Consider the following 144,179-nt stretch of genomic DNA (forward strand, 5'->3'; position numbering starts at 1 on the left):
GGGTTACAAGTTTTGGGACACTACAAATTATCTACTGATTGATTCAAATGGAACACTAAAAATCTCAACATCTTGCTTGTCTCAATCTTCGAACAAGTCAAGCTCTTAATCCTCGAGCAAGTCAAGCTCTCAATCTTCGAGCAAGTCAAGCTCTTGTTGGATAACTTCAATCAAATATCCTTAATTAGCATTTTTATTGAGCATAATGCACATGTAGGTAGTATTTCAAAGTAGGTTATTTTACTTGTCAAAGATATTTTTGGAGAAACCAGTCCACAAGGAAGAAGGGGATTAGCATCAAGAATCAAGAGTCTTTCTCACCTAATTTATCCTTCCTTGGGACATCTTAGAAATGTTGATATTTACTAGCCATTTTTTTTGCGAAGTTCTTAGAAATGTTGATATTTACTAGCTTATTTTTGCATAGTTCTTAGAAATGTTGATATTTACTAGCTTATTTTTGCATAGTTCTTAGAAATGTTGATATTTACTAGCTTTTTGTTTTTGCGTAGTAGTTGTTGAGAGGCATCATGCCTAACCTGCTTTCATGCTTACATTAGAAATTTGCTTAACTAAACTTTGTATTGTATTCTTGATTAGTTTTATTTTTGGGCATGCTTAGAGTATGTATGTCTAGTTGTTGGATATATGGAAAGTTGAGTAGGATCTCATTTTTTAAAATTATAGACAAATTTCCGCTATTTGTTGGATTGTGAAAGCCTCTCAATGCTTTATAGAAAAGGTCAAGAGAGCCCATAAATCACAATAATTGCTAAGCGCTCACAAATCGAATAGCAGAATTCGTGAACTTGATATGAGGAAAACTCCATGGTTAAGCAAATTTGAGATAAGAGGAGTTTTTGGATGGGTGACCATCCCATGAATCTTCATTACCAAGTGCAAGCCCTAGAGATGATTATTGACAATATGCTATTCATTTCACTAGTTTCAATCTCATTTTTTCACCTTCATGAGCATCACCCAATGCAATGACTGCTAAATAGACTACTCAAAATTATGAAAACATTAATTAGCTGCAACTAATGCTCATGGATAATGAACATGGATAATGAGTTACTCTACCCAAATAATTTCATAAATGATATCTCACTTGTTTAAAAAGGTGCTTGAAAGTACATATCAAATGTTCTTTTTTTCACTCAAATGTTGTTTAGTGAATATTATTATTTTAAGGAAAAAAAGTTTATGAGAACTTTGCTCATTATATAAAGACTTTAGAGAAAAGCTCTCCTAACACTAACATGTTTTACGGTGTTTATTCTTTAAATGCTCATGGATTTCTAGCAGCTTGGTATAAATTATTCAGCGTCCACATTACTTCTCTTATTTTCCCTCCTCTTCGGTTGGTCTAGGATTTACCCCTTTTTTGTTGATATTCTTATTTGTTTTGGTTCTTTACAGCAATCTTTGGAAATAATTATTATATTGTTTTTGGTCCTTTAGTACCATTTTTGAAATGAATGCATTATGCATTATGACATTTGGCTTTGTTGAGTTTTACTATCATGTTTGATTGATTGGCTTAGTTTAGTCATTTACATACAGTTTTATTTCTTTCTATGTTCCGACTGAATTACAAGCCATGGACTTTGAAGACTCCCTAAAACATATGAATTTGAAATACAACTTACAAAAATGGAAGCCATCAAAATCTACTCTCCATGTCATTCACATTTATCCTTTTCCCTCTGCCCTTTGCTACTGGTCTCTGCTTGCATATGAAGTATGGATTCTGGAAAGCATGAAATTACAACCTTTGTTTTGACAAAAAAAAGGAAATCTGCCAAAATTATCTGTAACAGCCTGCTCTGTTTACGGGAACAACCAATAGACTGAAATTCAAAAATTGTTTGGCATAAATATCAAACATTGATGGCGTAGAATCATATTGGCACCCTCGACATCATCACTTGCAACAATTTATTCACTATATTATTTCTATCACTATGAGAACTTACTAATGTTTCATTCATCATGATAGCTATATGAGCAAGTACCCGGACCAACAGCAGAGTGATAATATTTGCATTCTTTTACTTGCTCATTTTGCTTCACCTGTATTGGTGTAGGATGAAGCCCTATAAAGAGAAGCTAATGACATACAGTAGGGCAGAAGATCACATTAACAATGTAAACTATTGCATTTATATGCAGAGGTTTGCATCCTACAAGTCAGGTTAAAAATGACCAATTCACAAACATGACTGTGACAACGCAAATGCTGTTATCGCTGTCTAAAACATTCCAAGCCATTGCTCTCTCATAAGCAACAGGTCTTCCATTACTAGAGATCCGAATACCTGCTGGCATGTAGGAGTATTCCTGGAGAAAAAAAAGACAAAACACACTCTTAGCCACAAAAGCAACGAGAACTGAAAAGATATGAGCACTACTATGCATTGGTGCAGACTACATAAGGTATGGAGCTAATGTTGCTGCCATTGTGCAATATGTTTTCTATCCACCTGTTGCAGGACTTGAAGCAAGTCTTTGTAAGCAGCCTGTTTCTCATTTTCGGGAACTGTTTTGAGCCATGGAAGTCCTGGCAAAGATGCCGCAGTTGTTTCCAGCATGTCTAGACCTGCCTGATTTGCAAAAACATATTCCGGGATATGCTGGCCATCACAGACATCATAAGCAAATTATAACTGTGTATCAGAAAAGATCCACAAGATGTTTAAACCTATCCAAAATGACATTTCAAGTAAAACAACAATGTTGCAGTTGGCACATCTGATAACTAGAACAATAGCAAGCCAACATGCAATATGTAAGCATGAAAATTTGTTTGAACTTCATGTTGATTCTGAAACCAAACAAGACAATGTTGCCACCCAGCGGTCATCTAGAGTGTGGCAGTATGGCATGTGGCTCAAATTGCACCTACAAACTTGTGCAACCTAAAGAAGTTCCTACATAAATATTGAACTTCGCGAAAAGTACAGAATTTATAGCAATATTCCAGTGAAACACACTATCTAATTTTGAACATTAAGAATCTTCAGAGCAAGCTCAAAGTTATATAGATAAGTGGCTAAGTTCATTTGAGATTCCATATGTCATAGTTCATTATCTACAAGAAGCTAAAGTTATCCGTCCATGATCTCATAGAAACAAGGAATGAGAGCCTTTGAGAAATAAATTTGAACAAAGAGGGGATTCCCTAGCAGGAGTGCTAAGCGTAAACACTTTTAGCAGACAAACCCTGCCTTATGGCAATAAATTTCCACTTGCATAAACTTTAAAGATTTAAGATGGGCATTATGTCATGGAATAGGGAGTTGGTGAGCAACCAACAACCAAGTGCCGCTTGAGACGACAATCAAAAAAGACAATTAGCACACGGGCATAGACAACTGTGAGGCCTACAAGTACAACTGACCAAATCTCAATGAATGCATTCAAGAGAATAACTGCTAAGCACAAAAACTATTTAACACTAGAAATTCTAGGGAAAAAAGGAAGAATTTCCTGAGGAAAAAAAAAAGGCCTATTTACACATGGCGTGTCAAGTTACAGAAGGATAATTGAAGGTTGAATGTTGCAGCTTTTGAATTTTTGCTTGTTCAGAGGAAAATAGTAATGCCGGTGGTCTGACTTCAGCTTAAACAATATCATGTGTACTTGACCTTGGACACACCTCGACTCTAGTATCATCTCCTTTCTTGTATAAATATTGTTCACCCCTATTTTCAATTCTAGTATACAGATATATGACATGCCGATTCTATTGCATCTATGGTCAAAACACTTATCTCAAAACAAACAGGATATCAACTTGGATTCAAACAAGAAGAAAAAAATTAATCTCAATTGGGTATTTATCTTCTACTCTATTTGCTTCAGTACAAATGTCCATCAAAGAATGATTTGACTACAAGAAAGCCGGTGCAGTAACTGATTCAAACCTCTTGATCGAAAGAAACAGATACATATTAAGTACCTTGGAAGTACAACAGATTATTGCATCCTTGTGGTTCCAGAAGGCTTTGAATAAAATATCAGCATTTACAGCTGTCTCTGTTTTGAACAGGTCCATACCAAAGAAATTTCTGCAATCATAATAAATGACAAAGTTTAAAAGAAGAGGGACAAGAAGACGCGTCTGATAGGCACTAGTAGATAAGAAACAATACATAGCATACCTATATTTCTGTACAATGTGATAAACCAATATTTTAGATTCCAAACTGCAAACAGATGGATTTCTCCCTTTCTGTGAAGTTTCACAAGCAGGCATGATTAGAACTGCAGCTTTTCTAATAAATTCCAGAACCCTTTGAGCGTAATGGTGTGCCTTTACTGTCACAAGATCCCGTATTTGAGCCTCATAATTGAACTGAAATGCTACAGTTAGTACTGATGAATAACATAAAACATCAGGATCTCCAGCTGTATGAAATCTACAGCCTTCAGATCCACCCTCTAAATGTGAGGTCAAATCTAATGTTCGGGAGAGACAGCACTGATCCTGCAATTACAACCAGATATCAGAATGTCCCAAAATTATTGAGTACAGACACATCTAAACCAAAATTTTCAAGTCACTGAAGAGGGTTACCTTGTAATTATTGATAGTTATAATACGAAAACCTGATGGGAGTAAAGGAAGCTCATCAGATAGTGATGCATCAACTGGTGCAAACACAAGCTGTGCCCACCCACTGGCAGTTGTCCCACTTATGCCATTACATAGCTTTAAAAATCCATTGATGACATAAAACATATTAGCTTTTAGAGGATCCAAAACATTAAGTTCTCAAAAAATAGCTGTCATTGCTTATAATCAGGAAAAAAAAATTAAATCAATTTGCAAATTGAAATCGTTTATTACAAACCTTGAAAAGTTAAAAAAAAAAATCTATAGAAATACCTGGAGAATAAATGTTTCATTTGATTTAATGTTGGTCTCTTCTCCAGTGCTCTCCAATTTTATCACTTCCAAGGTCTATAAAATCAGAATACCAAATTGCGAGATCAATTAGAGATATACCCACATTACAGATTCAATAAAGACCTTCTCGAATCTAACTAGTGCCCACCTCATCCTGATCAGCAGACTGGGTCAAAGGCAAGGAGACCTGCCTAAAGCTGCCATGCAATCCTGCTGTTTGTGTGTTTTGACAAAAAGATGCTTTATAATTGAAATTAAGTTCATAGTCCATCCACTCAGTTCGGTGTTCCCTCAGAAAACGGGCTAGCATTGTAGGAGAAACCTCCTGAGAGCCACAAAAATGATTATTAATTACTGATAGTTCTTCTGTCAAGCTCATCTCAAACATCACATTAGATTTTAAAATGAAGTTTCCACAAGGCCCACAAAGTTTTCCAGTATCTTCACATTCAATTCCAGTTACTCCACATACATCTTACAAAATCAATTATTTAACCAGACATTTACTGGAAGTGTTCTGAACCTGTAAAAGCAGGGAAGCTTTTACACTCAAGATGCCCATGTCTGTTGAACATAGGCTATTTGACGATGACATTTGGTTTCTGCAATTTGACAAAGACTTTACACAAATAGTGACATCCCCCAGCCCATCTTTGGACAATGACATCCAGCCATCATCAGGTAATGTGTTGACTGCCTCATTAAAGCCTCTGCAAATGATTTCAAAACTCATATGGTCATAAAAACTGATCATATTTATCTAAAATATGGTCATAAAACTGATCATAAAACTCATATGGTTATAAAACTGATCATATTTATCTACAATAGGAAAGCTACATCTGATGTGAAATCCACCTGTTGGACTAGCATTATGAATCCTAACATTTCTTAAAGCCTACCTGCAAAGCCGTTGACTGTATGATCGTACATTACATGGCTGTTGGAGTTTTTTTGATAAGGAAATCATTTCCGGTTGAACTTTACCTTGAAGATGATAAGAAGCCTGAACAAAGGGATCTATTGTTTAGAACTCAATAGATAAATTTCGAAGTAAATTAAATTGATGGTTTAGACATAAGAGATAGAAACATCATTATCAATATGAGTTTACCTCAACTGTCATCTTCTGTGCAAAGAATGTAGATGACTCATATAAGGGACGAAGTGCTTCAGGGACACTTGAAGCCTGCCAACCTCAGAAACAAATCCACTAATCCCAATAGATAAGAACCAAACAATAGTCAAAAGAGTGAAGTACAAAGAAAGCATACCTCTAAGTTCCTGTGATCAACCATGATGACTAATGCTCCTCTGCCTTCACAGGGTCGGATCAAATACCCACTAGATAAGAGTTCACCATGCACAAAGCTTTGAGACTGTGATACCATAGGCATACCTTGAGCAGCAGAGAGAGATCTTTCACAGATCTTCAGCATTCCAGTTTTGACAAAAACCAATTAATAAACAACAAATCTAAGATATTTGACATGAAAAATAACAAAAAGGTGAGCATGTGAGGTTTTGTGAAAACATAGCCAAAAATAGAGTATTTCATGCTGCAATTGCTTAAACTACGGAAGAGAGATGTTTGTGATTCATACCACCAAGCTCCCATCTTCTAAATTTGAGGTATATCGTAATGTATAGAAACTCCTTGGTGATGCAAGAGTTATTGGAGCATACATCTATAAAACAACATTAGGATGGCTGATAAATACAAATTATCTGTCATTTTCCAAATACTCCAACACTCTAATATAGACAGAAATGATCATATAAGAGAGAAATATAATATATATCAATACATAGTCTCCACATTTTAGTAGTAACAGTAAAGGAGCTGTCTAATTACAAAAAACAGTTGGAACCTGTGTATGTAATAGTTCCAATTTCCGTCCATCAGTTGAATCAAAAGTCCCCAGAACCTCCATCTGCCGGCAGTCACAAAGCCAAGATACCTTATCTCGCAAGGCTTCAGCTACCTGAGTGAAGTTAATGTTTCAGTAAATTTCTTGTAAGCCATCAATCAGTACCTTAAAACTTTCAATACATCTGGATACAAAGGTTGTTATATACAACTTGTGAAAATAAATCATAAGAAATGATTTAGTACTGGCCTCAAGATCCCATATGAAATATCTAACACCTAATATCTATGACAGACATGTTGCTTTCTACTCACTGTCCAATATATATATTATAAATTCATCCAGAACATACTTAAGAGTATTAACAATCTGCCACATCAGTAATACTGTGTGAGTGACCAACATTGAGGGTCTCACTGCAAAGTAGCACGCAGCTATTACAGCAATTTTCTGATAAAAATCAAAAGTTTATGCCCTTTTGTGAGTTGCAATAGAATCATTACTTTGATAGGAAGATTGACTAGCAAGCCATATATGATATTGACTAGCGAGCCATCACTTGACAAAATATTAATATTTTCTTTTCCACTGGGTTTGCATCACATATAAATAAAAGGTCTGTCTACAGCTAAGCAAGCACAATGATCAAAATCACCTCTGAAGGTTCCAAACTAACAACACCCCATGCTTGCACAGCCACTCCACCACAAGCATGTGCAACAGCCACCACACCAATGGAATCCGGACCAGGCTGGCATAACATTATTAAGCATCAAGATGAGCAACCATATGCATCTAATACATGACAACTGAAGACATAGTCTAAAACCTTTATAATGAAGGATCGTGATAGTAAAATAAATAAATTTTATCATGGCAGAAACCTTCATCCCAGGCATCTGGATCCAGTCCACAGCAGTTCCTGTAGCTTTTGCTAGAAACTCTGTCAATGTCTCCTCTGCTATGAAAAACAACCTGCAAACAGCTAATTGAAAATTGAAATGAACGTGATTCACACTACAAGACAAAATCACATATATATTCATCCCTGACAAAACTCAATTCAGCATAGTTCAGACTGCAGGACATTAACCAAGAGAAGGTTATCCCCTAACGAATACTCACCTGGAGGTACTTACACTGTATGGAGGATGTTGCGGTGAGAGTTGCTGCCGTTGCCCGCTTGTTACAACTGAATCAGAGCTGGTGTCATTTGCAGTCACTGCCATCTTTTCACAAATTGAAACATTATGAATTAACCTATCAGTTTTGCCTAACAGTAAACCTTGAAACATCAAAATCTCTTTATCTTTTAGCAGACAGGAAAAGTGTGTATATGCAAATAAAATAACTTTACAGCAGCCCAAGTGGTTAGCTCAACCAGTAGTCGCTAGGTGGCTAGTTCCATGCCCCCAGGTGAGGCACAGTAGTCTATACTTGCAGGTTTACAAGGATGTCATCCACAAATGTAGGGAAGCATCCCCTTGGGTTTACCCGCAAAATTTTCCTTGGAATAAAATAAATTTACAGTTATTCAGACATAACTCAAAAAATGACAGTAAAGCACAACAACATTAGTTTAAAGTTTAAACAATAAAAGATTCCAATTTTTAGCTCTGATGTCAATATGTGAGTGTGATATGCTTGACTATTTTGGGTGAGTTTTGAACCATCTCTTAAGGAATGGGATAATGACACCTTGTTACTCCATATAACTCGAACAGAAAAGCAATGTCCCACCATGAGTACGGGATGGGGGGATGCGGGTGCGGGGAGACACACAAGGGGGACGTGTAGGAGTACCCTCAAATTTTAGGGGGGATGGGGAGACATCGGGGTATATAATTTTTAATATATAATATATATAGAAAATTCAAATTCATATTCAATAATGAAAGCATAAATATCTTGATCCATACATAATTGAATTAAATAATGAAATGCATGGATTGATATTCATCGTTCATACTGGTACATACATCATTCATCCATACACCATGAGATTCAATAATGAAATACATTAACCCATATTCATCATTCATCATTCTTGAATCTACATTGATTTAAAAATTAAATTTATCATTCATCATTAATTGTTATACAGCAAATTGACACCCTCATCAGTTCAGAGGGGAAAGACATGATAGCTGAAGCAAAGACCAAGATCACATGCCTTGTTTCCACACTAATGCTGGCTATGCACTGACAACCGGCTCTATAAAGCTTCTCTGCAAGCCTAAGGGTGCATTAGTGACCCAACTAACTCTAGTTGCTAGTTCGGGAACAGCATTAGTGGACCCTAATGAAGGTCAAAGGGTCAAAGGAGCGAATTGACTCATATATATCTAGATATTTGCTCCTAGATCCTTAGAACTTCATTAGGGTCCACTAACGTTGTTCCCGAACTAGCAACTAGAGTTAGATGGGTCACTAACGCACCCTTAGGCTTGCAGAGAAGCTTTATAAAGCCGGTTGTCAGTGCATAGCCAGCGTTAGTGTGGAAACAAGTCATGTGATCTTGGTCTTTGCTTCGGCTATCATGTCTTTCCCCTCTGAGCTGATGAGGGGGTCAAACTGTTGTATAACATTCATCATTCTAGAATGTAAATTGATTTAAAATTTAAATTCATCATTCATCATTCTAGAATCTAATTAGTACTAACTACTAAGCAAAATAGACTATAATAGTTACCAATGTTATTGGAACTGAACCAGTGATCGAACCGAAAAACCCTTTGAACTGAGAATTGGTCAGAACTGGACCGAAACCAATAAAAAAATTGACCAAAAAACTGGTCTACCAAAAACACCTAAAATATTTAAATTTTAAAGAAAAACATATGTATTAATGTACAATGTACATCCATATGAATCCAAACCATTTATACACGAATAAGCAAATATACTCAATTATATAGCATGTAAGGGTGCACATAACCAAAATAGTATCAAGTGCAATCCATCTCTGAACCGAAAATACATCAACAAACAGGCTCTAGATGGCCTCTAGCATCCAGAAAAAATCATGCTACAACAAATACCTACATATCATCAAAATCAATACCTATATTGGGATCTTCATCATCAACATCTCCCTCTAAGCATTAAAATATGATAGAAAAAACATAGCATGTCAAGTCAAGATTTTATTTGAGTTATGGATACATTTTTAGTAGGGTCACGACAGAGGAGTTCGATAACCAATGCCACTAACATCAAGGTACATAGAAGGCTTGGTGCTCTTGATTAAATACTAGTTCCATACCCTCTTACATGACAAAATCCAATGGAAATGTTGCAATCCCCCTGATCCCCAAATCCTGAAAAAACTGTTAAGTCTCTAGCTTTCAAGTGAAATCTAAAACTCTACTTTTTCCATATGAAATCCAATGAGGTCGGAACCACTCTCAAACACCCGGAGTCATTTCATAGTGATGTTAAAAATTTAAGTAAAAGTGACATTCTCCTTTATCTTTCATTTTCATCCTTTTACTTTAAGAATTTAACATTAGCATGAATTGCAAAGCGATAATAGGGCCATAGGATTGAATATTAGGCTTCCCCACACAAAAGTTGTTGAAGCTCAAAAGGGGTGCTTCTAGGCACACCCCATTTTGAGGGGGGTGCGCCTAGAAGCACCCCTTTTGGGGAGACGCTTCCCCTACACTAGGGAAACGTTTTCCCCTGTGTCTCCCCGCTTCTCCCCAAAAGGGGGACGTGGGGAAATGTTTCCCTAGGCATCCCCCCATTCCAAGTGCGTGGGAATCGTGGGGTGCATGCACCCCACCCTGGGGGACGCATCCCCGTGGAACACTGCAAAAAAGTATCAAGATAATCTATATTGTATAGGAACAAACAAGTCCTTTAAACCAAGACTGAGAGCACATGTCACATGAATTTGACCCTAGGAGGGAGTTTTCCGAACTATTAGTTGGCTAAGGTTTACAGGTTGTTCATAAACCCTCCTACTTGAAGGAAGAATAACCTTTCTAAAAGTAAAATATGACTTTCTAGTATCCTAGCTAGAATAATGGCTTTATCTAAAGCACCGGGCTCAAACAACCTTACCTCTGTTCTGATCTTTAACCATGGGTTCAATATTTATATGTCTTACACTATGTCAGCAGCAAGTCTCAACTCAAAATCCAAAACTTCAAATCTCTGTTTACTCTTCTTCAGACATCTTGTTCTGGAATAGGTGCATCACATGACCACCTGTAAGGTTTCTCCAAGTTTTGATTTTCTCTCTAGGTTGTTATATCTGTAAACTCCCCAAAATCTTCGATGTGGTTTACAGTGATCCATCTCTCTTTATTGGTGTTGAAGGGCAGTATTCAACTTATTTTCTTGCTTATGTGTGCCCTGCACTTGAAATGATAGCTTGATCTTACTCAACAACATATGCACTTCAACATTACCCTGGAAATCATAAAGCAGGATCTTTATTTTAAGGTTATAATAGACTTTGGGGTTGGCATTTTGTCTTCCCATTGTCTTTATCCTCCCTAAAGACGTACTAAATAACATGTGAAGAACCATCGCTCTGCAGAGAGTTTTGGTGTCAGTTTTGATCTTGATTCACATATGCAAGTATCTCATTCAGTGTTCCCCTTGTGCCCTTCTCAATGTTTCCTCTTAAGGCATTCTCATGTCCTTGCCAAACTTGAGCCTTTTATCCAAATCTTCCTTGGTGACTGATCACATGTTCATTTTTACGGTTTTCAGAATCGCTATCTCTGTTATCTCTCTAGTGATCCTAGTGGTGACCAACAGGCTCACTTCACTGTTTGCCCAAATCTCAAATTTTAAGCTCTAATACTTTTTAAGGTTTTCAGCATCACTGTCTCTGTTATCTCTCTAGTGATTCCTAGTGGTGACCAACAGACTCACTTCACTGTTTGCCCAAATCTCAAATTTGAAGTACCAACTTGCAATCTGCCTGCATTCAAAATGACACTACCACTAGAACTACAGGAGTAACTGAAACTAAAGAAAAGAAATATGGTAGTATTGAAGCTCAAAATTTAAAGATAAAAATAACAACAAAAACACAAAACATATAGGGCACTGTTACCCACCTAAGTGGGTAAACCCTAGGAGAAAAGTTTTCCCATTCTGGCAGCCCTATGATGATTTACCGATAGCTATCCTCAAAGGCCCTCCAGCCATGATCTGGTCAGTGCTTTATGACATTTAGCTTGCTTATCAGATGAAGGTGGATCATCCACTGTAAGGTACATTAACCACTTTTGTAATCAAGCACTTTAATTTGATGTTTAAGGGCATTATAGTATGTGTCACAGGTTGAATTGGATGATTGAACACTTTCGGTTGTATTCTTGTTCCCATGTTTCACCTTGGTGGTTATCCGCTGCCCCTAGCCTAGTGTAACCTTTCTTGAGTCATTTCTTTCCACTAGCCAGGAGGGGCACACATAGGCGGCACTGATTGACATTGTTTGTCCATGGCAATCCATACTTAACACTTTTCACCTATCGACTGTATCCACATCCCATCTTTGAGTTGATTGTTTTCTGTCGCCAGTATTGGTTCCCTGCTTTCCTCATTCTTGAGTAGGGGCTTGGAATCTTTGCCCTAGAAGGTTGATGCAGCAGAAAAGACAAATCACGATCCAGAATGATAAAATGCAAAAAATTAAAAGTTGACTGTGATATAATAAAGTATGTGGAAAAAAGCCTAGCCCAAGCTCTACCCCCTCATTAGCCCTCACCCAGTTCTTGGCTGATGTATGAGCAAATCAAATGGAAGGAACTTTGAATATCCCAATCCTGATGAACAATAACTACATCTTTAAGGGGTAACTGTTGAATTTGTAGCTATGGTCAGTCTTCATAATTAATATTCTAACTCTTGATGTATTTGAAATGATAAATAATGCATGTTCTTCATGACTTTGTCAAAAGAGAAAAATATATGACATATTCTTCATGTCGGTTTTTAAAGGGAAAAATTAATTTTTGATATTTGAATTTTTGGTTCCAAAGAAGCCAAGTCAGCCCTCCTCCTAGTCAAGTTAGCCCAGTCATAAGGGCACCCATTTGACCAGCCAGTTTACTCTATATATGAGGCATTCAACTTCCTTCCCAAGCAAGAAACTCAATCTGTCTGAGGCAAGTAAAGAAGCTAATCTGAGGCAAGCGAAGCAGTTGGATTTGAGGCAAAGAAGGAGATTATCTAGAAGACCGAATCTCTAAGGAAGGTGCAGGATCGAATTCTTGAGGAAAGGCAGCAAACCAAATCTCTAAGATGGTGCAGGACCGAATTTCTGAGGAAAGGTAGCAGATTGAATTTATGCCCTAGCAGATCAGATCAGTGAAAGATTGTTGGGCAGACTTATCACTTGACAAGGAGGCAATGGACGGGTTTGACTAGATGATCTAGGTGTGTCTCTTGTTGAACTAACGAATTTCTCTACGGAAAATGTTGTTGGGTTTCCCAGTGTAAATTCTTTGGCTATCTCTTCATGATCTTACTGTCATATATGGTATATTCATATTGTTAACGTCTTTTGTGTAATTGCTTAATGATGGATAAGAATATGATAATAATTAAATCATTAGAAGTAATTATCAGTTTAGAAGACCTCTCGAAAAAAATCAACATGGGATCAAAGACAAGAGAAGCCTTGAAGAAGAAGTTGTCCTCATTATTATTCTCTAAGGCTTGATTCTGTCTCTAGCCCTAGAAGCAGAAGTAGATTCCAAGTCAACGATGAAATATCCATAAACTGTTAAGGCCAAAAGTCTGAGTCCTAGTTAAATATCACAGTTTGAAATATATACCAGAGATTGTTTGTGTTCTTGGAAGTCCAAAACACTATGTCTCAGTCTTATTACAAGAAGGCTGAAAAGGATATCTCAGTCTGATTGAATAAGGCCGAAAGGCCTCAGAGATAATCTTAGGTAGGCCGAAAAGGCCTCAGGGCAAATGATAGAAGGCCAAGTGACTTCACAGGTGACCTAAGAAAAACGAAATATCACAGTCAACCTACAATTTTGTTTTGGTGTAAAATCTTTCATAAGGCAGAATCATTGGAGCTTACATTGTTTACAAGAAGAAGTCTTGAGCATAATCTTGTGATATTTTGTTCTGACATGATCGTAAGTATACTAAGCATCTATGACCAAGGCCGAGAGCCTCAGTGGACAAAGCAACCTTATCAAGTCAGCATACTCTGAGAGAACCCTCAGATCTCTATGATAAGGAGTATGCCATCAGCCTAATCTCAGATGGTACAAACATGAAGCCGAGATTCATAGTGCTGAAGTTTATTTGATCATAATACTACTTAGTAAAGTCCGAAGTATCCTAGTTTGTCTCAGTAGGCCAAGAAAGTTGAAAGGTTGAGATTCTTAAGGTTAGGCCTTAGTCCAAAGTGCCTCAGGCCGAGATTATCTAAGTTTGCAGAGGTCAAATGAATAAGGAAATTTTGGTAAGGAAGGCCAAGGACGTCTGATGAAATTTAAAGGTCTGAATTCTATTAAAGCTTAGATTCAACTCATCTGAAAGAAGGTCTAGAAGTTTTATTTAAGATCGTAATAATGTTTTGGAAAAACACTTCCCTTGAATAGAACTAGTTCCTTCAAAACGTCGGATCTACTCCTATTGCTACCATTGTTTAAGAGGTCTCAGAAGACAGCCAGAAGAATCCTTGCATGGAAGTACACTGGTCCGTCTTTGCATAGTTCGTTACATATGCTTCGAAATCCCTGACTCAGAAGATGTTGCATTAGTAGTTGCAAAGAAGTTTACTTGCATATTTAGATATACGATAACCTCAAAATTTTGGATGGTCAATATGTACAACAGAATGTGCTCTCTCTAGAATCCTCATTTCCTTGACAATAACAAAATGAAAATAAATTGTTTAGCCAGATGTTGGATGAGGTTCGTAAATCACTCAAATGATCCTTCAACATCATCTTCTGACAATCTTTGCAGCATTCAAAATCCCATTCTAGAGGAATCACAAAGCAAAGTCTCAAGTTGGCTTATACTCCGAATGGTACAACAATTTTCTACATTGAGCACCCCTTGCACATTAATTGCCGAATGACAATGGTTATAATCCCATGATTGAGGTTATAATGAGAAATAAATTTAAACCTTTTTTCAAGTTTCAGATACCTGTGGGTTGTTGTGGAGGACAATGGAATGGCATGATCTCATCCTCTCCTCTGAAGGCATCCTACCATCACCTTGTTGACATAGCAACCGGAGGAACAACTATCTTGTTGATACATAGCAAGACAATTTGCACATAAATTCTTTGGACATAGGGTTTTTAAAACCTAGTAGTCTTGGTATCATCATAATTTTGGAAAGATAAAATTGCTACAAGTGATCCAACATGATCGTGTGGCATACTAAAGCATAATGTGTTGAATGAAGTTTAGGATTGGATTCATGTAAGGACATCTTCTTGGGATATGTATTCAGAAGCAGAAAAAACAGAAGGAGCTGAGAAGAGAAGGGTCTGATAGGATTTGTAAATTTTCACCCTTGATGGAAAAGGAGGCCAAGTTACTCTTCAAGATTAGAGTTTGAAGTCCTCTTGAAAAAAATAAGCCACTTGTAGAACTAGAAGTATTCTTAATATGAAGTATAGGTCACTTGTATTAAAAGTTGCCAGAATACCATTGCTAGTAATGATGTATACATTTGACAGACATTGAGACAGAACATCCTTTGATTGATGTCATGATATATGCTAAACGAAGTTGCCAGAATACCATTGCTAGTAATGATATATACATTTGACAGACATTGAGACAGAACATCCTTTGATTGATGTCATGATATATGCTAAACGATTGTATGTGGAGAAGAAATTTTGCAGATGACTATTCTGGGGTTTGTAAACCCTAGCAAGCTAAAAGGGCTTGCTAAGAAAGCCCTAGCGTTTATGGACAAAACCCTAGAACTAGACAAAGAACGGTGTTTCCCTTGCTCATGCAAAGAAGGTATGACATCATGTTGATGATGAGGACGAGGATGACAAAGTTGCAAGATGAATGCAAGTAGGCTAAGATCAAGAGGGCGTTGACATTTTCCTATAACCTCAAAAAGATAAGTACTTTATATTTCTCTTCTTTGATTATCATTATTGTTGTTGTTTTACTCGCCTTTCTATCCTTTGCTTGGTTGTAATTGTTCTTCCATGGCCTCCTAGTGAGGATTGTAGGTATATAGTAAAGGTTGTCTGGACTCTGGCAACAGATGGAAGTAGTGGATGAATGAAGCAAATCGTGTGACAAGATGAATTTTCCCATAATCGGTGATGTGTATTGTACTAGATGAGATCTGAGTTCAGAGGGAGCAACTAGATTAGCAAGTTTGAAGTAAACCTTGATCGTGCCAAAGATAGATCTAAAAGATCTAGTGTGAAGCAGATGGCTACATAGACAAGTATAAAGCGAGAGTTAAGAATAGAAAGTTGTCCTAGCAAGAGGAAGAGAATCATGACAAGACATTTGCTCCAGTTGTCAGGTACACTTCTGTTAAGATTATTATCATTGATTTGAAAATTGCACCAGGTGGATGTCGAGATCGTTTTTCTCAATGGAGTGATTGGAGAGGAAGAAGTATACATAGAACTACCTCAGGGCTTTGAGATACATGAGAAGAAGTCTCATGATTGAAGAAGGCTTTGAATGATCACAAGCAAACATGTTGGGATTGGTATTTTTGGATTAATGGATCAAGGTTCATTTTATATGATTTTGTCTCTGTCAAAAGCAAAAGGACTCATGTCAAAGGGAGAAACTATCGTAGAAAAGATTACTTCTGTAACATAGAGAGCAGTTAGAGAGCATTGTTCTAGCTTTAGAGATGATGGACTATCATTGACATTGTCAGGCTAGATAGTTGATATGCTAGAAAGCAACAGTGGCAAAGGGAGCAACCAGGATTGCCACAACAAAAGTTGTTTCAGAAAGAACACCTAGTTAAGGTAACTAGAAAGTAGCCGATCAGTGTATGGTTGAGCTAAGGCATGGTATAGTTGGTCTCAACACAGTCAGTTATGGTTTGAGATATGCCTCAAACAATGAAGTATAGTTGCAGGGATTCACAGGTTCAGATTAAGCAGAGAGTGCAGAAGAGAGAAAGAGTTAATTAGGATATTGCTTTAGTTTGGCTCCGTTATGATTTCTTTGATGAGTAGGAAGCAAACATTTGTCAAACTCAATATCGCAGAAACTGAGTATATTGCAGCTAGATTGGTAAGTTGAGAAGCAGTATGATTTCAAAGGCTACTTGTAGGATTGCCTTGATCAAGTGCAGGTGATGATCATGATGACAAGTAGAAGCACAGTAAGATCCAGTATCAAGACATGGTAGAAAAGGAGCAGTGTGGCTTTTGTATTATTCTACAGTATACCAAATCATTGGCAAAGTCTCTGTCCCAAGATGAAGTCTATATATACTTCAGGGACAAGCTTGGATTTGTTGAGAATGCCTCTCTCAGTGAGAGGAAGTGTTGATTAGATAACATCATGGACTGAGATTCTCCTTGTGTCAAAATACTGACCCGAATTAGGGAGGATGGTCTAGCAAAGGACAATCGTTCTTCCTATGTCATGTGTGTTGACCCGAATTAGGAAGAATGGTCCTAGAGCATTAGGCCCCAAATTACTCAGATAGACATGCCTCCTTTTGGTGCCTATGAAACCCTCATTGACTGCGACCTAGGAGTCTTGTTTCTCTGCGGATATGACCCCTTCAGGACAGCGTTAGGTTGCTTAGCATATAGGCCTCTCCTTCTGCGTCTTAGCTCACCCTTTAGGATTGCAACTAGGGTAAGGATAAATCCTCCATGACAGCGTTAAGGTGACAACGATAGGATATATCCTTCTTGACTGCATTATGATTAAGGGCATGCTTTATTGACTGTGCCTCGATCTCAATTAGACCAGCAGTTAGGGCATCCCTCATTTAGAACAGCGTTTGGGCTTCTACTTGACTGTAAGTAGGGCTTCCTTATCTCAACGTTTAGGGCTATTGCAACCAACATATAAGTCCTTGTTTTACTGCGTTCTAGTCCCTTTTAGAATTGTGGTTTAGGGTATGACATATCTCTTCTTAGGACAACGTATCCTCGTGGGGACTTCCCCTTCCACTAAAACCCAAAACAATGGAGAGAAGAGATCACAAGAGGTGAGTCTAAAATGACTTGCAAGGCACCTCTATTTATACTAAAACGTGGAGGACAAGTGGGGGTAATTTGGTTGCTGGCCAACCTTGACGAATTGTCACATAACACAAATAAATTCATATCTCTGTGAATACTTGTCAGAATCAGATGATCTTTAGATCAATCCTACACCTCTCGACGAGAGGAATCCAAGAAAAATATCATTTGCCATGAATAAGAAGACCCACATGGAGTTTGGCCCAAGTTGCCAATTTTAACATCAACACATGATGTGATGCCATAGATCCTCCATATATTGTTCCGATCATTTTTCTTTCTCCCATTCGACATTCCTTCTCGAAGGAAGGTGGGTCATCCATCGACAAGTACTTAAACCATTTGCAATCATGTACTTTTACTTAATGTTTTTTGGCATTACTAATATGAATCAAGGTCCCATTCGACATTCCTTCTCAAAGGAAGGTGGGTCATCCATTGACAAGTACTTCAACCAATTTGTAATCATGTGCTTTTACTTAATGTTTTTTGGCATTACTAATATGAGTCAAGGGGTGATCCAGATGATTGACCGATCTTGACTGTATTCTTGTTCCCTCACTTCACCTGGGAGGTTAGTCTTTGACTCTACTCCAATGGGACCTCCCTTGAGGCCCTGGGGTTATTGGAAGGACACTATTGCGCAGGCTCCAATTGAAGTAGTGTGCCCATGATATTCCATACTTACCACTTTCCATCATTCCCTCTACTGCGTATCCATTCTTCAGGCTTGTGGTCATTGGTCATGGGAATTGGCATCTTCTCATCCCCATTCTTGGGTCTAGGTTGGAAAATTATGCCTCGGAGGTTGATGCACCTAAAAGAAACATAAAAGCAAAAAAATCCACAATAAAAGAAAATGATAAAATGCAAAAGATGGTTGGGACAAAAATTAGTGTGTAGGAAAAGACATAGCATGAGCTCTACCCCCCTCATTAACCATCAATCGATTCCTAGAGCACTTGATGCTCCATCCATAAAAAGGAACCCTTGTATTGTCCCAACCCTTATGAGTGATAAGTTGCCTCATCATTAAGGGGTAATAAATGTTAAATATCTCAAATGCAAGCTTGGGTACCTGAGCTATGCATTCAAATCAAAGCATTATCATAAAGAAGTAAAATGTGCACCAGACAAGTAGAAAAAGTAGGTCGAGAAAAGGGGTAGCTCATGCGTCCACGACTGCTCCTTCCTTACATCTATACACTCAGGATATTAGAGCACCATTTGTTGGTCACTTAGCTATGGCACCTTGCCCTAAAGCCATGCCTGCTCCATTATCACCATCTACATATGCACCTATAGATTGGGGGGTTAACCTGGGACTTGTTACTTCTCCTTAGGGGCTAGAAACACCTAATAGGGTTATCCATCTAGCCATCCCTAACATAAGAGAGGGAACACTTAAACAAGACTTGGTCTAGTTAGATATTTGAAGTTCATCTTTGTGTGAAGTATTGGTTGTGTCCCTTGTTGATTTTTTGTGTAGCATCAAGAGCTATTCCCGCATGCCAAGAGGTCTCCCAAGTTGGCCAAGGATAATTATGAAAATAATAATTAAAATTCTAATTTTGGGCTTCATTTAGGCTCAAAATGGTCAAGTTGGCCGTACCATGAAAGGGTGTGACCCTTGGTCAAATTCACCCCATTTGACTAGTATATACTATATATACACAATGAGAGTTCCTCATTTTGACCATTCACACAACAACAAACATATCTTCTTAAGCGGTTGTAGAAAGGAGCAAAAAGAGTATGACCTAACCAAGTTTCTTCTAAAGTTTGACAAAGTTTTATAAGGTTTGACTAAGCTCAAGTTTGACTGAGTTGACTCTTGACTATAGTTCAAACTATGACTGCAGATCTTTGATCGTGGGTTTAATCTTGACCATAGGCTGAAATTCTAAATGTTGACCAACATTGACTTTTTTGTTCTTGGGTGGTTTGACTAGAATTGACTGGCTGGTATTTGACCAAGATTGACTCGTATCTTGGACTTGGTTTTTGGCACAAATTTCTAGACAATTTATGCAATTGTGAACCTTGCTGAAGAATAATTTCTCCTAAGAAGAAATGTTGTTGGGTTTTCTCCAAAGTTTGGGTTTTCCAAGGAAAATTTGTCATTGGATGTCTCTTTATGATCCCACTGTTTTAACTGTATTATTGTTGAGATTTTCTATGTGTAATTGCTCAATGATATCAGTGGAATAAAGATAAATTGTTAAAAGGTTATTAGGAAGCAAATATCAGATCAAAGAATTGGTTTCTACTATGCATCCTTGTAGAATATTCAACATGGTTTCAGAGCTTGGTAAAATAGCAACCATTGATGTCAGTTGTAAGAAAAAAAGCCTTGGAGGAATCATAACAATGAAAAAGGGGATTGACTGTTAAAATCTGAAAGTTCTATGCACGAATTTAAAAATTCGTTGTAAAAACATGAAAGTTCTATGCAGAAAACTAAATGTACTTTGCATAAAATTGAATGTACTTTGCAGAAAACTAAATGAAATTAAATGTACTTTTCAGAAAGTTGAATGCAATTTTGTAGAAAACTGAATGTACTTTGCAGAAAATTGAATGTTTTATGTTGTTACAATTATTTAGAATGCAGATTTCTTCTTCAAAACTTTGCAGATCAACAATTATAGATAGAACATAAACTTAAGGATCATATGAAGACAGCCAAGCACCAATATAAGACACTGAGATTTTGGTCCAATGACCAGGGCAAAACTCCTCAAGGGGGAAAACCCACATGATTCTTCTTCTATTAGATTTCTTCAATTGTTCAGCAGAGTACACAGAGAGAGAGAATGAGAATGAATAAAGTCACCAATGTCTAAACAATTTGCCGTTGAAATGCACTCGCTCTTTGCTTGAAGATCTTCTCCTTCTCTTGATCAGATCATGTCCTTCACACTTGCTCCATCTCTTCCCTTGCTCTTGCTCTTCACTAGCTCTCACACTTGTCTTGCACACACTCAACACTTGCTCTCCTTCTTCACAACAAACACACTACTCTCAACTCTCACATGCTCTTACTTAAATAGCTGAGAGAGGAGAGGGGTTACAAAATGAATTCATGCCTTGAGCCAATAATAGGAGAATCGAATTCCGTGAGGGATGAGTCTTGAGGAGTTACAATTCAATTAGGGAGAGAGAGAGTTACACTTAGGCATGAGAGAATATTTGGTGAGAGTTATAAATCGAATTGAATGAGGGAGTTACAAGTGCATGTAATGAGGAATTACACTTTTGCCATTCATCGAATTAGTGAGGGAGAGTTACATTTTCTTAAGCGTAGAGTTCCTATTTTATTCCAAGAGAGAGGTTCGATCAGCCAAGGAAGAGATTCTCAATTTAATTTACTTGTTCCATGAGAGAATTCGTTTTTATTAATCCATTAAAGGTGAACGACTTTAGACTATTTTATAAATAATAGCATCATAATAATAATAATACTAGTTAGGATAAAAACATTAATTCTTGACTTGTATAATTATGACTAGATTGATTTTAAAGTGGATTCCATATGTCGAACTCATCCTTGATCATTTAGACACGACTTTCTATTTTTGGAAAATCACTTCCAAATTGAAATGTGACTTACTATTTTTGAAAAGACATATTAGAATTGTCATAAATGAAATTTTATTATAGGTGGTTCAATCAAAATTGAAAGATATGATTTCTTCTAGGAGAAATTCATCCCTGAGCTTGCAAATTTTAACACTAACCTAAGTCTATGAAAAGTTTTGAAGGACTAACCAAAGTTTTGAGGTGGAAAAGGCTACAAGAAAAATCTATGTCTAGGTCATAGTCCTAGAAGAAGGCCAAGGGTTGTTGAATAGTGTTGTCATTAATGCCAATGTTGGTCCTTGAACACTCTTAATATTCGTCTAGTTTGCATTGATTGAAAGCTCCAAATGACAAGAAGCCCTGGAAGAGAGGATGGGAAGCCCTATATGCCCCGCAATTATTGAAGAATTTGTGGATGAAGACTAGTGAAATTACTCCCATAACCATCATCATTTGATTCTCCTCATCGTGCCAATTCCAACAATAGGTGGCACACCTCACAACTCCTCATGATTGAAGAGATATGCTCATTCAAAGATTGAACCCCCCTTTTGTGGTCAAAGTCCCCAAAATGAGATGGTGTGGCAGCTCATCATTGGCTAGAAAATTCCTCAAATCATGAGGCCAAGGAGGACTTTTTATTAAAGGATTTAATTTGATATTTCGAGGTCAAAATAAAATTTATTAAGGGAAAAAGTATTCAAAAGTTAAATTAAAGTTGGTCCTAAAATCGTTTGGGGTTTTTGGCTCCAAATTAAAAATTGAAATTGAAATTTTAAAATTTTTTTCCCTCCTTGATCAAGTCAGCGCCATGAAAGAGCCCATCTTTCATCACTACAAAAAGAAGCTCGTTCTCCCTCTAAAGTAGGCAATTTGAACGCTCATCTTTGAAGTATTATGTCGTCATCTATGCGGCCTAGTGAGTTGTCTTCAAGATTTGTTTTGGAGGTCGAGGTTCTGAGACATCTTTCAAGAATTCTCTTGGCACATTTGTGATAACTTCTTTGTGTTTTTCAGTCCTCTTAGGGCCCAGACTACTAGCATCTATTGCACTTATTTGAACTCTGGTTGAGGTATTTCTTTTTCTGGGTTATGGCTATTCATTGAGTAGACAACATGTTGGTTTGTGTTTCAAAGGGGTATTCCAGTCCCAATTGATCCAAGTTCCCAAGGAAGATTTCTTTCCTATTTTGGGTTGGGTTTCAAAGGAAGATTACATTCCTTGTTTGATTCGATTTTCAAGGAAGATTAGAGACTTATCCTTGAAGGGTTGTTACAGTTGAGCAAACCTTGAAGTGTCCAAGCTCTAGTGTGTGCTAATTTATGCATTTGTGTAGCGATTGTTTCGAGTTCTACTAAGGGATGGAAGCACTCCTTTGATGACCAAATTTGCTTGGCATTAGTGGTAAGACCTATCTAAATCTATTGGAAACAAATTGTGCATGCATTTAAGGCATACGCAGACCTCTATGTTGACACATGATCAGTGGTATTAGAGCGACATGTCTTAAGTTCGAAATTCACCTAGCTTGCGCTAGGGGGGAGCTTGTTGGACATTAGGTTCAACACTCCCCATGTGTTTCGCGACATGGACTAATCACCTCTCATGGATCATAACTCTGGCAATTGTAGTGGAGACTAATGCCTGCAGCTTTTGGTCTAACGACAATCACGATTCCACCAAGGGCCTCTGAACGTGTGCTCAGGTAGGCCAAAAGGCCTAAGGATCAAAATAGTCCGAAAGCCTTCTACATATTAAGCTCAAAACACTATGAGAATCAAATTAAGTTATTCCCCAATGACAAGTATCTGAGCAGGGAACTCTTGTTCAACTAATCATGTTAAGCTTGAAGAAAATAAAAGTCAATCAAATTTGGGTTCTACTGATGAAGGTCTGAGTAATAAGTCTTTTTCATTGAACATGTTAAACTCAAGCAACCTGAAAGCCAATCAACCCTAAGTGATGGAGGTCAATGTTGGGATCTTTACACATCAAACATATTAAAGTCAACCAAGTCTCAAGTCTTAGTGGGAACTCTTTATTAATTAAGCATGTTCAGTTAGAGCAACATGGATATCAGAACCATCCTCTTTTCTGCACAAGCCCTCTAATGATCTTGAAAAGAATGTTGTATCTCAGTTTTCTACAAACTATACTTGCTTATTATCCTTCAATGAACATGTCCTTTGTTGATTTTTGTGAAACGTACACTCAAGCCCATGGTAAAGCTAGCAAAAGGTTGTTGTGGTGGACAACAAAAAGGGAAGGGTCGAAAAGTGAAGTATGGGAGCTAACAGCAAGATGATTGAAGTCTGGGGCCTACCTGTGAGCAACAAGTTGACAATGATCAAAAGGAGTTGATCTCTGTGTGAAAATTGGAGGCAAAGGACAACCTCGTACAAGAGTTAGAATACTTAGGGTTTATAAACTGTAGAGAAGATATGGAGGTTACAACTTGTACTGAAATCTTGGATGAGAAGGTCCTAGGGTTTGTGGGATGAAACCCTAGACCAAAACTTGAAGTGTTGGATGCAAGTGGAATTTGTGTGATGCATATTTGGTTTATCTCCTTGATAACATATGGAATGACTTGATGCTAGCTTATTGTCAAGTCCTTGGTATGGTTAGACAACCTGATGAATCTGCAAGATGAAGAAACCCTAGCCCTTACAGGTCATGCAGAATGGAAGTAGCATGCATTAGTAGTTAATTTTGACGACAAGGATGAGAATTCCAAGCTTGACGAAATTGTGATTTCAGTAAGGAGGCAAGGGTCAAGAGGGAATTGACAATTCCCTACAGCTCTCTGCAGTTTCCCTAAATCAAGAGATAAGTACTTCATATTTTTTCCCTTGATCAATTTTTTATTATTTTACTTTTTGTTCAGCCTCTTGCCTTTGTATGTTTTGCTTGGTCATGATTTTTCTTCCATGGCCTCCTGAATGGAGGGAAGAATGGGTAGATTGTAATGCAATGATTCTAGCAAACAGATAGCAGCACTAGGAAGAACAAAGCAAATTTTGTTGCAAGAGGATTCTCCCAATAAGAGGGAGTGGACTACATGGATATTGTTGCTCCAGTCTCTGATGAATAGTCTTAAGGACTCAAGAAGAATGATTTGTGTTCGAAAGGAAGAAATTGTACAAACATCCAGGACTGTATAGATGATTGAAAGAGCTTCCAATATTAATGAAGCAGATAGTCAAGTGGAGTCTAAGGAGCAACCTTCCAAGAGGATGTCATGAGCTAGAAGGTCTTTGGGAGCAATATGTCAAATAGCATAAGGACTTGCTTACATGATAGAGGAAGTATTTGCTTTCGTGACAGAGGGAGTTGACCTCAGGATTTGAAATGAAGGATTTTGGCTAGATACACTACTTCTTGGGATTGGAGATTCAGATTTGGTAGATCTCATGATGTGTAGGCAGTTGATTGGATCCTTGATGAACCTTGTTAACAACAAGCCTAATATTTGCTTTGCAAGGAACACTCTGAGCTAGTATATGGTCGAGTTGTGACAAATACATCGTGTTGCACCAAGGCATGTGTTGAGGTACCTATGGTACAACTGGATATGGTTTAAGATATGTCTCAAGTGATGAAGTGAGGCTGCATATTCAGATTGGGCCGAGAGTGCAAATGACATAAAGAGCACCTTGGGGGTGTTGCTTCAACTTGGGATCAGCTATGATATCTTATCACGCTATATACAATAGAAGCAGAGTATATCACAGTTTGTGTCATTAGTTGTGAAGTTACTTGCAGGACTCATTAATTAGGTCACTTCATCTAATACATGGTGTAGAGAGAACAAGTGGAGCTCCAGTACATATCCACAGATGAGCAAATTGCAAGTGTTCTCACCAAGCCTCCATCCAAAGTGAAGTTGGTATACTTCAAAGACAAGCTTGTCATAATGCAAAATGTCTCCCTCATTGAGAGGGAGGGTTGATGTCTTTGCAGGATCAGGGCAAACCATCTCATGAGGCTAGAAGGACTTGGCTGGGTCATAAAGGACTTTGACCATGGGAGATGGACACATTCACCTGAGAAGCCAGAAGGACTTGGTTGGATCATAAAGGACTTTGACCAGAGATGAATGACCCAAGGAAATTATAGGATTGGACAGATCTCCTTCCTAACAAGCTAGAAGGACTTGGCTAGGTCATAAAGGACTTTGACCAGAGGAGGCCATAAAGGGCATTGGCTAAGGGTGAATGGTCCAAGGGAAAATTTTCCCCTGAGAAGCCAAAAGGACTTGGCTAGGTCATAAAGGACATTGATCATAGGAGATTGATACATTTGCCTAAGGAGCCATAAAGGACTTTGGCCCAAAGCCTTGGATACTTACATTGCCCAATCCAGGATGGAGTTATCTATATACATGCATCAACATGGCAAGTTAAAGGAGAATCTATTATAGCCAAGAAGAATACCTCCCTCGCTAAGAAGGAGTGTTGACTCTTTTTGTAGCATCGAGAGGTATTCTCTCATGCCAAGAGGCCTCCCAAGTCGACCCCACCATGAAAGGGTGTGACCCATGGTCAAATTCACCCCATTTGACTAGTATATATACATAATAAGAGTTCCTCATTTTGACCACTCTCACACAACAAAAAACATATCTTCTTAAGCAGCTGCAGAAAGGATCAAAAAAGGGACGAATTAACTGAGTTTCTACTAAAGTTTGACTGAGTTTTCTAAGGTTTGACCGAGCTCAAGTTTGACCTAGTTGACCATTGTCTGTAGTTTAGACTTTGACTGCAAATCCAAACTTGACCAAAGGCCGAATTTTGATTGTTGACGGGCATTGACTTTATATTCTTGGGTGGTTTGACCAACATTGACTAGCTAGTATTTGACCGAGGTTGATTGGCATCTTGAACTTGGTTTTTGGCACAAATTTCTAGACAATTTATGTAATCGTGAACCTTGTTGAAGAATAATTTCTCCTAAGAAGAAAAGTTGTTGGGTTTTCTCCCAAGTTTGGGTTTCCCAAGGAAAATCTGGTGTCTCTATTGTGCTTGGTTGTCTCTTTATGGTCCTATTGTTTTCACTGTATTACTATTGTTATTTTTGTGTATAATTGCTAAATGATATCAGTGGCATAAAGATAAATTATTAAAAGATCATTAGGAAGTAACTATCAGATTAGAGAAATGGTTTCTACTATGCATCCTTGTAGAAAGGTTAACACCCCTAACTTCAAGCATGTTCTGATTGTTGATTTACACTTGATCTTGAGGAGATTTTGTTTGGTGGTTCTCATGATAGTAGTAGAGACTTCCTAAAGTGATGCCCCACCTCTTCAACAGAGCAGCAAAGGTGATATTACCCAGTATAGAGAGAGAGAGAAAGATTGACTTTGATGAAGCAACAATGTCTACCCAGAGGAGAGTGTTGGGCTATTTGATGACTTATATGATGCTTAACGCCATAAGACAACTAGAGGGTTTTATTATTATGCAACAATGAGAAATTCTAAGTACAACTGGATGTCGAAATCTGGCAATCCTGCAGAAAAAAATACTGGCAAATATCTAGTGAGCAATTTTCCTCACCCCACGCGCAATCTCTTGGCACGTCTTGACTTCAGAAATTCAGCTCTTTGACCCTCTGTTTCAGTCTCTGCACAACCTGTTGGACGTCTAGCCTCAAATCGGTCTCTAATGAAGTCATTTTGCCTTCTGCTAACTGAAAAGATGCTTCTCCGACACTCTAGGACTCCTTCCCAACCTCTAGAACTGAAGACATCTCTCCCTCTTAGCAAATCGATCTTGCCTCTAAACGTTGTTGCGCTGCCCCAACATCAGTCTCTCTGTGGCTCTTCTACCTCTCTGCAAATGCACTTGTTGGATCTAGAATGCCTCCTCTAGCCTCACTATCTCTGCTCCTCTCTCACTGCTTTGATCTCTAACTCTCTCTCCGGCAACTGACTGCTGCTACTCTGGAAATCGAACTACTCATGTGTGTTCTCCATCACCACATTGACCTCCTCTTATAATCCTTTGTTGGAGCACTGACGAACAATATTAAAACATAATCGATTGCTAGGATCATCTCTGGATCGATCCATGTGAGTTTCTATGGATCGATCCATGTGAATTTCTAGATGATTCTCGCCTTGACTTAATTAACACTGATTAATTAACCATATTCCCTAAGTTTAGACTTAGGAAATATTTAAAAGTTGGTTAATAATCTAATTAAGTCATTTCTAGGCATAATTTCCAAAGGAAATATTTAAAAGTTGGTTAATAATCTAATTAAGTCATTTCTAGGCATAATTTCCAAAAACAATTTCTAGGTTTTGGAGATCTCATGTATTCTAGCCTCTCCACCAAATTTCGTGGCAATAACACATCCGATGCTACAAAAACTAACACTCCCTCTTAGTGAGGAATGTGTTTTAGTGTTGCACTCCCTACAACAACACCCTGTCTCTGCATAATCTCCTATCATGTCGCTGATGTTTGGTTGTTGCTGCCCACCAACCACTACGCAACTCTGATATATGTTGCATCTGTGCTACTACTGACACTACTAAACTGTTGCCAACACTGCATCTGCACTGCAACTCCCTCTCATCTGTTGCTGCTACAGCTGCAACATCTGCAACTGAAAAGCATCCAAAATATTGAATCAATTGTGATCAGTATAATGCATCTGTCACCCAAGTCTCTAACTAGTACTAGCATCTGCACTGTCACTGAAAAATCTGCGTTGTTGCTGACTCTGCACTGCTGCCAACTCTACATTGCGCTCCCCAACATCTGACTGCTACTAGTCTCTGCAACTGTCACTTTGGAATCGGACTACGTCAATTGTCACCAATCCATCTTGCTACTGAATATTGTGGGCCCTGGCAACAAGGTATTGATCCATAAGGTGGACTCTTCAAGGATTCTGCACATCTGTAGCACTCTAGGGCTACAACACAAAGTCACCCCACCTCACTCCTAGAGGTATATCGGCGAACATAGTGAAGTTTTCCTCTAGCCTCGTGAAGGAAAGCCTATCAATCTCTATAGAAGCTGCCTGTTGGTCTTGCTTCTCTTTCTTGTCCTTCTTCCTGAGAGGACACTAGGTACTGTAGTGACCGAGCTCACCACGCTTAAAGCACTTGACCTTTGAAAGGTCCTTCTTCTTCTTTCTCTGCTCCCCCTGTCCCTGAATGGGACCCTTAGATGCAACGACCATATCCTCCTCCTCCTTCACTGTCTTCGATCTACTGTTGTTTCCACTGATGGAGCTCTTTAGAAGAGCTCGCCTCAATTCCTCTTGCTGCAAGTTAACCCACATCCTTTCCCACTTTGGTAATTTGTCTCTGCCCAATATGCTTTGGACAAAGACCTGCCAATCCTCGAAGACACTGTCGCGTGCCAACCTCACAAGCTTTGTAGGTTGAGGCGCTGCCCCAATAGCTGACAACTAGTCCCGAACCTCCTGAATCCTGGTGAGGAAGGGGTTTATGTATTCCCCTTTTTTCATGCAGATGAGCCTCAGATTCTCCTCAAGGTACATCTTCCGCTACTCAGAAGTACCTTGCTATAACATGGTGAGAGCATCCCGCATCTGCTTGGCAGTGTCTTTGCCAACTACATGTGAGACTATATGATCCCAGACCAACCGCTTCGCCCGTGCCACCTCCTTTCTGTACTCTTTCAGCTGATCTGCATCAGTGGGAATTGCCACCACTACATGAATATAGGCTTTCAGACCATATTCATCTAGAAGGAAGGACATCCTTGTCTTCCAAATGATGTAGTTAGAAGCTCCATCCAACCTGTCCTGATCATGAAGCCCAACAGTGTTCATCTCAATGAACTGTCGAAAACTTCCTCTTTTCTTCCTCTTTTCTTCTGCTTGACTGTTGCTTTGTTATTCGCACTTCCTTCTGGAGTGAGAAGATCTGCTCACAACGACTGTCGATCTGCAAGGAAAAATCAAACTTCTTGAGACTAGAAGTTCCTTGAGGAAAATTTTCCCTCTGTGTGCGCTCTTCTCTCTTCCACCCCTACGTGAGCTTTCGCCCAATGAAAAAATTTGAGTTGCTCCCTTTGCCTTTGGAATCACTCGATCTGGTAAAATCGAATTTTTTTGTCCCTCACTCAGAAAAAATCGAACCTCTACAAGTAACTCAGCCTCCTGGCAGAATCACTGCGCTGCCCTTGGGAATTTCATCCTACTGCCCACAATGAGCAGCGAAATTCCTTCTCTTTTTGCCCATGAGCTCTCCGACTGATCAACTGTGCTCTGATACCATGTGAAAATTCCGAAAACCAGAACCCTATTGCAGCAACTGATATTATTTCTACTAATTGTTAATTAATTAACAATTTATCTTCTACGACAAATATCCAAATAAATACACTGCAACCTTCACAAATAAAATTCTACGGAAAAATAAAACGCTAGAATCTGAGAAATGCTAACACACACACATAAAATTAACACAATTATTTTTGGACAAAAGTCCCCGGAAAAAACCCAACTCGAGAAAATCGGTGCAGCAGCTGAGGGTTTTATTATTATGCAACAGTGAGAAATTCTAAGTACAACTAGATGCCGAAATCTGGCAATCCTACAGAGAAAAATACTAACAAAAATCTAGTGAGGAATTTTCCTCACCCCACAGGCAATCTCCTGGCATGTCTTGCCTTCAAAAATTCAGCCCTCTAACCCTCTGCGCAGCCTGCTGGACATCTAGCCATAGACTGGTCTCTGATGAAGTCATTTTGCCTTTTGTTGGCTGGAAAGATGCTTCTCCAGCACTCTAGGACACCTTCCCAGCCCCTGGAACTGAAGACATCTCTCCCTCTCAGCAAATCGATCTTGCCCCTAGAGGTTGTTGCGTTGTCCCAGCATCAACCTCTCTGTGGCTCTTTTGCCTCTCTACAAATGCACTCGTTGGATCTGGAATGGCTCCTCCAGCCTCACTGTCTCTGCCCCTTTCTCACTGCTGCAATCTCGAGTTCTCTCTCGCGCAATTCACTGTTACTACTCTGGAAATCGATCTGCCAAGAAATCAAACTACTCAAGTGTGTTCTCCATCACCACATCGACCTCCTCTTATAATCCTTTGTTTGAGCACCAACGGCCAAGATTAAAACATAATCGATGGCTAGGATCATCTCTAGATCGATCCATGTGAGTTTCTAAATGATTCTCGCCTTGACTTAATTAATATTGATTAATTAACCATATTCCCTAAGTTTAGACTTCGGAAATATTTAAAAATTGGTTAATAATCTAATTAAGTCATTTCTAGGCAGAATTTCTAGAAACGATTTCTGGGTTTTGGAGATCTCATGTATTTTAGCCGCTCCACCAAATTTTGTAGCTAGAACACATCTGATGCTACAAAAACTAACACGACTCTGATATGATCTTAGCCCTTGATTAAGATTTAATCTTGGCCATTGGAGTCCAACAAAAGATTACAAGAAGTTAATGGGTAGATGGAGAACACATACACAAAGATCGCTTCCTTGGAGAGTTTAATTTTTCCAGAGAGCAAATGTTGTCAGAAGAGTTCGAGCTTTAGAAGGGAAGCAGAGACAAAGAGGGGCAGGGGCAGTGAGGCTAGAGGAAGATTTTCTAGATCCAGCGAGTACATTGCAGAGAGGTCGAAATTTCTCCAGGGGGTTGTGTAGAAGCTTCAGAGGATAGTTCGATTTGCTGAAGGAAGAAGACGTTTTCAATTCTAGAGGCCAAGAAGGGGTTCTAGAGTGCCAAAGAAGCGTTTTCTCAGTTAGCAGCAGGCAAGGCGGCTAGATTGGCAATGTATTCAAGCAACACATGTGGCAAGCAACTCTAGAGTGATGCAGAGCCTGTGCAGGCCCAATTGGACAACTAGCTTTTCAGAGGTAGTCAAGTGTCAGGATTGCTCAGAGTGAGGGTAATTTCCCTCGAATTATTTTTGCTAGAATTTTCTCTACAAGATGGCCAGTATTCGACATCCAGATTGTACTTGGATAATTTCATTACTGCATAATAATATAAAACCCTCACTTGTTGCACCAGTTTTGTTGCATTGGGTTTTTTTCGAGGACTTTAGTTCAAAAATAAGTGTGTCAATTTTTATGTATGTGCTATCATATTTATCAGTTTCCAGCGCTATTATTTTCCGCAGTTTTATTTGTGAAGGTTGCAGTGTGATTTATTCGATATTTGTCGTAGCAAATAAATTGTTAATTAATTAACAATTAGAAGAATTAATTCCAGTTGCTGCAATAGGATTTCAGTGGTGAAATGTTCACACGATATTAGAGTGTGATTGAACAGACGGAGAAGCTCAAAAGCAGAGACAAGAATTTGTTGTTCAGAGGGAGCAATAGGACGATTTTTCTCGGGGCTACACAGAGCCTAAGCTACGCAGATCAAATTGCTTGAGGAAGTTTGATTTTTCATTGCACGCTGGTAGAAGAATTCGGCTTTCCAGTTGAGTGATTTCAACAAGCAGAGGGAGCAACAACGCTCAAATTTTCACTGAGCAAATTCCTTGTTTGGGCGTAGAGGGTTTTGTAGCAATTCGCAGAATCAACAACGAGTGGAAGAGAAATAGCACACTTTGAGGGAAATTTCTCTTAGGGGATTTCGAGATTTAGAAATCCAATTTTCCTGTTGCAGATTGGCAGGAGCTATGGGCAAAATTCCTCACTCCAAAAGGGAGTGCGTGTAGCAGTTCCAACAGTCGAACAAAGCGAAAAAGGGAGATTTTTTACTAGATTTAGAGATGGCCACAACGGGGTTTAGAGATCAAGATAGGTTGGAGGAAGCCTACAACTACGTCATCTAGAAGGCTAAGATGTCCTTCCTTCTGGATGAATATGGCCTGAAAGCCTATGTGGACACTGTGGTAATAGTAACCTAAAATGCAAACCAATTGAAGAAGTACAGGAAGGAAATAGCAAAGGTGAGGCAGATGATCTTGGATGGATTCCGAGATCATATAGTCTCACATATATCTGGCAAGAACACTACCAAGGAAATGTTGGATGCTCTCTCCTAGCTATATCAGAGTTCTTCCGAGCAGCAGAAGATGTTTCTCCAAGAGAAGCTGAGATGCAGAAGGGTGAAGGCATAGATCCCTTTCTCATCAGGATTCAGGAGGTCCATGATCAACTTTCCACAATTGGAGAGGCACCTCAACTGACAGAGCTTGTAGAGTTGGCACTGAACAATCTCTCAGAGTGGCAAGTGTTTGTCCAAAGTATCTTGGGAATAGACACATTATCTGGATGGGACAGGATGTGATCAAAACTACAGTAGGAGGAATTGAGGCGGGCTCTAGTAAAGAGCACCATCATCGGAAGCAGCGGCAAGGCCGTGAAGAGTGAGAAGGAAGAGGAGAATGTGGCCCTAACATCAAATGGTCCCAGTCAGGAACAAGGGGAAAAGAAGGACTTATCTAAGGTCAGTGCTTCAGATGTGCTGAGCTTGGCCACTATAGTACCTAGTGTCCTCTCAAGGAGAAGGACAAGCAGGAGAAGCAGGACTAGGCAGCAGCGTCCACAGAGATAGACAATTTATCCTCCAAGTTGGAGGAAGACTTCACTATGATGGCAGTTACACCTTCAGGAGTGAGGTGGGGCAATATGGAGTTACAGTCCCAGAGTTGCAGAGGTTTGGACGAGGTCCATTGAGGTGTCCTCCTCATGGATCATTACCTTGCTACAAGGGCCCACAATGTTCAGTAGCAGGATGGATTAGTGTTAGCATTGCAATCAAGATTCCAGGATGACAGTTGCAGACTAGTAGTAGAGGCAGCGTCCGCAAAGATACACAATTTGTCCTCCAGGTTGGAGGAAGATTTCGCTATGATGGCAGCTATACCTTCAAGAGTGAGGTGGGGCAATATGGAGTTACAGTCCCAGAGTTGCAGAGGTTTGGGCAGGGTCCATTGAGGTGTCCTCCTCATGGATCATTACCTTGCTACAGGGGCCCACAGTATTCAGTAGCAGGATGGATTAGTGTCAGCATTGCAGTCAAGATTTCAGGCTGATGGTTGCAGACTAGTAGTAGTCAGGTGATGAGGAGTGCAGTGCAATGTTGGAAGCAGTACAAAGTAGCACAGTGCAAAGTCAGCAACAACGCAGATTCTTCAGTAGTCAGTGCACTGGCTAGTAGCAATTAAGACCCAGGAGACAAATGCAGCGAACACAGTTGATTCAATATTTAGGACGCTTCTCAGTTGCAACAACAAAATATGAGAGGGAGTTGATGATCTAGGTTCCTTCAGCTACCGAAATCATCCAAGATCTTTTACTTCTGCGATGTTGTTAGAATTGCATTTAAAAGAGTATAAAAGAACACATGCATGCTTAAGAGGAAACATGACATCGATCAGCAAATCAAGAACACGACACATTTGATAACAGAGTTCGTCCAGTGTGGACTACGTCTCCGGGCCCGGTGTCAAGATGGTGGAGGTCGCTTCATATACTGGTAGAAATGATGATGATGTACATGGAAGATTCTTTGCAATAGCAAGGACATACACATTCAAACAAGAATGGCTTGTCTCTCCACGAGACGTTCCGCTTACAGGAATTCTCACTCAAGAAGGTTTCCTCTCTGCAAGACAACTTAACATGATCTCACACAATGTGGCAACGAGTATCCCTTCAACATAGTTACACAAGGATCTCAACAACAATACATAGCAATACAAGCTAAAAACATCTCACATAAGGTGTAAATAATGATCCTGCAACATAACATCAAACAAGGATCTCAAACATGATACATCATCTCAACAATTATGAAGGAAAACATGACATGACTTATTCATGTACCTTCACCTTTGAAGTTGGCCGAAAAATGGAAGGCTCGGCTGCAAAAACTAACTGCACCACTAAATTTTTGTCGTCGAGAGATGTAAAATCGACTATCCATTTGTCGAATTCTGACACCGTCAAAATCTAGGACTGTAGGAATCTTTTAGATTCCCCCTAGATTCTCCAAAGATTCTGCTCCATGGGCTCACTGGAGATCTGCTGCTCAAATCACAAATCTGATCTCACCATTGAGATCCTTGCGAAATTCTAAGACTTTTGAATATGGGAAATTTCAGCCTCCAAGGAATCTGGAAGATTCCCTCAAGATTCTTCTCTGGCGGGAATCTGCAAATTTGTTGCTCAGATGGTGATTCTGATTTCACCATCGCGTTCCCTGCGAAAATCTAAGAAAAATGACTATAAACTTCATATCATTCTAATTAAATGAAAATTTACCTCCCCATGGAATCTTTCAGGCATCAAGGAATATTCTCTGCAAAAGATTCTCTGTCTCGAAATGCATGCCATCATGGTTCCACCTCTAACTTGCTAATCATGGTTTCGTAGTCCGGGTTACGCCTCTGCAATAAAATATTAACATTTGTTGAAAAACGTGTCAACGCCTCCTTCCCCGCTGCATTGAAGAGGCGAGTTTATATGATGGTAGGGTGGCAGACTTTACAAAGTCGCCACCCGTGGCACGACGGTTAGGTGGAGGAGTGCAAGCGGGGAGGTTGGGGTTCGAATCCCCCGCCCTCTGATATTAGTCTGTCTGTTTCATTTAACGCAGCATTTAGTTTTAGTCCTCCGTCGGGTCACATGGAGGCACGGTTACACTTACTATTAACCGTCGATGGTTCATTGCATGTTTGTTGTTTTATTCGTTTTTGGGGTCACCCACTTGGTGGTTGGCCACGTGGGCTGGGCGGGTTCGACCCCCGTCAGCTCCCTTATGGTGCATCTCTGTTGGGTCGTGGGCCACGAGGCAAGGTTCTCGGTCAACCGGACCCCGACCCTGCTCATATAAACACATGTTTGATGGTTACGGGAGGGGACGGGGGTGACAGCCCGTCCCCCATTTAATTTTTAATTTTGAGTATAGTTGGTTCATGGGTGGCAGGGTTGGTGGCCCGCCACCTATTAAAATTTAATATATATATATATATATTCACCATAGCCCAAACAAAACAAAATCTCGAAACTAGAGGTTATTGGGCAAATTAATGATACCACAAATTTGCCCGAAACTTTACTAGATTATGGCTCCAGATTTTGACCAATTTGTTGCCTCTTTAGTCTGCCACTTGTCCAAGTCAACCCTGAACTTTGACTGGCCCTATCTCCTCCATACAAGCTCGGATTTGAGTTTCATTAGCACCGTTGGAATCAGGGCGACGAGCACTTCGATCTGATGCTGATTTTGTTGCAATTTGGCCACTTTGATTTTTGAACATTTCTAAGCCCTTTTGGACTTCTGCATGTGTCTGGAGCCACTTGGATCAGTGCAGTGCAGATGCAAAGTTGGAAACAATATAGCAGTGTTAACAACAGCACAAATGCAGGATCAGAGTTGTGCAATGGTTGGTGAGCAGTGGCAGGTAGTAACAGTGGTAAGACATCAACAACGTGACAGAGGATGGTACAAAGACACGGTGTTCTAGCACTCGTGCAACACTAGAATAGCTTCCTCGCTAAGAGGGAGTGTTAGTGTTTGTAGCATCGAAGGTGTTCTAGTCTCGAAACTTTGTGGAGAGACTAAAACACAGGAGTTATCCATAACCTAGAAATTGTTTCTGGAAATTACACCTAGAAGTGTCTTAATTAGATTATTAGCCTATTTGCAAATATTACCTAAGTCTAAACTTTAGAAAAGGGTTTAATTAATTAGCATTAATTAAGATAAGGTGTGAATCATCTAGAAACTCACATGGATCGACTCCGATATGATCTTAGCCCTTGATTAAAATTTAATCTTGGTCGTTGGAGGTCCAACAGAAGATTATAAGAAGTCGTCGATGGGTATATGGAGAACACACACAGAGATCGATTTCCTTGGAGAGTTTGATTTTTCCATAAAGCAGTTGTTGTCGGAAGAGTTCGAACTTTAGAAGGGAAGTAGACACAGAGAGGGGCAGGGACAATGAGGCCAGAGGAAGATTTTCCAGATCCAGTGAGTACACTGCAGAGAGGCCAGAGGAAGATTTTCCAGATCCAGTGAGTACACTGCAGAGAGGCCAAAATTTCTCTAGGAGGTTGCGCAGAAGCTTAAGAGGGTAGTTCGATTTGTTGAAGGAAGAAGACGTTTTCAATTCTAGAGGCCAGTAAGGGGTTCCAGAGTGCTGAAAAAGCATTTTCCCAATCAGCAACAAGCAAGACGACTAGATTGTCAGTTGATTCAGGAAGCATGTGTGGCAGACAACTCCAGAGTGACACAAAGCCTGCGCAAACCTAGTTGGAATGCTAGCTTTTCAGAGGCAATCAAGTGTCGGGATTGCTCGAAGCAAGGGTAATTTCACTCAAATTATTTTTGCCAATATTTTCTCTGCAGGATAGCCAGTATTCGACATCCAAATTATACTCAAATAATTTCATTGTTGCATAATAATATAAAACCCTCAGTTGTTGCACCGGTTTTCCCGCATTGAGTTTTTCTGGGGATTATAGTCCAAAAATAAGTGTGTCAATCTTTATGTGTTTGCTAGCATATTTCTCAGTTTCTAGCGCTATTATTTTCCACGGTTTTATTTGTAAAGGTTGCATTGTGATTTATTCGATACTTGTTGTAGAAAATAAATTTTTATTTAATTAACAGTTAGAAAAATTAATTCTAGTTGCTGAAATAAGATTTTAGTCGTGAAATTTTCACATTTGTGAGAAGATTGCACAAGTTTGTGTGGAGCTTGTGAGAAAAAGGTGTGCCAAGAGAAGCTTGTGCGCATTATTGGAGAGAGGAATTTCCTTGGGAATTGCACAAGAGTTTATGAGTAGCCTATGCGCAAGGATTTAGGTGGAAATCACGGAGTAGGATCAGGATTTTTGCAAGGTTTTCAAGCTTAGGACAAGCAAAGAGAATAAGGGCGTTCCCTAGTGAAACTATTTTACTTTTGCAAGAGATCTATTGCTCAAATTTCCTTAATAAAATTCTTAAACAAGCAAAGGGTTTTCCCAGTTGGGGTTCCTAGAAAAAAAATTGCGTTTTGAATTGTGTGAGTGTGTTTACTATTCCTGATCCGCCGCAAAGTTTAGTGGAGAAATTATGTGTCTATATGAAAAGAAAGTGTTTTTCAAATTGTTCATATTAGCATATCGAAATTTCGTGGATTTTCTACATGGTATCAAAGTGTGGATTAGAATAAAGATAACACATCCAAGAGTAACTCGCCATAGAGGAGGAATACATCTGATTAGGCTGCAAACCTTTGGAGCCTAGTGAAGGCGAGAACAAGTCCTGGTTGGTTCGTTCTTGTGACTATCTAGCAGTCGAGTTTGGTAGAAGAGCAAGCCGAGTAGAGGAGGGCAGATCTGTGCATTCTTTTTGTGGATTTATCAGCTGCACAAGCCAAGAGTTTTCTATGCATTCTGGAAGGTGGGTCGAGCCCAATAGCCACTATTTTGGAGGGGCCGAAAGGCCTGAACAGGGGACAAAACAATCCTATAGTCGAATGCATATAGAAGGCTTGTAGAAGGAGGATAACCACAGGTTCCTTAGGGAGTTTTGGAACATGTTTAGGGGAGCTAACATGTATAATCACTAGCCCTAACCAGAGGGTCGAAGTTTCAGACTTAGATGCACGGGACAAGTTGATTTGGGGACAGAAGTAATCGTGCAGACCAAAGGTATGTTTATATTCTTCCAAGGTTGATGTTTTTGCTAAGTGTTTGAGTCCAGATTTGGGACAGTCTTGGTGGCATCTTAAGTACAGGTGGAGGGTTGTTAGTAGGTGCCTAATTGTGGCCAAAGAGTAGGTCTTGTGAAGGACAACAAGAGTGCTAGCAGTCGCAAGCATATTGAAGCCCAAGAATTTGCAGACTTTGAAGGACTGAAGGAGCAGTGAAGTGCGCAACCTCCAAGCCCTAAGTACAGCCTCTTGTGAAGGACTACAGAGTTGTTAGTGGTCAAGTGTTGGAGAGCTCTTTATGGTAAGCAGGATGGCGTACCAAGGGTTGAGAGCAAATCATTGTTTAGAGGAAGCATTGAACTTCGTTCCATGCAAAGGGAGGATCACGATAGTGTTGGAAGATAATGGGGTGGGAGAATTCATCAAGCAGGCGACACCCTCAACAATTGGCCCAACATAATAAGAATGATATCAAAGCAAGAAGGATTATCATAGAAGAGGTTAGAGATCATACAGTGCCTCATATCCATGAGAAGAAGACAACTTTTGAGATATACGATACCATCATGATGCTATATCAGAGTACTAGTGATTGTTGATTTTTGGTAGCATCGGATGTGCTCTAAGTCTCAAATTTTGCAGGGAGGCTTGGGCACATGTATTCCAAAGAACCCAGAAAGTATTTTGGGAAATTCCACCCAGAGACAGTTTTATTAAAATAATTAATTATTTTTAATGGGTCCCTAATTCTAAACTTAGGAAATTAAAATAATTAATGGGTATTAATCTAACTGTGGGTGTAACTTCTAGAAGAAGACGGGGATCAAGCAGAAATGATCTTAGTCAATGATTAGCTTCTAATTTGGGTCGTTGAATGTCAACGAGAAGATTATTTAAGGAGGCTTGAGGGTCATTTGGAAAACACACACAGAGTTGATAAGTCAGATCGAATTGCTGAGTTAGAGAGCAGTGCAATAATTTTGTGGTGATCATGCAGAGAAGGCTAGAGATAGTTTTGGTTGGAGAATCTTCTCTAGAGTCTGTGAAAATTCCTAAACCTAGAATCCCTACTACAACAAACTAATGTTACTTCTCCTACTTGTTAATCCATACAAGTTATTTACTGTGTTCTACAGTAAATATCGAAGTAAATACAACCACAACATTCACTATTTAAAATAATATGCCAAAACAAGAACCTGAACAGGGAAAAGATACAACACAATGATAAAGTTATTTTTGGAGAAATGTCCACGGAAAAACCCAATGTGGGAAAACCGGTGCAGCAAATCTAAGGGTTTTTATTATTAAGCAGAAGTTATTTCCGAATACAAACTCTGGATGCCTTACTGGCAATCCAGTACAGAGAATATCACTCAGTAGAAGAAATCAGTGAGATTACCTCACTCTACACTGCAAGTCTTCGTTGATCCAGCAGCTGAACCAACGAATCCCCTGCTACCTCTGCATTGCCCCTACACAGTCACTATGTGGGACTGCGTCACTACCTTTCGAGGCATTGTGTCACCTCTCTGTTGGATCGATTTGCTCTGGAGAGCTTCGACTTCAGCCCTCCCGGCACAGAACATCAAACCCCCAGCAAAATCTCGGACTTCTCCTTGGAAGGCATTGTGTTGCTCTACGTGAGCACTTCCTAGCTCTATGTCACCCTCACTGGGCATTGCGTTGCCTCCTCTACTTCTTTCTCTACCTCTTTGCTGCGTATTCTTGGCCTCGGAGAAGATTCTCCAGCCAAAACTATCTTTTCCCCTCTGTGTGATCACCGCGAAATTACTGCGCTGCTCTTTGGCTCAGAAGCTGGTAGCCAATGGAAGTGACTAGAGAGTATTAGGGTTTTAAGCTAGTTATTTGCACAGTAGGTTTGATTAGGGCTTGCTGGATAGAGAAGCACCAGTTTAGGGAACTAGGCCAAGTATTCCAAATGATCAGTTGCAGACATAGAATGAGGCAAGGTAGGTGTAATCAATGGCACAAAGTAAATTTTTCATTGTAGTATGGTGAGGAGGAAAGAAGCAAAATGAGCATATAGGTATGAATTCATTTGCTTAGAAGAAAATAACACTTGTATGAAAATCTCAAATAAAACAGAGCATATTGATCATGAAATCTGCTTTAAAACTTAAGAGATAATCACCAGAAGAATATAGATGGATGCTGGAAATACTTAATCATCAAATGCATAAATAAAACTGGAGAAATACAATGCCACAAACCACATCACAAGAATCCCATAAAAATAGTTGCAATTGTCTATTATATTTCTGCAAAAATGTCTAGTACACTAGTTCAAGAGATGAGCTTCAAGAATCCAACCCTCTCTATGAGTTCATTCTGACTACATATAGATGCAAAACAACATTCCCCCTCAGGGGTCGAATCCTCCTTCCTAGGAACTAATTACACAATTTTCTCTAACTATTGCCAAAAACTAGGGAGGTTAGAAACCAATTCCCTTTTTACATTAACTGATTTGACTTCACTTTGAAAGCTTTAATTACAAGACATTCACTCTAACCATCATTACAACACTCAACTACATCACGTAAAATCATTTAGACACTAATTGCATCAAGAAAAGTCAACTCTATACCACGAAAATACAAAAAATGGCTTCCTCCACAGAAGCGCATCAAATGCTTTAGAAGTGCAGTGAGTATTAGCAGAAGCGCAGTGAGTCTTTGAGCTAATGTTTTGATGACCTTGAAGTGGTTTTGAACTTTGTTGATGACCTAGGAAGATAGTTTAGGATGTCTACTACACCCTAAGACCTTTAAGTCACCCAAACTCCATCATTAAGACTCCTCAAAACTGATTTGAAAACAAGTACTCCAGAAGTGCAGCGAGTCCTCTGAAACAGTGGCAGAAAGGAGGAAAATAGGCAGTTTTTGGTGTTTTTCTGAAAATTTATGAACTATTAAGTGACCCCAAGTAGTTTTCCAGCATGTACAAGTCCAGAGCTATCTCCACATGCTTTCCATTCTTCATTTTGAGCCTCTGAGAAAAAGCGTTGAAAAAGCGCAGCGAGCACGTACACTTGGATATGTGCAGGAAAAACTTCAAAATTTCAAAATTTGCAAAACTTTATCTCCTTATCTTGCTTTCTGTCACGCCTTCAGACAACTAGTGATGCCTCTGCCAAAAGATCAAGATTATCCCTTTTCCTAAGCTTCTTTAGGGTCTTCTTAAGCTTCTTCTTCATGTTCTTAACCCTAATCTTGCACACCATGTTTCTTGTGTAATAGTGCCTTGCCATATGCCTCTGCATGGCAGTGTCTCTGTTTGCCTTCTTCAGTAGTTTCTCTAGGTGCACATTCACCTTATCTAACCAATACTCCTTGTTCTCTTTAATTTCAGCAGTATGGGGTCATTGGGGTCTTTGTGTGCTTGAGGAGGATGACCTCTTTCACAAGCTTTTCCTTTCTTATCATGGCTCTAATTTTGGGTCCCCCTTTGTTGTACCTGGATGTCTTTGTCTTCAAACTGCTCCACATCAATGATAGCCTTTCCCTTGTCCTTCGCTGCCAAAAGAGCTGCTCTGCTAGATGAGGGAGAATCTTCATGTGATTTACCTTGTTGCATTAGGCTTAGCTTCAGTTACCTATTCTCTTGTTTCATGAAAGCCACCATGAAATTGGCTTTAGAAAGGTCATTTTGTAACTCTTTGATTTGAGCCTGCTGCTCTTTAATGATGTCTTATGCTGCCTTATCTCTATGATCAGTCATATCTACCTCAAGAGGTAGCTTTTCATGACGTTGCAATGGTGAATCACCTCTATCCCTGGGTGATTGCTCTCTCATGGCTTCAGCTTGAACTTCTTCAATAATAACCTCCTTGAGCACTCTTTTTGCTTGAGCCCTAGTCATAGGTTTAGGAGTAGGCATGTTTCTTTCTATCTCAGGGGCAAAAACCAGCCTCTTACCCTTCTTGTATGTTTGTGAAACCTCTGCCCTAGGCTGTCTTTTTGTCAATGATGGTATGCTAGATGGCTTAGGTCTTTGTGGCCTAGATGATGTCGGAGTATTGAGGCTTTTGGACTAATGCGAGGTAGGCAAGAGAGCAGCTGCCTCCAAGAATGGTTCCCATTGACCTGTGTGAGCTAGTGGAGAACTATGACTTTGATCAAAGCATGATGGAATAAGCTTGCTTGGTGATCTTTCCCTTTAGTCTACACCATTTCAGTCATCTTAACCAAGCTTCTACACAAGTAATTGGGGAGGTTTAGTGTTTTGATGGATGTGAAATGCATCAACAGCCTGATGTGATACGAATATAACCTGTTGAAGCTGCCTTCACAAGTGAAATATTTCATAATCATCTTCATCAAAGTGGGATATTTATCCAATAATTGCCTGCTAGGAAAGATATGAGATGGGGTTTCCTTATACTGTGGTTTCAAGAACACTTTGTAGTTTTCAATGTCCAAAACCATCCCCTTAAACCAAATTTCTCCTTGATTGGGGATACTAGTGGCTGAAGCTCTAACCTTTGTTGAGACTAGCAAGTCCATCCCTGCTATCGTGATCTTGTTCCTCTTGAAATTGATGGCAAATAGACTAGTCAGCTCACAATGGTAGCCCACCTCTTGTACTTTCTCACAAAACCCTAGGCAGCCTACCTGTTCAAATGACCTCTTGATGAAATCTGAAGCATTGATCTCTTGCATATGAGTTGGCTCATATCTTGAGATCTGTCCCCCCTTATTGTATTTCTTCTTTTCACTGGCCATGTTGTTGGCTTTGCTTGACTAAAAACCCTAGTTTGAGAGAAGAAAAGGGTAGGGGTCTAGCGCTGCAAAACAAGGGGAACGGGGCAGTGAGTTTAGGGAGGGAAATGGAAGGGATAGGAGTTAGGGAAAATTTAAGGGGTAAGGGTAGTTAGGGATGCTTTGGTAGTGAAATTTTGTAGAATGTGCGAGGGAAGAAGGGGAAAAATGAAAAACACAGTGAAAACCCAGAAACGCAGCAAAAGCGCAACGAGGGCTTAGGTTTTTGGGAAAAAACTATATGGGAAATGGTTGGGGAGGGTTTAATAAGTGTATACAAGTGTATTTAGGCAGAAAACTAGGGAACTTCTCCTTGGAATGAAGCAAAGGCCATTAAAACTTGAAAACGCAGCAAAAACCCTAGGAGAGGGGATTTAATCACTTTCAGAGGGAAAACACTACATCAAAGGGTTGATGAAAGGTTTTTACCTGTTCAAGAGTGTTTGAAGCTTGCTAAATGAGAAATGAGCCCTTGTTTGCTTTCTTTCACCTCCAAACCTAAAAACGCAGCACGCTAATGGAAAAAGCAATGGGTGATGGAAATCTGAAGGTCTGATGGCTTTGATGAGGCATGATGGTAGAGAGGAGCTCTTGGAGGATGAAATAAAGTTTTTGAATGCTTTAGTGCCCTTTATTAGCTTGAAACTCGATTTTGGCTTGATGAAAACATGACCTCATGTGTACTTTTGAGAAAATGACAATTGATGTGATTTGACTGTAGCATCATTTTTTCCATAGGAAACATTATATTTACAAGCGATATACATGTACCCTTGATTCCCTTTGAGAAACTCTATTTCCTAACTTGCTAACTCTCATGACACCTTGCTAAATGAGAAATGAGCCCTTGTTTGCTTTCTTTCACCTCCAAACCTAAAAACGCAACGAATCTTCAAAAACGCAGCACGCTGATGGAAAAAGCAATGGGTGACGGAAATCCGAAGGTCTGATGGCTTTGATGAGGCATGATGGTAGAGAGGAGCTCTTGGAGGATGAAATAAAGTTTTTGAATGCTTTAGTGCCCTTTATTAGCTTGAAACTCGATTTTGGCTTGATGAAAACATGACCTCATGTGTACTTTTGAGAAAATGACAATTCATGTGACCTCATGTGTACTTTTGAGAAAATGACAATTGACGTAATTTGACTGTAGCATCATTTTTTCCATAGGAAACATTATATTTACAAGTGATATACATGTACCCTTGATTCCCTTTGAGAAACTCTATTGCTTCCTAACTTGCTAACTCTCGTGACACCTTGCTAATTTTGGATGATGAATGATATGACCCTAAATGGAGATATGATGATCACACACCAACAAGACAAGACCAACAAGACATTCATGACACTTTCATGATAAACCTTATGACACCATGACTCTTTCTTTCAATTTCTTTAATGATGACCCTCTAATAAAGGAAAAAGTGACCTTGGTGAATCAAAGACTCATGAAACTGATTTATTGACCTTGATGACCATGGCATGAGAGTAGCATTACACCTAGACAATGACTTATGACCTTTTTGACAACCAAAATATGTCAAATTTTATTTGAAAACAATGTCAAATTTTATTTGAAAACATAATAATTTGACCAAAGACCTATTAACAATATGAAAAGAGTAAATTTGATCACTGGGACTAAAGGACACTAACACTAATCAATGGCTAAGATCATTTCTCCTTGATTCTCGTCTTCTTCTAGAAGTTACACCCACAGTTAGATTAATACCCATTAATTATTTTAATTTCCTAAGTTTAGACTTAGGGACCCATTAAAAATAATTAATTATTTTAATAAAACTGTCACTGGGTGGAATTTCCCAAAATGCTTTCTAGGTTCTTTGGAATACATGTGTCCAAGCCTCCCTGCAAAATTTGAGACTTAGCATACATCTGGATAGAGAATCTTCTCCAAAGCCAAGAATACACAACAGAGAGGTAGAGAAAGACACAAAGGAGGCAACGTAGTGCCCAGTGAGGGTGACGCAGAGCCGGGAAGGGCTCACGTAGAGCAGCGCAGTGCCTTCCAAGCAGAAGTTTGAAATTTTGCTGGGGGTTTCACATTCTGAGCCGGGAGGGCTAAAGTCGAAGCTTCTGAGAGAAAATCAATCCAGCAAAGAGGTGACACAGTGCCTCAAAGGCAATGATGCAGGCCCACACAGTGACTGTGTAGGGGCAAAGCAGAGGCAGTCGGGGACTCATTGGTTCAGTTGTCGAATCAATCGGGACTTGCAGTGTAGAGTGAGGTAATCTCACCGATTTCTTCTGCCGAGTGATATTCTTTGTACTAGATTGCTAGCAAGGCATCCAGAGTTTGTATTCAGAAATAACTTCTGCTTAATAATAAAAACCCTTAGATCTGCTACACTAATTTTCCCATATTGGGTTTTTCCGGGGACATTTTGTCCAAAAATAATTGTCATTGTGTTGTATCTTTTCCTGTTCAGGTTCTTGTTTCGACATATTACTTTAATAGTGAATGTTGCAGTTGTATTTACTTCCATATTTACCGTAGAACATAGTAAATAACTTGTATGGATTAACAAGTAGGACTATTAACATCAGTTTGTTGCAGTAGGGATTCCGGGTTTAGGAATTTTCACAAATTATTAGAGCTGCAGGTGAAACAAGAAGAGCAAGACAAGAGAAACCAACGCTGAGCAGAGAAGGAGATCGAATAGTTGCAGGAGGCAGCGGTTCGAATCCCTAGAGGGATTGCGCAATCCAAGCCATGAGGGTTGAATTTTCGAGGAAAGTCTCTCTCTGAGTGAGTTGACAGAGAGGAAGGGCTTCTAAACCAAAATTTTGTCGTGCCAAAGGGAACAACGCAAAGCTTCAGCATTGAGGAAAAAGTTGGTGGGACAGTTTTTCTGCAGGCAATTTGTTGGACAGAAAATCGTCAGAAGAGAGAGAAGAAGCACAGTAAGGGAATTTTTCCTCGGTAGACTTCCCACCAAGAAGTTCGTTTTCTTATTGCCTGAGCAGCAACAGTAAGAGACAGAGAGGAGCAGTTCGACATTTTCGTGGCAAAGATGGCAGCCAGTGGGTTGAGAGATCAAGACAAGTTGGATGGGGCATCCAACTATGTGATCTGGAAGGCAAGGATGTTATGGCTTCTAGATGAGCATTTTCTCAAGGCCTATGTCGACAACGTGATGGCTAAGCCTGCAGATCCAGATCAGTTGAAGAAGTACAAGAGAGAAATGGTGAAGGCCAAGAGGATGACCCTTGATGGAGTAAAGGATCATGTGGTATGTCACATCGCTAGCAGAGGGACTGCTAAGGAGATGTTGGATGTCTTGGCAACGCTGTATCAAGGATCTTACAAGCAGCGGAAGATGTACTTAAATCTGCACAAATGCAGAAGGGGGAGTGCATTGATTCGTTCCTCGCGAAGCTTCAGGAGACCCAGGACAAGTTGGCAGCTATGGGGTCTACACCTCAAGGTTCTGAGATGGTGAGATTGGCCCTAAACTCAGTCTCAGAAGAGTGGCAAGTCTTTGTCCAGAGCATCCTGGGCAGGGCAGCTTTGAGAGACTGGGATAGTATGTGGGCAGCTCTCAAGCAGGAAGAGCTGAGGATAGATTTAGTCAAGAGTAAGCTTAACGGAAGCAGTAGCAATGGGTCGAAGCCCAAGGAGGAGGAAGAGAATGTAGCCCTTACATCCAAGGGGCTGCAGGAGCAGCGAAGGTGGAAGGACATCTCGAAGATCAAATGCTTCAGGTGTGGTGAAATAGGTCACTATGCATCACAATGTCCTCTTAGGAAGAAGGACAAAGATGAGAAGCACGATCTGAAGGCTGCACCTATGAAGATTGAGGAGGAGGAGTTTTCCATGACAGTCGAGATACCTCCAGGAGGGAGGTGGGCTAATTTAGAGTTGTAGTTCGAAAGAGCTACAAATGGGCAGGAGCAGAAGGGGTCCAGTAAGGAGGTAGATGCATTTTTTGCCCAGTTTGAGAAATATTTTTCATTGATTGCTTGCATGACAAGCTCAATAGATAGTAGTATATGGTATATTGATTCAAGAGCATCCTTCCACATGACTAGGAACAAGAAGAGTTTCAGCCACCTGAAGGAGAAGGACATGCAGTTTCAGATTGAGCTAGGAGATGATGGTCAGTATGCAGCTAGAGGAGTTGGTACTGTCAGTTTTCAAAGGGAGTTAAGTAATCCTCTTCATCTCAGAGATGTTCTCTATGTTCCAGGATTGAGGCAGAATCTTGTTTTGGTAGCTACCCTTGAGGACAAGGGATATGATATCATCTTTAGCAAAGGTAAGGCGTACCTCCAACACTTAGCTTCTAGATGTAAGAAGCAGATAGGTGTGAGGGTGAAGAATCTCTACAAGTTGCAGGGAGACAGTGGCAACCTTGAGCAACAAGGCAGGGGGTGCTCAGAGCAGAGAAGTGGTGGTTGAGCGAGAGCAAGATAGAGCTCTCAAGATGGAGCCTCAACCAGTATCTCAGTTTCAATCTAAGCTAGTTGGCAATTGGGCTGACCAGCAGGATGATGAGGAGCATAGCCCAGGGCGAGTGGAGGCAGCCACTTAGTCAGAGACTTCCTGTATAGGGAGAGTTTGAGACAAGTTGGTAGAGGATTTGGTTAAGGGAGATCAGAAGAGAGTTCAATTTCCAATATCCATTCCAGCCAGAGGAAGCAGTCACAAAGGTACACAGGGTACATGGTACTTATGACTAAAGTGGTGGACTCACAGAGCATGGTTGGAAAGAACAGGTTTTCAAAGTAGGTTCCGCAGAAGAAAGCAGGGAAGTCTTCTAGTTTAGAGGGAGTTGTTGCAACAACAGCGGATGACTTGGTAGTATTGGAGATAGATTCAGGTGGACGAGGTTCTTCCAAGAACACCTTCCTCGCTAAGAGGGAGTGTTGAAAACAATAGCGAGAAAGGTTTCCTTGATTTGTACCTTAATTCACGGAGCCACAATGAGTTTCTCCTTAGCAAACTCGAGTTTCCTATAAGTTAGGATGGATTCCTATAATTTAGGATTCGTTCCTAAAAGTTAGAACGAACTATGAGGAAGTTAACTAATACGCTGAAGTGGAAGGCTCAGTTTAGTGTTTTCTAGTGCGAGTTAGTTGTGGAAGCCAACATACGTGAGTTCCAAGTCTAAATTTGGGCAGATTGAGTTACATGAGTCAGTTAGACTCACTTAACTCACTGATTCAACAGTTCGACTTTCCAGAAATAACAACTTGATAATTTTAGCCATTCGAATTACCTTTAAAAGAGGAACAAAGGCAAAATTTGATCATTGTCTTGTGAGCACGAGTTGGTGAAACAAGATAATAGAGCTCACAGGTTTGTGAGAATATTGCATAAGTTTATGTGTGGAGCTTATGAGAGAAAGGTGTGCCAAGAGAAGCTTGTGCGCATTATTGGAGAGAGGAATTTCCTTGGGAATTGCACAAGATTTTAGAAGCAGCCTATGCGCAAGCATTTAGGAGTAAATCAAGGAGCGGGATCAGGATTCTTGCAAGGGTTTGAGGCTTAGGACAAGCAGAGAGAACAGGGGTGTTCTTGTTCTATAGTGAAACTGTTTTGCTTTTGTAAGAGATCTATTGCTCAAATTTTTTCAATAAAATTCTCAAACAAGCAAAGGATTTTCCCAATTGGGTTCTCTAGAAAAAAATTGTGTTTTGAAATGTGTGATTGTGTTTATTTATGTTCCTATTCCACAGCAAAGTTTAGCAGAGAAATTTTGTGTCTATATGAAAAGAAAGTGTTTTTCAGATTGTTCATATTAGCAGATCAGAATTTTGTCGATTTTCTACATCATTAGCCCTTATCTCACGTTTTGTTGGCTTATTGGGTTCATTTGGACGGTGACATCATACTTTTGGAGCAATTATTCCCACACATCTGGGATATTATGGCATTTTTGTTATGTTTTTCACTATGAGGTTGCCTTGTAACCCCTTTCTTGTGGAAAATTTAAAAGGAACTTGTCAATAGGGCTTCTTAGTGGTTTTATTTGTAAAGTGAGTGGGAGAAGGCTCATATATATACAGCCTTCCCCTCACTTCTCTTTTCATCATCACACAGACTGAATTTGGCCTCTCCAAAAAGAGAGTGCAAATTAGTCTCTTTTTTGCTACTTGGGCATAATGTGATCTTTTTTGGATGTGACTTGCTATTGGATGGGGCTTCTGCTTGGAGACATTATTCTAGGATTTAAATAAGTGCTCATTGTAGATTATTGTAACTTTATTGAATATCATTGGTCTTTTGCATGTTTTCATGTTTAAAGTAGGATTTCTCTTGTTCCATGACTAAATGCTTATTATTGTTGAAACTTAGATTCTTTTTTTTTGTAAGTAAGCACCCACGGGGATTTGAACTAGTGACCTATCACAAGGAGTGCCTTAACAGTGCACCCATTCACCGTCAATCCAAAGCCTCGTGGGCTTGTTGAAACTTAGATTCATAATTGCATGTAGAATTGTCTTCTGAAACCTTATAATTAAGTTCTCCCCCCATAAGAGTAACCTATGATTGGCATAGAACCAGCATAGATCTATTTTAACTCCACATATATCAAGCACCAAGAGGTATCAAATGTATTAAAGTGAATTTTTTGATCATTTAAGACGGATCTAGGCATAGATTAAGAGAGGAGTAACAACACTTTTACGAAAATATCATATCTATAGTATTCTATTTATGCATAAATTTGGAATTATTTCTCTCTATACATTGCAGTTTTATAGCAGGTGTACATATTATAGACATTTTTATCTTTATTACTATTATTTATTATAATTCTTTCAAGACAGCATGTAAGCATTATCCACATAACAAATGTGACATCTCTATCATACTGGACTGTAGATGCATCTTGCTACTCACAGTGCAATTAACAAGAAATAATTATTGTAAACAAAAGAAAATAAATGCCTTCCCACACAAGTATACAATCACTGAATTTTTATTCTGGACATGAATTTGCCATAAGGATCTACTAAAAAGGTCACACCAATGTTTGTCTGCAAGGACAAATGTTGACATGGTATGAAGAAGAACCTGCTGAAGAGATCTGGTGTTATTGCCAGCACGTGCATGCAGCAATTGTAATTGCTGACGTAAATATTGGTTCTCACTATCTAATTGGGTTGCCTGCTTCCTCAGTCTTTCATTTTCCTCTAGAAGTAGTTGATTCATAGCTGTAAACTTTCCATTCCAAGATAGAAGTCGAGATGTTTCTTTCCGTTGCTTGTCACGACATCTAAAAGCACAGAGAAAAGAAGACTAATATAAATTAAATTAGAAATAATGAGAACATCATGCATTGAAATCTTTACTTGTATGCAATGGATTATGCCGGACAGTTACGTTAAAGCCAAATATTAGTAATACACCCCTCGATGCTGCAGTATCCTTGGTATGTGGACCATCATGTATCACCCAAATGTATTTTGTTCACGTTTTCCAATTTTGTTGAATTGTGATAGTAGTTCCTAGAATTTAACGACATGAGGATGACAACGCAGAGACCCAAGCATAAACCCAAGTGGCAGTTGGTTTATATTCCATATGGTAGCTGATAACTTGGAAAGAAGTGGGCACAGTTGACATGGCCAACAATGATGAGCCATTTTACGGAGGATTAGAGGCTATGTAAGGAACAAGAATATCTATTCTAAGGCAGCTTACAGTGGCTCAACAGTGGGCAGCTTGGGAACAGTTCAGGAGCTTTTGTAGCATAACAACATGGGAAGCATTGGAGGCTCCAGATGACAGATTGCAGATCTGAGGCAGACAAGCACAATAATGGATTGATGGCGGAGTTGTAGCCTGCTTTTTGATGTGTGGATGATTGTTTGGCATGTTACAAGGTTGGCTGTAGTTAATATACAATACCTTGAATTGTTTCAGCTCGAGTTGGCTATGTAGTGCTCTAGGCATTTTGCCTCTCTTATTTGACCAGAGAGAATTGTTGTGAAATAAACGCTTGTGCTTTGAGATTATTCACAAGTATGTCTTATTTTTCTATGAACCGAATTTATGACATTTGTTCATGGAATAAATTTTTGTGATGTTGCTTGATAGTTAATTAAAGGCTTTAGGTTCTAATTGTTTAAGTGGATGTCATATTTGTGTTGTCGTTTCCATTATTTTAGTTATGCACTATGAGGCAGCCTGTAGGTACACCAAATGGTATCAGAGCAGGCAGGTGCACATAAGTCCTTTCTTTAGGCATGAACTCATCACACAAAAGACACTTCTATATATTAATATAATCATACTAGTGTGCAAATGCAAGGTGCATGTGCAGCTACCAGGTGAAAACCCTGCAGGTCTACTAATATTTGACAATAAATCAATGCCCCTAACGCTATGTATCTTTTATAATGGAAGATGAATAAGCAAGGAAGAACCTGTGGTGAGGGCAGCTTCAACAAGAATAGTGCTATGGAGAGTTGTTGGAAAAAGGGGCAGCTCCAGCGAACGAAGTGTTGGATAAAGTTGTCAGAGAAAGGGACAGCACCAATAAGGTGATTAGGTAGATGCTTTCAAGATCTAGTACATAAGATGCAGAAAAGAAGAGCAGGATATGAAACAAAATGGAAGCACATGTGTGAGAGAAGGTCGAGGAAGACCATCTAGAAATAAGAATGAATATATTCCAGAGATGTTGTGGATCATGGCAGCGAGGATGGATGCCATGGGAATAACCCATCGAATAGGAGTTGTTGTAGGAAAGAGTGAAGATGAATAGACACAAGATTCTTAAGGAAAGAAGATGAAAGGATGATGGAAGCCAAGATGAGTGTGAGAGGAAAGTGGCAATTAAATACTCCTGTGTCTTTTAAAAGTTCAAATCCCAATCAGTTGATGGACTGGATTGAGGATATGGAATAGAAATTTGACAACAATCAGTGAGAGGACTCCAAGTGAGTTATGTTTGCATGCACAAGATTTAGAGGACATGCATCAAGATGGTATGAATATTGACAACTAGATAAACAAAGAAGCACAAAGGACATGATCAATAGGTGGGACAAGATGGCTGCTAAATTGTGAGGTAAGTATATGCCTTTAGATTATTTTTTTCTTATGTGTAGCAGATTAGCAAGGTTGGAGAATAAAAAGAAATCTATAGACAAATACACTGCAGAATTTTGTAGAGTAGTGATTAGAACTGGTCTTGTAAAAGGCAATAAGAAGAAGGTTGGTAGGTATGTGGATGGTCTGTAAGTATCCATTGTGGAGTTGTACTCCATAAATGAGGCATACAGTTTAGCCTTGAAAGGAGAGAGGAAGTTGATATGAGGGCAGCAAAAAGTGAAGAAATGCGAGGTTGAAGGTGAAGATCGGCCTCGTGAAATACAGGAGGATGATAACAGCACACTGGAAATAGAATCAAGTTTCAACAGAAGAAGATCCCAAAGATGATGTGGAGAGTAAGAAGTATAAGCAAGAAGAGGCTGCGATTGACTACATTTCAGATGGGATGGAGGAGGAACATGTGATTGGGTACATGACAAATGAAGCAAAGGAACTTACAGTAGAAAATATAACAAGCGTATTTGTGAAAAATGAAGCAGCAACACAATTGGAGGCAATAAATGAGGGAACTTTTGATTCTCACAATATATTTTGTGTTGAATTGTGTGCAGTTATGGAAAGAAAAGATAATGAGAACGCTGTTGAATATGGCCATGAAGAAGATGAATATGTCCTTGAAAAGGATGAAATGACGCCTGCATATAGTTTATTCGTATATGTGAACATTATGAACAATGTAAAGGCTACCATATTTGGGGATGACGGACAAGGAGATTATGACTGAATAACTGTCCATTGTATAAATTCTATTCAAAGAATGATTGTGATACCTGAAGAGGAAGATGTTATTAATTGTTCCTGATGAAGAAAGAAGGGCACCATGATGTAGTGTCATTGCAAAAAGAAGACAATATGTGGGCATATGTGCAAAGTGAATCAAAAGAGCAGGATTCCAGGAGTAGAGATGACATGAAAGAGATTGCAGAAAACAGCAGTGGTGTGCAAGCAACACAATAAGCATTTAGTGCAATAAGGCATGGAAGGCATTGAGCATATTTTACAGCAAACTGTGCAAGCAATAATGAGGATTAACAATGACAAGTTTGCATAGTGGAACACCAGGATCGTTGAAGCAATAAGGACATTATGGAGTAAGATGAAGGACCATGGATGAGACAGGTAGAATAATAAATATATATGATTGTTGAAGCAACAAGGAGATTATTGAGTAAGATGGTGGACCATGGATGAGACAGGCAGAATAATAAATAAATATCAGCTTGAAGCATAACGAAAAAGATAAGAAAGAAGAAGACTGAAGAAAACCAATGTTCATCTATCAGCAACTGTGAGCAGGAAGCTCACATCTTTCCATACCAGGGGAGTCTGATGCAGGAGCATCCCTAGCGTATAGGCTATCCCACATCACTCAAATATTTTTGTTCCAATTCTACAGTTTGTTGAATTCTAGTAGTAGTTTCTAGTGCTTAATAAAGAGCAAAGGGACCACACAGCATAGATGCAGGCATAAATCTAGGAGGCAGTTGCATTAGATTCCACATGGTGGCTGATAATTGGCAAAAAAGTGGACCCAACTGATCTGGCAAACTATGATTAGTAGGTTTTATGGAGGATTGGAGCCTTTAGAAGGAGCATGAATATCTATTCTAAGGCAGCTTAGAGTATCTCAACAGTTGGTGGGTTGGAATAGCTTGAGGGCAAGGGCTTTGGACAATTCGGGAGCTCTAGTAGTTTGACAGCATGGGGAGCATTGGTGGCTCAAGAAAATATATCACAGGTCACAGTTGCCTCAGCATATCTAAGGTAGACAAGCCTAGAAATATGTTGATAGCAGAGTTGTATGCCTGCATTTTAATGTATGAATGGTTGTTTGGCATTCACCAAGATTGGCTGTAGTTAACATCTGATACTTTGAATAGTTTCAGTTTTAGTTGGCTATGTGGTGCTGTGGCCATTTTGTCTCAGTTTTGACCAAAGTAAATTGTGGTTGAAATAAAGGCTTCAAGCCTATGGCTATTATTGATACTGTGGCTAGAGATGTTTTCCTTGGAAAGAGTTTGAGTTCTATTCATGAAATAAGTTTCTGTGATATTGCTTGGTAGTTAACAAAAGTCCTTTAAATTCTGATTGTTTAAATGTATGTCATATTTATGTTGTTGCTTGCATTAATTTAGCTGTCTATTCTGAGAGGCAGTCTGGACTCTGTAGGTTCACCATCCCCCTTCCAATGTTCCCACATTAAATAAGTAAATATAAGTATTAAAAGTAATATTTCATGTAAATTAAATTTATATATTAGTAATATTTCATGTAATAATATATCTATAACCAATTGTGTTAAGGTATCATCATCTAATTGTGTTTAAGCAAAAAAATATCACAATATAAAAAATGTATATGGGCCCTCATACGAAACTAGATTTCAATGTTAGAAAACCAGATAATATCATATCAAAATAGAACTCCGTAACGGAGCTCCCTTGCCAGCTATGCTAAACAAAGTTTCAGTTAATGTGCATCAAAGTAACTGAAATATGACTATGCTAAATGCATCATAACAGCTATCAACTCAGACTGTTAGTTTTTGTAGCATTGGATGTGTTCTAGCCACAAAATTTGGTGGAGAGGCTAGAATACATGAGATCTCCAAAACCCAGAAACCGTTTCTAGAAATTCTACCTATAAGTATCTCAATTAGATTATTAACCGATTTTTAAATATTTCCCAAGTCTAAACATAGGGAATATGGTTAATTAATCAATATTAATTGAGATAAGGTGAGGATCATCTAGAAACTCACACGGATGGATCTAGAGATGATCCTAGCCATCTCTTTTTGACAAAATCATTAGGGCCCATAGAAGACCGCAAGAGGAACCCGGCAGCAGAGTTCGACGTGAAGGATTTGGGGTTGATGCACTATTTCCTAGGATTGGAAGTATGGCAAAAGAATGGGGAGATCTTTCTTGGACAAGGAAGATACGCTACAGATTTTCTGAAGAGATTCAAAATGCAAAATTGCAGACCCATGTCTACGCCCATGATCACCAACTGGAAGAAGATTGATGCATCAGATGACAAGGATGTCGGCCCCACCTTATATAGACAGCTTATTGGATCTCTCATGTATCTAGTCAATACGAGGCCAAATATTTGCTTCGTAATCAATACCCTTAGTCAGTTCATGGTGGAACCGAAGAGGGTACACTCGGCAGCAGCAAGGCACATTCTGAGGTATGTGCGTGGCACAGTTGAGTATGGGTTAAGATATACCCGAGGAGATGATGTCAGATTATGTGGATTTACAGATGCAAATTGGGTAGGCAATTCAGTGGACAGGAAAAGTACCTTTGGGTACTGCTTCAGTGTTGGATCAAGAATGGTTTCTTGGTGTAGCAGGAAGCAGAAGTTAGTAGCACTAAGCTCTGCAGAAGCATAGTATATGGCAGCAAGCACAACTATGTGTGAAGCTATATGGCTTCAGAAGTTGTTAGTGAGCTTGTTTAGGGAGAAAATGGAGGCAACCAGTGTCTACAATGATAATCAGAGTTGCATAAAGCTCTTTGACAATCCAATGTTTCATGATAGGTTGAAACACAGATATTCGATGTCATTTCATCAGAGATTGTGTACAACGTGGAGCAGTCCAACTACAGTATGTTCCCACAGAAGTGCAAGTTGCAGATATACAACGAAAGCTCTAGGAAAAGCGAAGTTCGTTTATTTCAGAGGACATATGGGTATGGTGGAGAACTCGTTTCAGTAGCAGAGGCAAATTATCTTGGATGATTCTCAGTTGCAACAACAACAAATGAGAGGGAGTTGCAGTGCAGATGTAGTGTTGACAATAGTACAACAACACAGATGCAGTGTATGTCAGAGTTGTGCAGTGGTTGGCGAGCGGCAGCAGCGAGACATCAGCAACGTGACAAGAGATGATACAAAGACAGAGTGTTGTGGTAGGGTGTGCAACACTAGAACACATTCTTCGCTAAGAGGGAGTGTTAGTTTTTGTAACATCGGATGTGTTCTAGCAACGAAATTTGGAGAGGCTAGAATACATGAGATCTCCAAAACCCAAAAATCGTTTCTAGAAATTCCGACTAAAAGTGTCTCAATTAGATTATTAACCGATTTTTTAATATTTCCTAAGTCTAAACTTAGAGAATATGGTTAATTAATCAATATTAATTAGAATAAGCCTTAAGGTCAGAATCATCTAGAAACTCACACGAGTCGATCCAGAGATTATCCTAGCCATTGATTAAGTTTTAATCTTGGTCGTTGGTGCTCCAACAGTGGATTATAAGAGGAGATCGATGTGGTGATGGAAAATACACCAGTGAAAATACTCAGTTACCCAGGCATTACGATTTTCTCAATAGCAGTAGCTCAAAAGAGAAGATAGAGCCGGAGGGTGAGTAACAGGTGGAAGAGGAGGGCAGCAGGATTCCGAGAGGAAGGTTTTCAGTGTTTGGAAAAGGCAAAGGAAGGAAGGCCGAAATTCTCAAAGGCTAAGGTAAGCTCTGCGTAGAGGGTGACGCATGAGGCTCAGCACAGAGGTTGGGAAGGTAATTTCGGAGGCAGAAAATAGCTGTGGGGTGAGAGAAAATTCCTCACTAGATTTTGCCAATATTTTCCTCAAATTAGATCGTCGGTTGGGCATATAAATTATTGTACTCGGAATTGCTGCTAAATGATAAAAATAAAACCCTCATTTGCTGCAGCGATTTTCCCGCATTGGGTTTTTCGGGGGACAATTGTCCAAAAATAACTGTGTCAAAATTCTTGTGTGCGCTAGAATTTCTCAATTTCCAATATTTTATTTTCCACAGTATTTTCCTGGTGAAAATTGCAGTTGTGATTTTATTCATTGTTCGTCGCAGCAAATAAACTGCATAATTAAATTTTCAGTTAGAAGAATAATTTCCAGTGGCTGCAATAGATAAAATTTCCACACATACCACAATTTAAATTCTGTCAAAAGAGTCCATAATATGAAAAGTGCATATATTTTAATAGTCTGGTAGATTTTGGAATGGTAAGTTACAAAACTCTGTTGTTGGTTGTGTGCAACCATATCCAGTAAAAAACCAGATGAGGTTGGAATTTGTTTAATTAAATCGCCGCAACAGAAAGAGATTTCAAACCGTTGTTTGACAATTTCAGTCTTCGGCTTAAGGTGTTGAGTAGTTCAATGATCATGTGCTCACCATAGAACCTAACTCCAAAATGAGAAGGTATATGTGGACCCTTTGGCTACTTAAAGCATAACAAAGTCAGTCTTTAACATTTTATACCAAGCAATAGTAGGTGACACTTTATCTTAAAATGTAAATTCCACAACCAGTGCCCAATGCCCAAAAAAATAGAAGTAATGTATCAGGTAAGCACAAGACTGGTTAGCTGGTCACATTAAACTTCAGCTAACCACACAAATTAAATTTCAGTGACAAAGCCCACAGCAAGCCACATTCTAATAGCATCCTTACCATGTCATTATGATGAACTAAATTTCTATATTATAATATTAGTAAGTTGCGTAAAGCCAAATAATCCACAACTATTATGTCAAACACAATATCTGCTATAGTGCCCAAAATCCCCTGTATCAACTTCACTCCAGCACTAGAGCAAGACGCAATTATCATCATGACCCTCTCCAGTAATGTAATAATGGCCTAAATGTCCATTAGAGTTAAGTTTATAGATGTATTGTGGTTAATTAATGTAAAGTGGCCTAGTCATTAATAAAATCCTACTATGATGGTTAATAAATAAAAATCACTATGTTCATTATGTAAGGTCCACTAATGGTGGATTAGTGCAACAATAGCTAGAGTGGTTGTAACTAGGGATGGAGTACTCCTCATGTAATCAAGGAATGTTTATCTATCATGCTTTGGCACTCGTATTGGAGGTCATCCCCTTTGAAGTGGTTGGGAGAGCTTGCCCTCACTTGATTAGTGTGGATAATAGAAATCCTTTGATGTCCAATTGTGTGTTCCTTCTATTCTTGTTATTATTATGCACTATTGATCTTAACAAGTAGTATCAAAGTAGCAATTTGGGTCATGTGAAATCATTTTGTTTTGTTTTTTGCAGATTATCTTGTGGTGGCATTTCTCCTTGCTTGGAAGCCATATTGCAGTCGCACCAAATGCCATCAGAAGTGCAGTTGTGTCACCATTTCCGAAATGGGTTATAATTGCAATTTTGAGCCATACTGAGGAAGTTACAACCATTTTAAGTTGCGGCCTCAAAACCATAGCCAAAAAAATGAGATCAATTGATTATTATATTGTGGCATGACTTTAGTCTTTCTTTTTGTTTAGGAGCCTGATTGCAATCACACCAGTGTCATCCAAAGCAAAGTTTTGATGTCATTTTCAGATTGGGGTCATAATAGCAATTTTAAGTAATATTGAGGAAGATATACCCTTAAAAAGTCAACTTTCCAACTCTACAAGTTCTGGCTGTCAAAACTGGAAACTTTTCTCGTGGCTTGATTTTCTCTCTACTTGTGAACCAAATTGAGGTCACGCCAATGCCACTTGAAGCAAAGCATTAATGCCATTTCTAATTTGGGTTCATTGCAGTTATTCTAAGCAATATTAAAAGAGTTGCAACCATTTTATGTTGTTACATTTAACCACAAAAGCCTAGTGGAAAAAGGAGATCCATTGAATATCAATATATTATTCCCACTCATTGATGAATATTTGGATTTATGGGAAACCTAGAAGGAAGGATCCCCTGAAGAAAGCTTCTACAACCTATGAAGAGTGTAATCAAAAGTGTTTAATAGAACTTGAAGAAATGGTGAAGGAGAACCATGATCACTCAAGCATTGAAGTCATTCAAAGTGAAAAACTACTTGTCATTCACCCCATTACACAAACTACATAAAGCATGTATTCTAAATTTTGGTGATTGTGAGACAACAAATTTGAATTTTTGAAGTTAAGTTCAATAAAGGAATGCCATGAGAAAACACTACTGCCAATTCCACCTGTTATCATTTGAAGCTTTTGAAAAACAGAATTGGAGAACATCCTTGTTGACATGAGCCTAAAAACCACTTGACATGGTCAAAAACCACTTCACCAGCATTATGTTTACAATGGAAGCAAAAAGTGACCTTTATCGAGGAGCGCTCAAGCTAGAAGGAGGCCAACTGCACTTTGAAAAATAAAGTTGTGTGTTTTACTTGGTGACTAAGTCATAGGACACCTCCAAACAGGCCTCATGTCATGTATACTAGTGTCGGACACCAATACATGAGAATACATGTCTGACACATGTTTGTCACATGTCCTATTCACAGGACACCTACCAAACACATGCCCTCACCGTGTCCCCCGTAAAAGAGGCTTGTTGCCCATAAAAACACATTTTCCCTTTCATTTGAGCTCATTTCACTCAATGGGTTAGGGGTGTCAAACTTTTTACATTGCAACTGAGGTTTATTGTGTAGTGTGAGAAGGAATTCCAAGAGTTGTGCAAGTGCATTTGTCCACCAATCGTCAAGTTTTTTTCCTATAGTAATCCATTGTCTTCCTCATTTCACAGAAATCATGGCTCAATCATCAAGGGTAGCTAGAAAATGTTAAAGGGAGGAATGCGCCCACTAATGTTGTCCCTCCCTCAATTTTCTTCAAGGTCTGCTAATGCTTTGTTTGCTAGAAGTAGGGCTGCAATAGTAGCTTCAAATGCCAAAAAAACCATTGTTTTAGGAAGACAACAGGCTCAAGAACAAAAGTTGTATGATTGAATTTGTATTATCATCATGTAAAATTGTAAATGTTTTAGCTTCTAAATTCTTTAAAAAAAAACTGTCTATATTTCATTTTTGTATGTGTAATTTACTAATTTGTTATATTTTTAAATATAAATAACAAATTTGTGTGCGTAACGTGTCTTCCATGTCCTATTGTCGAGGTTGTTGAAGTTTGTAGCTCGGGCAGATACTTCTGTAATATCCCCAATTTTGATTTTCCACATTAGAGACGATTTTTGGAAGAGGAGGTAATTTTGGCATTGGGACTTAGGAGGAAAAAGAGAAATTGCAGCTCTAGTGGAACGTGGGGCCCACAAGAGAGAGAAATTTGGCCTAAGAAGGGAACTTTCACTCTTGGAGGAGAGAGAAAAAGAGGAGGGGATGCGAATTAGGAGAGAGGAGTGGGGGGCACCGAGGGAGAGAAGGAGGCCAACAATTATAAATAAAGAGAAGAGGCCTTCATTTGCATCTTTTGACAATTTAACTTCTGAACACAAGTTTTCTTGAGATGTTTAGCCAAGTCAATTGGTGTTGTTTAGCACAAGGGATTCCCAAGAGGGAATTCCACCTCTACCTTCGATGAACTCCGAGTGTCACCCTAGGAGAGTAGAGAGGAGTCTATCTCAGGATTTCTAAAGGAGTTACATTGCAGATCATTTCCAGCTGGTGCGTATTCTCCTTGGGCGCAGAAGTTGTTCAAAGCAGTGTTGTGAAAAACGCAATAATATCAAAAAATCGCAATTTTTTGAGTTTGGGGATATTATCGCCCAATTTTTACGTTAATTTTTTTCACACAAAATCGTGATTTTTTCGTAAAAATAGTGATTTTTGGGGAAAATATCTTGAAAAAAAAAATGAGCAGGAGAGGTGACACACCCTACCCAGGCTACCCTTGTCACCAGTAGAGGACGTGGTCTACCTCTGGTAGCTCCTAGTTCTTCAGCTTTTAGAGCACAGCAGAGTCCACTGCCAACTCCACCAGCATCTACATCTAGAGGGAAAGGGAAAGCTATTGCATTTTCTCGCAAGAGGGGCAGAGGAAATCAGTAGTATTAGACTTTAGTTATTTGGTTCATTTCATTGTATATGACATTATGACTCATGATATGAGATACATTATTATATTTTTTGTTGATATTTTGAGGCTGAGTTGGGACTCAGGAGTCAGGACTTACTATTCAGGACATGATTCACTGTTATGTGTGATGTAGCACTAGAAATGATATTACACATCTTATATATTAGTTCTTTTATCATATTTATGTGTCAATGTATTTATTTTATGTTGTAGATGCTTTAGATATTAAAAAAATTGAAAAAAAAAATTGAATATTTTTGTATTTTACGATTTTTTCCCGATTTTTTCCCCTCACTGATAATATCCTGATAACGATAACTACAACATTGGTTCAAAGCACCCCAATTGAGATCAGTTATACATTGCTAGAGTTCTAGAGGATTTGAGGGAGTTTTCCCCCACATAGCCAGAGATTTTGTAGCAAATTTGTTGGGCTGTGAGGCAGGGATTTTGAGGAGCCATTTCTCTCACTCTGGGCATTGCGCAAGGTTTTCCGACTTAGGCTACGCCAGGGAAGAAGGGAGAATAATTTGTGGAGTGATAGGGGCAAGGAATAGAAGGTGTTTTTCTAGGGATATTTGCAGGAATTTGGGAGGCATTCCGATGAGGATTGTGGTAGGTATTGGCTGAGCTATTTCCAACAGTGTGCATTGTCTGACAGAGAGAGGAGCTCGCACCATTCCTAGTTCCATTCAGCAACCAGCAGCAGAATTTGTTGGAGGGCACAGTTCACCCTGGGACCATTTCCACCACTTGGGTTTGTGAGATATTTATGAGTCTTGTCGGGCATCTAGTGAGGAGGCCACCATTACAGTTTCAACTCATTCTGGGCACTCTTCAGAGCAGTTCCTCCAGTTTCCTTTCAGCGGCAGCTAGCAGTTCTTCTTGGGCATGCACAGTTCTTCCTGGGGAATCTTTCCAGCATTTGAGCATTGTAGTCACACCTGGGTTCTTGCCATAGCTTGCAGTAGCAAGCCTAGGTTCCTCTGATCTCATTTATTGTACTCATATTTATCAAAATTAATACAATGACTCAGAGTTTTGCTCATATTTCCGTGTTCAAATGTGTATGGTTGTGCATTTCTAAATTTTGTAGTTGTAGCTAGTTCATTACTTTTGTTATCTATAGTATTTTTACATTTGGAATATTATAGTGGTATTAGAGCATGATCTTGGCCAGTTATGGGGTAGCCAGCAAGATCATGGAAGATTTGGGCATGTATGCACAATGACAGGTGAAACCATAGACAAACCCATGGCTCAAGGAAGATTCAATATGCAGGAATTCTGGGGTGGAATCTGCTAGAACGATGAGAGGTTGGCCCAGTTGAGGAAGGTGTCGGACCAGATCCATCCTCATCCTTATAGCAGAGACACTAGAGGTGCGCAAGCCATAGGGGTGCAACCATCAACACCATGTGGGAAAGTCTCAGAATCAGGGCACCAAATCTCCAAAAGGAGCAGGCAGGGCAGGGACAATTAGAGGGTGGGACCAAGAGGGCTTTTGCAGGTGGAAACCTGGCTTTAGATATCAAGAGCTTGAGGAGGAGGTTGTGTATGAGGCTGAGGGCACACAGGGTTGTGAGGAGCACGTAGATATACGCAACGTGACATAAGAGTCACCCTTCTTGGAGATTCCTCTGATAGCTCTGGCTGGCACCTTGGGGGAGAGAGTAGAGCATACACCCATAGGGCCATCCATTGACGAGGTGCTAGGAGACACAGAGGTGTCGATCGTAGAGGAGGTACCATCAGTTGTTAAGGTATCCATTGATGAGGTATCCAAGACCATGTTAGAGTTTTTGGGTGATAGCAGCGAGCAGCAAATAGCTAGGGTGCCAGGAGACATATCCACCATTGATGAGGTGCCAGGAGATACAGTAGTATTATATGATGGTTGACCACAATAGTTTCATCAGTTCTAGGCTAGCCTTCTAGCATTGAAAAGGAAGGTCGCAACAATGCGAGAGGCCATTACGCAACAGAACAAGGAGTTGGAGGGCATGAGAGCGGTTTGTGCCGAGTCAACGGCCAAACTGACTCAAATTGAGGAACGATTGGATTCCCTAATGGTACAACTAGAGTGCACATTTGAGCATCGGAGCAACCCTCTTCAAACATACATAGATGGGGCTTGTAGCACTAGTAGGTTGCCTCTGCACGTTGGTGAGAGAGAGGCCACGTCACCTACACAGATTTTATGTGATGACCAGATCATTGAGATGATACGACATGAGCTACGCCGGGAGCCAGCATTCGCAGGATGGGGGGCTAGCTCTATGTACAGTAGTTTTTGCTTTCGATCCTTCCCTTAGGGTTGGATGGCGAGAGAATCTGAGTTGGCACCCAGTGGAGTGGGCTAGACATATGGAGTTGATCATAAGATCAGAGTGGGGGTCAACATGCACGTTCAAGAATCGAGGAAACTACAGGCCAAGGTTGGCATTGGGATCCAGGTGGGACTACTTACCATCTACCAAATAGGCAGATTGACTATGACATTGGTTGCATAGTTGACCCAATGGTCGAGCGCACGCACTCACTGGGTGAGTTTCAGTCGGCACCACTAGCCAGTCAGTTTGTGAGGGGACTCCACAGATCATTTGGGTATGTTGGTTGCGCATGGGGTCGTGAGATGATCTGCACACTTTGGCAAGCGTTTCTCAGAGGAGTTGCCATTGGGAGGCCACTAAATAGTGCCTTTTATGGGGTTGGGGATTATCCACAATTATGTGGTGCACAGGGGACACAAAGTAGCAGAGCAATGGTGGCATCGCTACTGGTACATAGGGAGATTCAGCTCTTGGGTCCTTCAGGCAGGACTTGGAGGGAGAATCCATGCATCAAAGAGTATGGTGATGCGACGATGAAGGTGGTGATGCCGATAGGCTATGGACAAACACGTATTGTCTCAGCTTTAGGCCATGGCATCTAATGGTGTACGAGCGTATAGCGTTTGAGCAGTGGTTTGCAAGTGGACATGGAGATGCCTTGCGGTGTTTCGTAGTGTTGGATTGTGTTGTGGGGTAGGAGAAGTGACTCATTGCATTGAGTACACGCTGGCAGTGTCGGGTACAGTGACATAGACATGATACAAGACAGTCCAGGATGGTACAACAGTAGCAAGGGGCATCAAGTGGTGCATAGGGATAGGCCGCAGTGTACACTGGCATGCCGAGGAGTACTGAGATACTTGGTGGTATGCAGTGGCATATGGTGTGGCACAATGGGCTCTTGGAGCGTTGCCTCCCTGGAGACTGATGGACGAGGACGCAAATGAGAGACACTTGATGGTATCGATGGGGACTCACACGCCTGTTCCTCTTCTGCATCACTTGCAGGCACAGGTGATTTGGTTTTTGTCCTTTGACTCTCTGGGCACGAGCAATAGGGGGAAGGGAGCTCACCTGAGAGATTTGTATGGGACTCGATGCACCAAGGGAGAGACTCCTCAGTGGTGGCATTGGGTCAAGGTATGAGCTAACAAGTACAAGTTTGGGGAGTGCATGGTTTGTTGTAGAGGTAGCATATGTTCCACCCTTGAGTTCACACTAAAGGGGATGCATGACACATTTTGAGTGAGGCACTTCAAGGTGTCATGGTAACATATACATCAGGTGGTTGACCTTTCTTACAGGCAAGATGTTTAGTCTCCAGGCAGTATCAAGGTGCATTTTCAGGAGACGGGATAGCAGCAGCTTGTGGGAGCCAATTGGGAGGCTTGTTTTGATGGTTGAAAACTTGAAAGCCTCTTCTAGGAGCAGATCCTACAATGAATGGATTGGGTGTCATTGCATTGTTGAAGGGCAATGTGTTGGCAACCCAAAGTAGCCCTTCACAAGCTGTCCTAAAGGGAGTGTGACAGCTGAAGGTTGGGTGAAGTTGATGAGCCTAATGTGCAAAACATTGATGGACTAGTGGACTGCTAGATTGGTAGATTTGGTGCTCAGGTGTTGGCCAGCTTAGAAGAGCAGATTGGATCAACCTGTGTTCACTGAAGCAGAAGTGACTTGCAGCAATGATAGGTTGCAGCCCTCCTGGAGACTCTATGTGTTGTCTCTTGATGGACTAAGGGGCAGCTAGAGAGCAGATCAGAAGCAAAGGACCGTAGGATGAGATACAACATAGAGGTTGTGATTATGCATTAGAGCAGCGAGATTGTCATTGTATCTTGTATTCTTGTACTTTGGATAATTGAGGGCCATTATCCCTTGTATGGGAGCCCTAGACTGTTGCATTATTCAGTTGGTTTAATATAACAAAGATTGGGTTGTACATATTTGTACAATATTTTGTAAAAAGTTGTTTATACTTGTGCATGTGTGATTTACTGATATTTATATTTCGTTGTGCAAAGTAGCTTTGTTGAGATTCTTGGTTTGGCAGTGTCAGAGATTTTAAGATTCTATCCTAGACCCAAGGTCGTGGAAATTCAATAATAGTTGTATTTCCAAGCAACATTGCCTCCCCCCTTCAACTTGTTGCCTGGCTCTCGATCTCTTGTGACATAGGTCCACAAGGGATATTTGTCTTCTTGATACTGTTGTCTTTCTAAATTCATTTTGCCCTCAACATTTGAAGCTTTTGTTGCAGCCCAACTTCCAATAGAGGGAACACTTGCAGACCTTGACAAAATTGGAACAGGAGGGGCATCACCAATGGGGACATTCTTCCCCTTCCTTCGCCCCTTCCCTGTTGCCATTGATTGAGCCATGAATGTTGTAATCAAAATAAAGAAAAAAACACAAACTTGTAAAAAAAATGCACATGCAAACTTCTATAGCAAAAATGCAAAAGAATAGAAGCAAAATGCACTTACCTGTTGCTTGAATCACCTCCAAAATGCTCCCAAACCCTTTGCTAGAAGCTCCCACACACTCACAGCAAAAGACACTCAAGAATGAGTGCCAAATGAGCCCTAATCGGGCTTTATTGGTCGCGCGGCATGCCTTTTTGTGGGACATGTGTCCTGAAATTGGGACACGTTGGAGACAATCTTGGGATTGGTCTCTCCGTCGAATCCCACAATCTAGGACACTCTCATAAGACACGTGTATCAGCAAATCGTGTCTAATTCATGGGATTTGGGACACGGGGGGGTTTGGACGAATCCGGTTTCTTAAGTGTTACAACAACATAATTGGTAATATATTGCTCTTAAAAACTCATCTAAATAAGCCTAATACACTAAGAAATCGTCATTTTGACTGAAGGGTTGAATTGGTCATTAATTTTCTTCGTTTGCAATCAAAATATTGGACTGTTATCACTGTTAAAGAAGTCTGATCAGATTTAAAAATCAGTCCCTAGGACCAAATTTTAATAAGCCTAAAAAGTCTAAAGGTCATCTCTCTAAGTGCTAAAGGTTTATCATTGAAATAGTGATTGTTTTCAATTGATTTTTGGGATTGCTATTGAGTAACTTGTTCTCTAATCTATTACATTGAGTTATTGCAAAAGGAACTCTGTAATATCTTAAGTTGCATTTGTATCTTGACAATAGTCTTGTCTTGACTTTCCTCTTGCATCTTTGCATCATCGCATTAGCAACCATTGTTTATAACTATTAGCAATCTCATTTTGAGCTTGTCTCTATTGTCATCTAATGTGCTTCATTGGTTTATGATATAAGTGGTTACTTGCCTAATCACTAAATAATATTGCTAATCATAAGATAAGGTCTTGTTGACATAATTGATAAGCTCTAATTGGAATTGTTAATTTCATTTCACTTGAATTGTTAGCCTTGTCTCATTAAGTGCTTCAGTTTGTTCTTAAGTAACATTAAGTAGCGCAATAATAAGTAATATCTTGATAATTGTGCACTTGTGTTTCACTACAATTGTTTATCTTGCCTCACATGAGATAGTTGTTCAATTGCTCTTTAAGTGCTTCATTTAATTGCTCTCATATTGAATATCACTACAAGCGTGTGAATTTAAATAATTTATCTTATTGAATATCACTACAAGCATTCTCTCAGCTTGTATTTACATTCTAGGCATAGTCTTGCACTAATCAATTTACCCCCAAGCATAAGCTTTGTTGATAGAAAGATAGGACAACATTTTCTCTTTTAGTTTGTGAAAGATATACCCTCTCTAGTAGTTAACACAGTGACCTTGCAGTTGTCAAAGCCATAGTCTTTGCAACGCCGGAGGCATCAGGTGGTTAGAACTCAAGGGGAGCGATCGTTAATCAAGCCCTACCTTATTTCCCCTTGGTTTCTCTCCACAACTTACTATAGAGACTAGCCTCAAAACAACTATGAAGAAGGATTCACCTAATTAGGCATATAATTTAAAATAAACCAAGATCCTGCATATTAGTTTTTAGGTGTTGCATCTCATATAGGATAGTGAAGCATCCTGAAGCAACAATTGTTCATCCAGTAGCTTGTTAGATAATTCAATTCAGCAAGTGTTTGACTCCATTAAGGCACTAGCCTCTCAAGATAACCTAATCTAATCATTAAGCTTGCTAAATTAACCAAGTTGCTAGGCCATTCAGTTGTGTCTCCCAGACTTGTTGGTTGCCAACGAGCCTTTTCATCTTCCCATTTCATAGGGACTGCCCCCCAATAGACTGTTGTTGGGAGACAGCTAGAATAGAGAGGGCGGGGATCAGAGTGACAACCCCCACCTTGATCATTGTCACATCGTGCCTGTACAATTTGAGCGACAACAATGAGGACTTACAAATTAGCACGTGGGCAAAAGCCAAGCATGAGCTCTACCTCTATCATATGGCCATCACCTGGTTCCTGGGCCAATGTTGCCTATCTCATAGAAGACAAGGAACCCTTGCATGCCCCAACTCCTGATGAGCGACAAAATGCCCTATCCTAACGGGGGTAATAGCTATTATAAGGAAAAATCAAGAAAAAGTAAAAGGCAATATAGAGGGATGGAAAAGAAGGCCAAGGTAACTCATGCATCCACAATCGCGCCCTTCTCACATCTATGCACCTAGGATGAGGTATTTCATCATAGTAGGTCCCTTTGACCATGGCACTTGGCCATGGAGTTCTTTCCCCTTCATTCCATCATAATTCACATGGCACATATCGATTGAAGGGTGGACCAAGGACATCTCGCTTCCCTTTGGGGGTTCGAAACAACTAATAGGATAGCCTATTAACCACTCCTAACTAGGGATGTAACACCATTACGTGACTAAGGCCCCAAATTTGGAAGAGAAGCCTCATATGAAATGTTATTTTGCCCATTTCTTTCAAGCTTGGTTCACTTCGATGCAATAATGACTAAATGTACCTGATGGAGAAAGTTGCAGCACTGGATATTGTGTGTAATTGGCAAGTGGTTCCATCTATAGGCTTGGGCAACTTAACTAGGGTTCAAGTCCTCTAAAGGGACATATTGACACCCACAGGTGATGCGTTGAGAGCCATGGGACTCTAGAGACTTATAAAGCATCATTTAGCCACAGACACTTTCAGCACCCACAACGTTCCTTCATTTGCTTTATTATTCATAGGATGATGCACCTAGACTAGTATGACCCCAATTGGCTTAGCAATAATTACATGGTGTGGCAGTTGATCCAAGGCCCAGATGAGGTTTGTCTCATACCTTGAGACATGGGAGGGCTAGCATCATCTTTAATGCCCTCAACATTGGAGTAGAATTAGGCTTATTCATCACTTAGACATCCATGAGACCCAATTTCATGCACGAAACCCACATTTGGCGGATACATAGTGATTTGCAGAGATATCTAGGGGCCAACCCCTAGACCTTGATTTTAGGAGCCCTCTACACTCATCATGTCACAAGAGGACCTCAACGCATGCCCTAGAAGGGATTATGGCAACATGATGTCAGCGTTTTGACCCTCTTATTGGAGATTTTTATTATGTTTCACATTATCTACAAGGTCAACATGTGACCTTGCTTGCTTGCCCATTGTTTTATGATGAGGGGCGTGTAGGCTAAATTAGACATTAGTACCACGTACTTATTGGAGATCATTCATTTTTTATCTCTCACCATCATCACACTTGGAAATTCGACCTCTTTGAGAATGTAATGAGTAAGTTTTGTATACACAACGGAATATTTAAAATATCTTAAATATGTAAATATCCATCTGAAGTAGTATTTATATAGAAAGTGTATATGTCTTTCCGGAATGAATTATATATATATTCTTTTAATCTTATGGGTGATGTCGCCAATGGGTTGACGAGTGTAAATCCATCAATGAATTAAGCTTTATGTAATGATGCTTGGTTACCAGTTGTAACCTTCATAAGAATGAGCTTGTGGTGCAAACTTAGATCTTCAAATAATATTTACTTGTTATATTATGGATGCATATTACCATCTATCATAAGTGTTGAGAAATCTAGGGGCAGCTAGATTAGATGATTTCTCTTAATTTGATAACTGGTTGTGATGTATTTTTCCTTAACTTGATTAGCTTCTTCTTTCACTTACTGCCAAGTTATTGCTAAGATAGATCATTTCATCACCGTAAGTGTAGGGAAGTTACAGAGATTGAAAGGAGGCCAAACAATCTGAATAGAGACGATGGCTGTAAAATTAGCAGTTGTTGGATCCCTGCCATTTATTCTTAAGTTTATATATATATTCTTAATTTTTATTTTTTATTTGTATTTTATCTTGACTACTAATAAACGATTAATTATTTTTTTCATTATTGATTTATTCGTTTAGTTAATTAATTAATTGATTGATTAATTAATTTATTATTGTTATTATTATTATTATTATTTATTTTTAAGTTTGACCATTTATTATTTTTAAGTTTTTAGAATTAATTGTTTCGATTATTTAAGTTTGACCTAAATATTATTTTTATTTTAGTGTTTTGATTATTTAGGTTTGACCCAAATATTTTTATTTAAGTTTGACCATTTATTATTTTTATTTATTTTTAAGTTTTTAGAATTAATTGTTTTGATTATTTAAGTTTGACCCAAATATTATTTTTATTTTATTATATTATTATATTGATTTTATTAATTGTTTTATTGTTTTGATTATTTAGGTTTGACCTAAATATTATTTTTATTTTTATTTTTAGATATTCATTTCATTAAAATTTTCTTTTTGATTAATTATTTTCCTTAATTCAATATTAACAATTATTTCTTTATATTAAAATATTATTTATTTAGTCAAATCTAACCGTTTTCTTTATATGAAAATATTATTTATTTAGTCAAATCTAACTGTTATATTATAACAACTAAAAATTAATCTCTTCATCTATTTAACTTGATGCCAAGATCTTGTTCTTCATCTTGTCCTGACGATGAACCACACTAGATGGTTCGAAACGCGTCGACAAAACTCTGATGATGTGATTTTTGCTGAAAGTTTTCTTACTTTTCATAATATGGATCACGGAAGCCTAAATTCAATTACTATTAATGTTCTCTATCATCAAACGAGTACCAAACAATAAAGATCAATGAGACAAGAAGACACAAAATGTAGGTTGTAAGCCAGGGCCAAAACCTCTCCTCTTGAGAGGAAAACCCACAAGAACTCTTCTCTTCTTATAGAACTTCAAATGATGAATTCCAAGACCTAAGACCCTTGTCAAAGACCCTTGTAAGAACAAGTCAAAGCTCCTTTGATGAGCTTGATCTTCACAAAGTCAACCTTAGTCAAACTACTTCCAAACTGTTGCAGCTAGTCCTCTCGAAAAGAGGAATCTAGTCCCATGATTGGAATTTGTCACTGAGTTGCCAAAAATTAACACTCCCTCTCATCCAGGGAGAAATTCCAATCTTGTCATCATATCATGACCCATCTCAAGAATCTCGTCATCATGTCGTCACTACTCATCTCGGTTCATCTCTACTTATATTTTGCTTGTCTTTGCTCATATGTTGAACATTCTCAAATCTAAAAGAAGAAGAATTTGACATCGGAGGGGAGCTCATTCTACCACCCTCTATCCATTGAGGAGCCACTGTTACCACCCGGAATCACTACCAACGGGGAGCCAATGCTACGACCCGAGAAACTATACTAGCGAGGAGCCAACGTTACAACCCACGAAGCTGTGCCAACAAGGAGCCAATGCTACAACCCTAGAAATTCTACCAGCGGGGAGCCAATGCTACAACCTAGGAAACTCTGCCAGTAGGGAGCTAATGCTACAACCCGGGAAACTCTTTCAGCAGGGAGCCAACGCTACAACCCGGGAAACCTCTACCAGCGGGGAGCCTATGCTACAACCTGGGAAACTCTACCAGCGTGGAGCCAATGCTACAACCCAGGAAACCCTTGTTGATCTTCCCAATATGACCCTTAAGAGTCATTGGTCGAAGTTAGAACACCTGCATCTCTAGCTTGAGCAAGATGCCACTTACCATAAATAGTAAGGATCGCGCCTAACTCAAGCAGCCAACACCCATTGGCCAAATGGGTGGGAAAGACAGATGCCAACTAGGGTATACTCTGCATAGACCAAGATAGAGGATCAACATCTTCGACCCTATAGGTAACAAATAGGGGTGATACCCTATTATCCAGAGATCCCTCAACCCTAGCAGCGCTACATCTCAATTCCTCACCCTGGGAGCTCAGACAGGGGGTATGAGTTGGCTCAGTGTCCTTAATCAGCCCAAACCCTTACTTCAGGAGGATATCAACGTGCTCACATTTGGTACCAACTTAACCATCTCACTAAAGAGTTAACTCAAACATCACTAGCAGTAGTCCTCTATTTTCGGGATTCTTTGCCAACCAAATCCCACTCTTGTTGTCGCAGTATATCATCGTCACATCCAGATCTTGCTTAAACAGCTCTCCATAGAGCTTCCTTAACCAAATTGTCCCACAGCTAGTCATGCTAGCAACAATGTACTCAATGTGCTCTTCCAATTATGCAAACTCATATCTCCGGAAGATCTCTCATCTCGAACTCAGTGACCAGCTCCCTCTTACGCTTGATTATCAGAGGCTCACTACCTATCAAGAATAGATCGTCAACATATAAAACCAAAATCAAATGCATACCTTGGACCAACTTGGAGGAATGGATCGGAACTACTTCCAGGCTTCAGTAGTTGTCTATCCATACAATGCTTTCTTAGAAATTTCCCTGCTCATAGAACTCTTCCATCATCTACTCTAGGACTATAGGTCTGCCTTACTCCAAGTGGACTCCTGATTTCTTGCATAGGGCTTAAGTTTTGTGACCTACGGGCATAACCACACCCATAGGCCTTCTTCCGTGCAGTTGGAGGCCTATAACCGCACTAATCAGCTTTCTTCCGTGCGGTTGGGACTTAAACTAGGAGAACCCTTCTCTGCTCAGATCAGAACTTGCTACAGACCAACAATATCAAATATTTGTCTACTTATGTTAGAAATCTTACTTCAACAATAAAGAATCTTCTATACATTTAATGCAAATGATAATAGGCGTAAGGATCTTATGGAGGGTTTCTCCCTCTTAATGAGAAGCCACTTCAGTCATCATCATTCAAGTCATCAACCTGTCTATCATAATATTGTCATGCATCCGCGGAACTGTTAGATCATAAACTGTATCAGGATCATATATGATAACAAGTCATCATCATGTTATCAAACATTCATCAAGGGTTAGTGTCATATAAGAGTATCATCATACTTCGAGGATCATAAACATCAAGTCAAGGCATTCAATTCTAGCACATGTCAAATTTACTAGAATCAATCTTATTGTGACACTTTCATCGTGCTTATCTCAAGCAACAATATCAAGCTACCATATATCAAAAAATAATGACCTAGCCTTCTTTATTGGGATCAGGAAATCCATCATGTCCAAAAATGAAAAATGCTTGCCAAATATCAAGAACACCAATATATATTACATGTACCATAAAACAAACTCGCTTTCATATTCTTGTCATACCTCAGGGCTTACCTTGCCACCCAATATTCCAACTTACATACCTTGTAGTATTCATACACCTACTTACTTGACATGGGCAGTTGTAGCTCTTTTCTTCCTACACTAGCTTTCTTTTCCTGCACAATAAATGATCCTCCTTTAATGAGAGGAGATCAGCTCCCTCTTGAACCAGCCTTCAAGAGTCCTTACTATCCATTGTCCATATTTGCATCGACTTCATCAACAACCAAGGCCATCAACCCTGACACAAAGCTAGAAAATCTTCACACTGCAAAACCCAAGCCATCATTTTTATCCCAAGGTTTCTTCCAAACCCTAACCTCATGACTTCCATCAAACCCTCATACACAAATTGCCTAGGCTTTCCTTCAAACCTTAGTATTCTTTTAGGTCTCCTCCATATCCTCTTGCTTCCATCAAAGGTGTCTCTTCTCAAGGGTGATCTCAATGACTTTTCTTCAGCCTAACTCTAATACTATGTTAATTTTTCTTAGGGTTATATTGTTCTTTGCTTTGATAATTGCATTTCATTATTTCCATATTAAATTCACCCACAGCATCATAACGTTATTCAGAGTTACATCATTATTCAGCAACATATGCAACTATATAGAAAGCACAGTATCACCATCAATGCAGCAGAAGATAAAGGAACAATAGAAGAAAAGCATTCACACATAAAGACACCAAGATTGGTCGGAGACCAGGGAAAACCCACTATGGGGAAAACCCTTTCAAATTCTTCTTCTTATTAAATTGTCATTGAATGATTCAGCAAAAGAGAGAGTACAATAATCCATATCTTCAACCATAACCCTATCCAACAATATCAACTAAACAACATTCATGAACCCAACAATGCTAATAATCAAAACCCTGCCTTAGAAACTTGCAATCAACTGTCATTGTCTACGGTCAACTCTCAAACCATGCGGTCAACAAGCAAAATATGCGGTCAACTGAGAATCAAACCCTAGGTCCCAATCACATGGATGATGTGTTGTGCGTGTGGCTGAAACCCTCCAACCGCACGCATGAGCTTGTGAGCCAGCAGTTGTGACCAAAAATTGCTTGTGTCATGCATGCAGTTGTGACCCAAAAACCCTAGACACGTGTGAGCTTTCGACCCCTGCAATTTCGGACCTGTGTGAGCCGATCTTCGCGAACTGCCTCAGACCTGTGTGAGCCGATCTTCGCGAACTGCCTCAGACCTATGCGAGCGAAAACCAAAGAAGAGGATAGAAGAATGTCTTATGATCATGTCCGAATAAGGTTGAGTTACTTGTATTTATAGACTTCCAAGGGTGTCCAATTTGCTTTTGGGCCGACCTAATCAAATGTGCACATGTGGGTTTCAATTAAAAAATACACTTTCCATTATCCAAATTGAACGCTTCAATATTCAAGATTGGTCCTCTCAAAAAGAGGTCACTGAGCTACCAAAAATTAACAGCTTGACCTATAAATAAAATAACCTTGAGCATGAAACCCATGCTACAAAATAATAAAATAAAATTTATTTTTCTCTTTTCATCAAATACATAAAATCATGATTACATTAGTCATTATGAAGACCGAACCTAGTTACACATTTCAATAATAAGAACTCATGGCAGAAAGGTTGGAGGATCTTAGTGGCGTCCCAAACCAAAAGGTCGAGAATGTACCAACACACAAGAAGGAACTTTAACATGTAAATAAGAATAGACTATACAAGATAGCTAAGAAAATTGTTTTAATTTTTAGGGAATTTAGTATTAGTATCACCTTTTAGTTTCTTGAAAATCCTAGTTGTGCCCAGGGATCCAAGGAGTTGTGCAAGCCATTACATGCTACTATGGACCTTAGTACCCTTAGAACAAAATTGGACAAGTACAAGTCCCAGTAGAGTCAATTTCAATATCAAAAAACAGCCTAAGAGCTTAGTGGATATTTTAGAAATTTGAGGATAACCCTTTAAATTTTTGGGGTCATGTAGCGAAAGTTTGGAAATTTAGGGTTCAACGACATTAGCCCCAAGGGTCATATGTTCCAACAAGGGGTCGTGACCAATCACTTATTAGCTAGAAGGGCCTAAGTTTAGGGAGGATGGTGGATTGGATAACGAGCTCTGAAGCCACCAGTATCGGGAACATTTCAACAGTAACTAGTGAGGAACTCTCAATATTAATAGATCCTGACAACATCCGTCGGCTAATGGAGAGTTTCTTGCCCATTAACTGTGAAAAATTGGCCTCAGCGTATTGACTATCAGGTTGTCGAGGTTTCAGTTGTCATGCCTGACGATCAACAACAAGTAGCACTAAGTCTTGATACTAACAAATCCCGACAACTTTGTTGGTTAACGAAGACAAGAGATTTGGGAGCCATCAAGTTATGAATATCGATTGTCAACTATCAGGTGATATAATGTCAAAAGATACACCGAAGTTACCTCCATCGCCAAACTTCGATATTAACAAAACCTGAAACGAAGAAAGACGAAAGGTGGAGTTTCGTTAGTGGACAAAATGTTAATCGAATGACCAGGACTTCAACTTATCAGGCCTCAAGTTATCCTGTGTCGACTTATCGAGTGTCGACCCTTAGGACTTGGAAGATCAAGCATCAAGGAATCAAACACCATTTATCAAGATTACCTTTTAACACCATTAAAACTAGATAAGGTGTAGACATGGTGGTTGTGGATGATGTGGCATGCTAAAATAATGCTAACAAGGCATGTTGATGTGGTGTCGATGCGACGCAATGACATAGCATGAACGCAGGCCTTGGATGATGTGGCATGCTAATGAAGTGTTGATGTGGTTCGAAGGCCAATCTTTGATGACATGGCATGCTAACATGTTGTTGACATGGCATGCCAATGTGACAAGGTGATGTCGCAAGATGATGTGGATCAAAGAGCACAACAACGCCAAGGTGGCATTTAGGTGGCAACAAAGGTAGAGGTGATGTGGACTTCGAAATATCAAGTTATCAGTTATTGGGTGTCAAGATGTCAAGTATCAGGAAATCGGGGAATGGATGTGCATGTTCTCAATACTATTAGATCTTGAAAAGTCTGTTAGTCGTTGGAGAAATCTCTGTTATCGGACTAAATGCTATCAACCTTCAAGTGTTGAGCTTTTGGCTAATCAAGTATCGAGAGGTTGCGATATCATCTATCAAGGCTTCCTCCTGATACCAATGGGCCCTAATAAAGTTGACTCTGAACTAGGCAGGTTAATGTGATAGCTAACATGACATGTACGATGATGACACATGGGCAAAAGGACTAACACGTGTTTTCCAAGTGGCATGATACAGATATTGTTGTGGCACTTGGAGGAAAATCTTCACATGGCCATAACTTTGGCCATTAGAGGCTTTCAATTGTCAAGCTCTCCACTGACAAGTATCGAAAGTTCGGGATATTGTCTATCAAAGCTTCCTCCCAATACTAATGGACCCCAATAGGATTTTAACGTTGGACTAAGCAGGCCAATGTGATAGCTGCATGGCATGTACAATGGTGACACATGGGCAAAAGAACTACCATGTGTCTACCAAGTGGCATGGTACAGACGCTGATGTGGCACTTGGAGGACGATCTTCAAATGGCCATAACTTTGGATCTAGAACTCAAGTTGGATGAAATTTATATCATTGGAAAGCTCTTGATGAGTAGAACACAATGATGGCCTCCGAAATGAATTCTAAGGTGGTTGAAGGAAGAGGAATTTTGCATAACCCCACTTCCTTAAGGTGACATAGGAGGTTGGGTCCGGATACCTAGCAGCCTTATTCAGGGTTTAAGGGGCTGGATGTGTTACATTTGGATTCTCAACACATTTTCCCTCCTTTGGGAGGAGGCACAAGGCCTTCAGAGTCATGTGGAAGTTTTAGAAGGCTTCTCAGATGTTCATGTAGAGACTCAAGCTCTTCAATGGAGACACAATAAGAGAAATTAAACACGCAGATATGACTAACAGAATTTACCAAAATTCAAGGCTTAAGGAGCAACTCTTAGTGTCACAGTCAATGGCTGACCAAGACTGAGTCAGAAATGGAATGGCTGATTGACAGGATGGAAAGGATATGACTAACAGAATTTACCAAAATTCAAGGCTTAAGGAGCAACTCTTAGTGTCACAGTCAATGGCTGACCAAGACTGAGTCAGAAATGGAATGGCTGATTGACAGGATGGAAAGGGTGGAGAAAACCGTAGAAGCAGAAACTGTGCCTTCCCAGGTGGCAGTTGGAAAATACATATCAGGTTACTGAACAATTACAAGCTTACCATGTCCTAGGATTACCCTAAAATCTACCTTAATAAATGCTTGGGTAAGTAAGAAAGTGAAGCCCATTAAAAAGTTTCTTGGAATTTTGACCCCATATAATTATGGAAGTAATTCATGATGGCCAGAAAATGAGAGATCTCATTTTTACTGTAATATCAGTAGTATGTCCAACACTATCAATTGTTGTGGCCTAGAGTTATTAGATTCATTTGGGTCCAATTTGGTACATGCAAAACCCAGAAGTAAATGCTTTAAAAATAGTCATAAGCTATTTCTGGCTCATCAAAAATCTGAAGCCATTTTGCAGATCACATGCACACTATGAACCTTATGGGTATAGCCCTGGCCTCATATGCGGGTGTGTGTGGCCTGTTGGTCCTAATTGTTTTCTGTGCCTCTTTTCCTATTTTAAGTGATAGTGTGTGAAATAGTATTAATCATAGCTAGGTTCATTTTTTTTTCTTGTTTCAATGCATATCCAGTGGGGAGAACCCTGATATGCATTGAGTTCTCTTGGGATTCATTTGGCATTCATCTTGGGAAACCTTGAGGAATTCAGCTGTAAACCATAAGAATCAAAATCCAACAACCATAGAAACTGGTTTGAGTAGCCAGTCGGTTAGGTGCTATAGCCTATAACCCAGCTACATGCAGCTAACTAAAAGTTAGTATTGGTGCATAAAATAGACCTAAAACTGATCATGTTAAATTTGAAGTACAGATAAACTGTATTTCAATTTTTACTGATAACATCAATAGAAATTCGACTAATAGCAACCCCAACTGCATTCATTATTACTAAGACCTAGTTTATCATAACCATCTACTGGCAAGGGGATTCATCAACATCAAACCTGGTGAGATATAAATTCTTGATTAACATAACCATGTATGATGGTGGCAAAGCATAATTTAGTTTAAATAGTCACGATAACCACTGTTAAAGGACTTGCCAAGTGCTTGAAATACTGTATTAATCTACTTGGCTCACTCTTCGGTCAAAACTTGACAAGTTTTCAAGACTTGGGAGTGCTCATTGAGTAGAGGTTTCACCAGAAGCTCGGTAAGCCCCCCCAAAAAACACTCCTTTTTGTTCAATTTTAGTTTTCTTTACCCCAAGGTTTATGTTGATTTTTCCCCACGTCTGATGCATGCTCATCCTATTCAGCTTTGCCAAGCCGTTCTCGACTGTGTTGTGTGATTTTGACTCGAACGCATCCTTAGTTTTCTACCTATGAACTAGCCAATTTGCGATTTTACAGTAACAGTTCAGGAAATTTTCATTTTTTACTTTCACAAGCAAATTCCTCACCAACACAAGGATGCTATAATAAATCAACAGAATCATTTCACAGACCATTTTAACTGTGGTATGAGATGCTTCTGTCTAGTTTATCCCCTCATTTTTTAACAAACTCTACTATAGCAAACACACAGATGCGCGCTGGAAAGAGACACATGCCCACCCTTACACACGAAGTTATGTACATAGTACATGCAAACATGCACACCAACACATTCACACATGGTGTAAGTATATGTATATGTGTGTGTCTATATATATATATAAACACAATTATTATGTCAATAAACAAAACAGTTTATGAGATTAAAAGAATTGGATGGCATACCTTCTGTTCTGAAACCAGACTTTAATTTGCTTTGGTTCGATATTAGAGAGAATTGGATTCTCTCTGATGAGCTGTAAACGCCTGCCTGTGCTGGGCTTAGAGCACTCATTATAAGCACGTTCTAAAGTCTCCACCTGCTCATTGGTGTAACGGACATACTTGCCATTATCAAGCTGACCCTTGCTATCACTATCTTCACCACTATTTTGCTTCTCCATAATGCTGGGCATCCTCCTGCAAACAAAAGGAGTTTGACCTCACTGATTTCTCTTTAACAGGTTCCAGAACTGTGAATTCAATACCGTGTGAGTACTCCACCCTGCCCAACAGTCACATGGTATTGATATTCTCATCAACTTCAGTTTCAAGCTTATAGCTTAAAATAATCCTCCAGTAAAGCTAAGTGTGCACAGTACCAGGTTATATTTCAGTATAAACGAGCCATCAAGTACATGAAAACTCCCGTATGCCAAGCTTAGAGCGTTTGATCTTTCTATTTTCCAGAAGCTAAATGAATCGAGTAGCGATGTTATTTAAAAGAAAACTTTGGTATGCCTTTAACCCCAAAGAATCCTAACCATGGTTTCCGTGCCTCAACTTACAAGAAAACTTCAAAATTGATTAATTTTACGGTCAAACTTCAAAGCTTTAAGCAATTGTGAACCATGGCTCGCGAGGTTTAAGCTTGAAGGAGCTTCAAATTGGATTATTTGGGAAAATTCCGACTACAGTCTTCAATCATTTTTGAAATAGTATTCTCGAGCTGCATCAGCTTCAAGAAAGCTTAAAATCACCTTAATCGACAAGTGACCTTCCCTTGTAGATGATTTCAAACGTGTTTTAAGCTTTCACCTTGAAAAGGCTAAATTGTTGCAATCAAAGGTCACCCTTTAATCATTTCTGGATCATCGCTCTCAAAGCTTTACTAGAACCAGCGAAGCTTGAAACCGGCTCAATTTCACGACTTCCTCTTTTAGCAAAACTCTCAACCATGCTCTTCAATCTTTTATCTTCACAAAGGATTGTTTGTAGAGTCAAGCTACTTCCGTCCAGCAATTTCGAACCAGTGCTCTCGAGCCTTCGCAAACCAAGGAATCTTGCAGGGAAAAGCGCCTATTGATCTTCAGTATTCAAGCACTTTCAAGCCGTCCATCTGAAGCTTTAATCTGGAAAAAATCTTGGTTGGTCTAACAATACTACTAAACAGAATTCAAGCAATTTTTAACAACGGCCGCCAATTTTAAGCTCGAGACTTATCAAAAGTATCGAATTTGTACCTTACTCGCGACCTTAAAGCTTCAAAACAGTTTAATTCAACAATCTTGCATCTCCCAGCAAAATTTAAAACAAGCTTTTCAATCCCGAGTCTTTAAACTTCAATCTTTAAATTTGAGACTCGAACTTTCAATCTTGAAGCGTCTTTCGCCGAGTAAATCTCAACCGACAGTAAACTTCAAACAAAAATCCACTCAACACAAGAACTTCAAACTTGTTTTGACCAATGGCTCCCGTTCTCTCGGCTTAAAAAGCTTAACCAGATATTTTAACTTCAATCTCCCAGCGATCTTTAGCCATGACTCTCAAGCTTCCCCAATTCTAAAGCTTCAAAGTTCAAATAGCCTTATATTTCAAACCGGACTTCAATTTCAAAAAACACTCTCAATCTTTATGCTTATCCTCGAACTTAGGACTTCAAACAATTCCAAGCCAGCGTTTCGTACTTCAAACAACTCAACTTCAGACTCGAACCTGAAAGAGGATTTCAGACAACTCATACTCAGACTCGAACCTGAGACTTTCAATCAGTTTAGTTCTAAACCGTACCTGTCACGCTTTGGACCTCGAATCACCTCCCTTCGAGATTCGAACTTCGATCTTCGAGCAAATTCCAACCTCGTGGCACCCAGCTTTAAAGCCATTAAAAGAATAGTTCAAAATCGCCTCAAAAGACACAAAAGGCCTCAAATTTAACGCCTGAGATGTTGAAACTTAGCGACCAGGGGCAAAGAAAATGGAGGAATTGACGAAAGCCGCGACGAAAAACTCGCATTTGGACGGAGTTCGACAAAATAATGCAACACGAAAGGCAAAAGCCTCTGCCCCCAAAGTCTCCTTTCTTGACAAAACGAGCCCCGCGTGAAGGTAAAATCTTGGACCGCCATCAACTTGCTTCCTTTTTATATTTACGATAAAGCGAATTTCTAAAACAAAATATTATTTAATTGCGTTACTTAATAAAAATAATGGCCCTTGGTCTGTTCAATCAACTAGACCCTTCCACCAATGTGGATTTCGCTTCACAGGTGAGGGTTTTCAAGGGTCCATTTCAACGTTATTTTCGCCTTTGGTTTTCAGCTATTTGTCGGCCTTGTCTTCAAACCTCACTTTCCCCACCATCTCCCACCTTGTGTTTTGGTGGCCTCCCTTCTACACCATCTCCCTCGCTCTCCGACCGTAGTCCTCTCTCCTTATGCAGAGAGGAAATTTAATATTGAGTTTCACATGCACATGTCGGCATGTTATTACATTTTTTCTATTCAAAATTTGTGTATTCTATATTAGTGGGAAGAAGTGGTGTACGATTAATATATTAATTCCTTCTTTCTATTAATATATAAGTTTTAATATATAACCTAATTTGGAATTATTTTTATAATATAAATAATTTTTCTTTCCATTAAAAAAAATATTCTATCTATGATTATGTTATTTATTTTGGTAATTTTTTTTATTTTTCATTTTTATGATATTGTTTTTTTTTAATATTAATTTTTATATATTTTGATAATATTTATGATTATGGTTGTGTTATTATATATTGGTCAATGTCAATCATTAACATTAATTTCATGTATCTGTTGTTGTGATTGATGTTAGATGCAACATTTTAGCCTAATGTATGACAACACTAAATATGTGGCAACGGTAGATACATGATGGGACACACCACTATTTAGAATAGGAATCAAATTATCTAAGTCAATGTTAGAATAGAAATTAAACTGCCCCATTTTCTTAAACAATGTTTAAGCAAAACCAAAATGACAAGTATATTGGATAAGTGTTTATGTTTCTAAAGGTTGATTATAATTAATCATAACTTTTGTTCTTTGTTGATGTTATATGGGGTAGTCTATTTGTGTGGCAGACATCCTCTCTCGACAGGTAACTTAACAAAATTCTATGATGAATAATCACACTTAATAATGAAACTATATAATTATGCAAATTTTGACATTGTAAATGGATTCCTATGATCTCATTCTCCTCGGAACAACTCCATATTACAATTCAATAATCCAAGCTTGTAATTCTAATGATCCGTCAAAAACCTATCAGATTTGTAAAGAAAACCCAATGGAAAGGACTTTTAGCTACAGATAATTGTCCTTAGTGAAGGAATTTGGCAAGGTGTTTCTCGTTTCAATCTTCACCATTTTGTGTAGTACAATTATCCTTAATGAAGAAATGTGTCAACAAATATCGGTATCAACAATTGTCATCTTATATACAGCTAAATTAATTCTTTCCATTTTATTTACTAAGATGGTAACATTATTCAATTATTTTTCTAGTGAGTATATTTTTCTTGAGTTCTAGTTTAGTGGTCCTTGAATCATTTCCAATATGAATTCCCTTTTTATATATTATCTTTAATTTTGGATAGTTTATATTATGATTCATTTGGGATATCATATCATATGCACGATTCTCCAACCATTTTCTACATGCTCCTTTGCTCTCTCACCTAACCATTTTCTACATGCTCCTTTGCTCTCTCACCTAACCATTTTCTACATGCTCCTTTGCTCTCTCACCTAACCATTTTCTACATGCTCCTTTGCTCTCTCACCTTTGTTGTGATCCTTGATGATGACATCCATGCATTCCATGTATAATTGACCTATGACTCGATACAATTGAAGATCATGATAAGCCCTTCTCAACATCTAGTTTGACCAATAGAGCACTCTTGATAAATTTATCTTTGTCCCTTTGTTATATGTCTCTATTCCTTGTCACAACCACAACCCACACTTAATTTTCAACATGTCACTAAGTTTTCATTGATTGATCCTCTAGGTGGTAGCTTTGACATATCAACTTACATAAAATTTGCTTAATCAACTCTAGTTTATGTATTCAAGCTTCTGTGATCCATAATGAATTACGCAAAGTCTTTTAATAGAAATCACATAAGAGAATTTTTTGGCCGACGCGTTTCGAACCGACAAGTGTGGTTCATCATCAGGACCACATGAAGAGGCAAACCATCGCAAAGGCTTAAATAGAGAGCAATGTAGAGAGATAATTTCAAGTAACAGCTATATTTGAACAATAATATTTAAATTGTGATATTAATTTATTAATATATTAAAAACAAATATTATTAAGTAATGGCTATATTAAACGACTAGTTTTTGAAAAATAATATTTAAATAATGATATTAGTCTATTAATTTATTAAAAATATTAATAGGTAACGGCAATATTAAATGTCTAGTTTTTGAAAAATATTATTTAACTTAATTTGTTAAAACCAAATATTACTAGTATTTGAAAAATAATATTTAAATAATAATAGTAGTTTATTAATTTATTAACAATATTAATAAGTAACGGCTATATTAAACGGCTATTTTTTGAAAAATAATATTTAAATTATGATAATAGTTTATTAATTTATTAAAAACAAATATTAATAAGTAAACGCTATATTAAATAGCTAGTTTTTGAGAAATAATATTTAAATTATATATATATATATATATATATATATATATATCAAAGTTAAACTATAAACAAGGAGGGAAGTCAAAAACGAGTCAAGGCCCCGATCGAGACAAGATCATTTATAAATAAAATAATTAATGGAAATAAAATAATCTATTGTTGCGCCTGGGTCTTGATCTTTAACAACTAACCTGTTGCTCCAAATAATTAATGGAAAAGTAAATAAAATAAAACAAATATATACACAAGTGAAAAGATAAAATAAAACAAATGTATACACAAGTGAAGAGATATATATATATTCAAAGAAAAGTAATTAATAATACAGGGTTGAGGCCCATTAAACAAATAACAAAAATACTAAAAGGAGTTAAGAACGAATAGGATGATAAAATACATTAAAAACAAAAAACAAACAACAAAAACAAACACAAAGGATCAAGAAAATAAACTCTAATGAAGAATAAATCAACAACAAATACTATAAAAACGGCGCCAATACCTACATAGATAAACAAACAAACAAAATAAATCTCAAAAAAGAAGAAGCCTAAAAAACTAGGAGGACAGGAGAGGGACCCAACTTCTATTAATATTCCAACCATCATCTCTATTCAAATTATTGAGTCTTTTTTCAATTTCTAGGGCCTCCCTCAATTTACAATGATGGAAATGGCTAACCCTAGCAACGGCTTGGGCCTCCTCAATGCAGATGTGATGCTTAGATTTATCTGCATGCTTTGCCAAAGCAGAGGAGTGGATGCTGCCATGCTTGATGTCAGCAGCATGCTCACGAATCCTTTGATTAATCGAGCGACCAGTCTCACCAATGTAGGGAGTCCCACAAGAGCATGGGATAACGTAAACACCCTTCATATTCTTGGGGTCCACTGGGTCTTTTATAGATCTAAGGGAGCTACGGATGGTATTTAAAGGCCTAAAGGTTGAAGCCACCTTATGCTTCCTTAGGATCCTTGCAATCTTAATAGTGGTCCCTTGGATAAAAGGAAGATGAACACCAGAAAATCGATCCTTGGTATCTTTCTTAGCACTAGGACCTTTTTCAGCTCTGAGGAAAGAAACATTGGTGTCTAGTATACCCATTATTAAAGAAAACACTTAGGAGATGTGATTTCTCTTGAAATGGTTGTCATCAGAAACTCTTAAAGCTCTAGTCGCTAAGGTGTTGAGAACACCAAGCTTTTTAACTGGGAAGTGATGAGAATTAGCATGAATATATTGTTCTGTATGAGTTTTCTTACGAAATACGTGATGAGAAAAGAGCCATCATCATTCCTTGAGAGGAGGATGTCAAGGAAGGGCAAGCTACCATTACATTCAAATTCCATGGTGAATTTTATATAACCAGATTGATTGTTAAGATGGAGGAAAAATAGTTCCAACTTTTCTTTACCATGGGACCAGATGACATAAGTGTCATCCACAAACCTCTTCCACATCTTAGGCAGAAACGAGAAGAATCTAAGGCCTTTGATTCAAAATCCTCCATGAATAGATTAGCTACCACAGGGGAGAGGGGGAACCCATGGCAACACCGTAAGTTTGCTCATAAAATTCCCCATCGAATGAAAAGAAAGTAGAAGTAATACAAATACCAACTAATAAGTCATATCAGGATCTGTGATGCGCTTGATGACTTCGATGGCCTCATTGATATAGATATTAGTGTAGATGGAGACCACATCAAAGCTCACAAACTTGTCATCTAGATCAAGCTTGAAACTCTTTAACTCGTTAGCAAACGATGCAAAGTCCTTGACGAAGGATTATGTATGGCCAACAAGGGGCTTAAGCTTATGGGCTAAATATTTACCAAGAAGATAAGTTGGCCCTCCTATCGTGTTGACAATGGGTCTTAGAGGAGCCTCTTCCTTATGAATCTTTGGCAGACCATAGATTCTGAGGGTAAGAGGGAAACTTTCGATAAGCTTATGACTGAACGAGTTGACCGAGCTACTAGCCTTTATATCAAGAGCCACACTTTTGGAACTCTTCTTCAAGGGATCCTTGTTGAGTTTCTTGTAGCTCTCGCTATTATGGAGGTGGTCCAACATCTTCCAACGGTAATCATCTTTATAAAGAATAACCACAACACCACCTTTGTCGCTTTGAGAACAACAATATTCATATTATTGTTTAACGATTCAAGAGCATCAAACTCAGGTTTGTTGATGTTGTTCTTGGGGAGCTTTTCCTTTCTAAGGACAACTGCACAGTCTTGATGAATGATATCTTTAGTGACGTCGGATAAGTCTCTAATACCATATTCAATGTCACAGATGATATCGTCAACCGGGATCTTTCTAGAAGCAAGAGAAAAATTTAAACCTTTATCCAAAAGACTAAAGACAGGGGGATCAAAAGAAAAGCTAAAGAGATTGACAACCCAATTACTAGAAGATAAAAGTAATTAGAACAAACAATATTATCCAAACCTAAAGTCTTATTACCAATCACATTATTATTACAATTATCAGAATTGAAAACAGAGTCACTAACCTCATTAATATTATTATTATTATTGTTATTATTATTATCCAAACATAAAGTATTATTGTTATTCCTAATATTATTATTTCTATCTCAGGTGAAAATACAGTTACTATTATTATTATTACTATTAAACCAATTATTATTATTATTATTATTCGATTGAATTTATTAATAGAAAATCTTATATGAGATCACCAAGGTGGATCTATTCTGGGTGATTAAAGTTCATTGAGATCTAGAACAATGTTCATGTCAATTTTTTAGGCAAATTACTTAGAGTGTGTTTGACACAAGGCTCAACAAGTCCATAAACCTTCACTGACAATGTGGTGCATAGCAATGAAATACAACGTTGTCCATGTACATTAAATGTTTAATCTCAAGCACCATCACACTTGGGATGAGAAACTTGCACTCATGTAACACAACTACAGCTATGTCACAACCTTTCATCCTCCTTTAGGGCATTGTCTTGATTTTTATTTCATTTTTCATACCTTATCAAACTAATTTGCATGTTAACATATGTTTGTTTCTCCAATCATGTTTTTCATGCTACCATAACCTGTTAGTGTTGTTGTGTTCTTTGATGGCACCATCTATGCACTCCATCCTCAGCTAATCTCCACCTTCGTGTGATTCAAGATAATAACATGCCTTTCTTTAGTCCTAGTGTAACAAAGGGAGTACTCACAATAACCTCTATCATAAGCCCTTTGTAAAAGACTCATGTTCCCCATTACATTCATCACAACCACAACCCATGTTCGAGCTTCAATACATGATTACTTTTCGTCAACAGATCCACCATGTAGCATCTCCAACAAGTCAACATGCATACAATTGTACTTAATCAACTCTAAAATATCATGCCTAAATTATAGAATCTTATCTTTGAGGTTGTTATCATGCCCCCCCTTCAAGGTGATCAAAGTTCACTAAGATCCTTAGTCCATATAAACTTGTTTGTAAATTATCAAGACTATGTTCAATATGAGGCCCAATTTCAGAATTTTTCACTCTCAAATTTATATGCACATTGAGATGGTTCATTGCACCCTTGTCCATCTTCTTGACATATATAAGCATAAGTAGCCTCGCAATTAAGTTGATAGCCTTGCTTTATGTAACATAGTTAAAATAATCTCCAAAGTTGTGGCAAAAGAGCAGTTCATTTAGTCCATACTACTATTTCCATTCAACGATACCCATGACCTTTCTTATCCAAGTTTTATTGCTCAACATACCTTAGTCTGTAACAAAAAAAATTGCAATGGCTACTTTCTTTATAAAACACATCTCAATGGTTAGCATCAAGTTGAATAATTTTGTAGGACAATCTAGATAAAAGCTAGCAAATCATGACAAAGAGGAGAAGGTCGAGGAAACATGTGTATTCATTATGCAACCAATCAACCATTATGTTAATAAGAGTATTAAGATATTAGACATTAAAAAGTTGCTTAAGACTGATTTTATTTAATGTAGTAGACATGTGTGCCTTTAGTATGTTTTGCTTTCACCATGTTCTCTTAGTGTGCTTTAAGGTGTTTTTTTCATTCCCCCTTGTTGATTTATATATCTCGTTAAAGATCATGGAGGCTTACTTGTTCATGGTGAGTTTGGACAAAGATAAGTGTACTCAATGTAGGCTTTATTGAGTAGTGATATAGTTTTTGCTGCTTTGTGGATGTTTTCATCTAAGAGGGTTTTACTACACAAATATTTGTCTCGATGTTTAATCTATGGGAATTATTTCTCTTTCATGTATGTTTTTGTGATCTATCAACCAATGAAATCCCACATGGTATCAAAACACTTGTGAAATGATTTCTTATTTTATTCAAATATTAAGATAAGTTATGACTATAAATTCCTTTTGAGTGCATGTCCAAGAACTATTCCATTTTCGATATGATCAAACATAATATTGGTGTTACGCATGTGAAGAGATTCAACTTTATTTTGGTTTGAAATCAAACTTGTGGAGCTCTTGTTATCAACACTTAAAGAATTAAGCTTGTTTTATTTTAGAAAATACACACATCATGGAATAATTCCCACCATTCCATTGTGTCTTAAATGTTAATTAAAGTTAGTTTAGTTTTCTTTCATAAAAAAAGCCTCCATTTGCAATTGATTTGAAATTTTCTCTCCCATTGATCCTGAACATCCATTTTATAATTTTTAACAATTATTTTTAGCTTTTAGCATTTTTTATTTTTTTTGTAAACTTGGCAGATCTCTATTTATCATCTATTTTCCAAAACTTTTTACATCCATTTATTCTGGATAGTCACATGCCCCGAGGAAACCAAGTGACCACCAGTCAACTTTAAATCCTATCCAAAATTTAAATAAGTTCATAGCAATCCATCCACTATTTCTATGTTGATTGTCTCTATTGCTATATTTATAGATCAAAATAAACATGTTTGTATCTTCATCATAGTCAAAATTCAAAGCATTCTAGTTTGCTTGGTCATTCCTCATCTGAGGATATTCCCAGAGCTGGTGCCTTGGCGTTGGATCCTAGCATCTCGCTTCTCTGTTCCATTTTCCACTTTATTTCTTTCAGGGTTTGTTCAATCCTTCCTAAGGCAAGATTGTTTCGGTATGTCTGGATCTGTATGGTCGCTATTTCCCTTAGAAGTTCAGCCCGGACTTGGTCCTTCTCCTTTTTATCTTCTTGTTTTTGGACTTCTTCCCCTGCCATGTGCTCGCGGTGGAGGGTCATGGCCCGTGCCAGTACGTTTTTCATGACCCAATATTGGTGCATGGTTTGTCTGAACAAGGATTGTCTTCCATTGGTAGTCTCAGGGTCTGGAACCATTCTTTCCCATTCATCCATAGGTATGTCTCAGTACCTAAGATTCTCTCTTAGGTCTTTCTCCCAACTTACTATCTAATCTCTGACTTCCTTCAAGTTTCCTTCCATGTAGGCGTCGATAATTGCCATCATTTGTTCTCACTCTGTCTTCCTGCCTCTTTTATTTGTCTGACCACTTGTTCCTTCTTCCTTCTTAGCTATCCTCTTTCCTCTCCTAGGAGCCATTCTGCTTGCAGCATGGTGATTGTTACCTGTAGTCTTGTGCTCTCTGACCTGTTCTAAGTGCCTTCCCTGATCTGATATTGAACCTATCACAAAATCAAAGCATATGTCAGACATATTGTTTTGGTTGAAAACATTTTCCCCGATTTCTTTCTCCTTCTTCCTTCTTGAACTTCCTACCTTCTGGTTTCCCACCAGTCTGGGTTTAGCTCCATCTCTTTTTATTCCTAGGGTCAGGAGGTATCGATAGGTTCTTCTCTTATCCCGTCCCACGCAGAAGTTCAACTCCTGCCTTTTTTTCCTCCTCACTCCCGGGGACTCACCCTTAGTTAATGGTAGGTGAAAGAGGTATCCCTTGGACCCGGGTTTCTCAGGATTTTTTACAGGTTTTTTGCTGGTTGCACTCCCGCCCCTCCCCCTAGATTGCAATGCCTCCACACTAGAAATTGGGAATTTCCTTTCCCAGCTTCCTTCTCTCAGTTCTTCAGGCACTCTGCCTTTCATACCTATGGGACTAGCTATGACCTATATTCTAAAGGGGGAACTGCTGAATTTTATCTCACGGTGGCCCTCGCTCTCATAGGTTTCTATGCCTATCCTCTCGCTCTCTCTGTCCTGGGTAGACGTAATCTCTTCGAGACTGTTTTTCCCCATTCCACTGGAACTACTAGAGGAATTGATATGAAGATGCCAGAGTTGATTGCAAAACCAATTTCCTAGAGTCCTACTTCTCAAACATTCAAAGCTATCAAAAGTTAGAGCCAGGGGTATTACATATCGACTTGCCAAGCTTCGCCTTTCTTTCGCCTTCTGTGTCTTCTCGCTTCCACCACTTCCGTTCTCGTCACCTTTCCTTGTCTTTGTCTACATGCATAATGCCTCTTTCCTATTTTCCTTGAGATTTATCTCTTTTTTGTTCCTGACTTTTGTCTTTACCGCCAGCTGTCTTGTTTTATTCCCGGCACGGATCCCTTCCTTCATGTCTTGGGATGCTTCCCTCCTATCCTATCTACCATTGTCTTTCATTAATTCATTTCCTCTCTCGGCTGCTCTTGTCGTAGTAATTTGGCTCTGTTCTGTCACTTGTCTTTATTCCTCTGCATGCCTTCATTTTCTCTGTCCTGCCCTTTCATCTGACATTTTTTTCCAGCTCCTCCCCCGTACTCTTGGGAGGTGTACCTCCTCTACCCTGCTCCGTCATCCTTCTGATCACCTGTCTACTCCTATCCTGTTCCTCCCCTGTCCTTTCCTGCATCTGTCCTTTTCCCTCTCTGCTCCGGTCATCTCTCTTCGATTTCTCTAGATTTTCGCTCGTATTCATATCTTTTTCTATGAGTTGTATTAGGTGTGCCATTTCCTCCTTCTGGTTTAGCTCTGCCCCGCTTACATCCAACTGCTGGTCTCCATTCCTGCATCCCCAATTCGCTAGGCAGTCTGTTGGTTCATTACCTCTTCTTCTCACATGGGTTGGTAGTGTGTATGCTATCCTTCTCAGCAATTTTCTTATCTCCTTGACTATCCATGCGGTCCGCCAGTTGCAACTCAACTTTTCTGCTGGTGTTCTGCTCTGTAGCTGTTTAAATATGTCTATAGCTAGCTTTGAATCTCCTTCTACCTGGAGTTTCTGGTACCCCTCTCGTATGGCTATTTCCATCCCCCTTTTCAGCGCATGGAATTATGCTTTGTTGTTCGATGCATTACCACAGTCCATCGCATATACCCCTAGCGTCCTTCCCTTGTCATCTCTGAATATTCCCCCAATGCCTGCCTCCCCTAGGTTTCCTTTTGCAGCTCTGTCGAAATTCAACTTTATGAATCCCTGTTGAGGATTCCTATAGTAATTGTTTTCCTCTACTTCTTTGGCCTGGTGTTTCCTTGCAGCCATATTTATTTTGCTTAGTTGTAGTTGCAAACGGTTCAGAATTTGTGTTTTTGTTTGGTCCACTTTCTAGTCTTCGTCATTCCACTTCTCTATAATTATGGTCTCTCTTATGTTCTGGATGGTTTGGTTCCATATATCATTCATTGCTCTGCCATCTTCCTTAAAAATCAATCGGTTCCTTTCTTTCCATATATTCCACAGGATGAACCCTATGGAAATATTCCAAGCTCTGTTCAGGAATGCATTTTGGTAAGGTTTACTCCTCCATTTTTCTATCGTTAATTTCATACTATTTATGTCTCTGTCACTAATTTTGAAGAGTTTCTAGTGGTGTCGCCACAGGATGTTGCTGACTCGGCAGGTGTTAGTCAGGTGTTCCATCGTTTCTTCTTGTTCCTGGCATAACACGCAGCGCGAGGGGCCTTGCATCCCCTTCCTTCGCAACTGGTCCCATGTTAAAGCTCACCCATGGGTCATAATCCAGGTAAACAATGCTATCTTCAGCCAGGTTTTCATTTTCCAAATTTTGTCCCATTTTTTTGTTTCAAGGTTACTAGTATTACTTGCTTTTATGTAGTATCCTTCTGTTATCGTGAACATCCCTTTAATTATTTTTTCCCATCTTATGATGTTCATCCCTTCTTTGACCGCTATTCTTCTTGTCACCATCTCCTTTTTGTAGTTTGCCCATTGTTCTGTTTCTGGTGCTTCTTGCCAGTCTTCCTTTCTTTTCCATTTTCTCCAGTATCCGTCCATTTCAGGGAGCCAGATGTTTCGAACTCTGTCTTCCTCTATTTGGGTGGTGAACTGGTAAATTTCTTGGAGTTGAGGTTGTTGACGAAGTTTTTCTCTTTGTTTCCATGCCTCATCCCAGAAGTTCGCTTTGTCCCCCTCCCTTATTTCCCAGAAGCTATGTTCTCTTATCAAGTCCCTATTTGATCTTGCCAAGTTCCATATTGCAAAGCCTTTCTTTTCCGATTGGCTTCTCAGTTTTCCTTCTGAAGATCTGGCCATCTCGTATTTTTTCTCCCACAACTTTTTCCACAAGTCTTCTCCTCCTTGTATCCATCTCCACCACAATTTTGCCCCCATTACCTAGTTTAGGATATATGGGTCTCGCAGCCCTAGTCCTCCTTCTGTTAATGTTTTACTTAGCCATTTCTAGGATAACAACGCCCACTTTTTAGTTTTGCTCGTCCCTTTCCATAGGAATTTTTTGAAAATCTCCACCATTTTTTGACATATTGTTTTTGGTATAGCTTGGCTAGTCATTTGATAAATTGGAATGGATTGGAGAACCGATTTGAGGAGGATGATGCGGCTCAGGGTGTTCAGAGCCCTGAAAGTCCAGTTGTCCATTCGTTTTTGTATCTTTCCCATCAGGCCTCCCCAGTTAGCAATTCTATTTTTCTTTTCACATAGTTGAATGCCTAGGTATTTAGTGGGGAATTTCCCTGCTCTAAATCCCATGGTTCTTGCCAAGAATGATTGGGAAGTCATTTGAGTGTTGAAGAAGTAAATTTCTAATTTTTCTTTGTTTATCTCAATACCTGTTGCTCTTGTAAATTCGCCAAGGATTTCCATTAATTGCTTTGCTTCTTTGAGGTTGGCCTGTCCATACAACATGACATCATCCACAAATTGTTGATGGGTTAGGGGTAGTTCATCTCCCCATAGTCTGAGTCCCTTTAGCTGTCTGCTATTCACTTTAGCTTTTATCAGTCTTCCTAGACCATCAACAGCTAGGATGAACAGAAATGGGGATAGTGGGTCACCCTGCCTGAGTCCTCTGGACGGGTTAAAGGCTTCTGAAGGTGTCCCGTTTAGCAGTATGGACATGACTGGTGTGGTTATCATGGACATTACCCAATCTATCCATCTGTCATCAAAGCCATAAGCTTTGAGGATTTTCTGGAGATATTCCCAGCTTAGCCTGTCATATGCTTTAGCTAAGTCTAGTTTGATCATCATCCCCTTGTGTTTTGAGTTCTTCAGTGAATGGATTGCTTCTTGAGCTACTATAATTCCGTCCACTATTTGTCTCCCTTTGACAAACCTCGTATATTCCTATGAAATCAGCTTTTAGCATTTTAAATGGAGGTAGTAAAAGGAAAAAACAATGACTCATTCAATTATTAGATCAAGTTGAAACTCATTATGTCTCTCTTTTTTCCTAATCTTTTGTTGAGTCTCAAATGGGCATAACTTTTATTGTATTTAATACATTTTCAACGCAACTTTTTGCATAGCATGTATTTTGATGCTCCATGCCCTCATGAATTTGAATTTTAGAAATTTTATTTCTTAGTGTTTTTTCTTCTTAGTTTTATCACAAACCCCTCCTCTAATCTTCAATTTCAAAACTTCTTAAGGGCATATGATAGTCGTCTCAACATTTTTTTTAGTGTCGCCTTTTTTACAATGTGTTATTTTTTGCTTTGCAATGGTGCAATGATTTCTTTTATATCCATTTATTTTTAGTATTCAATATGTTCAATTTGAAGGTAATCCACTCAACCAATACTAATTGCTACTCATGGAGATGTTGCATTGAAGATCTAATAAGAATTAAATAATTAATAAGGATCACTTTAGGACAAAAATGACACCTTTTAATGCATTGAAGAAAGCTAAGTGGGGTCAAAAAAAGGATGGGATTCATGGACTCAGTGGCATGCATGTCTCTTCCTCGAGATTGTTCCATCTTATGAATTTTGATACTCCATTTAACATAGAATGGACTTGGTTGTCATTTTATCTTATTGATTGATTAGTATATGGTTTTTCTAGTTGATGACATATTAAGGAAGTCATTCATTGCTCAAAGCATTCTTGTTGAACCTTAACACTTGAGCTTAGTTAGTTTACTTTTAATTTCATAGGGAGTTTGCATGGTTAGAGAACTTATCTGAATCTGTGATAAATTTTCCATTTTATGCATCGAAATTAAACCTTTTCACTTTAGCATGCTCTTTATCATCTTTTGGACATTATTCATTAGTGTCTAGCTTATGGGTTTTTGTCAAATAGGTGTAGCTTGAGTGGTTGTGATGAAAAGTTGTTACCCTCCCAAACCAAATTGAAATCCCACCTTCTAAGGTGTTTTCTCTTACTAGGCCTATTGTCGATGAGTTATTGACTTGGACTTATGCCTAAAAGAATCTAGGATTTACCCTAGATACCATCCTTAAAATGATGGGAAGTGTCTGGGCAGTTGATATATTACATTAACTAAAAAATAACCAACTAGTTTACAAGTTTGCACTCTCATTCTTTATTGCTTGTGTTTATTTTTACTAATGGAGACTCTTGTAAGCATCAATGATCTGTGGGAAGCTTTTTCCTTTGTTGCTTGGAGCCTGTTATTTTTGAAGGACCCTAATTTGAGCATTCTTTTGTACCCAATTATGATCAAGTCAATGTCGGTGTGTTTGATCAACATGTTATTTACACCTCAATTCAACATTATAAGGCAACATTAAGTAATGCTTATTTGGATTGTAAATGGATACTTAATCAGGGGAAACAGTTGAGACCCATATTGAACACTATATCTTGTGTTGATGGCATTGCATTATCATTTGCTTAATTTTCATGAAGCATTTTGTTTAGTCTTTTTTTACATTAACACCTCTTCTACTTGGAGGTCACCTTAGTTGATCAATGGAAGCTTTTTTCCTTTTTATGCATATGCATATATTCCTCTTTATCTTTAGCACATTCAACCCTCTTGACAACTTCAACATTTTCTTCTTTTTCATAAGCATCTTGACTACTTTTTATGCTAGCACCCCTATGCTTGGAATGTCTTGTAAATCAATAACAATGTTTTACCTTTTCATGCATCTAAATTTGATCTTCTCTAGCTTCAATACATTTAACCATCTGAACAATATTGGTATTTAGCTCTTTTTCTTCATGCACTTGTCCATTTTTTTTAATCTTGGCACCATTCTCTTTGTGGAGCAATCGTCGATGCTTTGTTTCTTTTGTGCTTCTGTGACAAATTCTCTTAAGAATTTTAACTCTAAATTGTGATGATTGTGGAAAAAAAAAATTGTTCTCTGTGCACATTTGGGCCTTGTATTACTTGGAACACTTCATGAGTTTGTTTTAATCATTTTCCCAAGATGCGAGTCAACTCTTTTTTATTCCTTGAAGCACTTTGGTTGATATTTTGCATTGAAACCTTCTTATATCATTTTCATTTTCTACATGATTCTTAGGTTGCTTAAAACATTGTTATTGATAATTTATGATGTTTTGCCTCTTAGTGCATCTTGCTTGGCCTTTTTAGTGTCAACGCTTTTAGTTATGATGGCAACCTCCTTTACATATGCCTTTTACAATGGGATATCATCTTAGTACAAGTGTGGCTTGGAGTATTGTTTTTGTTTGATTGGAACACTCATGTTAATATGTTGGCTCATCAGTTACTTCGTTGTATTGGTTTCAACTTCAACATCCTTTTTTAAAGTTTGTTATTTTTTAACTTGCTCAAAATGCACTAAGCACATCGAGATACATGCCAAAGATTTCACAAAGCCCCCAATGAAAGCCAAATTTCTACATCTTTAAACAAGATTGGGTCTAAAGGCAGTTAGCATTAAAGGAGCATAGGCATAATGCATCCTCCTTCTCCTTTGATTGCTTTGTAAATCCTTCTTCCTATGCCAACTTGTTCTTAAGACAAGCATAGATGACATTGAATATTACAAGGTTGTTTAGAGCAATTTGTTTTATTATTTTAGACATGTGTGCCTTTAGTATGTTTCATTTTGAGGCTGCCTTTTAGTTGTACATTTGTCCTTTTATTGCATTGATCTATGATCTCTAGTTAAGTATCATAGAGGTTTACTGATTCGTGTCAAACCATGATATCAATTGAATTTATCTCGAATGGTTGGGAGGAATGAATGGGATCATCCTTCTCAAGATTCAATTACCCCAAGTGATATGATAAACTTTGATGTAATAACTTCAAGCCTATGATGCAGCAGATTGAAATATGTATATTCTTCATATAAAATATAAAGATATTAAAAATAAAAATAAAATCATATAAAACCATGATAAATATTAACATAATTCCTAACGCGTTAGCCAAAAACTTCTCTTATGTGATTTCTACTGAAAGATTTTGCTTAACATAATTCTTGTCAAATCATATTAAACAATAATTAAATGTTTTTATTACTTTATAATTCTCTTTCTAAATATTTTACTATTTAAATTTTAATTCCTTACTATTTAATAATATAAATATATTATTTTTATATACATGCTTGCCATTTTCCTATCTATATAATTTTACAAACAAAACCATACTTAACCTTTTCTCAACCCTATCTTTTAATCCTAGGCTTTTCTAAGGCTTTTAAATATAAAAGCCTTCCAAAAGACCCCTAATTTTGACTTTGACTTTATAAAAGAAAAGTAAAGAAATGAATGCAATGAGAACATGAATCTCTCCTTTCCAATTTATTGTATATTTAGGTGCATGTATCAATACATTTACTTTTTATATATAAATAAATTAAATATCATTGTATGACCTACCCTCGAGAACCACAAGCCAAAAACATATATTTTCAAACGTTGAAAATACATAATGTATACTTTTCATGATATTTTGGATGATGTGTGGTAATGTATACTTTTCATGATACCAGGTTCATGTGCACTTTGAACCATCCATCAATTAATGGGATAATGATAACTCCATACCTAGTGCAGCCCCACTTCATTATTAAAGTAAACAGGAGGAAAAGCTCACTTTCACTTTAATAAATCGAAAAGTAATTTTAATAATAATTAATCTATATTTATTTTGATTTTAATTTTGGATTTACTTAGTGTGAAGAGAGATAATTACTTAATATATATTAATTAAAAATAATAATATATATAATTTTTATTTTAATATGAATTATTTTTATTTTTATTTTTAGTTTAAATTTATTTTAATTATTTAATAAAAACTGATTAAAAAAATAGTAACATAGAATCTTTATTTTCAATATAGGGTTATTTTTTATTTTATTTTATTTTGTCCGAGTCAAAATGTTTACATCACATAAGAGGATACGACAACATCTCTTACATATTAAGTTCCAGAGAGCTTCTCTACAAAATGAAAAGAGATTTGATCTCTTGGGGCTTGGTAGATCCAGAGTTAAAATGGATCTAGGTAGGTTTAATTATTAATAATTAACAATTATAATTATTACTTTTATTTTATATTATTTTATTTTTTATTTTCATGTAATTTGACCTAGGCAAAATGTTTATATATATATATATATATATATATATATATATATATGAGTTGTCTTTAGTGTGGCTTTTTGGAGTTTCCAGTGCTGGGAACGGGTGGAAAAATTTGAGGTGAAATCTTGATTTGTGTTATTTAAACTAGTTTTTTTTATTGTATATATGGATTCAGCACCCTGAAAAACCCCTAGTGCACTTCTATTGTTATGTAATTTGATTGAGTCAAAATGTTTATAAACATAACATAATTTTACAATATCTTTTCTATACTCAAAAGCACCTCTCAACAAAAAAATAATATATGTTATTTTAGTTATTATGATGACATATTGAATTAGAAAAAATATAAATTTAAAAGAATTTATAAATTACGGTAATGTCAATATTAAAAAAGCCCATAGGGCTTTGGATTGACGGTGAATGGGTGTAGTAAATTATTATATTAAAGATGTGTATTTTTAAGTTATAATTTTTTTGATATGAATTTACATTTTAATATTAAATTTGAAATTAAGAAAAAAATTAAGGTGAATAGTGCTTAGTAAGTTATTTTTGTTGTGTAATTATCATGTAAATATAATTATTCACACTTTACATAGTATAAAAGCTATATAGAATTCAAAAAATAAGTATAATATCTAAGTCTTTAGCATTAATTATCCTTCTCATAGTGTTATTATAAGAATATTAGTGAGGTTTTTTTTTAGGTATTTTCAATTAGGCTTCTAACAACAATGTTTGTGGTTGTGGTATGGTAGTGTATTGAAGTAACTTGAATTATTTTCATATCAAGGCAAACATTGGGTTGGACACTAATAATTATGGGGAATTGATGGCTTTTTTAATTCTCCTTTGTTAGGTCTTATAATACTATTATAGCCCCCCATATTGTTGTGTCTTTGCATTATTATTGTTATGTATGCCCTAATTATATTTTGACTCCTCAGACTCCTATATATACCAAGGAGGTCTTGTCATTTGAATAATCGAAGAATTGTTCATTTATGTGATATAAAAGGAGGTTCCCCCTTGAAGTGGTTTATTAACAAGTCATTGATCTATCTTTTTTTATATTTTTGTGTTATTTTGATATGGATACATAACATTTGGTATCAGAGCTCTTGATCCTAGGGTTTTGCTGCTTCAAATGGGTTATCGTGGCATTTTCACTATAACTCTTTTTTCTAAGAAGCTTAAGACAATGAAATTGTTACAGCGTGGAGGCAAAATCTTGATGAACTTCTAGTTACAATTTCAGGCCTTGGTTCACTATATTTTTGGAAATATGGTCCAAAGAAGTTAGGATTTTTGTATGCTCAAGAATTATGTCTCAAACAAGTGTCTTGGGAAAGTCGTCGTAACTCTCCCTTCGACCATGGAATTTGAATTTTATAAAAAGAGACTGTAAGTGGAAGGACCATAGTTTTTTGGGTATGGGTTTCTACATAAATTTTGAATAATTAATCATTTATTCATAGAGATTATGCCGATTATACACTATTGCGGAATACATGCACAATACATAACCTCCTCTATGTTGATCATCAATTTAGCAGCATCAAAAACAATGAAACATCAATCGCATGCACACATTAACACAGTATGTAACCCAGGGAAAGCATACAGCTAAAAACCCCACACTATCTGTATATTATAATGATAGAGAACATGTAACAATACATAGTACAATACTCATCACAAGTACTCGGTACTATCTCCACCTGTTACACACAAAACTAGCTCAGATCTGATCAATCATAGCTCAAATCTCCTCCACTGCTTTGCCTGCCTCCACTGCGCAATCCTGCAAGAGAATCAATCACTCTGTGAAATCGAATTCCTTTGGTTATACTACGCAAGCCTCATGGGAAATCTCCATCCATGCATGTGCAAATCTCATGCACAACTATAGTCACATCTATAGTCACAACTGATAGCAATCTCAACCTCTAACACCTGTCTCCACTGAACTGTACATGCACTGAGTTAACTGATGTATTCTTCAGTTGCTTTATGAGTTAATAATTAGTGAATTAATTAATATTTAATTCACACAACTCATCACTAGTGTATTCTTTAGTTAGACTAAAATACAACTAGTTTAACCAAGTCAAACTGAACACAACTCCATCAACTCCACAATCAACTCCACCAAACTCAACCACATGAGTTCTAACTGAAGTCCTGAATGCAATAGCTCAATTGACCCACAAAGAAAGCGTATTTCCTTCTGACATCTGCATGTGCGACATCTGTAGCTCAAACTAAAGTGCTCAAAGAGGATAAGATAATGTTTATAGTCCAAATATTATTATGAGACAATAATATTCGACTGTTCTATTTTTAGCCTGGCAGTCTAAAAATAGAAACTGCCCATATGTCTAAAAATAGAAGTCCATCTATTTTACCAACATGACCAATCATCCACAAACAACATCCTGCAACTCATAGACCATGATCCATATGTCTAAAAATAGACATAGTCTAAAAAATAGACTTTGCGCCAAAAATAGTTTGCGGGCCCACTTAGTGAAGGCGACTTCTTTCCACTAAGCTCCATCATCTTGTTGCATTCTCAACACTCCCTCTCAACAAGATATGGATTATCAGCAACCCCTATCCTGCCTCAGTGGTATTCGAACTTGCTCCTGGTGAGCGCCTTCGTCAAGATATCAGCATCCTGATCCTCCGTTGGAATGTATGAAAGTAACATGATTCTCTGCTGCACAAAATCTCTGATATGATGGCACCTGGTGTCAATGTGCTTAGATCTATCATGAAATACTGGACTAGCCGAGAGTTTAATGCAACTTTGGTTATCACAATAAATCACAGTAGGCTCCAAGTAAGAACTGAACAACTCGACCAGGATCTTCCTCATCCATATAGCCTCGCATGAAGCCAAACTTGTTGCCATATACTCGGCCTCTGCTGAACTGAGTGCCACGGATCTCTGCTTCCTGCTGTACCAAGAAACTGATGTCGACCCGATACTGAAGACCCCTCCTGATGTGCTCTTTCTGTCCGTTGGGCTCCTTGCCCAACCTGCATCCATGAAGCCACATAGCTTCACCTCATCCTCTTGTCTGTACCATAAACCATATCCCGATGTGCCTCTCAAATAAAGCAATACATGCTTGCCTGCCTTCCAGAAGAGCTTGGTTGGCTTAACCATAGCTTGTGAAAGCTGGTTAACAGCATAGCATATATCGGGTCATGTATTGACCAGATACATAAGCGACCCCACTAACTGTCGATAAACAGTGGCATCCACTTCTTGTGCTGAAGTGGCATCCTCCTTCCTCCAACCTCCAGGAAGAGGAGTATCAACAGGCTTGCAGCCATGCATGTTGAACTTCTCCAGTATCTCCCGAGCATACTTACCTTGAGAAATAAATAGTCCATCACTGCGCTGCCAGATTTCCAATCCCAAGAAATAATGAAGGAGACCCAAGTCCTTCATCTCAAACTCCTTAGCAAGATCATCCTTGCATGAAAGTATCAACAGATCATCACCTGTTAGACTCAAATCATCTACATAAAGTACAATGATAAGCAACTTACCCTCCACCAAAATCTGGTATAGGTTAGCATCCGCCTCACTCTTGGAGAATCTAAGTCTTGTGAAATCACTGTTTATCCATGTGTACCAAGCACGTGGTGCTTGTTTCAACCCATACAACGCTCTCTTGAGCCTGCACACATGTAACTCGCTGCTGAAGATATCGAAACCTTCGGGCTATTCTATGTACACCTCCTCCTCATTGACTCTGTTGAGGAACACAGTCTTCACATCCATCTGATGAATGTGCCATCCCATCTGCGCTAAGAGAGCAAGAATCGTCCGTATGGAAGAATACCTTGCGACAGGTGCAAAGGTCTCCTCACAATCGATCCCCTCTATCTGTGAAAAGCCTCGGGCAACAAATCTTGCCTTGTACTTCTCCACACTCCCGTCAACTGCCTGCTTAACTTTGTAGATCCATCTCGAACCCACCACTGATTTCCCTTATGGTCTTGGGACAATCTCCCATGCATTGTTTCTGACAATCGAATCATACTCTTCCACCATGGCGTCTACCCATGTGGGATCCTCCACAGCTTCCTCGAAAGAGGATGGCTCAGTCACAACACATTTCCTCACAAGAGCCATGTATCCAGTGTACTGATCAAGTGACTGTCTCTGTCTACGTTGAGCTGTAGGTGGTCCTACAACCTTCTCTGCATCTTGAGCCAGTCGCTCAGCTTCTGTCAAGCTCTTTCGCCCTCTGATAGTTGACGCTACATGAGTGGTCTCTTCCACTCCATGAACTTCGTCCTGTGGCTGATCCACGTCCTGAAGCTCATCCTTAGGAACTAATAGCTCCTCATCTGCATGTAAGTGTGGCTCCCTCTCAAGCGAACACTTCATGGCTTTCTCCTCCTGAACTTTTATATCCCGTCGCACAACAATCTTGCCACTATCTAGCAAATACACACGATAGTTGTGGGGCGTATCAGTGTACCCCACAAATATCCCAACCTCTGTGGTCAGCTCCAACTTCTTCCTGGCATCCTTCGTCACATGCATGTAAACGTTAGCACCAAAAATCCTCAAATGAGAAAGATTAGGCTTCTTACTAGAATAAGCCTCCTCGGGTGCACTCATGCCAAGTATCCTGTGAGGACAACGGTTTTGCACATATACTGTAGTATTGCATGCTTCCACCCACAAGTGAAGGGGTAGGCCCTGATCATGCAACATCGCCCGTGCAGCACCCACGATCGTTCTGTTCTTCTGCTCAGCAACCCCGTTCTGCTGTGGGTTATGGGGAGCTATGAGCTCTCTTCGAATCCCTTCTGCACTGCAAAATTCATTGAACTCGCCAGAGATGTATTCACCACCATTATTGCTCATAAGAGCCTTCACCTTCTTCCCTGACTCCTTTTCGACCAGTGCTTTGAACTCACAGAACTTAGAGTATGTCTCGCTCTTCTTCTGCATGAAGAAGATCCAGCACTTTCGAGGGAAATCATCAACAAAGATCACATAATACCTGTGTTTTGATGTCGAAGCTACTGAGAAAGGTCCACACACGTCTATGTGAATTCTCTCAAGGATCGTCGTGGCGTGACTATCCTTCTCGTGAAAGGTGGCTTTCACAAAATTTCCCAAAGTACACCCCTTGCACTGATCTGACTGCGCAAGAGTGCCTTTCGGAAGCCCTGTAGTGATCTGCTGCAATATCTTCAAGCCTCCATGGTGAAGGTGACCCAATCTCCTGTGCCACAGCTCGACATCATCCCGGCTCAACAATCCTTCTGCCTTGCATGCCATTGCTGCGCAGCCATATACATGCAACTGATAGAGGTTCCTCAGTCGAACCCCTATCTTACGGGTTTCTCCAGTTGTCTTGCTGTGCAAGAAAGCCTTTCCCTCGCTGAAAACAATATCATATCCCTTGTCTTCTAACATCACCACAGAGATAAGATTCTTCTTCAATCCTGGAACATGCATCACTTCCTTCAATACGAAGGTTTTACCAGACTCCCTCTCAAAGGAAATGGTACCGATACCAGTCGCACTATATCTACCATCATCACCCATCTCGATGTGCACTCCAAGATCTTTCTCCTCCAGATCAGAAAACAAATCTCGATCTCCTGTCATGTGAAAAGACGCACCACTGTCCAAGAACAATACCAATCCCATCACACTTGATACCAAGCATGCGATCAATGAAAAATCAAGCTCAAACTACGAGGCTAGAGCCTCTCCTGCTACATATTAGTGTATATGTGTGTGCTTCATCAAACTGCTACCAAAACAAAATAACAAGAACACAAAATTTGGCTCTCTGCTAGGGACAAACCCTCTCCACTCTTAAGAGGGAAACCCTTTGTAAGATTTCTCTTATTGAAGCTTCTTATTTGAACAACTGCGAAACCCTAGACCCTTGACTAAGATCTCCTCCAAGCATGAGTCAAGTCCTTCCTCCTTTTGCACTGTCACTTCCGACACTTTATCTCCTAGGTTAGGAAACCCTAGAATATTAGGGCTCATTTACTTCGCTATAAGGAGGACCTTCTTTGCTTCCTTTGAGATTCCTTGTAGACCTTAAAGTAAATTCAAGTGAGACTTCTCATGGTGCTGGCCTTGACTACTGTCAAACCTGTGAAGTTTGCTTGCTGCATGTGTGAACAGAACCTTGGAACGATCCTCCTTTTCCTTTCTTCTTCGCTAGAGAGAGAGACCTTCTAGGACTAGATTGCACCCCAAAACAGGGAGATATAAGGACCTGCACCTTACTGCTATTGTAGCCGTAGGAAACCCTTACTCTTTCACACGTGTGACTGTGTGTATGCCCTAAAGACAATCTTTTAGTATTTGTTTGTAGGGTTGCCTTCAACGCTGGAGTATGAGGCCCTCTTATGCCCAATTACTAGCCCAAACAATAAGGTATATACCTCTGTCACTTCATTTTTGTTCTGGCCAAAAAATGTACCTTATCTCTTTGCACGTGTGGCTGTTGATGCCCTAGAAAGCAGACTTGTACATTTGTTGTCCTTCCTCCTCTCTTTGTTGCCCTAACAAATTTCTTTTGCCCTTGTCTTCGTCTATTTTATCCTTCTCTTATATGCGGATTTCAGAGTGTAAGTGTGTCCAAATGAGGAGTGTACAACCTCTATAAATAGAGGTTTGTCCCTCCTCTCTCAAGTCAACATGACTTTTCATTAGGCTGACTTGACTGTCTTCTAGGCCGACTTGACAATTGCATTATATTTCACATTTATTCATCGCTTTTGCTGCTTGTAGACTTCGTTGGTGCTAGGAGAGGATTTGACCATGATTGGATTTATTTCCTTGACCTTGTATGATGACTTACATGATGTAACATGCACTCAAAGGGTCTTTTCATAATTACATTTTGACTTTGACTCTCTAGAAGCACTTCAAAATGTGCTTAACCTATTTTCAATGAGCAAGAAATGCATTGAAAAATAATACAATTTTTTATTTTTATTTTTTCTTGAATAAGTACAAATATCAAAATTACATTTATGAAGACCGAACCTAGTTACATTTTCTCCAACACTATGGTGACGAATTTGAAGAAAATTTGGGAATGTGATTCTAATTTGATTGATCCCTCTATGTATCGCAAACTCATTGGCTCATTTAACTATCTTGCGAATACTATACCTGATATTTGTTATGTTCTGAACACATTGAACTAATTCTTGGCTGAGACCTATCGTGTACATTGGTTGCAGTGAAACATATTCTGAGATATATACGTGGTACTATTGATTATGGTTTGAAATATGCTTCTAATGGGAATGACAATTGCATGGATTTACTTATGTTGAATGGGTTAGTAGCTCTGATGATAGGAAGATCACATTTGGATTATGTTTTGGCTTGGGCTCCGTTATGATTTCATGGTCTAGTAGAAAGAAAAATTTTGTTGCTCTCAGCACGACTGAAGCTAAATATATTGTTGCATGTTATGCCTGTTGTGAAGTTGTGTGGATTTGAAATTTGTTTGCTAGTTTGTTTGATCAGGTGCTGGAATCAACCATTATATATTGTGATAATCATAATTGTGTGAAGATTTTTGAGCTGGTATTCCATGACATGTCGAAGCATATTGAAATGAAGTATCACTATATTCGAAATATTGTCCAGAGGGGAGTTGTCAAGCTTGAATATGTCTTTACTGATGAACATGTTGCTGATGTATTGACAAAGATGTTGTCCTGTATGAAGTTTTCTTTCTTCAGAGAACAACTTGGAGTTGTTGAGAACCCCTCTCTAAGTGGTAGGTAGCATTGACTATACATCATCATGTAATGGAGAATATTCCTTATGTTGCGACACAAAGACTTATGGATTAGTTGAGAAGATTGTCACTCCCCTAGGTCGAGGAGCTTGGTTCTGAGGTATGGATTGATTTTGTGTTCTCTCCTTTAGGTCATGAACTTAAAGACTATATAGTTGGGGATTGAGATATGAATTCCTCCCATAGTCTATGGGCCGAGAGAACTTGTGGTCGGGGACATGTACCCTATGTATATGATTGAGTTAGGGATCCATTCCTTAGGTTGTGGGCCAGGAGATCTTGTGTATGGTTGGGAAGATGCACCCTGTGCATGTGTTTGGTTTGGTGCCACCAGTTAGTGGGATACTAACTTGGATGCCATGGGGTTGTGGCTTGTGGGATGTGTTGGATGATGTATATCTTTCCTTATGATAAGATTGATGATTCTTCCTTAGGTTGGGTGCCGGGAGACCTACAGATTGGTCAAGGAGATTGATATTGATAAAGAGAGAGACTTGTGTTTGTCCCTTAGGCTATGAGACAGGCGACCTATGGATTGGTTGGGGAAATTAATTTTGAGAGAGAATGAAAAGTGCATCCCTAGCTAAGATGGAGTGTTGGAAATTTGGGTAGCTATGGTGGGAATTTTCATTAGCAAATGATGGAGAAAATTTATATATTTTACTTTGACCAAGTCTACCTCATAAAGGACAAGTCGGCCCACATGTGTGAAAATACACCTCCTCAAAATAATATAAATAAGGCATCATTGGATCTTATTTTGGCATCATATCATCACATGCATTCATCTGAAATTTGTAGAGGCTAATCCATATGTGTGAAGGATTCAGAGGAGGAGTTATGACCAATGTTTACCAGCTTCTTTATCTTTGTTTTGACTTGCTTTGACTTGTGTTGACTTAGGCTATTTTTGGATCTATTTAACCAAGATTTTGATATTTAAGGAGGCCAATACTTGCATGGATACGTTGATGATCTTTGAATGAAGCTTTGCTCCTGGTCTGGCTTGTTGACTTGGGTTGACCGTGGGGTTTGACTAAGGATTTTAACATAGATTTTACTATTTCACTGGCTATAATTTCAGAGGCATTTCAAGACCAAATTTTGGCACTTTTGATTAGCTACCTTAGGCCGAAATTTGGCCCTCTATTGCAGATTGTAATCTTTTACTAGTGTTGACTTTTTTCTCTCCTCATTGACTGGTTTTTACTTGGAAATTTTAAGGTCAGATTGTTGGAATATTTTGATGTACTTTTGATGAACACAATGTCTCTCTCATAAGGAAATAATTGGTTGGGTTTTCCCCTTGTTGGTTTTTCCCTAGAGCTTGAAGCCTAATTTTTGGTGTCTCTTATCTCTTGTTTACTATTCATGTGATCTTTATTGCTCTATTGATGAATTTATATTGTTAAAATTTTCATGTATAACTCCTTTATGATTGGAATGCAAAAATAATATTGAATATATCATTGGAAGTAGTTATCAATTTTGAAAAACTACACTAGTCTTGGATGCACTAGAAAATCAACAGGTGGAGCCAAGGCTAAGATTGTCTTGGACAAGGCATAATAGAAAGAAATAAAGGAATTAAAGTGTCACTTCTACATGCCTATGGTCCTCATTTTCCCATATTTATAGCAACATTTGAATAAGGACACCTTAGATTATGTTATTGGTGCAATCCTAAATCAACATGTACATCCAATGGCCTACTGTAATGGGACACTCTCTTAAGTGGTTTTTAGATACTCCGCCTCTAACAAGGAACTTTACTCTATTGTCCACTCCTATCAACACTAAAATAATTAGAACAAAGGAAAGCAAATCATTGTCCTTTTAAACCATAAGCCTTTGTAACTTATGCATATATGGGGAAACTTACAAAATCATTACCATTAAAAGTGGTTTGCATACCTTCAATTCTTCCACCTCAATTTCAAGTACATGAAGAGTAGCACCAATAGACTGAAAATGGCCTTAGTTGACCTTCAACTGTGACACTGACCATAGTTCTAAATTCATGTGGAGAGGTGACATTAAAATGGCCCCAATTGTATGAATGAAATCTTACCTTCACTGTTAAATAGTAGCACAATAGTAGACAATATTTTTAGGTAAAGAAGTTTTAGACTTTCACCTCTAGGAGAATTTTGCATCATCTAGTCCAAGTGTTCCTTCAATTGGGGATGAGTAAATGGTTTAGAATGTGCACTATACTCAATTAGCAGGGCACTTTGGCATGGAGAGGACAACGATAGTGATGTAGAAATACTTCTACTAGCTAAATATCAAACAAGACATTAACAAATATATCAAAACATGCACTACTTGTGTCGTTGCTAAACCTACAGGGACAATATATTCCTCTTCCCAAACCATAAAATCCTTGAGAATAAGTCTCCATAAATTTTATGTCAAGAATGTCCTTGCCAAAACATGGTCACTATTATGCTTTTGTGGTTGATGATTAGTTCTCTAAGATGTCAACATTAGCACCCTATAAGAAGTGTGTCATAGTAAGATTTTAAATACCATTGCTTCTAAAAGAGAAAAAAGTTCATGTGTATCTTTTAGTCCATCTTTTCATCCACAATGGACAAGAAGCTAACCAAATCAATCACCTCCCATCCTAAGACTAATGGAGAGATGAAATTTGTTAACATCGTAATTATGCAAATTCTCACAGTGTACAACTTTAGACATCCACATACATAGGACAAAACCCTTCCTTATTCTCATCGAAGTTATAATAAAATTATTTATAGTTCTATCTACCATAGGTCTTTTTTGGTGTTTTTATGGTTCCATCCACTCGCCTCAATTATCCCTACCCATTACATTAGCATGGGAAAAGTGCCCTCATGCTCAAAATGAGACAAATAAAGCAACCAAATTTGGTTAATAGATCAAGTAAATTCAACAAGAAGTTCATGATATTTTCAAAAAGTGAATATCATGTATAACCAATGATTAATAAATATCGTCCACACAAGTTTTAGGTAGTGATAAGGTATGGTTGCACTTGCAAAAAACTCTTACATGAAGCTCAAACTGGTCTATTTTGGGCCCTATAACATCACCAAAGAAATGAATGATAATTATTTTGAATTTAATATTTCATCCGACTTAAACCTTATGTTTAATGTAAATATGTTTCAACCATTTTCCAACTCTAATGGATGCCTCAGAGGTGAAATAGCGCTTTTACCGCTATAGATCTCAATCTTAACTACATTGAGCAGACCACTTTAGATGGGATCTTAGATACCAAGTTGAAAAGCACCTACTAGCAAAATATATAACTCTTTTATATTCAGATCTCATTCCATGTATAACTCTTTTATATTGTCGAAGTATGCCATCTTCTTCACGAAGGAATGCAGTTCACGAGGAACCATTTTCAATAGAAGCTTCCCCACATATGCAGAAACTTGACACAATAACAATTATTGCTTCCCAAGGAGGAACAACTAATTTAGGTGGATTTCTAAGTCTATCATAATCTCATAAACAAAGTTAAATACTGTCGATGTTGCATGTCTTGGGATTTTAATACATTATTTGGGCCTTTCCCATGAATTTTGATTTATTTCATTGGCAATAATCCCTTAGAGGACCCAATTGGCCAAACTTGTAGAGCCTTAGATATCCTCTCTGAGAGTCTAAAGAATCTACAAAACAAATTTCGTGTGTGAAATTTATGGCCCCAAAAATTTAATGTTTAACTTAAGTTCATTTGGTTCCACCTTCCTTATGATACATCAACTCCCAAGACGAGGGTTTTAGGATCTTAATGATTTTGTCCCTTAAGACTTTAGCATTATGATAAAATAGAGTTTGAAACTCTTGTTTTGCGTTTTTTGGTATATGAACATAGTTGTTACCTGTCTTCTTAGAGGTAAGTTACCATCATATTAACCTTATGCATTGCTATAAATGTTGTAGTGTTTTTAACAGTGATCCATTAAAATAATTTGGTTTTCCTAAAGATACTTTATATTTAATATTATATCTTGTTTTGTTTTTGCAATATTTTGTGTTCTTTTATTTTATTTTCAATGTAACAAATATGATTGTGGCTCACACAATTTCTTAATTTGAGACAAGTTTGAATGCGAAATCTTCCTCTACACCAAATTTGTGCATTTATCATATTGTCTTTATGCATTCCAAATCTTTCATGTTCATGATAATCAATACACACTTCTTTATTTTTAATTTCATTTTAAATATTCAATACATTATCTAAATTCTTACCATTCTTACTATAACTTAAAGGAATATTCATGCATCCCCTAAATAGAATTTCATTTTAAATATTCAGTACATTATCTAAATTCTTATCATTCTTACTCTAACTTAAAAGAATATTCATGCATCCCCTAAATAGATAAGTAAAAACTACTTTCACCAACAATCATATTTTACTATCCCATAATAATTACTTAACTAAGAATATTAATAATTATAGAAGAATAAATCCATAATAAAAAATATTAATTTAGTTATGTGAGTTGGCAAATATAACTTATCTCCACACACTCAAAGAAATCATATTTAAAGTCTCTTTGAGAGAATTGTAATTGGGCCTAAGCATGAGTGGCTCAAAATTAAAGTAGTGTTATTTATTTATTATTTATTTGTAGATGTTATTAGTTTTTTGGGAATTTATATATACTATGGTTGTTATCGTATGAATCAGGAAAAGTACATATGGTTAAAAATAATTAATAAATATATATATATTAATTAATTACTGATAAAAAACATTTAATTATTTATTTTTAAGAAAAATAGTCGAGTCAGTACATATGGTTAAAAATAATTTATATATATATATATATATTAATTAATTACTGATAAAAACATTTAATTATTTATTTTTAAGAAAAATAGTCGAGTCAGTACATAGGGTTAAAAATAATTAATATATATATATATATAAATATTAATTAATTACTGATAAAAAAACATTTAATTATTTATTTTTGAAGAAAAATATTCTTCTCTCCGTAACACATTTTAAATGGTGTAGGTATAACGTTTACGTCACATCGCAACTGCGAATCAACGCGGACTGCTCAAGAACAATAGTGCTAAACGTTTGTGTGATAGAGAGCCGTGGAATAATCTATATTTTGTTACTCTGGAAAAAAAGGGTGGTTTGGCAGAGAGAAGGAGCGCGGAATAATATATATTTTGTTACTTTCGGTGGAAAAAGAAAAGGTGGGTCGGCACATAGAAGGAGCGCGGAACAATCATTTGGCATCTTCACTTTTAAAAGTGGGGACCCAAAGGGGCACATGGTGTTCAGCAACTGCGAATCAACGCGGACTGCTCAAGAACAATAGTGCTAGAGAGCTGTGAAATAATATATATTTTGTTACTGTCAGTTGAAAAAAAAAGATTGGTGGGCAGAGAGAAGAAGCGCGGAACAATCGTTTGGCATCTAAAAGTGGGGACCCAAATGATGGCTTCACCGCAGCTGGGGCACATGGTGTTCGGCAGAATCGTGGAAACGTCTACGTCTACGTCACATCGCAACTGCGAATCAACGCGGACTGCTCAAGAACAATAGTGCTAAACGCGTGCACGAAGTGTCAAAAATTGGATGATAGTGGGTATTGGTCTTCATTTTAAGCCGAAGCCTAATCTTGTGCTCTGTTTCCTCTGGTCCATACTACCTTTCAGAGCTTCAATCTTGGTTTCCATTAATCACCACTTGTTACAGTATTGCTATCTGTTCATCCAAATTCCAATGGGACAACCCACATCCACTCAGCGTGATACATCTGCTTCTGCTTCTTCATCCTCTTCTTCTGCGTTGACTCCTAGGGGGCCTGACGTTCAGAAATCATTTGCTATTAAATCCAGTGGATTGCAGGTCCTGCTTGACGAGCAGGAATTGGAGCCTGGACACATCATTCATTCTCAGATAAAAGCATCTTCCGCTTCTGCTACTGCTACTGTTTCTGCTACTGCTTCTGTTTCTGCATCTTCTTCATCCTCCTCCTATTCTCAGATAAAAGCATCTTCCGCTTCTGCTTCTGTTTCTGCTACTGCTTCTGCATCTTCTTCATCCTCCTCTTCTGCATCGACTCCTAATGGCCCTTATCAAGTGTTCATCAACCATAGGGGTCCCGACGTTAAGAAATCATTTGCTAGCTTTCTCTACCGTGAACTTAAATCCAGAGGATTGCAGGTCTTTCTTGACCAGCAGGAATTGGAGCCTGGACACATCATTCTTTCTCAGTTAGAAGAAGCCATTCAAAGCGCTTCTGTCCAGATCGCAATTTTCTCTAAAACCTATGCAGAATCTAAGTGGTGCCTGGACGACCTCGTCCACATGCTCGAAACGACGCGGAGGGATACAATAAGTCAGAGGGCTACAATTCTTCCCGTGTTTTACGGAGTTGAACCTTCTGAGCTCAGGCGGACAGACACAGGAGCGTATGCTACTGCCATGCGAAAACACGAGAAACGAAATAATTTGGAAACAATCCAGAAATGGAAGAAGGCTCTTTCTGATGTTGCAGGGATAAGCGGCTTCGAGCTAGAGGCGTGCAATGGGTGAGCATCTTTCACTATTCGCAAATTTATGTTACTTTTTCTTAAATTGAGTTGATTCTACAGCCCAGTAAGATGGCTAAAGTATCAAAGTTGAAATTTTTCAAAAAAAATTGAAATAAAAATAAAAATTTAAGATCAGAAATTAAGATAGATTTAATTAAGATGGATGTAAAATTTAATTGATAGATATATTGGTAGGTAAAATTTAATTCATAGGTACCTGACAAACTTAAGTAAGTCTGTTTACACTAGTTATTTTAGCTTTCTCTGAATTTGAATATTCAGGGACGAGGTGGAGCTGGTGGATATGGTGGTGCAAAGAGTTTTGAAAGAGTTTCCAAAACCACCACCGCTGTTTGTGGCCAACCATAAAATTGGTTGCAGGAAAAACTAGAAGACTTTGAGAGGACAACCCTATCTCGGCTGGAGGGGCAGAACCGGCTGGAGGCCAAGGTTGTGGGGATTGTGGGTTCAGGTGGAATTGGGAAATCGACACTAGCCAGAGAATTTTTCAACAATAAGAGATCAAATTACAATTTCTCCTCCTTTTTATTTGATGTAAGAGAAAATGCACGTACCAAGTCTCTAACTCATTTGCAAAGAGAGCTCATTAAGGACATAAAAGGAATAGATGTGGAAATTAAGAGCTGGGAAGAAGGTATTGGGATACTTGAAAAGAATCTCAAATCCTCTCACGCTCTCATAATATTAGACGATGTAGATCATCTCCATCAATTGAATGCTTTATTGCCCATCAAGCATGTCCTTGACCCCATGAGCTTGATTTTGATTACTTCTCGTGACAAGCATGTTCTTAGAACTGCAAGAATTGCAGACTCGTCAATTTATCAGCTCAAGGGCCTCGACAGAACACACTCTTTAGATCTTTTCTGTTGGCATGCCTTCTTTCAGCCACGTCCACCACCAGAATTTGTAGGGCTTGTAGATGGGTTTCTAGACGCCTGCGACGGATTGCCTCTGTCGTTGCAAGTGTTTGGGGCTTTACTCTGTCAACCAGACATATCCTGCTGGGAAGAGCAACTGAATGGACTTCAAAAGCTACCTCATGACATACAGAAGAGACTTACAATAAGTTACGATTCACTGAGTCAAGAGGAGCAGCAGATATTTTTAGATATCGCTTGTTTTTCTTTAGGAGAAGATAAGGATGAGTGGATTAAAATATGGGGTTGGTCAGGGTGGAAAGGTTCGATGGGGTTTCGAAATTTGCAGAATAAATGTCTTGTTGATGTGGATGAGTACAATAGCATAAAAATGCACGATCACCTGAGAGACTTGGGGAGAAGTATTGCTCAGGATCCATCATTGCCTCGTCGTCTCTGGCGTGCGACGCCGAAAGACGTCTATGATCTGCTGGAGCAATCATCATTATCTGTAAGTGCTTTAATCATCGCAACCTTTGTATTTGTGTCAACAATTTTCAAAGATTTTTTATTCAAAAATATTTCTGAAGCGTGCTGTGTTGTAATCCATTTTTGTTTTTATGTCACAAACAGGTAATAGAAGTGCGCGGAATTATAATGGCTCCTAGGTTGATCTGGAAGAAGGAAAGTTTCAGTGATCATTGGGAGGAGGAAAGTTTCAGTGATAAGGTGTTCCGAATCAGTAGATTGCAACTTCTTGAAGGTTGGGAAGATTTTGTTGAAGGCATATTGACTAAAGTGCGGTCACCAAATCTCAGATGGCTCCGCTGGTTTGATTGTCCGTGCTCTTCCCTACCCTCCTGTATCCCAATGCGCGATTTAAGATTTTTAGAAGTGCGGGGGAAGAGATTGGAAAGATTGGAATCTGAGGTATGTGAGTAGGATGTAGATGAACTTAATTTCTAATTTTGAATAGATGAGAATCATGATTGAAACGTGAACTTTGCAGCCACCCCTGCAGTTGCGGGAGTTACATATTTCAGCTCCACTCTTAGAGTTTCCAAACTCTTTATGTCACCTGCCGTACCTCCAAAAGATCAGTCTCATCCGCTGTACTTTTAAGGCGCTTCCAAATGCTTTCGGGACTTTAACGAATCTCCAAAAGATCAGTCTTTGGCGCTGTAAAAGTTTGGAGGCGCTTCCAGATTCCATAGAGAATTTAAGGAATCTCCAAAACATCAATCTGCGGGGTTGTACAAGTTTGGAGCTGCTTCCAAACGCCATCGGGGCTTTAATGAACCTTCAGACAATCGATCTGTCAGGGTGTGTAAATTTGAAGAGACTTCCAAATTTCTCCGAGAAATTATCAAACGTTCATACTATCAGTCTGCGGGGCTGTAAAAGATTGGAGGCGCTTCCAGATTCCATAGAGAATTTAAGGAATCTCAGAGAGATCGATATGGAGGGTTGTATAAGTTTGGAGGTGCTTCCCAAGGCCATCGGGGCTTTAATGAACCTTCAGAAAATCAATCTGTCACGGTGTGTAAATTTGAAGAGACTTCCAAATTTCTCCGAGAATTTATCAAACGTTAATACTATCAGTCTGAGGGGCTGTGAAAGTTTGGAGGCGCTTCCAGATTCCATAGAGAATTTAAGGAATCTCCAAAACATCAATCTGCGGGGTTGTACAAGTTTGGAGGTGCTTCCAAACGCCATCTGGGCTTTAATGAACCTTCAGGAAATCGATCTGTCAGGGTATGTAAATTTGAAGAGACTTCCAAATTTCCCCGAGAATTTATCAAATGTTCATAGTATCAGTCTGACGGGCTGTAAAAGTTTGGAGGCGCTTCCAGATTCCATAGAGAATTTAAGGAATCTCCGAAAGATCGATCTGGAGGGTTGTATAAGTTTGGAGGTGCTTCCAAACGCCATCGGGGCTTTAATGAACCTTCAGAAAATCGATCTGTCAGGGTGTGTAAATTTGAAGAGACTTCCAAATTTCTCCGAGAATTTATCAAACGTTCATACTATCAGTCTGAGGGGCTGTGAAAGTTTGGAGGCGCTTCCAGATTCCATAGAGAATTTAAGGAATCTCCAAAACATCAATCTGCGGGGTTGTACAAGTTTGGGGGTGCTTCCAAACGCCATCGGGGTTTTAATGAACCTTCAGAAAATCGATCTGTCAGGGTGTGTAAATTTGAAGAGACTTCCAAATTTCTCCGAAAATTTATCAAACGTTCATACTATCAGTCTGAGCAACTGTATAAGTTTTGAGGCGCTTCCAGATTCCATAGAGAATTTAAGGAATCTCCGAGAGATCGATCTGGAGGGTTGTATAAGTTTGGAGGTGCTTCCAAACGCCATCGGGGCTTTAATGAACCTTCAGAAAATCGATCTGTCAGGGTGTGTAAATTTGAAGAGACTTCCAAATTTCTCCAAGAATTTATCAAACGTTAATACTATCAGTCTGAGGCGCTGTGAAAGTTTGGAGGCGCTTCCAGATTCCATAGAGAATTTAAGGAATCTCCAAAAGATCAATCTGCGGGGTTGTAGAAGTTTGGAGGTGCTTCCAAACGCCATTGGGGCTTTAATGAACCTTCAGAAAATCGACGTGTCAGGGTGTGTAAATTTGAAGAGACTTCCAAATTTCTCCGAGAATTTATCAAACGTTCATACTATCAGTCTGAGCAACTGTATAAGTTTTGAGGCGCTTCCAGATTCCATAGAGAATCTACTGCGACTGAGGCATCTCCATTTGGGTTGTTGTAGCAGGTTGATACTCTCCAATGAAACGCTTGGTAACATCACCACGCTGAAATGCTTAGATCTCTCAGGTTGTCTCCAAATAGAAGTATTACCTCTCCGGGTGCTACAACAATGGTCCTTGAAAAGGTTAAATTTGTTGAGTACCAACATAAGAGAGTTGCCCAGTGCGCCTACTGTATGCCTAAACAATTTGGAAGTTCTGATCTTAGGAAGCCCGCTGTTGAAAGTGCTTCCACCATGGCTCGGTTCCCTAGAGAATTTGAAAGATTTGCTGCTCCATGGATGCCGGAAATTGAAATGTCTGCCCGATTCAATCGGACAGTGCAGTCAGATGAGAATTATGGAGATTTCAAAATGTGGAATACAATATTTACCAGACTCTGTCATGCAGCTGAACAATCTGGAAATTTTAAGAGTACGCGGTTGTCCATTACGCGAACTACCATTCAAGAAGAAGGTTGAAGGACAAGGAGAACCATCTGTTGAGTTAACAGAGACTTCCCAAGGGAGGGAATTGGATTCTTCCAGTGACAGAAGCATGAATGGACTACGTGAGATTCATCTGTACCTCACAGAAATATCGGAGGTGTCCTTCCCTGCAGGTGTCGGTCCCAACCTTGAGGAACTGAAGATCAGGTGGTGTAATGATCTGGTGGAGGTTGGAGCATTGCCAACCACCCTAAAACATCTAGATTTGAGGGGTTGTGGTGCATTGAGGAAAGTAGGAGGGCTGTGTGGTCTTGCACAACTTGATCGGCTGGACATAAGGGGATGTTGCGCCCTGGAAGTAGAGGAGCTGCCATGTCTTGAAACTGTGATATCCATGGACACATTACGGCCAATTTTGAGATCTTTGAAGATATTGAAGACCCCGTTGGAGACTTACGACCCCGACGAGGAAGAAGAGGAGCAGATGACGACGGCGGCCCTGGATAGCGGTAGTTTGTCAGCTCTCCGTTTATGTGAATATATCTTTCAAACCAATGGTGTTATTTTTGTAAAGTAAAATAATTTTATAATTATATAAACAAATATGCAATGTTTTTTATTCATTAAGTAAAAAGTTTAAAAAATTAAGAAAAATGGTAAAAAATATAATTTATTTAATTAAATTAATAGTGGTTAATATGTAAATGGAATTTTATATTTTGGTTTAGAAGGAACTAATAAATTGAGATGTGAAGTGGATATATTAATTCTTTATTTAAACATTTGGATTTGCATAAATTTTGGTGGGTAATAACCTGTGGTAAGTTTGCACATTATAATTTTACTTACATAAATATTGAGGAAAAGATAAATAATAATAAGAAATAATTTCAAGTAAATATAGTTATTTGCATCTTATTTCCATCTATTATTTATGCAAAGACTTGATTAAATTATAATAGGAACAGACATTACAATTTGGATTTCTCTTTAACTTAAAGATATTTTTTTTGGATATTGAATTTTTATGCTCTCATGAACAAATATCACAGGTTCGGTATAAGTGGTAATCACCATATAAGATTCCAATTTTCAGTCCACAGGTTCGGTATAAGTGGTAATCACCATATAAGATTCCAATTTTCAGTCCTAATCTCAAATAGTGTGAGTGTGAGATGCTTGATAAAGTGTGAGTGTGATATACTTAATATTTTGAGGTGAGTTCCAAATAATATTTTAAATGGTGTAGGTGTAAGTGGCAAACACCATACAATCATAATAATACTGCAAGATTCCAATTTTCAAAAGTGCGAGTGTCAGATGTTTAATATATTGAGGTTGAGGTGAGTTTTGAGCCATACATTAAGAACTGAGAAAATGATGTTTTAAAGTTTATTAGTAGAAAAAATATTGATATAACATGAAATTGTAATATATAATATGTTAATTTGGAATAATCACAATTCACATTTTATTATTGAACTCGATTAGAAAGAAGAGAAGAGTACTATTATGAAATAAATTTTTAACATTCCATTGTTAAATTTATAGTTATAAAATTGGTTTGAATTGAATATTAAATATATAATTATTACAAATTAAAGAAAATTTATAAGGTTTGACATTAATATTATTAAAGATGTTAATATTAAATTTATAAGGTTTGATATTAATATTATTGAAGATATTAATATTAAAGTGAAGAAGGGTGTTTTATAATATTTGATATTAAAATTATTGATGATGTTAACATAGGATGTTATCATATTAATAATTGGATTTACATTTTAAAGCTAGTTTCCATATATACATAAATTTTGATGTTGATATATCTTACAAATTGATTTTATTTTACAATTATTGTGTTAATAAAATTAATTACAACATACATAATAGAAAATATCCCATCGATCCAAAAAGACGATATAATATTCAAGTCTTTAGCATTTGAAATTATCTTAAAACCAACTATCTAAGCAAACAAATCAGATCTAACTACTTGTGAAAAAATTAACTCTTGCATGCAACAAAAAACAAGAAAAGCAATCACACATAATGCATAATTATTTCTGCTCTTTTAAATTAGTTCATGATTTAAAATATCTTTAGGACTTATAAGAGCTTCCTTATAGGAAAAATGGCTTTGAGGAATTAAATTAAATAGACAACAAAGCTGGAAATTTTAGTGTACACAGAAATTGACGCATCTTCCTCTGCAGTCCATATGATTATATGAAATTCGTATGGCCTGCTCTGCAATTCATATATCTGTAAAAAATCCATACAAATGGTTATACGACTTGCTCTATTGGTATGTATGCTCTTCTCCTTGCTACTAGTTGGCTACCTTCTCCTTTTTGAACCACTGATGAAACTCCTCGCCAATGGCTGAAAATAAGATCTTTGATTTTCTCCTTGACTCACGTGATTTGTGAAATGAATGCTCTCTATGTGTCCTTTCCCTTTTCTCTCTCTTTATTTTATAACTTTGACATGAACCAAAAGCCTAATCTTCAACGATTAAGATATAATCGTGATATCAATGGCTCTCTTTTAATTAAATCATTAAGTGACCCACTTTAGTCACTTTATTAATTAAAAGTCACTTTAATAAAAAAAGTTCACTTAATTAATTAATTAATAAAGTGAACTTCTAAAAAAAAACATAGGATACATTTAATGATGATTTCCATAAATAGAAAACCTCATGGAAATATCTTTCTGAGCTATAAACACTAATACTCCCTCTTAGCAAGGAAGGTATTCTCCACTACTCCAAGCTTGTCTCGAAACTAGACGAACTTGCACTTCACCAAGGGCTTGGTGAAAATGTCTACCAACTACTCCTTTGTAGAAATATATTGGAGCTTGACTGCTCCCTTCAACACCCTATCTCTGATGAAGTGGTATTTGATCTCAATGTGCTTTGACCTATTGTGAGACATTGGATTCTCCAAGAGTTTGGTACAATTCTGGTTATGGTAGTGGATCATTGTCGACTCAAGCTTCTAACCAATTAATCTTGTGAGTAGCTTTTTGAAGCCAAATGGCTTCACAACTATCTAGACTATTAGCCATGTACTCTTCCTCAACTAAACTAAGTGTTGTTGAGGTTTACTTCCTGTTGAATCAACAAATCATTGTTGAGGCAAAACTAAAGCAACACCCATAGGTGCTCTTCCGATCTATATCATTACCTGCCTAGTTTGAATCTTAGTACTCCTTTAGCCTCATATCATCCCTACCATGGTGCTGCAATCCATATCATATTGCACCCTACAAATATTTCAACACATTCTTTACTACAACCCATTGAAACTCCCTTGGTCCTACCATTGATTAGATTAGGGTGTTAACAACAAAGTTGATGTTTGGTTGAGTGCTGACCATATACATCAACGAGTTAATTAATTACTTGTCCTATATGGACTTTGCCAAATCTAAAACTGAAAAATCAATCTTCTTTAGGCTGATCACCATTGGAGTGGCCATTGGTCTGTTGTCCTCCATCCTGAATAACTTTGGGATCTCTATAGTGTACTTCCGTTATTCAAGGAAGATCTTTCCCAATTATTGCCAAACCTCAAGCCCTAGAAAGTAATGCATCGACCTAATATCCTTCAACTCAATTTTTTATGCTAGATATGACTTGCAACCTACAATCAATCTCTCTGCACCTATCAAAATGAGATTGTCCATATACAACACCAAAATGAGGGGCTCAGGTGAAACTAACAAAGAGTATAGGTTGGGATCTCCCTCATTCTTGGTGAATCCTATGCCCTATAGATAGTTTTCAATGCTAACATACCAAGATTTGGGTGCATGTTTGAGTCCATACAACGATTTCTTAAGCCTACATACATGCGTGTCTCTATTGTTGACCTCAAACCCATGCCATTGCTTGACGTAGGCTTCTTATTCAATGATGCCTTTGAGGAGGGCGGTCTTCACATCCATCTAGTGGATGCTCCATGCTGTTATCACTTAGAACTAAAATTGATATATGTAACTTTTCATCCTAGCCCGATGACAAAGGTCAGTGCTAGTTTATTTTTGTTTTAATTTTCTTCCCTTAGAAACTGAAGTTTTGAAGAGTTTTTGAGTCAAGTTGTTCTCAACTCCCATTGGTTCCCCTCCATCTACCATTGTTTTATAGCCACCTGTTATCTTATGTCAGCCACCGTGTCTTTTTGTAATTTCGCAGTGCAATCATGATTAGGAAGTTTCGCAGCGCAATCCTGATTAGGAAGTTTCGCAGCGCATCATTCAAATTTAAAACTGATAGCGCTGCAAAATCATGGATTCGTACATTTCGTAGCGAATCTTTCCCGAAATGTCAAATCCGTTAGATGAGTCATAGGCTGTGTCTTCTCATGTCAGCTCATGTACCCCTCTTATCACATTTCACCACTCATTGCCACTATCACCACCACTAGATCTGTTGATACGCATGAATCATCATTTCCAAGAAAGACCACCGTGCATAAAACTTAATGATGGTCGTAAGTCTTGCATGAAATGACAAATCTGCAAGATTACAACTTGAAAGATTTTAAACGGAAAAACTTAAAATTCAACTGCAAAGATAATCAAGCGAGGTTGATAATCAAGCGAGGCTAATAATCAAGCGAGGCTGAATTCAAATAGAAGCTGAATCACAACTCCAACCAGAGCTAGTAGTTATTGTTTGTGAAGATTTGGAAGAATCAATGGAGAAAAAGGAGCACAGATCCGGCAAATGTCTAAGGAATGAGCCTGAAGGCTTAGATATAACGCTGAGAAATAAAGAGGTGGAGAAAGCATTTAAAAAGGTCGGGTGCTGGAATTTTTGCAAAAAGTTACAAGGAGGGCACGCACAGGTAACTAAAGAATTTGCACTTAACTTCACAGGCTTGAATTCAAAAGTAGCCATGATAAAATTGCAGGTTTCTCCAGAAGTGATATCTACTGTGACAGAGATACCACGAGGACAAGAGCAATGGTTTAAAAATTTCAAGTTTGACATGAATCCTTGCAAGGAGTTCTTGAAGGATGAATTTGTAAATGAAGATTTAAGTAAGGCAGTGCCCAGGAGTTATGTCAAAGAATATTATGCTCATTTACTCACCTGCATACAGAAATATCTGACTTGTGAAGGAAGGTATAACAAGGTTTACTCTTACCATTTTAAACTCCTTTTGCATTTCACTGGGAAGGTCTCCATAGACTTACCTTTTTATCTTTTCCGTAGTTTGAGTAAGATGTGTGATAAGGTACAGCTGAGGAAAGAGGATTGTGAAACCTCTTTGTTTCATCATGGTTTGATCAAACTACTGGTTTTAGATGGGCTCCAAAAGGTAGACAGAGATTGGAATTCATTCATTTTTATGGCTGGCTTCAAAAGCCAGACTGGCCTCACTCCTCTACCTGCTAGAGATTCTACAATAGCTGAGCTCCAAACAGAAGCAAGAGCTAAAAGGGTTCCAAATTCACGAGTAAGAAAACAAGTGAAGCCACTCATCATCCAAGATCAACCTCAGCAATCAACTAAGGAAAAAGCTCATGGTAAAAAGACTGTACCTGAAACAAGCACATCTGAAGTAGCCTCAAGGATAAGAACAAGAAGCCAGATGAATAAGGAAAAAGGTAAAGCTGTAGCAGTCGAAGAAAGTCCAGTGTCCAAGAGAAGTTTAAATACCCTATTACAGGCTATTGACTTTGAGCAGTCTATACCAGTTCAAATTGAGTTGATACAGTCAGAACAAGAAAGCACCAAGAAAGCCAAGGCCTCAAAAAGGCTTAAATTTGATGATCCAGCTGAAGAGTTTGTTTTTAAACCTAGAAGACCTATGATAAGGAGATTCCAGCAAGTACAGGAAGCACTGTCAAGAACAGAGGAAGCAGGGGAAGGGACACAACGTTGGCAAAAGAAAAACACAGGCAAAACAGTCATCACATCTAAAGAAGATAATATAGCAGCCATGAAGAGCCCATTAGAATCAACTAAGCATGAGATTGCCTAATTGAAGAAAGCTGTTAGAAGACATGCAGTCATACACGCAAACTATTATAAAACTCTATGGAAAGGGAATGAAACTGTAGAAGCCCAGTTGAATTCAGTGGTTGATGGCCATTCACAATTTCACACCTGGACAGTACCAGCAATCAAAGAAGCCAAGTACATCAGAAGGATCAATATGCAACTGAGAGCTGGGAATAAGGTTATGAAGAAACAAATTGAAGATCTGAAGGCACAGCTAAGCCAGCTTAAAGGACCTGCTAAATGAGTTTTCATTTCAAGTAAGATTCTGTTTCAAGAATTTTGATAAGTTTGCTTGATCTTATCTTTCTGAAGAAATCTAAATCCCTATTCAGCCTTTGGAAAGTCTAAAGAAGTTTTTGGCAATCAAGCACTCGGTTAATAAAGGTCTCAGGTTAAAAACAAGCTGTTTTAAATAACTCAGCAGTTTTGTAGCGCGCTACGAAACTGCTGAAATTGATGATTTCAACATAAATCAAGAAGTTTTGAAGTTGAAGCGGGAATTTTGAAAAGGAAATATATATAAGGCATATAAGGCATCATTTGAAACTATTAACATTAAACCAGGACAAGACAGGTGGAGAAGATATGTATTCGAATCCAATTTTAAATTTTTTGTCATAAAGTGAACATATTTACCATAGTTCAAGATATTTCATAACAGCTTGGTGCCTTCACACATGAAAAGGGTGGCCATCACATCATGGACGTGGCAATCTGTTCTATTTGGGTAATCAAAGATAAAAGGCATGCTTCTTTGGATTCGAACATTTTGAGGCAAACCAAGGACCGACAAACAGGGGTAGTTTCCTATGTTTCAGGGCAATGGAAAAGATGTGTCATTGAAGATCAAACATGGAGCCTTGAACATCCATTACAGCCAAACTAAAGGGGGGCAGATGTCAAAGAACGAGAACCATTGTAATCAAGGTTATTATTAGCATAACACGGTGTTAGAATCCTACTTGATTTAGATCTCTAAAAACTCCAGTCAACACTTTGTTGCATTTATTAAGTAGTTAGAGTTTAAGAGTTGTCAGTAATAGAAGTAGTTTTCGAATTCCCCTCATGCTGGAGGAGGAATCTCGATCAGTTAGAATAAGAGCTCTATATATAGCTGAAACAGAAATGTAATCAGGGTTGGAAATTTTATGAAAAAGCTGGTATTTGGCCTATGTAAGACTCATTTTCAGTAATATACATGCTGAACTTTACTTCTCAGGATTCATGAAGGATTTTTTATGTTCAGAATATGTGATGTTGTCCTTTTCTTAATTCTTACAGTGGTATGGATGTATAATCACTCAGAATTCACTGAATGTGCTCTGACTTCCTGTATACATTTAAAAACTGTGTGGTCCCATATGAGTTTATGTTCTGAATGTTTAAATGCTGAATGCCCTGACTTCCATGTAAGGTTGAGTTCATTGTTATATTGAGGTGTTGTTGACTCCATAAGCCCAATGGATAGTTTTGCTTAATGTGTTTCCACCATTCATATTTTTCACAGTTGTTCTATAAGAGTTAGCCATCTTATCTTTAATCAAAATCATTAACCCATCAAGAGAGAGCCCTCTCAGGTTGAGGAGGCTAAGCCTCAGCCTAAAGTCGGTTTGAAATAGTTACTTGAAGTCTTCCTGGTCTGCAGCCTTCCAGGGCCTGATTTTGAGATAACACATGCCATCTCAGAAGGTATTGAAATAATTGCTTGAATAAAGGAGTATCTAGCTACGGTAGAAAAATTCTCGTTGTAATCTACTCCCTCTTTATAAGAGAACCCACAAGACACAAATCTAGCCTTGTATTTATCCACATTGCCATCAGTTGCATGCTTTACCTTGTAAATCCACTTTGAAATCAAAATCAACTTCCCCTTTAGTCTCTACACAATATTCTAGATATCATTCTTCATGATGGAGTTGTGCTCCTCAGATGACATCTCTCCACACATGTCAGTTGGCTACCTCCTCAAAGTTGAAAGGCTTTGAGTCTATGATGTTGGTAATCAAAACCATGTATGTCGAAAATTTCCACGGAGGTATGTTATCCCTGAATGTGGTCTTGGGAGGCTCAACATGCTCCTAAGCATCCCACAAGGTATGATCTGCCCACCTAGGCCTCATGACTAATGTCAAAGTATCTATCTTTGCCTCTTGCACTGAAGCCAGGCTATCTATGCTACTAGAAGTCTCCGCTCTCAGCTCCTCCTTTGGTTCCTCCTTATAGAAATTCCTCGCAGATTCAAACTGCAGATTATAATATGCTAAAACAATTGACTTGAATCTACTCTACTCATCAGTCGAAATAGTAATTGATCGATGAAATCACGAAGCAAAAAAAGGAAGAATTCAATCACACATAACACAATAATTTTTTGGAGAAAGCCACAACTAAAAACCCCTGCTATATGTATATTGCATTAATCAGAAAATTTGAGAAGATTAAAATGCTTTGCTCATGCCCGAGAAAACTCTACACTATTATAATTTATCTCATTGCTTCATAAACAAGCTCCAACCAATAGTTATCCAAATATCATGTTTGCCAAGCTCCCATTTCCTTGAGCAATTTCCTAGGGAATTAACCCGTATTTAATTGGGAAATTCCTCATCCATAACTGCACAATCCATCAATAGGCCTTCCTCTAATTGCATGCACCATCGGTTTAATTTAGATGATTTTACAACTAATAGTACATTGTTCCTGAACTCCAATCTCTACTGGGTCTTTATCTAATCTGACATGCATGAGTTAATTATGATTGAATATTTAGTTTATTGTTTAAGCAGTGTTGGTTACACCCCACTAATGCAAGTTACACCCCACTGCTGGATCTCCCACTAAGTTCTCCATCAGTTGGAAATAGTTCAACTGAATTAAATAATTACAAATCAAAAGAACTCAACCCGTGCCCCTAAAATTTAGGAACCACTCTACATAAATCTAGATAGACTCCCAACTCGAATTAACTGAGCCAACTAAGTCAAATTAACTTATTTAACAATTACAAGTTGCTATGAGAATAGAATTACAATTTAATTCAAGGACAAATTAAATTAGGATTTTTCTTGATATTGTTTTTTAAATTTCTTGTTGTTATTTTCAACACTCCCTCTCAACAAGAAAGGAATTCAACTCTATACTGATCCGATACCTTTGTATTTTTCTGCATGCAACACTTGTCACTATTGTTGTTGCTACTGTGACATTTGCAACCCAAAAAAGAATCCAAACAAAATAAACTGAGTCAACTATGTCTGCAACTATCTCCTGGGAAAACTGTGTTGTTGCTGACTCTGCTACTGAGCATCCTTCTATGTTGTCAACATTGCTCTACACTCCTCAATATATGACTGACATTGATCCTCCTTCTATTGAATACTGTGGACCCCCGTAGCAAGGTAATGATCCATGAGACGAAAACACCTTAATGGACCCTGCACAAATTTATGCAACTCTTGGGCCTATTTCTTCACATCGCCCCACCTCTCACATGGAGGTATGGCTACATGTGCTTCCTCTGCCCACTTGGCTCAAAATTCCCCCCTACTAGAGGTCTCTGCGTAAGTGGATGTATCCACTCGGTCGCCTCTCTACTTCTCCAATTGTGGTTGCTCCAAAACTTGTTGAGGATGCTTCTGAGGCTGCACGTTGAGAGGTAATTATGCTCCCTATCAACCAAAAAATCTCTAACCTTTTCCTTTCTGCTCAAGACTTTTCATGCATGAGATAAATCTGATCTACTCATACTGTTGTTGCTATTGCTCTCCTATTGCTTCCACACTGCTGCTGCAACCACTGTAATAACGAGTTTGATCTCCCCAGATCTTGAAGTACTAGCTTCCATAGGGCTGCTCCCTCTGAAACTAGACTCCCTCTGAGTCTTGATCTTCCTGTGGGAAATATTTTTACTCCTCAATCTCCCAATATCAATGGTCACAACTCCTTTTTGTGTCACTAAATTGGCTCACATATCTTCCCACTAGTAGCCTTCTAGCTCCATTATGAAGTTTGCACATAGGGTCTTTTGGATCTACCCTAAACTATAGCTCCATCAATCTGCAAGGACAACTTCAAATTCTTCTCTTCTATCATGATTTCAGCTCTGATACCATGTAGAAATTCCTACAAATCTAGCTCTGATACCATGTAGAAATTTCTACAAATCTAGATCTGATACCATGTAGAAATTCCTTGCAGATTCAAACTGCAGATTGTAATATGTTAAAACAATTGACTTGAATCTACTCTACTCATCAGTGGAAACAATAATTGATTGATGAAATCACGAAGTAGAGAAAGGAAGGATTCAATCACACATAACACAATAATTTTCCGGGGAAATCCACAGCTAAAATCCCCTGCTATCTACATATTGCATTAATCATAAAAATTGAGAAGATTACAATGCTTTGCTCAAGCTCAAGCAAACTCTGCACTATCAATCTATATCACTTCTTCACAAACAAGCTCCAACCAATACTTAGCCAAATTTTCTCCCTTCCAAGCTCCAATTTCCTTGCACAATTTTCTAGTGAATTCGCCAATATTTAATTGGCAAATTCCTCATTCATAGCTACACAATCCATCAATAGGCCTTCCTCTGATTGTATGCTCCATCGGTTTAATTTAGATGATTTTACAACTAATAGTACACCATCCTTGAACTCCAATCTCAACTGGGTCTTTCCTTGATCTGACATGTATGAGTTAATTATGAGTGAATCTTCAGTTTACTAGTTGAGCGGTGCTGGTTACACTCCACTATTGGATATCCCACTAATTTATCCATCAATTGGAACCAATTTAACTAAATTTAACTCAGTTAAACTAAATTAAATAATTACAACTCAAAAGAACTCAACCCGTGCCCCTAAAATTTAGGAACCACTCTACATGACTCTAGATAGGCTCCCAACTTGAATTAACTAAGTCAACTAAGTCAAATTAACTTAGTTATCTATTACAAGTTGCTATGAGAATTAGAATTACAAATTACTTCCTAATTTAATTCAAGGACAAATTAAATTAGGATTTTTCTTGATGCTATTTTTAACATTTCTTGTTGTTATTTTCAACACTCCTCCTGAAGCCCCTTTACAACTATTGGTAGGCCTAGATATTTCCTAGATGCCAAGTTCTCCTTGAACTTGAAATCTTGACTCACCATTGTCTTCCACTGATATGATAGGAAAACTCTATAAGCCTTCGAATCCTTGTTATATCCCAATAGGATGCCCATCTCACATGAAGGCTAACACTTTGTCCTATTTCCACATGTATGTGGATGTAGAATAGACAACCAAATATCCTAATATGTCTTATCTTAGGCTTCGTGCCTGTGAATGCTTCCTCTAGTGTCTTATCCTCCAAAATTTGGTGCGGGTTCTTGTTATGCAAATACATAGTTATGTTGTATGCCTTGGCCTATAGAAACACCAACAATCTCTAATCATGGATCATGACCTTCACCGCACTGATGATAAATTGATTCTTCTTCTCTACAACCCCATTATGCTATGGGTTTGTAGGCCATTGTCATCTCCCTCTTTTTCCCTGCCTCCTTGCATAAATCAATGAAATCATTAAAGGCGTATCCATCGTCGTTTTCTATCCCGAACACTATGATTTTCCTTCTTGTCATGTTCTCCACCTAAGCTTTGAAAGTTTTTAAATGACTTAAATACCTCACCCTTGGTCTTCATGAAGTAGATCCAAGTCTTCCTAAAGATGTCATCAATGAAGGTCACATAGGTAGATGTGACCTTTATTGAAGATACTGACATAGGCCTTACTAAATTAGAATGGATTATATCCAAAATGTGTTTGGATCGAGTCTCATGTCTGGGCAAAGATGCCTTAACATTTTTTCCAGCACACCTTTTTCACACCCCCTACTGGTCCAAACTAAAGTATACAAGCCTAGTTGACCACCAATCTCAGTAATGGTAGAGGTCTATGATGGAGATGTCCCATCCTCTTGTACCAATGCTCACACATTCTCTTAATGGTGTGCACTAGTGCCTAAGGAAGTAGACCCTGAAATCTATATAAGTTCCCCTATCAAAATCCAATTCTCATTGTAGTCTCTCGACTGGATCCCTCTCAGTAGATGAATACTTTCCCCCTTTGCAAGTTAACCTCATAACCATTTTCCTCCATGACTGATATGGAAAAAGGTTCTTCGTTAGGCTAGGTACATATATTACCTCCTAGCATCAAAGGACCCTCCCGACTCAAGCTAGAATTGAACTATCTCTGGTCCCCTCACTACATGCTTGGCATCATCGACAAGATCAATATGGATCCCTGAGTCATTGTCTGTGAAACTAGTAAATAGCTCTCTAGCCTTTTTCATGTGGCAAGAGACATCGTTGTCCAAGTACTAAGTGCTTCTAGCAATAAAGCTTGTAGAATGCAAGACATAAGTGAAAATTCACTCTCAAACATGGAAGAAAGCTTGCTCAATTGTGTCTTTATTGTCGTTGTGACTATTTGTGATTTCCCCTTCCCCTTCTTCCTTTGTGGACACTGAGAATAAAAATGGCCATTCTTATGGATAATATAACATTTGATCTTTGCTCATACCTCTCTTTTGTTTAGACTATTGTCCCTCTCCGTGACTGTGACCCTTTTTATGGAAACTTTCCCTTTGTTCTTCTTCATCTTGTTTACTAGGGCCACATTCTCATCGACTACTCCTCTTCCCTACTTGTTGGTCCTAGATTCTTTACAAGTCTCCTCTTAGATGCAATCATCCCAAACTATCTCCCACTTGGGAAGATGTTCTCAGGAATATATGCCCATGATGAATGGTTCCCAAGCCTTGGTGAGCTCATTCAAAGCAACATTCACTGGTTCTACATCCAATACAACTTCTCCAATAGTTGTAAGCTAGTCATGGATCTATGTGATCCGCATAAGGTTGGTCACATTGCCGAAGGGGTTCATTCTGCACTCTTTGAGCTTAGTTTTGAGAATAACTTTCTGTCTCATGTTATCACTTTGAAAAAGTGATACTAGGGCTTCAAACATCTCCCTAGATATGGTATTTTATGGAATATGCAAAATCAAATGATTCTTAATAGCTTCAAAGATCATTCTTTGTTCCCTTATGTCCTTCTTATCTCATGTTGCCTACACTACAGGGTCTACTACATATGGTGTTTTCATGCTCCCTGAGGTCCGAGTTGGAGTTGGAGGAGAGTTGGACACTATAACACCCTTGCATTAATTATGAACTTTATAAACATTTTTGTGTAATTAAGTATCATAGCATAATACTTGATTACGAGCAAAAACTCCATTTTAATATAACAAAAATAATTATTGGTGAAATTCGTTCTTATTTCAATCATGGTGCCAAGTTGTGTGAATACTATGTTTAATATTAATCATATTTCAACACTCTAATTAATGCCAAAGTTAAAATAGGCATATATTCATGCTTGAAATAAATTAATGGTGGATTAGTGTTTTAATTAAAAATAATTAATTAAATTTTAATGTTGTAATTAATAACTTATTTGTAATTAAAATATTATATTTATTTGATTATTAATAATCCAAGGAGAAGGGACACAAGTTAGGGTTTGAAGGGATGAGTATGTTGTGAACTGCCATACCCATCTCATCCAAAATGTAATGATTGAACCTTGTGGTTGGGAGGGGACCGTTCTAGTCAGGTTGGCCATTAATGCTAATGGTGATGTCATTCCAAGTGGGTTCCCTTCTCATAAATCAAAAGGGTGGCATGTTGAGGAAGGTAGCACAAGGGTTGACAATGCCTCTTGGCCACACTTGGGAGGAAACTCAAACTATCATAAATACCCAAACATGTTGAAAACATGGGTGGGAGTTTTGTCTTGAAAGAGACAATTCCCAAGGAAAACTAAGAACAATGTAAACTTTGAAACGGGAACTGATACTGTTACCCGTTTCGTAGAGATAGCAAAAAAATGACCCGATTTTCAAAAGTGGTGATGCAGAATACACATGTTTTTTTTAGAACATGGTTTTTGGAACTTTAATTTTTTTCATGTGCATTAAGTTTTAGAATGGTAGTGATTTTCATGCTGATTTTAAAAAGTGAGTATTCTGCATCACACCCTTTTTTTAAAAGACCTATTTTTTGACTTTAAATTTTCTAGTGTGTGAAATGTAAAAAATTATTTTCTAAATTTGATAGTTTTTGAAGTAGTCATTTTATTCATATTTTCTTGTTCTCTATCTTATTTTTTTTTTTAGTGGGGTTTTTATTGTTTTGCGTTTTTAAATTAGAAAGTCGATAGTTTGAATTTTAGATAATCTACATATTTATACATCCTTAATTAATTTTTTAATCCACATGAAATAATTGTTTCTAAAAAACAACATTTTTTAACAATGGACATAAAAATAACCATTTTTAACATAAATATAACAAAAAAACTAAACGTTTTGATAATTTTTTGCTAGAATTAACATGTCAAAATCACAAATTTTATACACAAATATTAACAAAAAATGGTCAAATAATAGTTTTTTTTTATGAATTTCATGTCAAAAAAATAATAATAACAACTTTTTTTTCAAAAAATAATAATTAACTTAAAAATCAATGCGAAAATCACAAATTACAAATATTGAAAACATAACAACTTTAATTCATTGATTATTCTTTTCATTAAATGTCAGAGTCAAAACATTGCAAAGCTTGATTTCCTGGTATAACTTAAATTTAATCAACAATGTCACGTAATCCAAACTCTTCGTCCTCTAGAGTTTCATCATTGTCATCTTCCACAATATTTTCTGCTTCCTTTTGCGCAATTTCCTCTTCTAATGGGTCTTTGATGTCTGCAAATCTCCCAATATATGTCTTTCCAAACATTCCATGTAATGGTGGTTGGGGTTCCTTTGCCTTTTTTGCCACACGTGATTCACTAAAGTCCCCTTTCTTCAACCCAATTTCTTGCATTGCATCTGAAAGAAATTGAAGAGCATTAATTATTTGCTGAATGAAATTGCATTGTAATGGATCTTTCTCAATTGCAATGCAATTTCTTCCTTTTTGAAGGCAGCATGCTAGTGTTGTACCTAATTATCAAGCACAAAAAAATAATGAAGTAAATTAGTACAATGACATATTAATTAAAAAAAAGAACATATTGAAATTCAATTCCATGTGGCAAAACCTACCTGAGCCAGAAAATAAATCCAGAACCCAATCTCCTTCATTTGAACATATGTCTATAAGATAGTTAATCAATAATTGTGGTTTCTGATAAATGTTAACTATCTCTCCTTTCGTTTCTTTGTCTTCATATGTTAGTTTTCTCACAACAACATCATAAGTCAGTATTTGGCTATGACTCTTTCTGTCCACCCGATTAAAAATCATAGACATATGGCTATCATCTTTTGCCCAACTATCAATATGAATGAACTCACAGTCATTTATAAATTGTTGATCTTCATTGTTAAGAAGATTTGACTTTTGCCTGTAACATAAAATAGTAAAAGTTCAATTAACTTGTACATAAATTAATTTTTCAACATTAATCAAATATACCTTTAAACATCTTACCATGTAAGCTGCGTCCTTGAATTTGTTTTCCCCTTGAAACTTGACAATACCATTGCCAATTGTGTGTCTGAATGAAATGTCACAAATCTCCATAATGGTGATGACGTCACTTCCATAAATCCCGCCACCACTTTATTAAAAGCTTGATAAGTATAAGGGTCACTATCATAGTAAATGTTTGGAATATTGAAACCATGGGGAATATCTGCAATAACCAGGGCATAATCCCTTTTTGGTATGAGTTTAACAATGTCTTCACAGTCGCCTTGTATTACTTGATATTGAATAGTGTCTAGCCCATTCCAAATGAAATGATTAAGAGTTGGATCAAGTTCAACATTCTTAATACGTTGATTTCTCAGTCTTTCAATCTTTATTTTTTCAATAAAAGTCTTGAAACTGTCTGGTGCTCCATTATCTTATTTCCTCATCTTTTACCAAACAAACAAATGTATGTGTAAGTTTTAAATTAAAAATAGTACACAGATGATTAAAACTGAATGTATAAATCAAGTTACCTTTTTAAATGCAAGATAAAAAGCTTTTAATGTTGATGTAGAACTTGAATCTGGATAGTTGCGTACAACATCATCCCAACTATCTTCATTCAACAATTTAACCATTTGTTCCTGAATTTTCATGTAAACTTTGTGACTACATAGATAAAGTAAGAAAAAGTTAATATAATGATATGTATAACAAATACTACCAATAACAACATGTTTTATGTAAAAGATAACTATAATCCTGGAAATAAGTAAAAATAATTCAGCAAACTTACTTTTGCAATTCTTCAGACATTTCTTCCAATGATAATTCCCCTGACCTCACACGAGATAATATTGTTTTGACAATTTTTTCATCTTTCACTCCTTGCATCGCCCTCCAAGGCATGATGGTCATATCGTCTGGAAGTTGCTTCAGTTCAGGAGTTGATTTATTGTTGCTACATATCAATGGCTTAGACTTTTTGACCCTGTGGCTTTTAATGCCAATGTCTTCCCACATGCTAAAAATGTCATCAATCAAATTCCAAATATCTCCAGTTCTAAATGTCAATTGGAAAATGTTATCAACACCTCTGAATAAATCGCTATATCTGCTGTCTTTTCCACCTTTTGAATTGGTTTTCTCTTCAATTTGATAGCCTATTTCCATACAACATTCCTTTCGGAAATCTGCAGTAATATTCATCTTATCCCCACCACATTTTTCTAGGAATTCACTATGAATAAATCTAACCTTTTGGATCAAAGTCATAGACATCCTATATTCATTATCTGAATTATGATCCCATGCCACTAACTTTGCTTCTGTTTCATTTAAACCAGCATAAATGATACATTTCATTGTTTCAAAACGTGGGTTATTAGGATATTCCTCCATCAATTGTCTTTGAGCTTCAACAGAATGGTTCCCCCCAAGCACATAATAATTGTATTCAAAACATTTTGACTTATCAAATGCTTCTTTGTTGGGAACTTGAAGTGGATCAACAAGAAGCACATAACTAACCACATGAGCATATGGATTGTACCTCATCAATGTCTTCAAGTTGTGAACATGCAGATGATGTGGATTTCTGACTTGATATTGGCATTGTCCTTCACTTGCCTTATAGGTTTGTCTGACATTTAACTGAAATGTACGACCACCATCAATTAAGTTTCTCTTTGTCAAATTCTGTCGAATGGAATTTTGTTTTGTTTTGATTATGCCATCATCTAAATCAGCTCCTGGTGTAATGATTTCTCTGCTTTCTTTTGAAGTTTCACTAGGTTCTTGACTGCTGGTAATGACTACTTCAAGATCTTCAACTCTACTTTTTTTCGTCATAACATTCTCAAGAGATCTATTCTTGGGCATTGTTACTTTTGGTCTTTTACGACCTTCCTCAGTTCCAATGTCATCTTCAGTAATGGCAACATATGCTTCATTGTCAATTTCAACTTCATCGTCCTCAAAAGTAACTTGTTTACCCTTGCTAGATTTATCCACCAGAGGCCTTTTTTTCTGATTCTTTGGATGTAGTTTTGTAGCATCATCAATTACTACATTTTCCATGTTTTCCATATCTTCTTCTGACACTGAGTAAAAATGGCTGACAACTTTCATGATATCATGCTCTATGAAATGAATGCCTCCCAACCTAATTGAACAGCTTTCAACAAAATTCTGCCAAACAAAATATCATATGTTAATATAAACAAAGTTAAAAAAATATAGCGAGACACTTCCAAAACGCAAAATAAAAATACAAATAACAATACTTACGATGTTTTGTGTCATCTCATTTACGATTTGTTTACACAACTTTGTAGATACCTCTCTCGTGTCATATAATGAATATGATAGTCGGTATTTAATCCTTTCATGTGACTTGGGAGCTTTTGTAAGTACGTAAACAACTTCAGTGTTTGGTACCGAACACATATCTATGACTCTTCTCATCACCTCCAAATTTTCATTATTATGGGGTATATCAATGTATAGATATATATTCACAGTTGTGCTCTCTCTTTCTTTCACATACCAGACCCTTGATGGAAACTTCACCTCTTTTGAACTTTTCCAATCTGAGATTAGCTTCTTATCACTTAAAACACTTGAAATATTTGTAGGCATGAGCTCAGGTGGAGTTCGTTCACCAATGTTTTTTGAAGATACACCTTTAAGACTCTTTGGTCCAGAAAGATTCACAAAAATTTTCCTTGATGCCATTTTCCTAAAAAAAAACACATAAATTAGTAAATAAAAAAACATATTAACTTAAATTAATAACAAAAATATACCATAAATTTTTTATTTGTATAATCAGAATTGCCCAGCCACCTCTAACGGGCAGGCGGGTCGATGGGTGAGCGGGAGGTCAGGTGAGGGATAATGAGGCTAAGTGGACATTTAGGCAAGTATGGGCGAGCCCCTACCCACGCGCCCCCCACAACCCCCTAAGCTTCCCCCCCTCCCCTTCCCTCACCCTACCCCCTACCGTCCCCCCACACTCCCGCGCCCCATCCCCCCTCGCCCCCCGTGCCCTAACCCCCCCCCCCCCCCAAACCCCCCCCCCCCCCCCCCCCATCCCCCCAAACCCCCTACACCCCCCAACCCCTCCCCGCGGCCGCCCCTCCCCATTGCGCCCACTGCTCCCCACACCGCGCGCCCCCCCACCCCTACACCCACCCCCCCCCCCCCCTACCCCCGTGCCCTACCCCCTCCCCCCATCCCCGCACCCTACACCTTCCCTACCCCCCCCTTCTGCCCCTACCCTACCCCCACCCCCCACAATCCCCCTACCCACTCCCTTCTACCCCTACCCCCCCCCCCACACCCTACCCGCTCCCTACCCCCTTACCCCCCCCACCCCCTACACCCTACCTGCGCCCTACCCTTACCCCCCCCATCCCCTACCCTTACCCATCCCTAACCCTATACCCTACCCCCTCCACCCTTACCCCCCGCACCCCCTACCCGCGCACTACCCCCCCCCCCCCACCCCACTACCCCCCCCCCCACCCCCTAACCTTACCCCCCCCAATCCCCCAATCCCCCCCATCCCCCCTACCCCCTACCCCTACCCCCCCATTCCCCCCCCCCCTCCCCACCCTCCCCATCCCGCACACCCTCTGCCCCCTCTCTGCCCCCTCCCCTCCTCGGCCCACCCCGCCCACCCCTCCCCCTCCCAGGCCCCCTCCCCGGCCCCTCCGCCCACCCCGCCCACCCCTCCCCCTCCCCCGCCCCCTCCCCGGCCCCTTCAGCCACCCCTCCCCTTGCCCCGCCCCCTCCCCGGCCCCCTCCGCCCACCCAGTCCTCCCCTCGGCCCCCTCCGCCCGCACCGGGCCACCCCCAGGCCGCCCCGCCCCGCCCGACCGGCGGTGGGTCGATTCGCCGTCGGTTGGGCGGGGCGGGGCGGCCCTAGTGTGGCCCGTTGCGGGCGGAGGGGGTCGGGGGGTGGCCCGTTGCGGGCAGAGGGGGCGGGGAGGGGGCGGGGTGGGCGGAGGGGGGGCGGGGGGAGGGGGGGTGGGCGGAGGGCGGGGGGGGGCGGGGGAGGGGGCGGGGTGGGCGGAGGGGGAGGGGGGGGGGGGGGGGGGAGGGGGCGGGGTGGGCGGAGGGGGGGGGGGGGGGGGGGGGGGCGGGGGGGGGCGGGGGGGAGGGGGGGGGGGGGGGGGGGGGGGGCGGGGGGGGGAGGGGGAGGGGGAGGGGGGGTGGGGGGGGGGGGAGGGGGGGGGGAGGGGGAGGGGGAGGGGTGGGCGGGGTGGGGAGGGGGGGGGGGGGGGTGGGGGGGGGGGGGGGGGGGGGGTGGGAGGGCGGGTAGGGGGATGGGGGGGGGGGTGGGTAGGGGGGTGGGGGGGTGGGGGGGGTGGGGCGGGGTAGGGGGGGGGGGGGGGGGTAGGGGGGGTATGGGTAAGGGTAGGGGGGGGGTAGGGTGGGGGGGTGGGGATGGGTAAGGGTAGGGGCGGGGGGGGGGTAGGGGTGGGTAGGGTAAGGGTAGGGGCGGGGGTAGGGTAAGGGTAGGGGGGGGGGGGGGGGTAGGGTGGGGGGGGGCGGTAAGGGTAGGAGGGTAGGGGGCGGTAAGGGTGTAGGGGGGGGGAGGGGGGGGGGGGGGGGGGGGCAGAAGGGGGTGGGGGGGGTGGGTAGGGGATTGGGGGGGTGGTGGGGGTCCAATTTCAAATGGTTAGTAAAGTAATTACATAATATATTCACACTCCAATTAAATCTTATCATCCTAAATCCAACCTTCTCCTCGAGCAATTGATAACTTATATATCTCTACCGTCCGATAACCTTATTGAAGATATCACTCAACGATAGTTGGGAAGATTTTTTCTGTTTAGCTGGAAGTGTCAGAAGATAACACTGGAAGTGAAGAATATAAATACCTGATCGATCAATGGATAAAATGGCCAATGGAACTCTGCTAATGTCTGCTAACTTTCAATGGAACTCTACTAATTTATGCTAACTTTACATTCCAGAACGCACTGCAATAGTTTTAAGAGCTCAAAATATTTGTCAACAAAATGAGTGCAACCATATCAGCGTTCAATACTTTCGATCAAGAAGGCACCACAAATCTTTAACAACTTCTATCAAGAAAATGCAATTCAAAACTTCTCATCAAGATTTGCAGAAAAGACAACTGAGGAAGAGACCAACCTCGTGCTGCTTGAGCGAAGAGTATCCAAGAAACCATGGCATGTAGCACAATTATGAGATTGGGAAACCATGGCATGCAACACAATTTTGAGATTGAAAAAGTTAACATGTTGCAAATGATCAGCCATGGAGCCTATCGAAAGATGAGCCACCAATTTGAGCTCCCAGGACATATCCCAAACTATATCCATTATATGGTCGGACTCCAACTTCATAAAGACCATTTTGGAAGGCGCTTTGCCACTGTCTCAAAGCATCTTCATAAATACCATTTCGGAAGGCGCTTTGCCACTGTCTCAAAGTAGGGTGAAATAAGGGTGAAATACCATTGTATCTTCGACCCAACCGCACGATTCATTAACTAGGGCCTCATCCCATCTTGCATCTCATGGATCCGACTCTGGAACAAAAGCCAACATTATTGCCTACTCGTGAATCTTGAAAATGAACCAAAACCTCAAAGAAAGCTTTTAGCAAGATGCTAGCATAGTTTTGCTCATATGCGTTTCAAGAGAAGGTAGTTAATAGTTAAATATTATTAACTATTAACTGATTTTTAACATGAAATTATTATTAACTATTCATTTGACAGTTGAATATTGTTTAATCATTAATATTAAATCTAAATCATTAATATGCAATTAAAGGTATAAGATATCAGAGTGTAATTTAAAATCAAGTTACGAAATGAAGAGTTCTGAGGTCCCAAGGAAGTGAGGAAGGAGGGAGGTCAGGTGAGGTGAGGTAAGGTGGGACCTCTTTCCTATGTAAACTACAACCACTTGAAAATTAAGGTCCCGAAAACATTAAAAAAAATACAACTACTCGATAATTAAGGGATTTCAGATTTCGGATCTCGTAATTTCTTTTAAATTGAGATTTGACATAGACTTCCGAAATTCGAAAACACCATAATTTTAATTATTCTACAATTTGGCTGCGGTGATTTTGTAGGACCGTTAGCGAAAAAAACGAATTAATTAATAAAACTTAGCTAAAAATCAATATTTACGATTAATTTAAAAGAATTAAAATAATATACATTTTGTACATTTTTTCGTTGTGGCAATAAAACTATCTAACTTCGGATGATCACCATTTGCAATCCGTGCATCCAAATGAGACGAAACGAGAACGAAAGGAAAGCTAACGAAAAATCAAATGCAATGAAGCAATCAAAATGGAAATCTAAAGAAAATGAAAATTTGGCAAATTTGTCGGATACTTAACCAAATGAAAAATATTAAAAGGTGATTTAGCCAAAATTTACAAAAAGGGTCCCCATTATTATTATGAAATAATAAGTTAAAATTGGGGGTGTTGTGATTTCACCACAACAATGATGATACACAGGGAAGAACACGTTATCTCTGGTTAAAAGATGATGAAATTCAATTTACCTAAAGGTAAAAATGATGGATTCCATCAAGTCGTCAAACAATAAAAAATATCCAAGGGTCCCACATTAATGAATTAAGCAATATAGGTTCAAAAAGATAATTACTCAAAGCAGATTGAGTTTAAAGTCATGAATCCAAATTTTGGAGAATATTTATTATTTAATATTACCTCGTAGGAGAAATAGAATAAGGTACAAATATGAGTTTTTTGATAAAGCATATATCCATCGATATGAATGGTCTCTGACATTGCTTCGCTTCTAGTGAGGCTGGTCAGTGCCCCAACGAAGTTGTCCGTAATGGCATATAAGCATGGCCCCACTTCCAGCGAGCATCCATAGCCTCGACGAGTTTACTTGTATTTCCTATGCTTCCCCTTTTGATCACCCTTTTTATAAGCATATTTGCGAGCTAAGTTTATGATGTAGCTAAGTGAAAGAGGTGGGATGATAAAAGAGGCTTATGTTAATGGATATAATACTTCCATAATGTTCGCTCCATATCTTTTCCCGCAATTATCAATACAAAGGCTTTTCTAAAGTGGAGGGATGAGAGTGATTCATTTAGTTAAACTCAAGGTCATCTTTTTCGTTGAAAGTATGAATTATATCACTTAGAAAGGATGTATGTTCCTCCATGGAAAATATTTAAAGTAAGAGGGAATTAGGATTCCATAAAAATATACCTTTAAGGTAAATGAAACTCATTAAATTGACAGAGTAAAAATTTCCCATGTATGCAATCACTATTAGGTGAGAAATATCATTTCAAATAAATTTTGGTGGCATCATTGAAATCAAACCATAACTAATAGCAAAAAGGAAAATAAATCCAAACTAAAGCAAAAGAAGAAATCAACAAACTCAAAAAATGTAAAAATGAGGAGAGAACTCTGGAATAAAAGCCCAAATTAAAATACAACCCCAACAAGACTAATTAAAAATGTCTCAAAAAGAGAATAAAATAAGACAAGCATATGTGCGTTTGTCTTATGTTGATATTTTAGTAAATTTTATCTTGCTGAGTTATGAACAATTAGGCTCTCAAACCATAAGGTGAATAACATTCGTGAGAAATAATAAGCTAAATGAGAAGTTTCTCCTTTTGCAAATTTTCTAGTTTCAAATCAAAGCATACATAAAAGCATCTTAACAGTTTTTCTAATCAAAACAATTCTCGAGAAACAAACTAAATGTTCACGGAATCTCCAGTTTAGCTGATTTAATGAACATCATAATTTCTCTTCCAAAACTCGAAAGCAAATGACGAGGAGAATGAATTCCAAATCTGAGCTGGTAGGTATGAAACAATTCTTGAAGTCCTGCAAAACAAATTTTTATATTAGCAAAAACTAAAACAAGGCTAAAAGAAAAAAGGCAAAGAAATAGAAAAGGATGAAACTCGACATATGAAATTTACCATTGAAGAATCTCATTAAAATCCGACTGGAGAGATATCTAGTTTCTCCAACCAAAGGTAACCACTTCTTTTAATTGGAATTTAAATTATGAAGAAGTGACCTTTTATGAACTTTTCATTGGCCCAAAATCATTACTTATTAAATCTAAATTAAAGTGAGTAGTAAAGATAGGAAAAATAATGATTCATGTTCAAGGAATCAAAAGTAAACAAAATCCATCAGAAATGAAAATTAAGATGTGATTCTTTTGAATTGCAGCAACAATTATTCTTTTTTGTTACTTTTGATTTTATATCATCCCCAATATTCATACAATCCCAAGAAATCAATTCAAATTCCTAAACAATGCAATTATAATTTGTAAACATATGTATGAAGAGGACTCAAATTGATGCATATTGTTGAAGTGGAGTGATATATCAATAAACCAGAATCGAAAATTGAAATTGACCAATAACCCATTTCCTTTGTATATTTCAAATTTTCTCACTAGCTAGTTGAATTACCAAAATGACTGCTCAAGAGTGCCTTAAAAAGAAAACGAGGATGCACACTATCAATGATCAAAATTATGAAATGAACACCCAATAGTAAGATAAATACAAAAATGGAAACTAGACACAGGTGATGAACTTTTATTTAGCCAAGAAGATCATCGTGTAGAGTAAGAAGAGGCCCAACAATGCATGTGAGAATGTATGTCCAATGAAGGCACAACAATAAGACTCATCTGCACACTCTATGAAGAATGTATACGTCCGAAGTCACTTAGTTGTCCCAAGGAATTAGAAAATAAACATCCAAGATCTCAAACACCATGATAATCATGGAAGTCAGGATAAAGATATAGAGAAAATTAAAGAGGATTTCATGTGAACATAGTGATAGGTCGGACTATCTAGTAATGAATGAATTGACCAGAGGCCTATGAGAACACATAATTCTAAATTTCGAGGTTCCAAGGTGGAAATAGGTAAAATGGAAATCTCAGGAAGAAATTTAAATTGATTTATGATAACAAACTGATATTCCAAGGTTCTGAGATAATCAAAGCAAATTAAATGTGAATCGTTTATGCTTTTGAGACCCATAAAATTACATTTAAAGTGAAACCATGGGAAATCATGTGAAAGATGCCATGTAAGTTTCTTGGCGTGGAATGTCAGAGAACAATTCAAATTAAACTTATGATATTGCGATTCTATGAAATGAGAAGCTTCGAAATACTAAAGAATTCGATAATAAGAGTCTCGAAATGAATATGCCTGATATAAAATATATGAAATATAGAGAGTTTTTCGGAAGGTTTATTTTCATAAGGATTAAAGAATAGCATTTTCAAAATGTGTAATTCCGAAATGAAATCACCCGAAAACAGAATACTTTATACATAAAAGGATAACGGGTGTTGCAATTTTGGACTTGTCATTTCAGAGCATTTGCTCATAAGGTTTCAATATAGAAAGGTTACGATAGCCTCATGAGTATTATTTCAGAGGTCTTATTTAATTTCACTTATGATATCAGAAGTCTCGATATATAGGGAAAGCATAGGGAAATAGGACCTCGAGATCTGTGATTTACAAGATAGAGGCTCTGAGTCAATTCGAAAGAAAGGAATGTGGCTAAAGTGGATGCAAAATAAATGAGTGTAGTGCAAAGGCTTAACTCAATCAACAACTATAAGATTCAGAACAGGTAGAGGTAATATCATGGAAAATAGTATTTGCTGGAAGATTTTGCGATTGTCCTTTGCTTGTAGCAAATCTGAACAAAAAAGAGTCTAACATTCAATTTCAGTTGCATTAACGATTATTGGCTCATCTCGTGCATTTATGAAGCAAGGAAATATGAACAGAAGAAAAATATAGAATACTAAGATTCTAATGAAAAAGAAAATACTTCTTTGAACATGTTGTGGATTGGAAAGGTCTAACTGCTCGCTTTATTTTAAAGCTAAGTGATTTTGCTTGTAAAAAATCAAGTCTTCAAATCAAGCTAATGAATACCTGCAAAAATAAGTAAAACATAAATAATAAATAAATGACAAGATAAATTAACAACAAATGAAGATGAACATGTCTGTGCATACCTGGAAGAATATGATGATAAATTTACCTTATAGATCTTAATATTCTCCTGTGTATTATCTTCGATTTTTCATATGTTCAAAATCATCTACTTATTCAATTTGAATTAACTACCAAGTAATGAGCTATTAATTTATATCCACTTCATATTTAAGCACAAGAATGATGGAAGAGCAGGAATGATGAATAAAATCACTTAGCACTTCTTGAGAAATTATTATCTCAAAAGTGCCTAGCTGTAAAAGAGCAAGATAAACAAGTGCACTATAAGCATGAATATGATATGAAAATACTAGATGGTAAATATGCTCTGAGCCACTCTTTACCAAAAATCAAGTGAATATTAAGGTAAATGTATAGTGCTTCATTACCTGTTTATTAGAAATCAACAATATTAAAATAAATAAAAACAAGAAAGAGAAATATAACTAAACTAATTCTATTCCTAATCTAACTAACTGAGAAAGTATATGACTAAGTATACTCATACTTCCAGTGAAGCCACTCTCTTAGTTTTATTTATGTACTAATGAAAATGTCAAAAATTAGCGAAATAAAATTGCACGTAAATTATTAAAAGGAAAACTCAACCTACTATTTACATCAAATTTGGCAAAATAAATTTATTTACAAAAAGAATACCTTGAAATTCTTCCAACCATATGTCTACAGGATCATAAAAATATTTAAGTGAATGATTGGAATATGTTCAAAGGAAGAGGAAACATCACGCCAGGCTTGAATGATACATTTTCAAGTATTGAAGCTTGCTGAAAACTGACAAAGCGAGAAATCTTCTTGAGTACTAGAACATCTAGATATGAGTGGAAATTTATAAGACTTCTAGAAGTGTTACATTGTTGGTCAGAATGTAATGATACACTCTCAAGAACTTGAGTTTGTGAAAGAATTAGTTGAAAATCTGAAATAAATTGGCCAAACATGATCATCAAATAAAATTTCAAAAGAAGAAGTAGTCAATGTTCATGTTTGAAATTCTAAAATATATTTTCATATATGCTTATTAATATACTTGACGAGTGTCTAGAGTTTGAATGCTCAAAGTGCCAGTTCAATGTGCTCAAAAATTAAAAAATGAATTAGAAAGAAACATCAATTCAAACCGAAAAAAATGAAGATGAAGCAGATTTAAATTTACATTAATGTTACAAATAATGATACAACATGGTTGGGATTTATTTGCAAAAAATTACTTTCCACAAGTGTCAACCAAAATTATGAATTTAAAATAATTGTTTGCATTCACTTGCAGGGATGTGAAAATTTCAAAATCATGAAAAAGGCTATCTCATCATTGTATGAATCATAAATTGGAATGGAGTCACGACTATTGAAATCACTATGATTGAATGGACCAAAATATTTAAACTAATATTCTTTTTATCTTCAAAAATAGATTCATTTAAGGAATTGGGAAAATGGGATTCATTCAAAAGTATTTTTGAAGAAAAAGAGAAATGAGACTCGAAATTTTCAGTCTTGAGCTCTTCATTATAAATAATTTCATTATTGTTATGTTCCTTTGAATAAAGTACATTAGAACCATGCGGGTAATTAAATTCCAGATTGAGAGAATTTCCCGGATAATTGAACATATTATTGATTGAATTTTCTTTACCCATATCAGAAACAAACAATAATTCATCATTAATGATAACTCCTTTGTTTTCTAAAATTAAATTTGTGTTCAAAGGAACTGCTGATTGATTATAAATTATATTATTGTTGCTAAAAATACCAGGATAGAGAGAAAAATAAGAAGTTGAAGATATATACCTGAAAGTTTCTCTATGTATAAATGATTGTTCATTTTCCAGAATAAAATCGTCCGCATTTGTTTCACTACGGAATTCAAATTGTTGTTCAATGTCTTCAAAAAAATCAGATTCGTTGTGCATTTGATCAATTTGCAAATTGTTGCTATCTTGCAATTTATTATCAACATAAGAAGATTGTACATTAATTGCAGTAGACTGTGTATTACTGATATTCTCCAACTGATTTAATTTCTGCTGATTTATTTGATGATTGTTGCTAATGAACTTTGCATCTGGTCGAATTTCTACTTCATCATCATTATGTACATTTGGAGAAATTCTGACATAAGTGTCATTTATTTGAGCAACAAAAATTTCTGTTTGTTGATTAGCAGTGTTTGTAATTTCATTTTGTGAAAGATCAGTATTGATATTTTGAGAAATTGATTCTTTATCAACAATGGATATGCTTTCTAGTTCTTCATAATTATCACAGGGAAAAGACACTAAATGTCTTAACCATCCAATTAATTGGAATTGAGACGACAAACCTTTGGAATCAAATTGCATTAAAGTTAATTTAAATCTAATTATAAATTTTCTAAAGTCCCACCTTTCATTCTATGCAATTCTTTTAACTGATCACACACCAATTCATAATTATATTCCTGAAAAGCATGAAGGAAAATCTTTGAAAACTCTTTCCAACTATGTACAGAGGCAACTAGAAGAGACAAGCATTTGGATTTAGCTGTCAAAGTAAGTGTAAAAATATTACAAATAACATCTTCATCAATATTGATTTTTTTGCAACTTAAAATAAATTGAAGGAGATGATTAAAAGCAAATGATGTACCATTATACTTTAAATTAGACAGGGTTTGAACTACTTTTATCGGAGTAGTATTTGGGTGAGTTCCAATAAAGGAGGTCTTTTAAGTGGAGCCATAGTAATAAGATAAAATGTTTAAAGACAATTTATTGTGACCTTCTTTTTAGCACAAAAAATGTTGATGGTCAAAAATGACCTCATCAACATGTAAGGGAGACCACTCGGTCGGGAACTTAAATCAATTCCTTTTTTTATTTGGAATAGTGGTTC

The 144,179-nt window shown here is 38.3% G+C and overlaps 2 protein-coding genes across 2 annotated transcripts; one reads left to right on the forward strand and one right to left on the reverse strand.

Annotated features, from left to right (window-relative positions):
- Positions 1–1,832: 1,832 nt before the first annotated feature.
- Positions 1,833–80,856, reverse strand: LOC149225119 (homeobox-leucine zipper protein ATHB-15-like). Its single transcript, XM_089376922.1, has 18 exons — positions 78,719–80,856; positions 50,035–50,236; positions 7,912–8,015; positions 7,671–7,761; positions 7,442–7,537; positions 6,787–6,900; positions 6,520–6,603; positions 6,190–6,345; positions 6,030–6,104; positions 5,818–5,921; positions 5,439–5,625; positions 5,064–5,240; positions 4,895–4,969; positions 4,583–4,717; positions 4,167–4,492; positions 3,965–4,073; positions 2,487–2,636; positions 1,833–2,343 (listed from the first exon to the last, which is right to left on the reverse strand). Exons 1-18 carry the CDS (start codon positions 78,946–78,948, stop codon positions 2,194–2,196), a joined length of 2,565 nt encoding a protein of 854 aa, XP_089233048.1. The 5' UTR covers positions 78,949–80,856; the 3' UTR covers positions 1,833–2,193.
- Positions 80,857–110,504: 29,648 nt separating this feature from the next.
- Positions 110,505–116,268, forward strand: LOC149225120 (uncharacterized). The gene is made up of 5 exons (XM_089376908.1): positions 110,505–111,566; positions 111,852–111,867; positions 111,951–112,961; positions 113,084–113,380; positions 113,460–116,268. Exons 1-5 carry the CDS (start codon positions 110,608–110,610, stop codon positions 116,220–116,222), a joined length of 5,046 nt encoding a protein of 1,681 aa, XP_089233034.1. The 5' UTR covers positions 110,505–110,607; the 3' UTR covers positions 116,223–116,268.
- The last annotated feature ends 27,911 nt before the right edge of the window (positions 116,269–144,179 follow it).

The sequence above is a fragment of the Pinus tabuliformis genome, chromosome J (genome assembly GCF_031772625.1).
Source record: "Pinus tabuliformis cultivar Carrire ecotype Pingquan chromosome J, CPIR1, whole genome shotgun sequence".
NCBI lineage: Eukaryota > Viridiplantae > Streptophyta > Pinopsida > Pinales > Pinaceae > Pinus > Pinus tabuliformis.

Coding starts and splice junctions, on each gene's coding strand:
- LOC149225120 (XM_089376908.1), top strand. CDS start 110,608: ATGATAGTGGGTATTGGTCTTCATTTTAAGCCGAAGCCTAATCTTGTG. Junction 112,962..113,083: donor TGGAGCAATCATCATTATCT/GTAAGTGCTTTA, acceptor TGTCACAAACAG/GTAATAGAAGTGCGCGGAAT. Junction 113,381..113,459: donor TGGAAAGATTGGAATCTGAG/GTATGTGAGTAG, acceptor TGAACTTTGCAG/CCACCCCTGCAGTTGCGGGA.
- LOC149225119 (XM_089376922.1), bottom strand. CDS start 78,948: ATGCCCAGCATTATGGAGAAGCAAAATAGTGGTGAAGATAGTGATAGC. Junction 5,241..5,438: donor AAGCTTCCCTGCTTTTACAG/GTTCAGAACACT, acceptor TGTGGCTCTCAG/GAGGTTTCTCCTACAATGCT. Junction 4,970..5,063: donor AGTCTGCTGATCAGGATGAG/GTGGGCACTAGT, acceptor CTGATTTTATAG/ACCTTGGAAGTGATAAAATT.